Genomic DNA, 127,365 nt, shown 5'->3' on the forward strand with positions numbered 1-127,365 from the left:
TTTTAACTGTGTCATGATGAATATTTCTCGTGACCTCAACTACGGTGGTACACATTGAATTTGTCATTAAAAAGTTATAATGGCTTCATGACAGCCAATGTCAAAACCAACCACATGACAGTTTAACTTAATTTAATGTCAAGTTGGCATGACAAAGACACTGACAGGTTATGATGTTATGCCTTAAAATTTTAAGTTCATTGAACTGGAAAAAGGGAGTTAATACAATGAAGTAGATTAATTTAACCATCAAAAACTCAAAATAATAAGTTATCTCAACTAAATAAATTATTATGAAGTTGATTTGACAAAAGAAAATATGTTGTGATAACAAATCTTGAAAATATTTTTTACAGTGCAACTGACATGTAATGTTAACCAACAAAGCTAGGTGGTTTCGTAAGTTTGATAATTAATCTGCTATGTCATGTTTATGACAGGTTGTGTTGTCTTACTAATGTCAAGTTGTCATGACAAAGACACTGACAGGTTATGATGTATTGGTTTATGTCAAGTTGTCATAAACAAGACATCTCAAACAATGTCATATTTGCATAAAAATGTCACAATTGAGTGAATGACACTTAATAACAGTTGTCACAAACATGCATAAAACCTATTGCATATATATATATATATATATATATATATATATATATATATATATATATATATATTATGTTATTTTTTATAATTACTTAGAAGTCATACATTTGATTTTTCAATGTGCATGCTATATAAAATAGTTCCAGAGACACTGTTTGCTGTCTTTAATGGCTAATGTTTGCATTAGAGGTCATAAATGGTAATTTTGATTTGTTAAAACCTGGTATCGGTATTGTTTATAGCAGTTATATTATGCTTTAAAATATTAAATTATGCTTTAAAAACATTATATACAATTTTTGCATGTAACATTCTTTTTTATGTTTCGACTGTTTGCATTTATGATTTACACCCCCCTCGTTAATTTATTACAGCAATTATTGTTCATTAGTTACATTAACAAGTAAAAAAATTAATGGAATTGGATGTATGTTTGCTTGAGGAAAATTACATCCTGTTTTCACTTGACTAAAGCCATCAATGATGCATTTATAGAGGATAGTAACTGCATTATCACTCACAATAAGTCTTTATAAGAACACAACATGGCTATTAATAACACAATTCACTCATTTGACAGAAATAAAACTGAATTACTTAAAAAATTCATTGTAACAGCATTATCGCAATGCAAGTTGCATCATTATATACATTCATGGAACCAATTCATTGAACAAATTGCAACAGAAGCAAACTCAACTGATTTTGCATCCTCAATATGTTCTATATGTTCTATATGTTCTATATATTCAAAATGACTATAATTAATACTTATAAATCAGTGTATGAGAATGTCCATACAAAAAGCAAATGCATGACGCAAGAAATTATAAAAATATTATAAATGTAACAACAACTGTTCTTATAATGCAGTTAATGTGTTTTTATAAATATAGCCTATTTACAAAATAGTGATACTTACGTATAAATGTATAAGAAACGAATCTATAATTTAAGCATGGTCTTCATAGAAAGTGTTACAGAGAAAACAACAGCCAGAGGAAGCCGATATTGACTCAAATGAGACAGTGATGCTTGTTAGTGCAACAACCAACAAACAGGAGACCCTGCTAAATGTATTGATTTACACTTAAGACTATTACAGCTGTCTTTAGCATCCAAGTCTTGTTTATACTGTCTGAAGACGCCGCTGTCATCCATGTCATGAAGTTTGGCATATTGAAATTCAGCTTAGGTTGTGAATTTAGTTTTACATATCATTGCAGCTCTTTCTGTTCGCACCAGCAGGGCGAGTGCTGATTAATCCTGAATTCTTCGACACAAGCGCACATTCACAGGACCCACTGTTACCAATTAAAGCTCATTTATCTGAGCCAGATTCCCTTCAGTCTTTCTTGTCAATTAGCACTGCCAGAACCAACCCCCACAATACGTCAAACAGAGCCCTTATGCGGCTCATGGTAAAAAAAAAAAAAAAAAAAAAAAAAATGAAAAAAGGTGGGAAATCTGTCATGAACCTCATCATTTGCCTACTAACGATGATTGCATGCTGAACTGTGAATAAGCTGTGGAAACAATATCCCTACTTTGTGAAGGCTTAATCACACGGCTGCAGATGTAGATAATTATATAGAAGAAAATCCATGTGAAATAAAAAAAAAGAGGCTCGTTTACAGAAAGCCACCACCCTAAATATCATGTGTGCATATTAATAATTCGAATGGATATGACATCCAGCAAAATGCTGCTGCAGGAACATCACAGCTTTAAACTCACTATGAAGTATCTGAAGATGTCAAATAGGATCAAATCACTTTAATATGCGGATTGAGGTAACAATTGTAATTGATTGCTTGAGCATTAATTATGGTCTCTTCAAATTTTGTATTTTAGACCATAATATGACTAATCAAAAAGGTACAAGAGGCTCTGCTATATTACACACACAGAACAGAATACTACAGATCAATAAAAGAAGGTCAGTTGTGAAATATAATAAACACAAAAAAAGTCAAAAAGTGAGATGGAGAGTCATACTGTGAGTTATGAAGTCGAACTGTGAGAATTAAAGTGCAATTAACTTTTTATTGATTTATTGGCGTCTACAATATGGCCTCCAATTGCTATGTTTTACCACTGTTAATTAATACAATATGCATTATTCCACGATTAAAGGGGTAACAATTTATTTTGAGTCCAGTTTAGACATTCTATACTGTACTGCATGCCTATCAGTCATTAGAGTATTAGCAGTCTGTTTAACTTCTGCTAACACTTTATTTTGATGCTCCCTAGTAACTTTAACTTTAACCTGAATCCTAACCTAACAGTCTAATACTCTAATGACTATAGTTGAGTTGAAGTTGCAAAGTTACTTACTCTATAGTTATTAGAATGTCTAAAGTGGACCATTGAAATAAAATGCAACCGATAAATGCTCTCTTGTTACATGACCTCATCCACCTGCATTTTTTTTTTTTTTAGTTATGGTCTTGGAAACAAAAAATCTGGTTTAACATTTTAATGCATTTTTTTGGGGGGTAAATAATGTTCAAAAAATGAGTCGGGCTTCTTGCATTGTGGGATACAGTCAATGTTCTATGCTGCTCATTTTTGCGTAATAGTTGTTTCTTTACCAGAATTATGAAACAAAAAAATGTACATTTGGACTTAATGTTAGTTGTTTCACCTTCTTTTCTTGATTGACCTTCATCTGTTTCTCTACATATTCATCCCTCCTCATTCCCCAATCCATGTTCTCTTCCCTTTTTCTCTCCCTTGGAGATAAAGATTAAGAGCTGAGGTCAGTGTGTCTGTGAGTGCCACATCATCAAGACAATTACCTCATGTACTGGAGCCGATTATCAGTTCCTCATCCTTTTAAGGCGTTGCTTTTATTAAGCAGTCCCGGTGTATGATTGAGTCTTTCATATGGAAATCAACCTGTTCATCAGGATCGGTCTGTCTGTAGCACAATGTCTCAATGTCTAGTCCTTTCTGCAACAGACACTTGAACCACCATCACATCCGGTTGCACAGTACGGAATGACAGGTAGAGTTCCAGCTGACTCGGCAGGGTCTCCTTCACATGAATGTGCCGAGTCAGAACCTGGGAATAACAATGTGCAGGTGTTCTGAATTTCTGAGGTTTCATCTTACAATTGAGATGAACGACATTTATAACTACATTTTCCATGCAAAGCTTATGGGCAACTTGCTATCAAGTTGTCGTGTGTTTTAAAGGTGTCATGACATGAAATAACATGCCCTGATCTTTTAACATATGAGAGGTCTTTGAACCATTAAAACATGCATTGCTTAAATTTAAACATCCTCCTCATTGTAAACAAAGAATTATCAAAATGAGATCTCCAAATCTCCAGATGAAAGCTCCAAAAAACATCTCATTTTGATATTGGGCGACCTGTGACGTCACACAGGAAAATGTATTTCAATTCAATTCAAATGTATTTGTATAGTGCTTTCACAATACATATATATACTGTACACACACACACACACACACACATATATATATATATATATATATATATATATATATATATATATATATATGGACCATCCCCAATTTATACATGCTAAAGTCCCACCGACCAAAAGGGGAAAAAAACACACATCACCAGCCAGCTATTGTATTCTTCCAGTCGTTTAACAACGAACGAAGCATGATGTGTGCCCAGTTAAAATGACAATTTTCTCACAACATTAAACACAAAACCAAATCTTCCACTACAACTAAAACCCCTGACTCTTCTGGCAAAATCAAACAATTGGATCAAACCCATAGGAACACAACATCCAGAGCAACGTTACAGAAAACATGTATATTTTACACAGTAAACAAAACAATTAAACAACAATTTCATAAAAAAAGCACACTCTTAGAAGTAAAGGTTCTAGAAACTTAAAAGGTTCTATCAGCACTACATATTTGAACCCCTAAAATGTTCTATACAGAACCCCTTTTAAGGGTTCAATAATAAGAACCCTTTAGGGAAAAAGGTTCTATATGGAACATGTTGGGTTCATTCATTATCATTTGTTTTGTCCTTTCCAGATTAAATATTTCATATTATTGACAAACATCAAGACCCTAAAATGTATTTTATTAATGCATGAATGATCACAAAATTCAAGATATGGGGGTTAGAAAATGTATCTACATCATTTTAATATGTAAGTTAATCAATATCACACAAAGAGTGCCATTTCAGTTTTCCTCCTCCAAAAATCAGCATGATTAAAATGTGATATTAAGTTACTACAACAATTTAATAAACAATAATTTAATTAAAACTACAAAATTTTGCAGAATAATGTAATATATGAATGAATAATAGCCTATAAAGAACCTTTGTGCCAAAAGGGTTCTTTCTTGTTATAAAAGGTTATTTGGAGTTGAGTAAAGAACCCTATGCTTACAGTAGAACCCTTTTTTTTCTAAGAGTGTAGTGATTGCAACTAAGGTGAACATATTGTGTACTATATATCCTGTTAGTATAGTATTGTATTGCAAATTATAGTAAGGAATGTGTTTATTCAGCAAATGAATACTGTAAAAATAGTATAAGCCCCCCCCCCCCCCCCAAAAAAAAAAAAAAAAAAAACTCTAAATAAAAAGTCACAGTACACTGAAAAGAGTGCAAATGCAAAATCAAAGTCAGTGAGAGAATCATTGTGCCTCTGACACGTGTTCACGTTGGGTCCGGCCCAAGGACTTTGTCCAAATCACAGCACAGGCAATGTTGTCTCTTGTCTCTTGGTGTGCTGGATCCAGTTTTGACAACACTCCACACCTTGCTCTTCCTCCTCCTCCTCGTCCACCACCTCCTATATACTTCCTCCCCTCTCTCTCAGATCATTTCTATTCATTATTCGTTCGTATTAACATTCAATGCACTTGTTCACTCTGAGCTGGGTTTGGTCACATCGTTAGGAACAAGTGTGAACAATTTTGAGTCGTTGCTTGTAAAAGATGACAACTCTGTTAGCTGTGTTAAGCTTTTGCCACTTGTGTGAATCAAAGTGCAACTTGTTTTCAGTGAGTGATTTATTCAACAGATGGGTTTAGGGGTTCTATAGTAATACTATAATTGTGTCTTATAGCAATTGTGAAAAACTGTATATTATATTATTGTGTCTGACCGCCCCCTACAGGTCAATTTAATGGCTTAAAACATGCATGTGTACATGCATGTTTCAATTAAAATTACGCAATCGCCTGTGGTACCTTAAAATATTTGACTGTCATCTCCTTTTCCTGTGTTCAGTGGGGGTTGGTGATTAAAGCCAGTCACAGGAGAAGTGAAAAGGAAAATGGCTTATAGAGCAGGTGGTGCTCTCGGTCAGGGGCTTGTATAGCATTATTCCAAATGGCAGCACACTAAGGTGACCACTGTGCATCTCAATGACTGACTAAGATAGGTTATTTTTATCCAATGTCAAAAAAGGGGAGGTCTTTCTGTGGTCTTTCTTTACCTATCTTTCATTTTTGCTCAATTGACTAAAGTCAAACAAGTCTGGGAAATACTAATTTGTCAGAAATAAAAAGACAGACAGTAGCTCTGAATGAAAGTCAGCTATTATGCGCTGAGACATTTAATTTATTCCCTTCCCAGACACCCCATCCCATTCAGGTCTGAGATACTCTTGTTAAAGTGTATGAAGTATACTTGAAAGTCATCTTAGCGTTCCCTTCTCCTCATCAGTGTCCTATAATGCAGAAAACATCAGAAATTAAAAACACACATACAAAACCTCAGCTCTAATTTCAAGGCTGCTGAAACTGATGATGATTGAATCTAGAGAAGACAAAGACAACTTATTAAACATCCCAACTATACCTAAATAGAAAGGCAAATATTTTATTTCACCTTTCCTTGTCCTGAAGAATCTTGCGTCAAAGTTGGTTCTGATTTCGTTTCATTTAGAAGAATGCTGGATTTGGCAGTGACCAATGCAATGATTGTAGGATCACCATACTGTATAGCAATGTCCAAGCAATTTTGCCCTGTGGGCAAAAAATAAATGCATTGTTGTTTAAATAAGTGGGAAAATGATACAAAAAGTATATATACATACAATACTGTTCAAATGTTTGGGGTAAGAATTCATTTTAAAAATAAAATAAAATGTTTTATTCAGTAAGGATTCATTAAATTAATCAAATGAGGCAGTAGAGACATTTATAATGTTGCAAAATATTTCTATTATAAATTAATGAAACATTCATTTATTTCGTCATCACTTATCCTGAAAAAAAAATTATAATGGTTTCAACAAAAACATTAAGCAGCACAACTATTTTCATATGACACTGAAGACTGAATTCAGCAGGAATAAATAACAATTAAAAATCTATTAAAAGAGAAAACAGTTATTTAAAATCGTAATTCAGTTTTTATTTTTATTATTATTATTTTTTTTTTTAAGGAAACATTTCTCAATACTTAGATACATTTTTCAAAACTCTTCAGACGGTTACCATACCAACTTTCAGCTTGGTGCTTTAGTTAAACTTCAAATCAAATTGTCATCCAACAAACACACTTTGTCACTCAACAATGATCTAAAACAGTAACAACAGGTAGCATTACACAATGATTTCTTTAAAAAAAAACTATTATGGCCCTAAACTTTTAACTAAACTATAGTGTATAGTGCCAAAACCAGCACCTCTCTTGTTTTCTGCCATGACGTTGGCTCCAGCTTCGATGAGACACTCTACACAGCTGAACCGACAGCTTTCAATAGCTCTCATGAGTGGAGTTGCTCCATTCATTGACACTGCATCCACCACAGCTCTAGATTGGACCAGCATCTTGATAATGTCTACATGACCTGCATAGCAAGCATGATGAAGGGGCGTCCAGTTAAATTGGTCAACTGCATTGACATCAGCCCTATAGAGTCACAAAAACAAAATGTTCTTCAAATAACACGGTCTATCATAGTTACATTGAATGTGTAAAAAAAAGAGAAGAAACTTCAGTAACACTTTACAATATGGGTGCACTAATATGCATTAATTCATGCTTAACTAATGCACTGATAATCATGAATTAATGTATAACTCATAATGATTAATAGATTAAGTAATACATGAATTGCTATTAATTCAATGAGTCATTGTGCATTAATTCCTTATTAACTAATAGTGTAAATTAATGTGTTAATTACCTCAAATAGTCAAAGCTATGCATTTCAACTTCCAGTTGTCTGCTTTAATCAATCATTAGCTAATGATTTACAAAGGTATCATTATGTTATGACTTTACTTGTTGGGGCACATCATTATTAACTAGTCATTCAGTAATTGTAGTAATTTGCACATGAATTTTCACTAACAATTAAGTAATTAATCATGTATTAATGCATATTAGTGTACCTGTCATATTGTCTGAAAGTTGGAATACAAGGCTTTGGCTCATTCTGATAATTAACATATTAATTAAGACTATTAGTTAAAAAATGAGTTATTGTGGAATTAATCCACAATTACATATTTAATTAATAACAATTAATGTATGAACTAATACATTAACCTTACAGACTCTTAATTAGTTCCTAATGTGGTAATCATTAATAAATAGCTTAAATAATCATTAGTTACACATTAATTCAGTATTATCTGTGCATTAGTTAAGCAGGAATTAATGTTTATTAGTGCACCCGTATTGTAAAGTGTTACCGAAAGTTCTTTATTTTTCTTAGTAGTATTACCTTTGTGAAATGAGGAATTTAGCTACTTGGTAGTTGCCACAGCTGCATGCTGTCATGAGTGGCGTCTTAAAGAACTGATCTTTGATATCAACAGGCACTTGTTGGGTAAACGCCAGACTAAGAGAATCTATATCTCCAGCCCTCACACAGTAATTGATGTTGGTATAGATCTTTTTAGGATCATCAATATACCAAGCAGAGTCTTTCTCAATGGGGTGAACTGGCGGCCGGTCTCGGTTGAAATGTTTGGTGTGAGTGAACGGCTGGTAGTTCTCGATCATGTAGTAAGGTAGCCCACTGTCCTCTCTTCTGGAAATCAGCTCAGGTGGCATTGTGCATATGGGCAATGGAATGGCAGATTTGGCACTTTTCTTTTCCTTTCCTTTTCCCTTTGCCTTTTCCTTCTTACCTGGCTTAGGAGCGTAGGATGAGATGACAAAGGCCTTCTGGAGGTACCTGAGGCCTTTAAAAAACTCATTTAAATTGATGACACTTTCATGGTTTTTGTCATGTTCCTTGATGATCCTTTGAAGATGTTCATTACTTACAGGAGCTTGATGCTCATGCAGTAAAGACACAAATGTCTCCAGAGGAACTTTTTCAACAGGTTTATTCAGTCCCTCAGCAGTTTCAAAGGCTTTGCGCAAGGTTGCCTCGTGTTCACGGGACCAGTCGTGAAGGGTGACGGCCCAGGGTTCATTGGGGTTCACGGCATCAGGCTTAGAAAGCTTCACATATATTTTCTCTGCTTTCTTGAGCTCCTTGAGTGCAGCTTTGCAGCCATTGTTTTTGGCGACCTGGCTTGGAAGAAGGCCTTCCAGATTCTTCTGTTTGGGACTGCATCCTGTTGCAGATAAGAAAGAGTACTGCTATGAATAAGGCAGCAAATTATTCTTAGTATTTCGAATAAAGCAGTTTAAAAAAAAACATTCAATTTCTAATAGTTTTTCTTTTGACATGCGATTATAAATCCTGGCATCTCAGAAGTTTGGAAAACAAATCTTCATATTTTATACTGGGGAGTTAAATTTCATGACCCATTTAATGAAGGTAGTACATGTTCTTGTGAATGATGGAAAGACATTAGATCCAGCCTACCTCTTTGAGCGAGGAATCTACAGCACTCATTGAAGCCGCCAGCAGCAGCAAAGTGCAATGGTGTGTCACCCTTTGCCGTGCTGATACCCAAGTCAGCAGAGTATGCAGACAGCACCTGCAAAACCTGTATAGAGCAGAGATAGTAATTTTCTCCAAAGTTAAAAAATGGCAAATTTTGTGCTATTCAGAATGCCATGGCATCACCTCAAGGAAACCTCCTTCTGCAGCAAAGTGGGCAGCGGACCGTCCATCTCCATCAAGCAAGTTAGAATTCACTCCTTTTTGTAAAATGGCTCTGACGAGCTTCACAGCACCAGCTTTAGATGCCCCCATAAGGGCAGAGCACCGTGTCACCTTCGGGGAGCCAAAACATGACACATTATACTGATTCAACTCCATCAAAATCGCCTCGGTTACGTATGTATAGTTCCCTGATAGGAAACGAGACGCAGCGTCGAATGCTGTTAACGCTGCGTTGAATGCTGAACGCCCCTGCGTTTTGCGTCATGAAGCACGTATGGAATCAGTCCAATGGACTTTTAGAAGATAACCTGCCCTAGGGTATAGAAAAACCTTGCTGAAAATTCCAGGCAAGAGGGTGCAACTGACAGAGCCTGCAAATCTCCGATTCTCTTGAGTGAGGAGATAGCAAGAAGGAATACAGACTTCAGAGTGAGAAACTTCTCAGGAACTTCTTCGATAGGTTCAAAGGGAGCTAGGGAAAGACCTTCTAATACAATGGCCAGATCCACTGGTCCATGAGAACCTCAGCCTCAAAGTGCCACGTAGAAAACGCAGAGCGTGCTTCCGAACCCGGGGCTGAGACACTGGATCTAACAGGTAAAGGCACAGATAAGGCAAAGCCCGTCTCTAATCCCTCTGAAAGATCCATTTGCGAGGTGTAAAATGTGAAAATACTAAAAACAGGCACAGTGTTTACACAGATTCACATATAACGCTTACTGAAGGCACAAAAGCTGATGCGCTTGGGTTTTAGGGGTGCTTTATAGTTTCCTGGTCATTGACATCACCCGCCTATGACGTTCCGTCTCTCCATTGGACTGATTCCATATGTGCTTCATGACCAACGCATTCTCACCCCAAGGCGTCACCTTTGACCATGCTTCAATATTTGACGTTTTAGGCGCCCTTTAGCGTCACTTACATGACGCGATCCTACGGCATCATCTAACTGACGCTAAAGGAAAGCGTCGGTTAGAGGACGCGGTTAGGTTTAGGTGTGGGGTGGGGGTAGGGTACACGCGATCCTAGGGCGTCATCTAACTGACGCTAAAGGGCGCCTAAAGCGTCAGATATTGAAGCATGTCCAAATGCTTCCCAAGACGTCAGTTAGGTGACGCCTTGGGAGTGAGAATGGGCTGTCATGACTCACAACGCAGGGGTGTTACCACAGCGTTCAAGTTCCCTTGAAAGGGAACCACATTTTCTTGCGACCTATTATAAGCTGACTGTATCATATTTGATATACACATTTCGAAGGCCTCTAGATTGTTCACATGATCAAAACTTTGCTCAAAATCCTGTTCTACACAATCTACGAAATACCATCTGATGATTGATAGTTTATACTTTTTTTAGCAAGTAAATGTCCCTCTTTAGATTACACGCCTTCTTGCTGTGAAATCTTTACTGATTTCATAAAGTAAAGATACAAATGACTTTTATAATGTTTGAAATTTCAAAATCATGTTAAAATGTGTGTATCAAACAGGCTCTCAATCATCTAACATTATATAATAATGCATCATGCATTGCATTATATATTTTAACCCCCACAGTAAATAATACAGAGCTTTAATCATATATACAGGCATTTAAACATGATCTTACTATGACATACTATTGGGAGATATTAAGCGACAACCAATATGCATTTTATGTAAGCAGTCTGCTGTGCTGATTTTACATTACAAGCTTCAGAATGTCATACTACTTTTTGGCCTTATACAGTCAAACCAAAATTTATTCAGACACATTTCTCAACATTTCTCACATTATCACAGTTTATTCGCTTAAGTTTAGAAAATGGTAATAAAATATGGCACGAACTCAGAATTATCAAATTAGTTGACATTTGGTTTTGGCCATCCTTCTGTTAGACTGTCTCACAAATGAATTAGGAATATCTGTCAGCTGTTAAATTTAAGTACACAATTAGATAATACCAATTGAGATCAACCAATTACCAAGCAAGGCTTAATTTTGATCAGTCTTGGCTGTAAAAAGGCCACATTAGTAATTAAAGAAGAAAAAAAAACACTTAGCCTAAGCAAAGCATGGTCAGCTCAAAGTGTCTGAATAATTTTGGTACCAAATTTTTATAAATTTTACTGGTAGTCCACTGTATGAAGGCTTTTTGGTCTTTATACATGACCATTCATTTGGTCTTATACATCTTCATAGATAATGTGTCACAGTTTACTTTATGTATCCTCACTTACATAAATTGAGTATAGTGTCCTGCACCCACTAGTAAAAAATATCAAAAATTATATCTGGTGTCTGAATAATTTTTGGTTTGACAGTTAATATTTGCAACTACTCCCAAATTACATGTTTTTGTTTAGTTTGGGCCTCTGAATAAAATAGATAAAATAGAGCTCCATATTCTCTAATATCATATGAGCCATAAATGTATATCAATTATTTTGACTAAAGGTTCAATAAACTGTTCCATTCCAAAAAAAAGTTTAATTTAAAGATACACTGTAAAAAAATATTGTTGGTTTAACTTAAAAAAGTAAGTAGGCTAACCTGGTTGCGTTACAATATTTCATTTGAGTTAATACAATGAAGGAGAATGATTTAATCATCAGAAACTCAAAATTATATGTTATATGAACTAAATATGTTATTTAAGTTGATTTAACAAAAGAAAAAAATGTTGTGATTACTAATCATGAAAAGATTTTTTTTATTTTTTATTTATTTATTTATTTTATTTTTTTACAGTGTATAGGCTTTGTAAAGAGATCTTTGAATCTTCAGGGAACATCAATTTGAACTATGATTTGAGACCTGATCTACTGCATTTGGATCAGCTCCTTTTTCCAAAATGTGAATGCACAAGTCTTGACAGTCCTTTGCATTTTCACAAGCGAACACGAGCAGTGGCTTCCCTGAGTTAGAAACACTGTTGACATTTGCATTGCTGCTGAGCACCATCTGCAGGCAGAGAGCATGTTCTTCAGATGGAGCGATACAGTAGAACAGCACCCCTACAAAAACAACACAAGTCACTGGAGTTTTGCATATATAAACACATTTCCCCATCAAGCATGAATGAACAGATTTAAAACCAAGGAAATTAATTAAAATATTCTATTTTATTAAAGCTATAGTATAAAAAAAACAACATATTTTGCATCTATACAATAATTTTAATGCATGGGTTATAATATCCCTTGAGAAAAAAATACACTTTAAAAAGAGTACTCATTATAAAATAGTAAACTAATTATAAAAATATAGTATAGTACACTACACACTTTTTTTTATTAAATGCAGGCTTTAATAATTCACATTATTTTAAACATAATTTGTTGAACTTAAGAGTGCTTAACCATTACTTCTATTGTGAAAAATTGACTTTAATGTAATTTATATTGAAACTTGTATAGTCATTTGAATCTATTTGCAATTACACTTTTGTAATTTTGAATTTGTTTAGTACATTTAAAATATTTTACCTTTGATTGTAATATCAATCAACACAATACAGTTATAATTATAATCAAATACCTTTCGGCCTGGTTTAAGGCCTTAGTTCAATTAAATAGCTTTTAAACGTGCCTCAGGAAAAAAACAAAACAAATGGCACTGACATATTTTAAGATATATCAGTGTAAATGACTTTCAGTTAAAACAGATTAAACATGCATCTTAGTCTGTGAAACAGGGGGAAAGTGTACTCTCTAAAAGAAGTCCATAAAAGTGCATCCATCAATGATAAAAGTCCACACGGCTCTGGGGGGTTAATAAAGGCCTTCTAAAGCGAAGCGATGCATTTGTGTAAGAAAAATATTATATGTATATGTGTATTATAATTGTATATTATATGTAATATTACATAATAATATGTAATAATTTAATATTACATGTAATAATAATATATTATATGTATAATAATATTATATGTATTATAAAGTAAATACTTTCAAGATTTGAAGCAAGTGCACAGTTAATTCAAATAAGTGCACGTCTTTTTTCAAGGTAGCCTATATTTTGACACTTCAACAGGTGCATAAAGACAAACTCATCAAGGCCTAAAATATGTTCTTTACCTTTCCCCTGTTCATCTGTGAGTGTCACATTTGCATTGTGTTTGATCAAGAGATACACAATCTTGTAGTAGCCCAACTGTGCAGCCAGCATCATTGGTGTGTAGCCCTTCATGTCCTGTATGTCAGGGTTGGCTTTCAGGGACAGAAGGAACTGTACAAGGTCTTCATCGTGGTCCACAGATGCCTGATACAAGGCACTGAGTCCCTGTTTGGGTTCAGTTATATTTATCAGGTTGGGAACCCCCATTTTGAGCATCTTTTTTATCTGTGGTCTGTTCTTCTCCCGTACATATTGCAGGAGTTTATAGATCTGGAGGACCTCCAAGTTGCCTTTTGCCACACTCCACATCTCCATTTTCTCAACTCTGTTTTCCTGGTCTTAAAACTAATAAATGACATTAAAAACATTCAATAAGCCAATTGAAAGATCATGTGTAAAGTTACATACAAATATTAAGAATTGTAATGAAACTGAAACTGTCAATCAAATAGCATATTCATATTTTTGAATTTAGCCATATACTAAGTACGTTATATAGCCTATGTTTATTAATAGCCTTTATAATTGTATTGGCTATTAGCAAAATAGAAAAGAGAGCGTAAAAAATAGAGGTAACTTTGCCTATTTTGGAGTAAGTTACAAGTTACTTTGCCTGGCTATTTTGGAGTAAGTTACAAATTTCGCATATAAGTTTATAGCTATTCCAAACGCACAGTATGGATAATAGGTCGAATTTTTTTTTTTTGTTAAAGTCTCTATCAAATATTCGTTTCACGACCACATGAAAATAAATATTCATACATTACACAAATAGCTGCCTTGAAATATAACTGGAAGAAAGTCAACATGTAACGTTAGCTACTAGTATTGTGATAACCCCTCTTGTCACCTAGCAACCACTCTGGGGGAACGACCACCTGAGATTTTATGGGCATTTTATCTTAGCTACTTAAGGAATACCTTCTTACTAAAATGCAGTTATATCTGTATGTGTATAAAGATTAAAATTATGACTAACAAAAGAATATCTATTTCTGTGTTTTCAAACAGTAAAAAGTATTTCAGAGCTCACACCAAAACATAACGGAAAGCGCTCGCGCAAGTTTCGGCTGCTCTCGATAAAAGTCGGCAATCGTCGTGTCCTTGCGCTCCGCTCGCGCTGGCACTTTCGGCCACACTCGGCAAACACCGGTAGACTTCGTGGCCAATGTTTACAGTGTGTCCCATTCACGTTGAAAGAGAAACGCTCACCGCTTCTGTTTGGAATAATGTGACGTTATGACCTTTCCTCCAAAGTCCATAGTTCAGGATTTCGTTCTGCAGGGGGAATATGGGTGACAAAAAGATACTCAGCATTGGTTTGGTGTGTCTGGATATCATAAATGTTGTGGATAAATACCCGGAAGAAGATACTGATACCAGGTGGGAAATTCTGAAAACATTCTACAATTACTATTGATGCACCTTTCGTTAGCTTTTCAAAAGCATAACCAGTCTAAACATGGAGTATTTTGCTATACCCTGCAGTCAATGTTGCATCACAGGTGTGTAATAAAATAACGCAACTGGTTTGTAGGTGTTTGTCTCAGAGATGGCAGAGAGGAGGAAACGCATCAAACACGTGCACTGTTTTGTCTCTACTTGGGGCCCCGTGTGCATTTATGGGGTCTTTGGCTCCTGGACCAGTAGCTGAGTAAGTGTTTTGTTTAAAAACATCTTATAAATGTATGAGGTGGCAAGGTGGGCCTTTTAGCCCACACACAGGGTAAAAGGCTCATCAGGATGGAGCAAAATGCACTACAAATACTTTAGCTTAAAGTGTTTTTAATAATGTTTAAGTTAATAATTGTTCAAAACAATCACTGTTCGCACTATTATTCTCTCTTTCTTGTTATTTTTTTTTCAATAAATATACAAATATTTCAACTTTTACAGAAACAAAAGTATTTAAATAAGTCAAGTTTCTGAAAGCATTGAATGAGATCCCACATAATTTAGCTTTACAGTATTAACAATAAATATTTATCATATGATTTGATGAATATTATATTTTTAAATATGATTGTTTCAATATAAATATTGTGATTATCTCTTAGGTGGACACTCAACTTAAAATACCCTATGATATTTACCATCTGTCATGTATACAAATGGAAAATTCAGCCAGTTATTTATTATCATGTTAATTATTGTGCCTTTCGCCCCAACAGCAGGGGCGCTGTTTAACCCAAATACCATATAATTTAGGCTGCTTCATTAAAAATGTGACATTTAGACGTTTTCTTCGGCGTGGATCAAGGCAAATGAATCCTTTTCACCTTGAAAATAATAAATGTTTTTTGCATTTTAAATAATAGACCATTTCTCAGTGATCGTCAATAAAACAAAATTCCATTTTTCTCGGTTTAATGAAAACCAATAAGTCGTGATGGTAAGTTCAAGTGTAAGTTTCACGTTTGAGGGGGTTTAAACCGTGACATCTACACGTTTTCAAAAGTGGACCAACGTGATTATTTCACGTCTTGTCGTGATACCGGGTTGAAGACATGTTGTTTTGGCCACTTTGTTTGATATAATCACAACAATTTAACATAAGCAAGAATGGGATTTGAACTCAGATCTTCTTGATTAAAGCCCAACGCTTTATCAATGGGCTTTATGCCCAGCTGCACTACTTCCTGAACTTCAGCCAGCTCCTTGTTTCCTGTCTGCAATTATTGGCCAAATTGATTAATCCAGGTGTGCCTGACCTCAGTTGTCATGGCAACAATAATCAGACACACCTGAATTAATCAATTTGGCCAATAATGGCAGACAGGAAACAAGAAGCTGGCTGAAGTTCAGGAAGTAGTACAGCTGGGCATAAAGCCAATTGAGCCACTGAGTCTGTTGAGGTCAAAGGTGTATTGAATGAATTTTTATTGATGGTTTGGTTTTATTTGTTGGAAAAATAAATAATATAATTTGACACAAGAGGGCAGTATAGCCCTATTTATGGTTTTGAGTTTAAACTAAACTGTGACATCTACACGTTTTCCAAAGTGGACCAACATGATTATTTCACGTCTTGTCGTGATACGGGTTGGGCACTGAAGTTACAGGAGTTTCTTCCCGTTGCTAAGCAACGGAACTAGGTCGAGTATTTAAAAGGTTATGGTTAACACGGTTAACGTGGTTTAACGTCGATGTAATACGTTGTTTTAGCGTACCTTTTGCTTAAACGAGGAGCTGGGGGACACCCAAGAAAATAGACATTTTACTCATTAGGCTGCTTCATTAAAAATTCGACATTTAGACGTTTTCTTCGGCGTGGATCCAGGCAAAAGAATCCTTTTCACCTTGAAAATAATAAATGTTTTTTTTTTTTTTTCATTTTAAATAATAGAACATTTCTCAGTGATCGTAAATAAAACAAAATTCCATTTTTCTCGGATTAATGAAAACCTGACATCTACACATTTTCCAAAGTGGAATATTTAGGCTGCTTCATTAAAAATGTGACATTTAGACGTTTTCTTCGGCGTGGATCCAGGCAAATGAATCCTTTTCACCTTGAAAATAATAAATGTTTTTTTTTTTTTTTTTTTTTGCATTTTAAATAATAAAACATTTCTCAGTGATCGTAAATAAAACAAAATTCCATTTTTCTCGGTTTAATGAAAACCGATAGGTCGTTATGGCAGAGGCGAATAAACATCTGGATATCTCTCCACTGGAGCGTGTTAACGCAAACGTGTAAGACAGATGCACTTTAATTGTCCATTTTTAGTTACTGAAAAACTTTGCTTTAATAACCTTGATCAAAACTGAAAAACATATAATTCAATAATTTCATTGATTCTCATTTGCTTCATGAATCTACTACAATGTAAAAAACATCAAATATTAGATCAAATTATTGCGTCTTTTACCCCGGTGCGCCTTTAGCCCTGTTGTAACGTCCTTACTCCTGATATTTGTATGCTTTCTTACTCCTGCAAGTTTTATATAAGCAGAAATATATCGCTCACACATCTTCCTGAAAGTACTTCTTTTCTCAGTTTACATTATCTGCACACATACGTTCTGTATGCATACCTTTCCATGCTAATTTGTTCTTCTAGCTTCATCTTGAATGATTTTCAAATGTACAAGATTGACATCTCTCTTCTTCTGGAGCATGCTGAATGCTCCTTTCCAGCCTCTGTAGTAATCAGCAGCGTGACGACAGGAAGCCGTACAATTCTGCATATGAACAGGTTTGTGTGTGAGAGTATGCGTAAGTATTACGAAAACTCTTTCCTCACAGGACAGCTGAAACATTCCTGACACATCAAAAAAAAAAAAAAAAGTGAAAATACACTATCGCTTTTTCCCTATTAAAAGGTCCACTGAAGGTGCATGGTTCGAAGATAAGTTTGGCAAGCATTGCTGACCCTGCTAAATGTTTCCTGCTCAAATCTGTCTGTAGTGCATATGGGTCACTGCAATACCTCTGTGTTTGCTGTACTAGTTTCATCGTGGGGGATTTTGCACGGCGTGGGGTGGACATATCTGGTGTGGCTTGGCAGCAGTGGGGTGAGACCCCGTGTGCCTGTTGTGTGGTGTGTGCCACCAATGGCTCTCGCACTGTCGTGCTCTCAGACACGTAAGAGTATCATCCAAAGTCAAAATAATCATAACATAAGTTAGAGGGTTCCTAAATTATCTTATCCCATTCTCAAACATAATCTGAGAAAGTCTTTATTAAGTGGCACTGCCGTAATTGACAGTAATTTAGGGTCCGTTTACACGACACCATTTTTAACTAAAAACAAAACTTTTTATCCATTTTTGGCCATTCATGTACACGACAACGGTGTTCAAGGGCCCTGAAAACGCAAACATTTGAAAAAAAGGTTTCAAAGTTAACCTTACTGTATTAACTATTTCCCCGCCATAGAAGGAAATTTCCGTCATTTGTGAAAGAAAGCTTCCCTGCCATTGTTGGGATTTTCCAGTTTTCTGTATTTTCGGTATTTTCGCTATTACTCATCTTCTAAAAGAGTATTGAATCTCCTGATAAAAACAAGTGGAAGATGCAGAAACAAGCGATATCATGTCAACATTAAACAGCAAATCAAAACTTCCTGAATGAAATGTCCACCCAGGACGAGCTACAGGACTGTAAAGCTTTGGGTGTGTTAAGCTCAATCGTTCGGAATCCTTGACAAAAACATGATTTTCTTTTTGCTTCTTTTATTAAACTTACCCATATTCAAGTGTTGCATGAAAAACTGCACAAAGCTAGGATAAAACTGTTGTTGTGGATGTTTTTTTTTTGTTTTTTTAAATCAAAGGCTCTTTTCTTTTTTAATAAATTGCATGTTCAGATATTCATACAACAAAATATTCTGGGGGCCATGAAACTTTTGTAAAAATTACCAAAAATACTGACGGTGGCTGGCAACTTAAAAAAAAAGAGTTAAAGGTGCAGTGTGTATTTTTTAGCGACATCTAGTGGTTCGGTTGCGAGTTGCACTAAGGGCTCAGCCCACTGCTCACCCCCCCCCCCTTTCGAAGAAGCTACGGCGGCTAAAACGGGACAAACGTATCGTCGTCTGAGACAGAAGAGAATAGCCAGAGTAAGCCAAGAGTGTGTAACATTGTCACTGTTTCTATACCACAGTCCATTATAAACCACATCATGGATAAAGTTTACAAAGCCATAGTCAGGTGAGGGTTTTAATATATAATATAATAATAGTATCAGCTGATTGTCTCGTAAGCGTAACCAGCACATTTCTCCCCACATAGCAAAACCATAACACAGCGATGGAAAAGAAATAAGTTACATGAAACAATCAAACTACATATTTTACACCACTGGCAAGGGAAAACTCACTACTCACGTTGTTTATGGCTTCTAGATTTCCGCTGCTTCTCTTTCAAGGTAGTGACGCTCTGTAGCGCTGTTTGTTCACGTTAAGGCTACGGTAGAAACATGACGTCACAATATGGTGACCTTCATAGAAGGGGATTCCCGCGGTTATGGAGATATGTCTCATTCTAAGGTAATAAAAACATTACTGTTTATTAAGTAAATTCTTTAAAACACCACTGAATACATAGTTATGAATATCATATTGCATTTCTGTTAATAGATACTAAATTTTTACACATTGCACCTTTAATACCATTAAAGACAGGTAAAAACGCGTATTACGTGTTTAGTATAGTGGAGCTTTGTGTTTCTTTACAAAGTGACATCGCCAACTACTGGCCTGGCATGAATAATACAGCAGGGTTTTTTCAATCGTTTTCGCGGATCCGCGTGAACGGGGATCGTTTTGACGTTGTCGTCAGTACGAGAAAAGCGCAAAGGAAAACTTTTTCCGTTTTTAGTACATCGTTGTCGTGTAAACGTACCCTTAGTTTTAAAGTAGATGCTTTTAAAAAATCATGACAATTCGACATTGCATGCATTAATTTGAGTGCTTTGTTATTGAGGGATATGGGATCTGTTATTGTCATTAATTTATTTTCGTATTACATTTCCATTTTGTCCAATTATTTTAATCATTTGTTTTAAACAACACACAACAGCACACAATGTCAAAGCTTACTAACTAGCTAACTTATTCCACGGCTCTCTGAAACACTTGATTCTGATTGATCAGTTTCAATATATCATGGACAAATATTTGTGAATAGTGACCACTAAACTATATAACTGGCCAATGTCCCTGGCAGTTACATAGCTGTAGTAGTGTCACGCCACATATTAATATAGACATAATCAATATGTCTATTTGTGTATTTATTTGATGAGTAGCCATGTAATAAGTGAGATAATGTTCAATCATCCGTTCATTATCACAAAATGAACCCCTGCAGATAATACAAAACCTCTCCACTTTAGGTCAAGGGTGAGGTTTATATTTGCAGTTAAGACTGGTTGACTGAACATTATCATTTACTTGTATTTGCTTTGTTTGTAGCAAAGTAATATATAAAACAACATTTATTCTAATCTTGGCCTTGAGTAATATTTCTTGTCTCTAAAAGCTCTCCTGAGAACTTTCCAAACCTTTTCCTTCTATGCTGAGAGACAGACTTTGGTTTATAATAATAATTATCTTATAATAACAGCCCAAAGCTGACTATTTGTCTGTGCTGATGACTGTTATCAAATGTTGTACTGTATACAAACTGACATGGATCCGGTCTAATGGAATAAGCTAGGGGTTTTCCAATTATAGAGACCATCACTGATTCAGTTTGTGACTGTAAACATTTTGTATTATACAATTACAGCAGATCATGTCACAATAATCAATAGTAATAGTGACCTAACATGTACACAAAGTGCAGTCATTACTTATTCTTTACTTATCGTTATTTGAATACTGATTGTTGTAGTCTTTATCGGATATTCTCTGTTTAATCAGAAACTTGCCAGATGTTTCTGTAGAAGACTTTTTAAAGGTGGACCTGAGCCAGTTCAAGTGGGTCCACTGGGAGGTGAGAGTTTCTGCCAAATATCTTTGACTTGCTACATAGTAACATAACAGCCCGAGTTCACACTAGTCACTCTATTTAGTTCCTTCCGATCTGTGTTTAAGAGACACATTATTTCACAAGTAGAGAGCTGATTGTTTTATGAATGCGTTTTCAGGGCCGTAATGCTGACGAACAAGTGAAGATGATCGAGATGGTGAGAGAGTATAACAGCAAACAGGAAGAGAAGAACAGACTAACCATCTCTGTGGAAATCGAAAAGACCAGGGAACCCCTCTACCAGCTTTTTCCTCTTGGTGATTTGGTATGATTTCACTACATGTGTTAGACTTCAAACCTGACCGCATAAAACACAATTGTGTATGGATCTTTGCAACATGGGGTGGTGCATTATCATGCTACAACATGAGGTAAAGGTGGTGGATGAATGGCACAACAATGGGCCTCAGAATCTCGTCACGGTATCTCTTTGCATTCAAAATGCCATCGTATACGACAGGTTGTTCCAGGTCTTGCCAATATCCAGCAACTTTGCAAAGCCATTGATGAGGAGTGGACCATCATTCCACAGGCCACAATCTACAAAATTATTTTTTTCTGTATTGGGGACGTCTCCAATACAGTAAAACTGCACATTTTAGAGTGGCCTTTTATTGTAGCCAGCCTAAGGCACACCCGTGCAATAATCATGCGGTCTAATCAGCATCTTGATATGCCAAGTGAAGTGGATGGATTATCTCTGCAAAGGAGAAGTGCTCACTCACACAGATTTAGACAGATTTGTGAACAATATTTGAGAGAAATAGGCCTTTTTTTTGTACATAGAGTTCAGCTCATGAAATATGGGGGCAAAAACAAAAGAGTTGCGTTTATAATTTTGTTCAGTGTAGCCTATACACACACACACACACACACACACACACACACACACACACACACACACACACACACACACACACATTTAAATCAGTTACCATTACCATTTAAATCGGTACAATTATTTTTCAGCAAGGATTATTTTTCATCAAAAGTATTAATACATTTTTGTAAAGATTTCTATTTGAAATATATGATGTTCTTGTGAACTTTCTATTCATCAAATAATCCATAAAATAATGCATCTCATTTTCCACAAAAATATAAAGCATCACAACTGTTTTCAATATTGATAATAATAAGAAATGTTTTTTTTAGAAAAGCTTTACCCTTTTTTTAAGGAATAAATTAAAATTTAAAATGTATTTGATTAAAAAACTTTTAAATTGTAATAATATTTCACAGTATTACTATTTTTACTGTATCTTTAATCAAATAAAATCTTACTGACCCCAACTTTTAAATGTTAAGTGTATATAATGACATTAAAATGACATGAGCTGAATATACTGCACTGTTACTGGGAGCTGTCAATATAAGTCAACATATATAAGTCTATATATATATATATATATATATATATAGACTTATATATAATATATATATATATATATATATATTTGACAAAATATTTAATACACAAGAGAAGCACTAGTTAAATGAGAAGTGCATTTAAATTCACTGGAAATCTGAGTGCTGATTTTTTGCAGGCTTGCTGATAAGTTTGAGACATGCTTGAACACACAACCTGTTTATTTGTGACCGCTTTTACTCAGGTCTTTGTAAGTAAGGACGTGGCCCAGCACTTCGGGTTTAACTCGGCCTCTGCTGCATTGAAGGGTTTCAGCGGTCGTCTGAGGAAGGGGTGAGTAAAACGACCACTAGATGTCAATAGTGTTCTAAAAACTGCTGACTGACTCTGTAAAATCATAACAACTGCTAAAAGGTATGATCTTTTCAAATATTAGCCATCGCATGTGTTTACGTGAGTTTGGTTGTGTGTCTAGAGCTACCCTCATTTGTGCCTGGGCGGAAAAGGGAGCTGATGCCATTGGTCCCGATGGGGTGGTCATTCATTCAGATGCATTCCCACCTGAGAAGCTCGTGGACACACTTGGAGCAGGGGATACGTTCAATGCTTCTGTGATATATTCCCTTTCAAATGGTATGAATGCAAGTCTGGTTCTGAAACACAAACACTTAATGGGTTTTTGTAAGTTGTGTAACTCAGTATCAAGCCGGTTTGGTTATGTGTTCTGCAGGGGGCAGCCTACAGGATGCTCTCACATTTGGATGCCAGATTGCAGGCAAAAAATGCGGTGTCCATGGATATGATGGAATTTTACACTGAACATGGCGGAGAGGTGCACAGCTGGAATGTAGTACAGATATGAAGCCAGCTCTGCTGAAACTTAACAAGTGTTTTTACACTAGTCATTGATAGACTGAATAGTGTTGCTTCACATAGAAAAGACTAATGTAAATGCAAAGGAAAAGATTAAGTAAAGATGGGATATTCTACTGATACCTCTGTATTAGCACGATTAAATTAAATGTTTAAACTTGTTTTACAACTCTTCATTGATGCTTTCAGATGGAAAAATTAAAAAATGTGAAAATGTAAAAAATTACCATAAGGATCACTGAAGCTTTCCTTGTACACTACCAGTCAAAATTTCTGGAATAATTCTGAATTTCTTTATACATATATTTTTGACAGGAGTCTGTTATGCTCACCAAGCCTTTGTTTATCTATTTATCAATATTGTGAAAAATTATTATAATTGAAATACATTTTAAATAGTAATGTATATCTGTGATGGCAAATCTGAATTTTTAGCATAATTACGACAGTTTTTAGTGTCACATGATCCTTCAGAAATCAGTCTAATATGATGATTTGATGCTCAAGAAACGTTTCTTATTTTGGATCAATGTTAAAAAATTTGTGCTGCTTAATATTTAAGTTAAATGTTTGTTTTTCTAAGTAATACTTTTATTTTAAAAATGAATACATAAAATGTATCAAAGGTAACAGGGAAGATTCATAATTTAACAAGATTTCTATTTCAAATAAATGCAGTTCTTTTGAAATTTATATTAATCTAAGAGTTTTTTTTGATAATTAAGTTTAAATAAGTTACATTGATAATAAGAACCATTATAAATAATTGAGTTCCAATTATAATTGATAATAACGGAGTACCAAATCAGTATCAAAGTCAACTCAAAAATATATTTCAAAATATGACTGTTTTTACCTAATTTTTGATCAAATAAATGCAGCCTTGGTAGACTTTTTTATTGAACCAGGTGAACTTAATTTCAATTAAGCATTGACTTAATTGACTTAATTCTGTATTGAAGAGTGAATTAGTGAGTTCAGCAGTGCTTTGATAATTCTTATGAGTTATGTGATATTGTTCCCTGATTGATACTGAAGAGTTGGCAAGCATCTCTATTCTCTACAGCACTAGGGAGCACAGGCCTGTGTGTTTGCACTGTATGCAGAGAACAAGAGGAGGAGGAAGACAGCAGAATACAAGTGCACAAAGGTGAAAGACAAACAGGATACGTGACATTTTCCCATCCAATCCCATTTAGACACAGCTGGCCAGCACTACATGGATTCTTTCACCACACCCAATGTGCAATAATGACACCCTGTCTGACAGTATCTGTCTGAAAGTTACTTAGGAAAACATATAGCCCATTTGACCCTAATCTAAAGTGTGACCAAATAATCAATAGCCAAATAACAATAGGCTATAATAGTTGTTGAAAGTTATGCATCATTTCTAAAATGTTGACAATAGTTAGTTCAGTAAAATACTATAGATCTGTTAAAAAAGAGAAAAAAGTAATACCATTTGGATATGTCGAGATGGTCTCAGGGGTGAAAACGTTAAGCTTTAGTCAAAAAGCCTCTGATGTGCATGCCAATTCATTTCATCCACAATCCATCGCATATTCACATAGTCTCCATTCTGTACTTCGGATGATTCAATTTCTGATGGATAAAATCATGTTTCATCCTACATTTACTTGTTGAATTCTGCTTCATTTGGAAATGTTATACATTACAGAAGTAAAATGGGTTGTGAATGTTGACAGAGGAATTAGAGTTGTTAAAGAATTAAAAGCAATACAGAAATGCAATATCATGAAGAAATGGAAAAACATGAAAACTCCACATGGTGGCACATATCAGAGAGAGGGCATGAGATTCACTTACCAGCACAAGGTATTATTCATTGTAAACTACAACCCAGTATGACTATGGATGGACACCTAGAAATGTTTTTCTTTCCATAAAATCGCAAGCCAATCTCCAAATGACTTCTCTGGCTTGCGTTGTGGAAAATGAAATGCATTGTGTGCACTCCTCTCCTTAATCACACCGTTTCTGTGCACATGCTTCAGAAAAAAAAAAGTTTTTTAGAAACAGTGGGTGTTTTCTATTTGAGAACATGTTTTCAATCAAATTTTGTTTTGACAAATGCTCCAGCAACTCCAGTATTGATATTTTCTATGTTGAATAGAGAAAAAAAAGTCATAGACAGTGACAAAACGAGCACCATCAATCATTGACTGGAATTCTGTTCAACAGAATCACAGTTCTTCTTGAGTACCAGAATGCTTTCCATTGTGTTTGAGACAATGAACAGTAGTTTGCTTAGTGTTTTGCACAAAATTAAATGGTATGTCTTCCAGTAATCCGATATACCCAACAGAACCCTGTAATACTAAGCTCAGCAGAGATTAATATGTGTAAAATTAAATATCTTTATTTGAAACACACGTGTTGCCAATGTACACATTCAAGGTAACAGGTTAAACCATGAGAGGGAACTATATATATTTTTTAGATCTGGTCTCTTTTACATGTTTTAATGCTAACGTTGCTGCCGTAACGTCCACTTTATGAGCTGGGGGATCTTTTTATAACTAAAAATAATACATGAAACATAGCACATAAAAGATAGCAGCCTTAATTTCCAACATTCTTGACCATAGCGTTCCACAGAGATCTTTCCTCCCAACGATCTGTAAAATTGCACAAGCATGTTTCAAACAAGAAAAAGCTAAAGCCGCGTAGTTCAAAATTCTTTGGGCTGTCGAACAGTAAACATTCAAGCGAGACCACACAGACAGATTCGGTTGATGAAGGACACCCTCTGAATCCTCAGTGTTGTTTTTCTTCAAAGGCACTTTGTTGAACCACATTAAGGACAGACTCTGTTTGATAATAATCTCCATTGAAAGCTCAGGCTGTGAGATTGGAATATGAATATGGAGCAAAATACAACGGTCCACCACTCCAGTAGAACTGATGTTTTTGTAAATGCTTCAACGGGATCACGAGATGCGGAACGGTGCATGTACAAAATTAGAAACCATTGAAGAATGTGTGCCTGAGTTATGAAGATTTCATTGCATTCATCTCTTTGCAATTTTCCAGAGGCACTTGGAGAGTTTGTATGGATTGTCACTCAGGCTGAATGTTTCCTGAAATCATTAACTACCAACCATCTATTCATTCAGTAAAAGCATCTTTGGAAAAAGCCGGAAGTTATTCCTGGAAAACTTGGCACTTATAATGAAGCAAAATAGAAATAAGTCACGTACTTTAGATTTAAGAATCATCCCTTGACTCTAAGCAGAATTTAAACATTCACAGCAAAAATATGAATTCCTTTCATCAAATCTTCCGAATTCCACACCCATCAGCCTAACCTTTAACCCTGACTGTGAGTCAAGCTCTTTGGCAGAGTATTTACCGTGCAGTTGAATACATAGGAAGTCGAACAGACCTCACGGTCATCTTCGGTGCATGAGAAATTAACTCATGTCTGTGATTCATATAACTTGGAAATATCTCAATAAGAACATCGTCAACATCGGTCGCACAAACCTGCAGTAGTATTTGTTACAACACTTCTCCAAAAATGTGGGTTAGGATTACATATCAAGGGCAACAGTTCCTCCATTTAAAAACTATATTCTCTGTTCAAGGAGTTCACAGGAGGTCTTACAATATTGGAAACAATACCGAAGGAAAATCAATGCAACACCATCCCAGGCGGATTAACGTCATTTAGAGTGTCTCTTTCTAGCCCCGTCGTTTTGCTGGTACTTTGAGTCTGATTAGTCTCAGTGCTAATCAGTTAAAAGACCCTTACACATCTTCATATAGAAGCATGCCACTGAAGATAGTTAGAGGCTCCACTGAATGGGCTAGTTTGCCCATGACCAGGTCTATGCAGACTGTGTCCTCTCGCTGAAGGGGAAGGATGATGTTAAAGACAGCCAGAGAACCCGGTGTTGGTTTGGCTTCGGCCATTGGTTTGTTTTCCAACCCTTCCGGCTGGTAACCCGCCGAGTCTACCCGAGCCATGCCATAGTTAGACCTGGACAGCACAGCTTCGATCTTTTCATTTTTGTGGCCCGTCAGAATAGCACTAAAGAAGTAGCGTCCATCCAGTGGTGCAGTAAAGATACCTGAATTTAAGAGAAAGATTTACATTATTTTTGATGCATGCAAAGGTGTAACCGCAAATAGACTGCCAAGATTACCTGTTCTTGGATTATAAAAGTCTCCTTCATTTACAAAGATCTTATCAAAAATGATCGTTCCAGATGTAACCATGGGCTTTGTGAGAGCTGCTGAGAAGGAAAGACGTGGTATGTTTGGATCTGCACCGGCCATACCTGAAATGAAGAAAACAACTCTATTTTTACACAACCAGTTTTAGTGATCAGCTGCTGACCTTTGGCTCAACTACTGACCCAGTGCTGGCAATAACAACTGAACAAATGCTGCAACACTCAAGACTGAAAGAATAAATTGCTGAGTCTCATAAAAACAAACACTTTAGACATATCTCAGTTAATTCTTGCTTTCATTCCAGACAATGATTAGCACACATCAAAATAACCTCAGTGCTTGACTAAGATATGGCTGCTAAAAAATTAAAGGAAATTTTAATACATACCTCGCTCTCCTCTGAGACCTAAAATAGGAGAAGGCAAAATATGTCATATAACATGACAAAAATGTCATTTTGAAATGAATCATCCTTATGTCATTCCAATGTTATTTTAATCAATGTAACACAAAAGGAGACCAGATATAAAAATCTGTCATTTAAAGCTACACTGTGTAACTCTTTTAGTTTATTCTAACCTATAAACACTTAGTTTCTTTCAAAAAATATATGTGCTCATTAATGTATATTTACTTCGTTCAAGTAATAAAGTATTCTCGTGAGTGTATAATATGCCATTGAAAATACATACGGGTAAGGGGTTCTAATGTCGGTCGCCATGTTGCCCCTCCATCTTGAAAGTGCATTAGCCAAAGAGGGATATACCCGTTAATTCAAGCTTTGCCTTTCGCGTTTACGTTTGAGTTAACACTCATGGACAAGGTCGAACTGGAAGCCATGTTAGTCTTGGACTACATTGGCCACAGTAGGAGTTAAAACGAAATCAGAATTGAGAGGAACAGAAACTAATATTCACTGTTCACTGGATATACGTTTTCACCGCTAGACGGGGGTAAAAATCACACAGTGTAGCTTTAAGAAAAACTCATAAAAGATAAGTATACAGCCGACCTCCAAATGAAGTACAGTAACGTAAAATAAAGTAATGATGACAAAGTCTTTTCTTCAAAGGTTATTATCCACATGACAAAAAAAGATGTCTCACCAGGAGGTCCTCTTGGCCCTGGAAATCCCTGAACACCTGGTGGTCCGTCATTACCTGGAGGCCCCTGTGGACCAGGGAACCCTCTTTCTCCTTGAGGACCTGGTGGTCCGGGTAAACCTATAATCAGAAGTGAATTTATTTAAAGAGTTTTTTTTTTGTTCTTTTCATATCCATCAGGGTTGTGCATGACTCAGGAATTTGGTCACTTTCAAATCATGAGAGTGAATTTGAATTGAATTGGCTACAGGAAGTTGAATTGGAAGTAAGGAAAGTAAAATACATTCTGTGTAAAATGAACTAGAATCCATTCTCAGTTTAATTCTGAAAAATGCACATATGCACAAATTTAGAATATATTCAAAGATGCTGTCAAATTGTAATTAATCTTGACATGACTTTTAAGATGATAGCAAATAAATAAAAAAAGTCTGACCTGTTAAGTCATTCTCAGTAAAGCTCTGGAACTCCTTGAGCACATGGACCATTGAGGAATTGAGTCTCTTAATCTTGCCGTGGATATCATCCAGATGTGTGTTCTGGAGGATCTCAATGAACCCGCTGTGTGAAATTACGGTGTTATTTAGGCCATTGACACAGTTCCACAGGCTAGACACATGTTTGTTCAGGCCTTCTTTGATCTTCTGGATATGGTCTGAGACAGAGTCAAACCGGCCACAAACCACTTCGAGTTTAGAGAGCCTCTTATCCAAACCATCACCAGTCCTCTTGCAGTCACCCATCTCAACCACAAAGTTGTTCCCAAAGCGGCGTACATCCTGATCGACGTTATCAAAGCGTACCCTACTATCTTCTATGTGCTCGGTCATTTCCTGCTGGATCTTGTCGATTTCAGAAATGATTTTGTCTTTGGTGTTCCCAAGGTCGGTGATAACGCTGTCGTGTTTCTGGACCACATGCTCTAGACCTTTTAGTGTGTCATTGATGGAGCTGAAGGTTAAGATGACCCCAGACAGTTCTCCCTGGATTGACGTGAGGTCACCGGTATTACTGCTGATGACACTGTGTCCATCCAGTGGTTTTTGTGGGTCATCCAAATGACCTGTTTCTGATTCCGTTCCAGTAGGAGTATTCAGGGTGATCTTGCATTGACCACTACATTTCTGCACCTCCTCTCTCAACTGATCCATCTCGTCCTGTAAACCAGAACACACGTCCACACAACCCGCCTGACCAGAGTCAAATTGCCCTTTGATGTGGTTCATTTCCTTCTGCCATCTGTCCATGGCATGGCTTGTGATGTTCTTGAGTTTCTTCAGATCATCTTCCACTGTGCTGCACACGTCACAGTTCTCAATCTCCATAACAATCCTGTTGAAGTGTTCCCCATTGTCTCCAGTTAGAGCTTTGATCTTGCGAACGTCATGGCTGAGGTTGATGACCTTATCCTCAAGAGAGTCACCGGACACAGAGAGATCCTTGAGTCGGGTGTCAAACCTCTTGATCTCATCTTCATTTGCAACGACTCTCCACTCCAAAGACTTCACAGTACTGCCCGGACTTGGACCAGAACTTGTGCCTGAGCACCCAGAGCATTCGCTTAACCTCCTGTCTATAAACAATGTTGTATTCTCGAGCCGAGACAGGCGTTTATCAAGATCAAATACAGTTTCTTTAACGTTTCCTATATCAAGGTCCATGTCATTGATTCTGTCGTCCTGGTTTAGAATACGATTATTGAATTCATTGCGAAGACTTCTGAGTTCCTGCTGGAACGAGTCTCGTATGTTAGTCTCCATATAAGCGCAGTTTTCCTCTGCCCTCTGAACAGTGTTGTTGAGCCGTCTCTCCAGGTCTTCTTGCATTTTAGGACCTTGTCCTGGTCCACCTATTTCTCCACCAAAACTTCCACCTCCTCCGGTTCCTCCTTGTTCCCCATTCACACGATTATTAAGCTTGTCATAGGCTTCCAATGTGGAGCTTATCTTCCTGTCCATGTCATTTAGTCGTCCTCTGATGTCCGTCACAGCGTCACAGCAGCCTTGCGACCGGCTGAAGTCTCGGCGCAAACCATCAAGAGTCTGGCGGTGACGCTGGTCCATGGCATTAATTTGCTTTTCCAGAGCCGAGATCCTCTCCCGATCTTGTTGCTGTTGCCGTCTTAGGTCTTCCACTCCAGACTGACAGGCAGAACAAGAAAGCGTCACTCGACGTTCAAGCTGTCTGAGGATTTCCTCCTTCAAAGTGTTGAAGTTGTTTCCTCCTTCTCCCCCAATGTCTAGATCATTGCTTCCACCCTTCCCATTCACAAGGTGGTTATTGATGCTGACTAGAGTCTTATCATGAGCTTGAGTACGGTTATCCAACTGATCAAGCTTGGTCTGAATGTTATGGATGGTCTCTTTCATTTCAGGCTGGGCTGCATCAGCTGGTGTTTTGCCACTATTAAAACCGGGTTTGCGCATTTCCTCCTGGAATTTCTCGTTCATCCCACGCAGAGTTGACTGCAGGTCATTTAGGTCTTTGGTCAACCTCTGGATTTTGTCCTCCAGTTGTTTCATCTTGTCATTGTCACCTCTCCCTGGGCAAAGATCAAACACAATACTTATTTTTAGACAGCAAGTAGTTAAATAGATTACAGATGGTTTGACAACACTATCTCACGACCAATTCGTACGAATTCGACGCATGATTAAAAAGTGGCTAATTCGTACTAATTCGTACGACCTCACTCGTACTAATTCGTACGATTTGTCTAAAACCACGTGATGGTTAGGTTTAGGGGCGGGGTAAGGGGAAGGTCATTCGTACGAATTCATACGAATTGGCCAATTCGTAAAATATGTACGATTTAGCAAAATCGTATTAATTCGTACGAGTGAGGTCGTATGAATTGTTACGAATTAGTCACTTTTTAATCATTCGTCGAATTCGTACGACTTGGTCGTGAGATCGGGTTGGGTTTGATAGACCCAGAATTCACAGTTCTGTCAAACTTTGGCAATGAAAACATTACTCTAAAAGTTTTTCTCTGCTCCAATGTTTTATTTCCATGAAGCCTCAGTTATATTTAGATGTTATCAAGTGTTTCAAAGATGCATAAGATGCAGATACAGAAGTACAGTAACAAGAACATCTATATGGCCAGAGTCTAGACACGTTTACATGGACATTTTTTGTTTCATTCAAATTGTATGTCAGCTTTCAAATCAATGGCAATTGCTTGAATGGTGGGTTCATTGTTATTAATGAAAAACAAAACAGAAAAAACAGTACAATGACAAACTTAAAACATAGAACTTTTATTAGATAAACGAATAAGCATAGCAGCTTCATTCTTGTGGTACTAAATTAAAAGTTTTAACTCCGGATGCTGCCACCTTCATCAGGCAAAGTTTACAGATTGCGTCATTAATGTTTGAAGGTTCCCAATTAGCATTGGTTTTAATTCAAAATATTGTCAAATAGGCCTTTTTACATTTTGCTTTGAAACCAATTATTCCCCCATCCAGCTCGTCTCACTCTCGTCACATGATAAATTAAATCTGAGAGCTGCGACTCTCATTCGGCTCACTCTGAATTGAGTTCAGTTCAGTTTTTATCTGTAGTGTCTGTTCTCTAACTGAACAAAATTATTTTTATTACTATAAAAAAATCAAACGACGGTGGGGGCGGTGCAAGTGATGTACTCAGTGTGCGGCTAAACACTGTGTACCGGTAACACGTGGGGGGGGGGGGGGGGGCATTGATTTTGCGACTTTACTTCCTGCTCACTACTGCGCAGGTCTGGTCCCGAGTTCGCTACTGCGCAGACTCAAGTTCCAAGATGTCAGCGCCATATCGGGTCACTCGCAGCTTCACTTCTGACCAATGGAAGAGAGCGAAGGGGCGTTGTCCATCTTTTTTTACAGTCTATGGTCATAAGCTTCAAAATTGGATTTTATCTTTTGACATGCGCACACTGCACGAATATACAAAGTTGCCTGCTGTTGGCGCGTACTAACCATCCTCCTTGTCTTTGTTTTAAAAACCAGACTTAATACTGTATGTATCTATTGTATTTGGGGTTTTAATTAGGATACGATGAGCATATGAAGCTTTATGGCATCCCAGCAAACACAAACCAAACAAGAACATTATAGGAACGTTTCATGTAGGTTATTTTTAATTTCCATTTTTATAACATAAGGAGAATGTTCCGGGAACATTCCCTTAACCTTGACAGATGAGAGTTCGAAGAAAGGATTTTTTGTGACGTTTTCCTGCACCACTTCACCGATGAGTGGAAAGAGAATTTTAGACTTAAGACGACAGTCATTTATTAAATTGAACAACATCAGCTCGTTTCATGCGTTCTAAGCCATTTCTATGTCATTGCACAGGTTTATCCCACCCCTCCCAAACCGATTAAAATTTCAATTGGTTTGGGCATTTTTATTCTTGTTGAGGGGTGTGCAAGGAGCATTTTCATTTGCATTGGACTTTTAAACAGTTTGTAATCGGAATGCAATTCTCCATTTGTAAATGCACCTATTGTTAGAGAAAACATTGACTTACCATTCCCTCCACCCTGTCCATGACCAGTACCAGTTCCAGTTTGTCCTGGTTGTGAAGGTCTAGGCCAAGGTCTGCTTGTTGAAATCTGAGTATCAGATCCCCCGTTTGGTCCATCATTACAGTCTTCTCCACTGTATCCATGGCAGCACTTCCACTCCATTTCTGTAACCATTTTGTAAGCCACCTTGTATCTGGGCCTCATGTAGGTCCTGTAACTGTAAGACAAATAAACATATAAATGAAAGCTTGACATTTTCTAGTTTGGACAAATTTAGCCATGTCTCAGTATTTCCTTACTTGCAATGTTTAGTATTGTGAAATACATGAGACCAAGAAAGAAACAAATAAGACCAATGATATGCTAATACAAATCACAAAGAAATAATACAATCAGTACAATCTAAAACAACAAAACTATCAAGGCCTAGTACACGGATTACCTTACAAGTCACCATTCTGTATATTGTTTAATACATTCCACATTAAACAGACCTTTTACAATAATCAAACTGATCCCTTCTGGGATGTTGCGTTGTAAGACTCTCTACTCAACAAATGAGTTTTTGCTCTCTACTCAACAAATGAGTTTTTGCTCTCTACTCAACAAATGAGTTTCATTTCGGTTCTAGTGAAACCAACACATCCAGACAAGAATACAGCCTGGATTGAATTCAATTTTTGGCCTAAGAATGGAGTAAGACATGCCATGTCTCTTTCAAAATTATGTCTCCGCACATTCATGTGATTTCAGCTAGTTGCTGCACAGACATATGCTGGCCAGCTGTATAAACGCTGTATAATCTGTTGTTCAACGAAGGGCTGGGTAGAAATGGTAGCAATGGTAGAAACAGTGTGTATCCTTAGATATGGCATGGATCACTCCTTTAAGCTATGGGATCTTTTTGTATATTTTATCATCCAGAAACCATACATCTACTTGTGGACGTGTAATAATTATGGCGAGGGGTTTTGAAAAACATTTCTAATAGAGAATTCTCATCAGAGCAATAATTCTGACCAGTTTGAATTTACAGTGTCATTCAAATAAACCAAAATATCAAGTAAAACATTGCATTTAGCCTTGAACCCGAACATCAGCACCATTAAAAGATGGAATAGCATTTTCTTTTTTTCCCAGGACTTTTGCTTATAGTTCTTACGCCACTAAATTCTTGTTTCCACGCTCTGTTTGTTCCATGACCCCCGTGAGAAGAAAAAGAGGAGAAAAAAGGGTCACCCTCTACAGAGTGAGTCCAAAAATAAGTGGTGGTATTTCAGTAGGTTTTAAGACTAATTCCTGTGGCATACTGGTTGTAGAGTTTGGAATGACATGCCACCTCATTCCATACATATTAGTGTGTGTGTATACTGAATTTAAAGGAGTTGGATTAAGCTTTTCCAGCTGGAGTTCAGCACGTTGCCAACAACTGGAAACCACCTCGCAACTGCGCAAACTTTCTAATCCTGGTGTCCTCAAACCACATTCTGTTTATCTCTCCATTTGTTGACATTAGGTTTACTATGTAAGCACAATGTTTTTAGTATTTCTTATGTTTTAATGACTCAGATTTCCAGTAAAATGTGGAGTGTTATATACTGTATGCTAGTGCCTATGAATGTTATGATGATGTGATCGCTTTCAACATCTGTTTCCAGTCTAAAGTTAGCTGATGTAGTACATAATGGTTCCACTTATTTAAAGTGCACTAAATAAAGGCCAGAAAAACAGACTTGCTTTTACTTTAAATCCTCTGACTGATATGAAGTCTGATAGGTGCATGTCAAGTCAAGTCACCTTTATTTATATTGCGCTTTTCACAATAAAGTTTCAAAGCAGTTTTACAGTGCAACATGAAAATAATTTTGTTTTGGCTGTATAGCAGATCTAGAAGGAATAGTGCACATATATATATATATATATATATATATATATATATATATATATATACACACACAAATACCATATTATTAGAGACAAGAGCAGCACGACCCAAGGAGGGATGAATACCATCTCTTTTCAACACGTCTTGTCTGTCCCAATTTTTTTTCTAATTGTCTATGAACCTATATTATTCTGCTGACACCACTTATTCAGCCAGCCACTGAGTGAGGATCTTATCACTCTGCTGACCAGGAAGGGGGCAAGAGCATATTACTGTGCAGACAGCGTACTTGCGAGATCACACACATCTTTAACGTTAATTTTAGTGGTCAAGGAACGATGAAGTCGAACATCAGTAGTGCCGACGCAAATAATGGACTATGTGCACGTTAGCATATGCTAGTTCCGGCTGCAAAACCGATATGGGGTGTCTAGTTTCCGGTAGCCTGATGGAGGACGTAGAGGATGTATGTTTCTCCAGATGTCTTGAACATTTGCCGAATATTACAGTCGATTATGTTCATCGACTGGCTAATGATTTTCCTCCAGCTCACCAGAGCAAGAGAGAAGGGGTTTAAATATTACATTTCTCAGTATCTGCATCATTTTGAAGGGAACGTTAAGTCACAACAACATCCATGCTCAGACTGATCTCATGAAATTGCGACACGTATCACGTATTTTTGGCATGCTATCAACACGCATAATCTCTTTTCAGCGTGTTTATGAATACCGTTGACTTAACGTTATTATTGTATATATATATATATATATATATATATACACACACACACACACACACAGTGTATATATATAGCATATGACCTACCTCAACCCCAACCTACCCGTCACTCCTACCATATCGCTCCCCAGATGTAGATCTACATTTTGTTTTGTTTCGCTCGGACATTTGACGGCGTTTAAGTTACATACGCGGTACACGTGGAATCACTCGGACATTAATGTTGCCATGCTACGTGCTCAAGCTATGCGATTTGGTAACTGTTCTCTCTACATTATAAAATGCGAAATCATGCGTTAGAAAGTGCATTTTCCAGAACAGTTTGTGTTGGCCATTGTTTTGTTTATGATGTTCAGAGGCTATGTTGTTGACAACCACTATCGTCATATAGATCAGTGTTGACAACCACTATACATGTCATACAGGGAGTAAAGGTATCCGACGTTGGTTCGTTCGTTATCAAGTTAGGCTGTTTAACACATATTAGGCTGTTCACACATATTTCTAAACAGGTCTCCCTTTCAAAATAGGTTCTAAACCCAGGGGCTTCTCCTGGTTAAAGGGTATAATATAATAAATAATTAGTAGCCTAAAAACTTCCTTCTAGTTGTCATGGATACGCAACGCTCCACTCGGTGAAGCGACTGCTTGGGTGCGGTGACAGAATGTGAAATATCGTTTACTTTTCACAATGCAGCAGCGCCTGGCTCCACCCAAATATGAGTGAAAACTGTGTTGGTTGACTTGACAATGAACAAACGAACATAGTTTTAGACAAATATATTTAGATAGCTAAGCTTTAGATAGCCGGTCCACTGATGTAGGATGTAAACAACGGCAACCGGAACCGAAGTACCCAATATCCGCCCTCAAGGCGGAAGTTAGCATTTTTCTCGTGCACATAGTCAATAATTTTAGATAATTTGCGATTAGCATTAGCCAGCACTTTTAAAGGAGCCGTATGTAAGATTGTGGCCAAAACTGGTACTGCAATCACTTTCAAATTAATGTAGAGCGGTGAATCCCCTTCCCCCTGACTCGAGGTTGCCAGATAGGCTGCAGGATCCAACATTTTTTGTATCTGCTGCAGTTTGTATCTGCAACCCGAATGCTGCCACACTACTGACTTTGTGATTGGTAGAGAGGGGGAGGTTGGAGCATCAGACCGAAACACAACATGACAACATCAACATCAGTTAAGGGCTGCAACTTCACTTTTTAAATGACAATATCCTGGCTGGACTACTGTTGTCAGTGATATAAGTATTTGAAATGAACATGATTTCTTAATGTCTAGTGACATATCAGGGCCATTATATGATTATTTGAAATATATTTCTTATATACAGCTCCTTTAAATGTGCTTTGATGTCAGGTGCTCGGGCTCCCGGCATACATGTGACTATAGTGGCTGGTGTCTCTATTTTTTATTTCTTCTATGTTCAGAGTAATAGAATCGGCTCTTTCAACAGAATTCTCAGTGAGTGCGGCATGTTCTAATCGGACCGGAAGAGTGGTGTTTAGACCTGCAAGTATGCCATCTCACAGTCACCCAGGGGCTCTACAGCCGGTACAGAACAATGTACAGACTTCACTAAGCTAGCCACAAACGCTATCTAAAGCCCTTGCATTCTTACTATCCTCAATTAAAGTTTGGATGCGTGTCTTCAGTCCTGAAATTCCTGCATTTATCACACGTGTAACCCTAACCGCTGACAGAGAATGCTATACATGTTGACACAGTATTTCCATTGACTAATCCAACTCAACTCAGTTGCACGCAAGAGCACGCGAGAGAACGAGAAGCACGTATGGCAGGTTAACAGGTAAGCGAAAGGCTAGTGCATTGTGCTAGCGATAGCGATTTAGATGAAAGCTAGCGATTTCAGATCAATGTGACTAACATTATTAGATAATATCAGGTATATTGTGATGATTAAATTATATTAAGCAGTATAAACGGCAGAAAATATAGAAAGTAGAGTTCTTTCAAAGCTATGTGGAGCTGCAAACGCAATTCACTCAGGCAGACAAGAAACCGCAGTGCAACAGATAGATAGCAACAAATAGATAACATGGATGTGCTATAGTGCAACACAGTCTCATGAAAGTGCGTATCTATACCACGATTGTCATTTCTCGTGGCATTTATACGGCAAAAATGTTTTTTGGGTGCATATGATACGCACTTTTTGCCGTATAATAAGTACGAAGTCCCCACCCCCCTTCCCCCTAAACTACCCGGGTGTTTTCAGTGCGTAGCATATGGCACGAGAAATGACATTCGTGCTAGATACGAACTTTTATGAGATCGGGCTCAATAGTGATACGGTAAAGTAATATACAACTAGCATTAAGCTAAATAACCTCTACTCAATATTATTAACTCGTCTTTATCTTTAGGTCATGTCCCAAAAATATACAAGCTGGCTGTAATAAAACCGCTCATTAAGAAACCGCAATTAGATCCAAATAACTTGGCAAATTACAGACCCATTTCAAATCTTCCATTTATGTCCAAAATACTTGAAAAAGTAGTGTCCGCTCAATTGTGCTCTTTTTTGCAAGAAAATGATATCTATGAAAAATTCCAGTCAGGATTCAGACCGCATCATAGTACAGAAACTGCGCTAGTTAAAATTACAAATGATTTACTTTTAGCTTCTGACCAAGGCTGTATCTCAATACTAGTCCTACTTGATCTTAGCGCTGCGTTCGACACTATAGATCATAAAATACTGTTGGATCGACTACAAAACTTCACCGGTGTCCAGGGACAGGCATTAAGCTGGTTTAGATCGTACTTATCGGACCGTTCTCATTTTGTCTGTTTAAATGGGAAAAAATCAAAGATAACGTCAGTAGACTATGGAGTACCGCAAGGATCGGTTTTAGGCCCTCTGCTATTCTCAATATATATGCTGCCACTTGGTAATATTATAAGAAAACATGGAATTAATTTCCACTGTTACGCAGACGACACTCAATTATATATTTCATCACGACCAGATGAAAACACTAACTCATCTAAAATGACAGAGTGTCTCAAAGATATAAAATGCTGGATGACGCGCAATTTCCTGCTATTAAATTCAGATAAAATGGAGGTATTACTTATTGGTCCAAAAAACTACTCACAAAACCTCTCGCAATACAACTTTAATATAGACGGATGTCCTGTTACTTTCTCCACTACAGTAAAAGACCTGGGTGTTATACTAGACCGCAACTTGTCGTTCGAAAATCATATTTCATATGTTACAAGAACAGCCTTTTTTCACCTTAGAAACATTGCTAAGCTACGTAACATGCTATCTATTTCTGATGCAGAAAAATTAGTTCACGCATTCATGACCTCGAGACTAGATTACTGTAATGCTTTATTAGCTGGTTGTCCTGCTTCCTCAATAAACAAGCTACAGTTAGTACAAAATGCAGCTGCTAGAGTTCTTACTAGGTCAAGAAAATATGATCATATAACACCGATTTAATCATCTCTACACTGGTTACCTATTAAGTTCCGTATCAATTACAAAATACTACTACTGACCTATAAAGCCCTAAATGGTTTAGCTCCTATGTACTTAACGGACCTTCTTTCGCCCTACAATCCAGCGCGTTCCTTAAGATCACTAAATTCAAGGCTTCTGGTCATTCCTAGGATATCGAAGTCCACTAAAGGAGGGAGGGCGTTCTCGCATTTAGCTCCAAAACTCTGGAATGGCCTTCCCGATACGGTCCGAGCCTCTGACTCGCTGACACAGTTTAAAACTAGATTAAAGACGCATCTCTTTAGTCAAGCATTCACATAATGCTTACCTTCTAGTCCTCTGTTATGCCATACGGAACCGTTTGCCACTGAAACTGCTTAACGCACCAGTGGGGCTCGACAGCCTTTTAGACAAACGGGTCGGCGCGTATGGCTGGGTTGCGGAGAGTTCAGGTTACGGAGAGTTTTGTGAGTTATAACGGAAATCATTATGAACATCAGCTATGCTAATTATTTCCCATCTGCCTTTCTGCTGTTATCTCGGGACGCTTGTCCCGAGAAAAATGGCGTTCGTCAGGTCCAGTTTTGTATCCAGCCTCTCACGGGGATTTCGGATGCCCCAACGCCTGTGATGAGACGACTCAACGCCTGTGAAGAGACGACTCAACGCCTGCGATATGTTATGGCGCCGTTTTTTTTCATAAACAATATTTATATTTAATATTTATATTTAAACAATATGAATGTAAGCCAGAGGAGAACTGGCCCCCGACTGAGCCTGGGTTCTCCCAAGGTTTTTTCTCCATCCAATCTGATGGAGTTTGGTTCCTTGCCACTGTCGCCTTGCTTTTGGCTTGCTATGAGCTTGCTCAGTTGGGGTTATTTAGTGTTTAGCAATGTTGTTGATCTGTGTTGTGCTACTTTCATGTTATCAGTGTGAAGCTGCTTTGATACAATCTGTATTGTGAAAAGCGCTATATAAATAAATGTGACTTGACTTGACTTGACTAAATAACATACAAAAAATAGCACACAACTTTTGGGTCTCTGGCACACATAAAAAATAGTGTGCGTAAACCTTAGGGTAGGATTGTAAAGTAAGTTCATACTTAAATTGGAACATAGCGTCCACACTAGAGGCTTAGTAACTACTAGCTTGGAACTAATGCTGTACTTAATTTGATTGCACCAATTGTTCTTAAGGCAGAACAAAGCTGTCAGGGTGTGGTTCAGGCAGAGGAACGAGGAGTCCGGAATATCGGTAAAGATTACTTTTAATATACAAAACACAGGCTGGAAGACAGGAATACGGGCACCACACAGGCTAACATCAAACATCCATTGACATCGACCGACAAAGACAGAGTAAAACTGAGCGAACTAAATACACAGAAGAATCAAACATAATGGGGTGGAAACAGGTGAAACAGATGAACAGGACGCTGAACGGGAGGCTGATGAGGGAGTGAGTTCAGGTGTGCAGACGAGAGGATCATGGGAAGTGTAGTGCTGAAGACAAGACAGACTGGTGCAGACGGAGGACTGTGACAAAAAGTACAGTAGTAGGTTATAAGCTCTTTGTAAACTAATGCATAGTTACATAAAATGACGTTTACCTCCAATGATCCAATAGCAGCCTTCAAAATCGTTATCAAAAGTTCTATTGAAATGCAGTAAATTTCTGTTTATTCTGTTAAGGTTGATTCTAACTTATTTTGTCTCATGACAAAAAATAAAAAAAAAATAGGCTGTTTCCACTGAAACTTCACAAGTTTCACATGGTGTACCTGCTAGAAACCTACCATGTTCTAATAAATAGCTAAATAGCTATTTTCCAGCTCTAAGCCTTTTATGAAGCAACATTAAATGGAGCAAATTACTCATTGTTTGGAAAAAGACATCTGTTGGGCTTGATGCTCTGACAGGCACACAAACAACACTTTCTGTTCAGTAAATCTATACTGAATATACCGATAATCATTTCATCATTTAGGGAAGTTATTAAAAACTAAACATTAAGAATTCTGGAGTGATGGAAAAAGTCTAGTACGGGTAAAAGTTATCAGGTGCGGACCGCGGTAGTTGTATACAAAGCGCACAAATGAGTAGAATCAAAACAACATTTATTAATCCATCAACAGAACACAGGAGTTTGCAGGAGAAATAACTTTCTCAGAAGGGAACAGAGGGTTAAATATACTGGGGATGATCAACTGAAACAGAACAGGTGTTTACTAATTAAAGGGACAGTTCACCCAAAAATGAAAATTACCCCATGATTTCACCCTCAAGCCATCTTAGGTGTATACTTTAAGGTCTTCTTTCAGACGAATACAAATTGCAGGTATTTTAAAAAATGTCCTGGCTTTTCCAAGCTTTATAATGGTTAAGTGTAGAGTAGATTTAAGTAAGTAGATTCAAAGTGCATCCATCCATGATACAATGCTCCACAGGGCTCTGTGGGGTTAATAAAGTCCTTCTGAAGTGAAACGAAGCATTCATGCACGAAAAATATCCATATTTAAAACTTTATCGACTAAAATAACTAGCTTCCGGCAGACGGCTGTATGCCTCGATTTACGGGGAAAGAGTGACCCTTGAACTTCTCACACAAGTAATGACGAATACGGAAGAGCAGAGGATAGAGCAAAACAAAACATCAGACAGTCATGGAGTAGAAGTCTAAAACGACAATTTTTAAAGAGAAATGTCGAGTTTGTTGTCCAGCCCTGTTTGTTTGAACCACAAGAGGTGTCAAAGCTTACACAACTCCTACATCATACATCGTCAAGTGTTACTCTTTTGCCGCAAGTCGACTTGTGTAGGTCGTCTGCCGGAAGCTAGTTATTTTTGTCGATAAAGTTTTAAATATGGATATTTTTCTTACACAAACACATCGCTTCACTTCAGAAGGCGTTTATTAACTCCCACGAGTCGTGTGGAGGACTTTTATCATGGATGGATGCACTTTGATGGTCTTCAAAAAGTATACAGCCATTCACTGCCATTAAAAAGCCAGGACGTAATATATCTCTGATTGTATTCGTCTAAAAGAAGAATGTCATATACTGTACACATAGGATGACTTGAGGGTGAGTAAATCATGGGCTAATTTTCATTTTGGGGTGAACTATCCCTTTAAGAACCATGGAAACTAACCTCCTAAATCAGGCAGGCAAAACGAGAACAGAACACACACACACAAAAAACGAAATCAAAACAAGCTATACGTGCTAAAAGGACATACTTACACTACAACACGGGCGCACTGAATGCCCCATGAACATGGCTGGTAGTCAGGCTTCACGTAAGTCTCCACTCCATCTTCTACCACACAGCTCACTGTCTTGGTCACCACATATGCACACCAGTTTCTGTAAGAAAAAAAAAATACACATGTACTGTAGTTAGCATTTTATTTTAGGAATGGAACTTTGAAATATGAATAATTCCACAACTGTGACTCAAAGCACACCAATTAAAACATGAACTAATGGAGGTCTCCAAAGATAGTAGTCATTTTAAAGCACAGTTCACATGTGAGCTCAAACTAATAGCGCCTGTGTAGATTTACAGTGATTCCCCACAGTCTAAATGTTCCTCATGTCCTCATAAATGAGTAGAAATCTCCAAATAAATAGTCTCTTGCTTCTCTTAGTGGACACTGTTCCTCAAACCAATGTCAACAAGCTCAGGAATCAAGTTGTTACAATCTCTCTGCTGCATGCAATAGGAATTCAAACATCTGTTGAGCTTCACGCTGTCTACAGTAAAAGCAGGTTGCATCACTTATCTCATCTTGGTCTCTCACCCCTGTTTTGTTTTAGTCTACTAGTAAGGGCAACAAACTACGTGATTGTCTGCTGTGTGTAATGCAGAAGCAGTTTGTCTTCTGTGGTTATTCGCTAAGCCCCCATGAGTTACGTTGAAGTTACACCTCAGACCGTTGCAATACAGATTGGACTCGTGTTGTGTCTCTAAAGAAAGAACAAAACAAAAATGTCTTCTCAGAGGCCACCTAAACATGTGATTTACAATACATCTGAATCATGTTAAACCAGACAACCATGAGTGCAGCTGCAATGAATACCATTTCCTCTCATTAAAATTAAACTTAGTATGGATTCCACCAAATGTGGCCACATGCAAATGTTTTGGTGTCTCTTTCTACAAGGAAAAGAAAAATTATAATGCATTAAATATCTTAAAATAACATCAAAATTATATACATAAAAAAAAAAAATTTGCTGTTGTGATTTGTCGCAAACAATATGTCTGGTGAGGAAACTGCATATGTATAAAATCAATCCTACTCTTTAGCTGTTTGACAGTTGATCCTAACAGGTTATTGCAAAGTATTAAACACATGACCACATTCTGTTTGCAAATGCATTATGTAATAAAAGGAAGTTACCCAAATTACCCAATAAATGGCTAGTCATGGAAAAAGCACTTAATTTTTCCCAAGACCTGTGGACACACACATTTGACCATTACCAACTGACTCCTGCTTTGATTGCGACATGGCTTATCAACGACCTATAGTGGATTTCCTGCCTCCACAGCTGCTCGAGACACTCGCACATATTGCCAGCACAATTTCATGTTTTGGCCTTCGATATTAAACACAGATGGTGCTAGATAAGAGTGACATCACAATATAATCTGTGCTGGCTAAATGAAAGGATGTTTAGAATGAATTACAAGAGAAAATGCAATGTTTTGACCAACAAGTACAATTCAGAACCACGTGTCAAAGAATAAAATAATAGTTTTGTGGCTTCGAGGTCATCTAGTGTGCTCCTAAACATTGAAACAATTAACTTTTAATAGATATACACAAGGAAAAACAGATATTACAGTTCTGTAATGCCAGTAAAAGCGATACAGACCCCGTCAGGCTATGGCAGAAGTGTTGTTCACCCTGTTTTTCACTCCACGACTTGATGAACCACTGATGTGATTTTGGAAACATTATTTTAAGGTAAAAAAAAATTACATAATGTTGCTTTAATATGTCCCAAACTGATTTCTCATTGTCTTTTATATCTCCATTATTGCTAATATCCTTTTTCCAAAAATTCTTCTTCCATCCTTAATGGTAACACAACGAGGTCTTGATTTCAGTGACCCGTATGTCATTTATGGTGTTAAGCGGTGGGCAATCCATTACTCAATACACTCAATATCACGTAATGCTAGCTGTTTATGGGAGGAGTTTTCTAGGTTTAAAGATTTTTTGCAAAGTTGTCATGCTGCTTCATTTGTTTTTCAACTGTTGATTGGAGTGAACCCGACCACAGTTTTTCCAGGCTGCTACGGCCAGCAGTGAATGATCCACATTCTTAGCAGATTTGTCATGCAGAATTTTAATTTCAGGCTCACTTTCATCAAACACTCATGACTTTACACTTACAGAGACTTTCAACATGTTTCAGCTCCATAAAGAAGGGAAAATATGAGAGGACAAAATAAAGTTCATTTGGCAGTGTGTCTCCCTTTGAACCAATGAGAGTTTATTCCAATATGCAAAATTGATATCAATCCCTGCCGCCATGAGGATGTTTTCATATTTTTTTTCCATTACACCATTTCTGTTTTCTAAAAATAAATGACTTTACAGTCACAAAGGACTGAAATGAATGGGTGTAGTAAGGGTAAATAAAAAATGTGGTCACGTAGAAACGTCATGGCTTAAAAACTAACTTAAAATAAATGAAATGTCTAAAACAGAAGCACCCTTCAGAGTAAGAAAGTAATGTTATCCTGATATTATGTCACTAACTTGGATCGAAAAATGCATTGCAGCACAGTGAAAGACTAAAAAGAGAAATTTAAGACGTGGAGAAGATAAAGCTGAATAATGGACAAACATTGTTGCACACAATGGAAAGCAAAGTTAAAGGGTTAGTTCAGCCAAAAATGAAAATTGAGTCATAAATTATTCACCCCCATGCTGTAGGCCTCAGTCATTAATTATTCACCCCCTTTTCTTCCTCTGGGCCTAAGACGAGAGTTCAAGAGATTTCCACGACGCATGCGCGAGAATTGCGATCTCCTTCAACTACTTCAGTTCAGTTCTCACGTATGCGTAGTGGATATCTCTTGAAGTCTCGTTTCAGGCCTACAAGGAAGAAAAGGAATAGTCGAATAAAGTCGTTATTTTTGTTTGTTTTTTCGCACAAAAAGTATTCTCGCCGCTTGATAAACTAACACAGTCTCATCCCAAAAAGTCATATAACTGACGTTTTGGGACGTATTTTGACCATACGTCAATATCCGCCTTTTTAGGGCCCCCTTAAACGTCGGTAGATGGCGATCCCGGGCCGTCATACAACTGACGCTTTACCTTTAACGTCGGTTAGGTGACGGGTTAGGTTTAGGGTTAGGTTTGGGTATGGGGTAGAGTTAGGATCCCATAACCTCATCTACCGACGTTTAAGGGGGCCCTAAAAAGGCGAATATTGACGTATGGTCAAAAGACGTCCCAAAACGTCAGTTATATGACGTCTTGGGATCAGACCGGGTTGGATAAACTTATACTTGAGCCACTGTTGTCACATGGAATATTTAAACATTTTCTTCAATGACTTTCTGGGCCGTCAAGTTTCGATCCCTTAGGCAGCCTATGTGGCAGTGATCCGATTTTAATCAAATTTAATCAAAAATATATTCATTTGTGTTCCGAAGACGAACAAAGGTCTTACAGGGTTGGTACAGTATGGGGGTGAGTAATTAATGACTTAATTTTCATTTTTGGGTGAACTAACCCTTTAACATTGATTGTGTTTAATTCAAATTGGTTACTGTCTTTCTGTGTGATGTTTTAAAGCATTAAAAATAAGGACCACGTAAGGTAAGTGTGTGATTAGATTTTTCCCCAGTAGTAAAAAAACACGGTTTGGGAAATGGATTCATGATGTTCGAGCTCATACCCAAACCAGTTCAGCGGAAATCCCGCCCTGCAGCTAATTTCATTGGTTAAGGTTACAGTAGCTACGTTTACATGGACACAATCGGAATGAAATCAATACGATTGATGAATCCGATCAAGGTGTTTACATGAATGATAAATAAAGTGATTGGGTTTATATGCGCGTTTATATGTCACAAGATTCAAATCGGAATTGATTCTTTGACATGTGCACACTGCACGAATATGCCACTGTTCGCGCATAACTGTTCTCCCCTATTGTTTCTGTATTTGTTTTAAACAACAGACTTACCGTCTCTGGTCATGATTTGGAGACGATGAGTATGAACCGTTTTGCCGTGCCGCTTATATTTATCACACAGTAAAACCCCACGCCCAAAAGTCGTGTGTGGATGAGAATCTAAAACAAGCACTGGTGGGACGTTGTCCTGCTCCACTTCATAGACACTGAATGAAATGAGATTTTTTTTAATAACGGAACACTCATTTATATGACACTTTATTCAACAGGAAGAACAGCTCATTCCGTGCGTCATACGTCATTGCACATGCGCAGTCCTTTTAGTTTTGGTTTTCAATCCGATCAAGTGTTTACATGTTCTCTCGGTCGGATTACCAAAGGAGTAAACCACCCCTTTCAATCCGATCGAAATTCTAGTCGGATCGAGCTCAATCGGATCGATTAAGGTGTTTACATGAAGGTTTTTTAGTCCGATTGAGCCGTCAATCCGATTATAAGAGTCCATGTAAACGCAGCTAGTGATGGGTAGGTTTAGGGATCAGTGTTTGGTGTAGGCAGTGTTGGGAAAGTTCATTTTCTACACGAACTAGTTCAAAGTTCAGTTCACACATTTTAAAATGAACTAGTTCAATTCATAGTTCATACTTCAAAAAAATGAACTAGTTCATTCATAGTTATTTTTTCCATACGTTTCCAAAGTTCTTTTTTATTATTTTTATTGCCACAGGCACAGCCCATATACAACCACAGACAACAATTATTTTATCGACGGGCAAGGTTTGCACAGAAATATAAGATTTTTCCCATCCTCATGACCTTGTCATAACCCATTTAAATGATCACATGACGCCCCCTCACTCGCTGCTTTGTGCTTTGTGTTTAGCCGGGTTTTCGCCTGGAATCAGCTCTATAAAAATATGCCACCAATGAAGTTAAACTGAGAGCGTGTGTTCACAGACACCAGAATGAACGAGTTCACAGTAACGTTCATCAGGCAGTAATATGATATGTTCAGTTCATGTTCGCCCAAAATATGAACGCGTTCAAGCACAACACTGGGTGTAGGCAATCAGTAGAGTGATTGAGATGACCAATGAAATCTTTAGAATCGGCAGCAGGGCGGGATTTCTGCTGAACTGGTTTTGGTTATAATAAGCGAGTAGCTAACATCATGAATCCATTTTCCAAATCGTGTTTTTGTCGTATCCTGAATCACTACTGTACACCTATAATAAGTGTTTGCATTGGGACTATTTTAGAGTCGTGCCATTGCAGAGTAAACCAGTACCTGCGTGACTCGTCATAGACATAACAAAGAGAAGTAGCTTTGGATACAATGCTCTTCTGCAAGAAGCAAGCAGTTCTGTTTGTTAACCGCTAGAGCGCCAAAAGTTATAGACTGCAGTTTTAAAGTGACCAGATAATCTATCCCACACTTTTCTGTAACGCTGTTATGCCTAGTTCAGATTACACTTTTTTTTTGTCTTTTACGATAATCACTGTGTTAGATTACGCGATTTTGACTTGTCGTGTCGTGGACAAGACACTTGTCAGACTACACGTTGCTCTCTGACCAGTCATCGCATGCCGTCTTTAACGGCGCGTGCGATGTCATCGAGAAGGCGGGTGACTTCCGGAAACGAACGTAAACAAACAATGGATGAAGCGGTGAGTGTTGTATTGGCTGTCCTTTGTTCAGAAAAAAAGTTAAAAAAGAAAGAAAACCCGACAATGGACACGTTCCTGGATTGCTCGAAGAGGACCGTATGGGCTGTCAATCCTCCAAAGAGAACTTGAGGTAAAATATTGTTTTCTTATATATTTTTTTACTTTTAGCACCATCGTCTCTCTTTCGTTTTGTCTTTTTTAAAAGTTGTATACAGAAAAGCTTGTGTTCCTATTGGTCAACCTCATACATGTGACGGAACCGTCGTGGACGACCGTTAAAAAAATTAAACATGCTAGTATTTTCTCGTGATGTCGTGAAGCATCGCAGACACGAAGTAGGTTGTCGCCCACTATGACACACTATACGAGATGATACGATCGAATCTTGCGTCCTGACGGCTGTTGTCGTTTATGAATCCCCACGACACCCTACGTCAAACGGATCGTGCCAAAATCGGGCAAAAATCGTGTAATCTGAACCAGGTGAGCGTTCCTGTAGCTCAAACAGCAGAGAATGGCTTTAGCAATGCAAAGGCCATGGGTTAGATTCCCAGGGTATAGAGGAACAGATCAAATTTAAGTCACTTAGTCTCTGCCAAATGCTTAAAAATAAACGCAAACACTTATGAATATCATTTTGTTCTTGAAAATATAAATGTCATTTGGAACTTACTATCTCTCTGTTTCTGTCTCCGTCCCTCTGACACACACACACACACACACACACTATTATTTCACAATCACACTCAATTAATTATCTGTCATAAAAGTGACATAATCCATGTAGGGTATCTGGCATAAAAATACAGTCTTCTCTTTGTTTCTCAGCACTGCTGAAAAAAGTCCTCTCCGATCCTTCCCTCAGTAAAGGCCGTAATTGCTTCTCCCAGGACAGAAATTACATCAGATGAATGTAGCGTTTCGGAGGAACATTCATTCGAAGAATATCCGCCTTCTTACTATTTCAATTGATGAACCTCCCAGGGGATTCACAATATGGTCATAACAATTTGTCCAACTGCATATTTGGCATGTTTAACAATGGCCTATAGCATCTATGTGTAGATAAATGTGCTTTAAATAAATTAGTACATGAATATGCATGTGTGCAACAGGCTCCAGGATCCTATGATATCACTTTCTGGACCTTCCCCAATAAACCTAAAACAACGGAGCAGAACGGACGGCAGAAATTGTCTGTTACCTATAGGGAGCAATTTAACCAGGAAGAAACTCATTTAAGTCATTTAAAATGTATTTAACTGCACCAAAAGCAAGACGTATCCTCATATGTATGGTAATATGGATCTTGTATTATGTACACTGATGGATGTCTTGTTCATGTCTTTGTTACTAAAGTTTATTCATAAATCATAGTATGCAATCTGTTAAACTGCACTTTATGCCTGTGACTATGCCAAAGCTAAATTGTATTTACATTATCGTTCGAAAGTTCGGGGTAAGATGTTTTATTTATGTTTTTGAAAGAAGTTATGCTCACCAAAGCTGCATTTACTGTATTTGATCCATAAAAAAAAAAAAAACAATTTGTAGTTTGATGATTTTTTTCCAGGATTCTTTAATTCAAATGAAAATATCCTAGTTCAAATGAACAGCATTTATTTGAAATAGAAGTTTTTTTTGTAACATTAACCTTTATCTTTACCATCACTTTTGATCAATTTAACACACCCTTGTGGAAATTGTGAAAAAAACAACAACTTTGATCGGTACAAGTATGCAACAACTTTCAAAAAAAAAAAAAACTCTTTGAGTGCTACCCTATATGAACACCTTCAGTTTTGGCTTGTTTCACGGAAACTTTTATGTACTCGTGTCACCTCAGATATTCCTCAATTCAGGGTCTTTTTCAGTTCTTATATGAACTGTAATCCTGGATCTAGTGCCAAGATGATGTCCCCCACCCATCTAGAAACCATGAGGCCTCCTTTTCCCCCCGGCCTACTGATATGTTTACACAGAGTCGTAGAGCAAAACGACAATGATTAACACGTGTAGAGGCCAGTGGCTACCAACAGAGCCTGGACGTTTCTTATTCCCATGGTGTGTGAGATAAAGAAGGACATCATGCAAAGTTCAGCTTTTCATTGTCCTCACATGCTTGGAATCTGTCCACCAAACCACCTATTGGCTTCATAGAAAAGTCACAACAACAACAATGGCGTCTAGTAACAGTCTTTCCACAAGACTACAAATTTAAAGTTTACTCATTGATTTCATCAATCAATGTCATTTACTCATTGAGGAAAACACAAGGGGAAAAGGCTGAAAAATCTTTACATAGCTCTTTTTAATTCAAGAACAGTTTAGTGAGTATTTATGTTAAGCTCCAAAAAAGGGCAAAAAAGTAAAGAAAAAAACACCTTAAATCCTTACGGCTCATGTGCAATATTTCATGTCTTCTCATGCTGTATGCTAGCTTTGTGTGAAGATCAGACATCAAGACCTCACAGAAGCAGTTTTTCCAACATAGGCTCATTGGAAAAATGTGTCACTACTACATTTTTCCAAAACTCCCAAAACCTTTACATTTATTTCACTGCAGTTTATAGCAGAAATGAATTCTAGTGGCAATAAAACGCTACCAACTTTTATTCCTTTCACACAAATCATGATTACGGTAACAGATTATTGTCATGAATAATGAGTATTTATTTCCATAAGGTTCCATCCACAATTCTACTGTATGTTATGACCTTAAACACTTTTACCATAGTGCATCGTAAACTAATACATCTTGACATTTTCATGTTTGCAAATGGCATGTTAACAATATTTGTTATGGTTTAGGGTTGGTTTTAGTAGCCTACATGTGGTAGAGGTACGTTAATTTTTTTCGTGATAGCTTTAACCTTTTAGCGTCACTCATCGGACATTTCATTTCAGAGCATCCGTGATTCATACAACAACCATCATAATAAAACATTGCCAGATTCTAGTGGTTTGGATAAAACTGAACATGCTTTTAGCGCCACTCACTGCACATTTCACTTTGAAAGTGTCGCGAAATGTGCAATAAGCAATGTAATTCTGCAAAAATATCGCCACAGGCACATTTTTCCACTGAACCAGGATTGTTTGTTTTTTCTGAAAATCTTCCCGTCTGGTGTAGCTCTGAAATCATTTGTGTCTTTATTCATAATAAAAAAGCAGATTCGAAGATTTTCAGAAAAAAAACAACTTAAAGGGGTCATGAACTGGATTTTTAAATTTTATTAAATTGTTGTCTGAGGTCAACTTATGACGTTCGCTTGTTTTTTGCATTCAAAAACATCAAAATGAATAACTAATAGGCTATTTTGTATCCAAGTTTTGAGCCTACCTGAAAAACACTTGGTTTTTATGGGCGTCTCGCACTGAAGACTTGGAAACGCCCACTGCTGTGAGTGGAGTTTTATATATTATAATGAGCTTTAACTCACCTGTCGATGCACTTGGGGGAAATTGTTTTGAAAACGTCCAATGTTGTAAAATGGCAACCGTAATGATTGGCCCATACGTTCGACCTAGAGTCCATGTGTTGCACCATTCCTGTCATATCCAATATATACGGCACAGAACCGTTCTTTACTATCAATCGGTCTGCAAATCCAGTCTTGTTTACAAAACAATAAAGTTAAAAATAAAGTTAACCATGCAGTCCTATTGGAATCCAGAGGAAGCTTATGCAGCGACTGTCTTCTTCCACAGCCAGGCGCTGCACAATATTCTGTATTGCTCGGTAGCTCGATCCGGTTTATCATCACGAGGTAGGCATCTATGTTATTTAGCTATGCGTGTAATGCATGAATTGGTGGGCGGGGCTAAACCGGTCGTGTTGAAGTAGGCGTTGATCTTCTTCTGCAGGGGTGGTGTTTTATCCTCTTTGACGTCATAGTTCCCCACTTTGAAAAACGAGTCGTTTGCTGAGTCTGGTGTCAATAAAAGTTTTTATTGGACTAACAAGGACGTTTTCAGTTCTAAAACTTACAGGATTTTCTTATAATATGATGACCTCTTAGATGTCAAAAGCTCAAGGAAAATTTGATTTCTTAGTTCATCACCCCTTTAAATTTCCATCTGTTTTTCAGACAAAGCTATGATATGACTTCAAAGGACGTATAGCACACAAGACATATAAACTACTTAGTAACACTTTAGCTTAGGATCCATTTCTCACTATTAGCTAGTTGCTAATTAGCATGCATATTAATAGGATATTGGCTGTTTATTAGTACTTATAACGCTCATATTAATGCCTTATTATGCATGACCATATTCTATATCCCTTAATACCTAAACTTAACAACTACCTTACAACTAGCAGTAATTAGTAGTTTACTGAGGTGAAGGTCGTATAGTTAATAGTGAGAATTGTCCCCTAAACTAAAGTGTGACCAACTACTTTTATAGTGTTTTATTTTTGTCTTTTTGGAACCATAGATACGAGTTAAGACTGACACTAGGCCGAGTAAATGATTACAGAATTTTCATCAGTGGGTGAACTAGTCCTTTAAGAAATGAGAATTGTGGTTTTGGAGATTATACAATGCAATTGCACATCCATCAGTATCGTGCCTCTGCTTACTTGAGATTGAATGCATAATGAAACACACTATCAAGTTACACAAATAAAGAAAGAGACAGTGTATGCGCGACAGAGCGAACACAGATGAGCGGGAAAATGCGATTCTCAGCGAAGGAATTTGCTTGATATTGAACACCATAAAAACACATAATAACATAAAACTCCCACTTGTTTTACTTAATAGCCTGACCATTTTCACTTCCTGTGCTCCAGCGCTTCACACAAAAGGCTCAATCATCATGCGCTTTGCATTTCTTCAGTTCATCCTTCTGTCTCTACCCACACATCTTCCCCTCCGAGCGACCCTGCGTGCTGCTCGGGCAGTGCGGCGCACACCGTGACCTTTGGCCTTTGCAACAGGAAGTGGTCAGAGCAGCTCTGGCTGCACGGTCTGCCTGTTTTTACAGCCTTGCTTATTTGTCTCTCCCTAGGAGGGGACACATGCTCGTCCGAATGTCCGAGAGGGCACCGGGCTGAAACGCTGGTCCACTCCCAGTTCCACCCCAACTGTGTCCACACGAAAACACTGATACAGAGATACAATATCAAGACTGACCCACAGGCACAATACTGATATTGTTAGGCATCGCATGAATTGGCACCATGCAGTTGTTGCCAATGGTTTCCACCTCCGTTTACAAACATCACCAAAATGCAATCATGCCGTATCATGTGGAAACAGCCCTCATTATGGCTGTTTTTGCAAACGGCGAAGCAGTTCTTTCCAACACAGCAATTTAAGATCAGACTGCTGTCTGTACACCAACCAACTCTTCTGGTAGCTAACACTACGCTTATGCAACATTAAAGGGATAGTTCACCCCAAAATGAAAATTCTGTCAGTAATTACTCACCCTGATGTTATTCCAACCCATAAGACATTCGTTCATCTTCGGAACACAAATGAAGATATTTTTTGATTAAATCTGAGGGCTGGATCACTCATAGGCTTCTATGGGATTGAAACTTGCCGGCCCAGAAAAGTTATTAAAGACATTGTTAAAATAGTCCATAGTTCACGTAGTGTAACTGTGCAGCGCTTCTGTGTTGTACGTCACATGCATCACACAAATGACCAGCGTCGGCCAATAGCGAGCCTGCATGTGACGTACAACCCAGAAGCGTTGCGCAGTTACACTACGTGAACTATCTTGAGGCCCACAGAGAAGGAAATGACTTTTGGACAATGAACAATTTTAACAATGTCTTTAATAACTTTTCTGGGCCGGCCAGTTTCGATCCCTTAAAAAGCTAATGGACTAATTTAAAGGACTGATCCAGCTCTCAGATTTCATCAAAAATTTCTTCATTTGTGTTCCGAAGATGAACGAAAGTCTTGTGGGTTGCAACAACATGAGGGTGAGTTATTACTGACAGAATTTTCATTTTGGGGTGAACTAATCCTTTAAAAACTAAAAATGATTTTATACTTTCTTGTAAGTAAATATATACACAGAGCAAAAAATCAGACTATACGTATAAACATTGTTGTTGTTTTTTATTTCTGTTTATAAAATAATTATCTTAAAAAATACAGTAATAACAGTAATATTTCAAAATATTGTTACAATTTAAAATAACATTTTTGTATTTTGATAGATATTTTAAAATGTAATTTATTCCATTCATGTAAAGCTGAATTCCCAGCATCATTACTCAGCATCATTGATCCTAAATCATCCCAATATGCTGATTTTCTGCTCAAGAAACATTTCTTATTATTTTTAATGTTAAAACCAGTTATGCTGATTAATATTTGTGTGGAAAACTTGATATTCATTTTTGTTCAAGAAACATTTGAAACTTTTACCAGTGTTGAAACTGGTTGTGCTGCTTAATATTTTAGTGAAATCAATACATATTTATTTGAAATATACATATTTTGTCCATTTTAAATGTCTTGACTATAACCTTTAATGTACATGCTGAATAAAAGTATTCATTTCTTTCTAAAAAGAGTCTTACTGACACCAAACTTACAAATGATAGTGTAGGTACACATCAAAATAATAAAGTAAAATCCAATAAAATGGGTCTCTCCTCAACCGACATGATTGCAAAGTGCTTTGGGTGTACAATAGTACATATGAAAAGTGCTATATAAATGCCTCATTCATTCATTCATTCATTCAAGATAAGATTTAAATATACTGTCCTGTAGGGACACAGGAAATCGTTATTTTCTTAGTTAGTAGCGCATAACACTGATGCGGCTTAGTGGGTCACATGACAATGCCACTTTACAGAGAAATATACATCGAAAGAGCTTGTCTTGAAAAGCAGAGTCTACGCATATTAAGCTGGAATAAAAAAAGCATGAGAATTTACAAAAAAGCACTTTATCTTTATGAAACAGCTGTAATAGCCATAATCGTGTGCTATAGGGAGGAAAGAAAAAGTCATGCTTTATTTGATCCGGAGTACACAAAGAAGACTGATGTCTACAAGATCCTTTTGCGACTCAAATCTTCCAGAATGTATTAAATATCTGGAGCTAAATGCTTTTTTCATGACCTCCTGAAATAAAGCAGAGGTCGGAAAAAAATCACGCACTGTGCCAGAATAAGCAACGTGATTTCAGCCTCCACAACATCCAACACCGCCACTAACAGATGTCCTATTAACCCCACTCTTATCTGCTCAGGACAATATTTGGACATTCTCGGTGTTCACATCCAATTTTATTTCTCATTCTGATTTCCAGATAAGCCGCAGTGTTATGATTACCCTTAAAAGTAGGCTAATGCACTATAGTAAATGTCAAGGCACTCTTTTAGCGAACATATTTGATGCTGGAAGGGCAAGCTCGTGGGAAAAATGTTTCCTTGTGGTTATACTGTAACTTGCTCCCGTTACAGGAAAGCGGTTCCTGCAGGGGTTTGACCGCAGCAGCACATCTGTGGCATTTCAGCTTGGAACTACACTAAAGCGAGAGGAGAAGGTGCGAGCCTTATGAGCAGACGTACCACAGATGTGGCTTACACAAGCCAGGAGAGATTCTTTATCTAAAGACATTTAGACATTCATGCCATTCTTGGATTGGATCTATCCTCTGGGGACACAAACCTATGAGATACTTTCACATTTCAGGGCTAGCTAAACTAACTTTATCGTTATTGACACACTTCTATTGCACACAATGTTTTCAAACAGCAAGTTTGACCTTTCATTCTTCTTTGTCATGATTGACTCTGCAGTCAGATGCTCACTTCTAAACGAATTCCACTGAGGATATGAATGGATTTAACATCCATCTTCACATCACCATAAAACACTTATCTGTGGATTCTCAGGAATTACATGATATCAGATGAATCCTATATGCTAATGGAATTTACTCCAAATGGCCTGTTTTATTTATTTGACAAACTTTTACACTGCAGAAACTTCTTGAGACTCCTTCTTGAGTTCTTAATTTTTTTTAATAATTCTTAACTCTTAAAGTACCACTGTAGTCAATAATTGTGTCCCTTAAAACCCATATTTGATAACCAAAATGACATATTTAAAAGTAATTTTCTTGAAAAAATAACTTGAATGTAACTCTACACCCTTGTTTAATATACTCGGTCTATGGATATGCAAATTAGCCCCGCCTCCACTCAATCACACCAGCTCGGAGATCCACTCGTTTGATGACCTGTCACACGTTGTGATTCCACACGTTGACCAGATTGGTTACAAGGTAGTTTGTGATGTCAGAAAGCTTCTTTTAAGTTATTTTGGGTCTCTTTGCTATTGAACGCAAAGTGTGAGAGGAAATGCAAAGTTTGTGTTGGAACGCAAAACCTTTGCCTTCATCACCAGGTCCTTTTAGGGTCTCCGTAGTATTCAGTGTCACATGATCCTTCAGAAAAAGGGGGTTGTTTAATATTGTGGAAACACTGACACTTTTCTTCAGGATTCTTCTTTGTTTGAAATAAAATCTGAAATTTTGTGACAAATATCTTAACTGTCACTTTAAATGCACCCATGCTGAATGAAAGTCACATTTTGTTTAAAAAAAAATCTTACTGACCCAAAACTTGTGAACAGTAGTGCATTTTTAATAAGGATAACTTGTTTTCACTTAAATGTTGTTTCAAGGATTTATAGATATTTAAAAAAATCTCTAGAACTGGAACATAAGACTAAAATATACTAGATAAAATATATATATAGATATATATAGATACTACTAGATATGTCAGGTAAAATAATAATAATTTAGAATAGTTTTTTCTGCAGTCTAGTATAAAACTTTGGTCCATAAAAGTTTATCCCGCACTGTTATCAATGGACATACAGCAGCTTGTTGAGTAGAGGTACTTTATCACATTTCTTCGCAGATTTACTATTTTCACCAGGGAGACTATAAAAAAAATCTCATACTCTTGAAGTTGACGAAATTTATATCTAGGGACCAGAATATCATCGGGTTTTACAGTCAAGGCAGGAGTGTTTGAGCTTTTTGAGCTTATTTTAAAATATCTCAGTGCCATTGTTTTGTCTCAAGTTGCACACCAATAATGTTGTTTTTATAAGCCCGTTTATAAAAGCTACTTAAATGTCCTAATCAGTGGCATTGCGCAAATCTGTGTTTGCTACACCATTGGTCCTAATTAAACTAAAGCCTAATTCTGGCTTAATCTAAGCTCTGTCTGTGAAACCAGCTAGGCCGGATTTATATGTGGGCTTTTTTGACTAGGGCAAGTAAGCAACCACCAAGCATGGTTTAAAGAGGACCTATTATTCCCCTTTTTACAAGAAGTGATATAAGTCTCAGGCTTTCTAGAAGAGGGTGGAGCCTTTACAGCTCATGCCTCTGATACTCTGCCAAAAACCAAAACATCTGTTTGATTTTGATGATATCTCTTCAATCACAGTCACACTCACGTAACATTGCAGTTCATCATCATCATGAAAGTTTATTATCTGCATGCGTTTTAAAGCCATACCAGTCTAAACTTCTGTTGTGGTTTTCTGAGCGCACATATCCAATGCAGGCGAAGCGTTCCGTGGGTATTAAACTCAATTCTCTTTCAAGTGTTATTGCTCTTAAACTGTTAAATACACACGAGGTTGTGTCAAAAACACACAAAGTTCGCATAAACACAATCGCTTATGACTGTAAACGTAAACAGCAAGTAAAGAAATCGCATGTGTATATTTTGTGTATTAAAGTGAAAGCAGCGTAATATACACTCACCTAAAGGATTATTAGGAACACCATACTAATACTGTGTTTGACCCCCTTTTGCCTTCAGAACTGCCTTAATTCTACATGGCATTGATTCAACAAGGTGCTGAAAGCATTCTTTAGAAATGTTGGCCCATATTGATTGGATAGCATCTTGCAGTTGATGGAGATTTGTGGGATGCACATCCAGGGCACGAAGCTCTCGTTCCACCCCATCCCAAAGATACTCTATTGGGTTAAGATCTGGTGACTGTGGTGGCAATTTTAGTACATTTTAGTGGCCATAAAGGGATGGACATGATCAGAAACAATGCTCAGGTAGGCCGTGGCATTTAAACGATGACCAATTGGTACTAAGGGGCCTAAAGTGTGCCAAGAAAACATCCCCTACACCATTACACCACCACCACCAGCCTACACAGTGGTAACAAGGCATGATGGATCCATGTTCTCATTCTGTTTACGCCAAATTCTGACTCTACCATCTGAATGTCTCAACAGAAATCAAGACTCATCAGACCAGGCAACATTTTTCCAGTCTTCAACTGTCCAATTTTGGTGAGCTCTTGCAAATTGTAGCCTCTTTTTCCTATTTGTAGTGGAGATGAGTGGTGCCCGGTGGGGTCTTCTGCTGTTGTAGCCCATCCTCCTCAAGGTTGTGCGTGTTGTGGCTTCACAAATGCTTTGCTGCATACCTCGGTTGTAACGAGTGGTTATTTCAGTCAAAGTTGCTCTTATCAGCTTGAATCAGTCGGCCCATTCTCCTCTGACCTCTAGCATCAACAAGGCATTTTCGCCCACAGGACTGCCGCATACTGGACGTTTTTCCCTTTTCACACCATTCTTTGTAAACCCTAGAAATGGTTACGCGTGAAAATCCCAGTAACTGCCCAAATTGTAAAATACTCAGACCAGCCCGTCTGGCACCAACAACCATGCCACGCTCAAAATTGCTTAAATCACCTTTCTTTCCCATTCTGACATTCAGTTTGGAGTCACAAACATGAAACATAAAAGCTACAATCTGCAAACGCTTGTTCTGAGACACTGCTTATGTATAGGAATATAAAAAAGATGAGTGGGTGTATTTTGACCATTTTAGGGTGGTTGTGTACACACTTTGCTGACACACATTTATGTTCAAACACCCTGTAAAAGAGAAGTTTGCACAAATGGTGCCCTTAAATGTATCATTCGTGTCCATGGCAATAAACAGTACATTGCAAGATGCTAAGAACCAATCGAAACACCTCAGCAACCCCATAGCAACTGGTAACCACTCTGGTAACTACCCATAACACCCTGGCATCATGATATTTCTATATTTATATTTCACATTTCATATTTCTATCCTCTCTTGATTTCAAAATACTGTGTGTCTGATATTGCTTGTGTTAATATGCAATCACAAGTCAGCTATCTAGTAAACTATTAAATAATGTTTAGATAGGCTATGCATTTGCACCCTACCAGGACTGCTCCATCATCCCAGCAAACTGGGAACATTCTTAGAACATTCTGACAAGGTTCTCGCATAGTTATGAATAAATGTTCCTCCATTAACATTAATAGAATGTTTGTTCAAAATTATCTGGTCTTTAATAATGTTTGCAAGATGTTACCACAAAAATTATTTATACATCGTTCATGGAATTTTGTTCTGAAATACTTTAGCCATTTTTTAAACGGTTCTCATTACGGTTTCCTATCATTTTCCCTTGAAAATGACAAAATTGAATGTTCTTTTTATGTTTTCCGTAACATTCGCCCAACTAAGAAATGTGTTTTTAAAACATTGAAAATACTGGATGTTTTGAATGTTGAATGAATATTCAAAAATGATATCTTCATAACTTAATCGGAACATTAGCAAAGCATTCGTATAACATATTTTTGTTATATCTAATAGTTAGAAACAAGACATTATTAAAGATAGCTGAACTGATACCATTGCTTTAAACAGAACCACTCACAGAAAGCAAAGCTAATGATGCAATCCCATTCAAGCTTTGTTTTCCAGAAACAATCATTCATGACAGACATTTTGGCATGTCTGAACATCCATTAATATTCACTAACTGCTTCCCTTGTCAAACACATACATGTTCACAGGAAGCCCTCTGCATCAGAGGTGTTTTTTCAGAACGAGGCCAGAGTCCTGATCATCCACTTCAGGAAGTTCCTCTTGGTGTGAAGGGGCCGTTGTGTGAGCGAGGGCTTCCTGTCAGTGTGTGACGGCGTGGGGTGGTCTGGATGAGACCCGAGACTGACAGGCACCGTCACAGGCAGCTCTTGGCTTCACAACCACTGCCACATCTTCAAAAAAAAAAAAAAAGCCCAGGTCAAGGGCCAAGAACTTTCCTTTCACAGAGGGCTCTGCTTTAACCCTCTTTCCATACCAGGAAAAAAGGTAGAAAGAAACAGCTACACAATACTAAGGATAAAATAGCATCAAATAAGACTTGTCCGAATAAAAAGAAAGAAACAATGGGCACAATGAATTTTGAAGTACACATGAAGAACATATTCAAAGGCAATTGGGTTGCAAGAGAAGTAGATGGGTGGCAGAGTTGCACTGGATCTTACAATATAAGCTCAAATGTTGAAACTCATAAAATGGCTAATGAAGAGTCTTTCATTTAAAGCCCCTGTTAGTCTGTTGCAAAAATAGATCAAACGAAAACCACTTTTCCGTTATCCTGTTGAGAGGGATCTTAACTTCTGTCTGTGTCTAATCAGCCATTTGGGAATAGTGATCTCAACGGAGCTTTGAACACCGTCCCTTTATAGAGAGCAAACTGATAACTGGACCTGACTGACCACAGTATCATCTTTAGATGGGACGCCTACAGACTGTCTGATGTAGATTGCATGGTACAACTTCCATTAGGTAGTGTGCACAGGCTTTGGGGTGAGAAATATGAGAAATGTCCAGGTTAAAGGTGCTCTAAGCGATGTCACACGTCCCAAACATTTAGGCCCAAACATTTTTTGTCAAACATCTCCTCACTATCCGCTAGCTAAAAAAAAAAAAAACTCGGTCTATGCAGACAACCCAGGCTCCACAAATGGCAACAAAAACAAACTGCGGCAACCCGCTCCACGAAACATAACAAACTGTTCCAGATTTTCATTAATGCAAACCCAGATAGCAAACTGACATGAATCAACGTGGAAACGACGTCTCTCATGACATTGAAACAACGTTGATTTGCTCATCGAATTAACGTTGAACCAACGTCAGACGCGGCATTCTTCAAAGCTAAATGAAATCGAAAATTGGTTTGCTTTCATAACGTTGAAACAACGCGTTGATTTCAAGTTGATTTTCCGTTAGTTTTGAAAGAATGACGCATCTGACGTTGGTTCAACGTTAATTCGATGAGCAAAACTATGTCAGATCAACGTTGTTTCGATGTCATATTTCCACGTTGATTCAATGTCAGTCTGCTATCTGGGAATCTAAAAAATAAATAAAATGAAATAAAATACAAATTTCATCATGCCTTTTAATAAGTCAAGTTCTCTAAATGAAGAACTTGTACAATGAAGAAATGTATGAATGATGGCTGGCAGTGTTGTAGTACTCGAGACTCGGACTCGTCTCGGACTCGGTCTCGAGACCATATTTTAATGGTCTTGGTCTTGTCATGGACTCGTGTGCATTTGGACTCGGAATTGACTCGTACTCGAACATTTTTTTTTTTTAGGACTCGGACTTATTCCCGAGTCCACTCGAGTTCAATTCAAAATATTTTTCATGATTATTAATGTATGTTAATAAAATATTTCTTTAAATTGATTGACACGCCCAGTGATTGGTGATTTTCTAGTGCGCAACAAATTGTAATAAAATTACTTTTAACACCACCTACTATGTGGCCTTTTTACCCTAAACTGATCATATTTTTTAAACTCTAAGTAAATTCAGTAAAATAAAAAAAGGATTTCTCTAAGTAAATAAAAGTAAATTAGGTAATCAACCCTCACTGGTCTCGGTCTCGACTTGGACTCGACTCTCTATGGACTCGGTCTTGACTCGGACTCGACTCTCTCTGGTCTCGGTCTTGACTCGGACTCGACTCTCTCTGGTCTCGGTCTCGACTCGGACTCGAGTTAGGTGGTCTCGACTACAACACTGATGGCTGGTCCAATTTGGTGAAAATTCGTTTGACTTTTCTGCCAAGTTCTATGGGCACAGATTGTGTGAACTGAGGAATTACCATTCACTGTAATTTACCCTCAGTAGAGGTCAACTATTCTGAAGAACTGAATGCCAGCACTGTCTGTTTGTCTATCAGCTTCAATGTTTTCAAGAAACAAATGAACGATGGCAAACATGAACATGGGCGTCCAGTCTTCAGGGCATTCATCAAAGCTTGTCCAGCATGATTTCCTGAATAGCAGTCGACACAAAATTTAGGCTTGGACTTTTGACTTCTAGTTTGGCAGAAAAGGGCTCAATTTTATAGCTGTATGTGACACCACAGCACAAGCCAAAGCATTTTATGTTTCTGTCTACAGACGTTATTTCTTCTTACACAAGAAACACTTTTATTCAATTCTCTTAAGCTCACAGATTGATAGAACAAGTTCAAAGTTCATGTCTCACAAGACTGTTCACTATAGCACACATTCGGCACTGCAAGGCAACGTTCTCACGCTTGAAAAAATATTAATTGGAGGTACTGTAAAATGTGAGATCTGACATAAGATAATTCCCTAAAAATATGCTTTTTAAATGTTAGTATGCAAAATATGTGTTGAAAATGAGATTACGTTCAAAGCTGATTAGCTTCTCATTCCCTTTTAGATGAAGTACAAAGTTCAAGTCTGATTTCACAAAGCTGGATTTTGTGAGTGAGTTTGATTTCAAAATGACTAATTTTTGAAACTTAAATTGAATTTAGTTATAAGCAGTACTAATTATAGGATACATTTCCATTAGCCTTGTTAGCTAAGCTAGCAGGCTAAACAGGCAATAGCATACCCAAATAATGATGTACACATGAATCAGGGATGATAAAATCCACAATGGATAAAAATAACTATACAGGATCACCTAAAGACCACAATTGGAGTCAAGACCGCACATGATCCAGACCAAGACTAGATCGCTCAAGGCCTAGATCCAGATCAAAACATTGCTGAAAAGGCAAGCTACTCCATAGCTATACAACACAATTTGTCACACTAAATTACACTGGAGCATTTCAGTATCATATTTTCTGAATATGAACCCTATTTCCTTTTCGTGTTCACATATTTCAAAGACGCTTAAAGTGCTGTATGTTGCAGATAAACACACCACAAGAAAAATCATATTAGGATATGTATTCCAACACGCAAAAACCTGGCAGCGTTACTTACCAAATGCCTACAATTTAGAGGAAAGAGGTGATTTAGGTGCTCGCATATTTGGCCGTTCATCTTTCAGAATCTTTTAGCATAAAATTGCTGCTAAATTTGAGGCACACATTCCTTGATAAATGTGATTAGGGGGCTGCGGTTTTCCCTGGAAATGCGCATTTGATGCAAAGCAACACGAGTCAAAATCTATCAATCCGTTCATTTAGAAGACTAAAGGAGAAAAAGCCACAAGAGGGAAGATGAGTTCTCCACACTAAGCGAAAAAGAACAACTTCTTCCCTTGATTTCAGTCTGACACTTCCCCCTCCCAAATACTTTTTCACTTTCCATAAAATAAATACACAAAACGGAAAATGCTTTTTACATCTGTTGTAACTAAAAGTTCAAACAGGCTGCTAATCCCCAGTAACTCGACTCAGATTTCTCAAGCAGGCAGTGCATACTTCACTGCATACTTCATCCTGCTGGCACTGAGGGCTCTCACATCATCACCCTTCACTAGGCTACCTCACTTCTGACTCTGAGAGCTATTCATAAGTCCGAACATGTTTAGATGGACAAAAATAGCTAATTTCTATGATCTATATTGGATTTGAGACCATAAACCATGCCCCCTAGCTCTGACCATCAGTATATGGCTTGCGTGTCCATCCACCCTTAAGAAAGCATTGCGTCAGATGAAGGGGGAAGCCCCGGTCTCTGCACGTCAGAGCTGGGACAACCTCTCCCGTTCACACCCCAACAATCACAGACAAAACAACAATGTCAGAGTGGGTGTGTGTGGCTGAGTGTGAGCATTGCATTGTAGAACCACCTGATTGACAGAGGTAAAGGAAGGTGCTTTTAGTGTAATTACAATCAGGGTGGAGACATGTAGAACCATTTTCTGAAAAAGCTTTGGATATCACAGGGGTCCCACAAAACGTCCTTTTAAGCTGAACCTTACAGTCGGTAAGTGATAATTAGCTGTTCCGATGGACAGCAATGCACCTCCTGTCGTTTCACTGTAGGATAAAGGGAGGCTTTTCCTTTCATGTTGTCATCTGTGCCACACATTTAAAAGCACATTTGCTTGTTTAAAGTCCCCTCAGGTTATGTTTCCCCTCAATAAATGGATTACAGAAAAATGCATAACATCTGTAACTGTCCTGAAAGGGACTTATAAAACATTTAGTCAGTCCCTTTGTCTGTACATGAGCTGTCATCAATGTGCAATGCAAAGTTTGATTTGTCTTATCTAATTGAACATATATATATATATATATATATATATATATATATATATATATATATATATAAAGGTGATGATGGGTATCATACGGTAATATCAAGCCGGTAACATTTTAGTTTAGGGTCCAATTCTCACCATTGACTAGTTGCACTAGCATGCATATTATTAGGATATTGGCTGTATATATTAGTACGTATAAAACACCCAATACCTAAACTAACTACCTAACTAACTATTAATAATCAGTTACTAAGAGTTCACTGAGGTAAAAGTCGTAGTTAATAGTTAGTTACAATAGTGAGAATTAGACCCTGCTCTATCTATCTATCTATCTATCTATCTATCTATCTATCTATCTATCTATCTATCTATCTATCTATCTATCTATCTATCTATCTATCTATCTATCTATGGTATATTTCATATTTTTTCACTATTACATTCTATCATCATTAGTGTCTGAAATGAAAGTGTCATACCTGTGTCTGCTCGATGCTCTCGCCCCGTTTAAAGGCTGAGTCTGAGTCTGGGTCCCTGCGTACAGGTTATACCGCTGAGGATACGACGCGCTCCAAACATCTCCAGAGAAAACCAACACCAGCATCGATATCAAAAGAACTGCTCCATCCATCACAGCGCAGGTCGGTCTGCAACAGTGTCTAACACTATATAACTAATGAATTCTCTCGAACGAGCTTTTACTCCACCAAAAATAGCGCTTTCGTGGTGTCTAGAGGAGCTTCTTTACACTCCCAGAAGTTCGTACTATCGATCCATTACGCGCGTCCCGAGCGCTGCTTCCAGAAGTGTCGGATAAATCTCTCAAATCGACGCGTAACGGTGCTTTCCCTCCTTTTGCGCTGATAAAACAACCTGAACTCCCTCTATCCTTCTTTTGAATGGTTTGTAATATTTGTCGGTACATCCAAACAAAGCAATCCGGAGGCTTCCTGAAATCTGGAGGAGTTTTCTTGGAAAGGAGATGCAGTTTGGATTGAGGGGAGCCAGTGCGCTCTGACGCACTCCAACGTCCCCAACATACACACACTCTCTCTCTCTCTTTCTCTCTTCACCTCCCTCCCCTCTAGAAACCCTCCCTTCAGTGCACTGATGACAGAATCACAGCCATCTCTGCTTAAAAACCAACAGGACCACGTGTGTGAATACTAGGGGTGATTATGAAATCTCAGTGACATGCAAGGTGAAGAGCATTGATTGAAACCATATGGCCTCTTGATAGAATGGCTGATGTCCCACATCTGATCTTTCTTGTGGTTACCTTAGGTGAAGAGAGCAGCTTTAGTGCTTTTGAGAACCCACTACAGAAAGTTTAACTTTTTTGAGCAGTTGTTCTAATAATTCTTAGTTTTATTGACGTTCAGTCACGATCAAAAATCTCACTAAAATCTGTCAGAAACATATATATATATATATATATATATATATATATATATATATATATATATATGATTTATCACAACTTTTTTTTCTTTTGTCAAATTAACTTTTTTTAAAAATTAAAGACAATTATATGGTTTGGATAATATAACATTTTAAAATGTATGTTGATTAAATCACCTTCATTGCATCAACTCAATTTATTTTTAATGAACTCGAAATAAAGGCAAAAATGTAACATTTTTTAAGTTAAACCAATATATTTTTTTATATTTCACCCAAAGTTAAAAGTAAGAAAAATAAGAAATTATGTTAATTATTTCCATGATAATTAAGCACTTTCTTACTGCTATAATTTGTAAACTATTTATACATGTGGTTGGTATTGTTGTACTGTAATTTATGCTGATAAAATTAGTAAAATGTTGAATTACCCTAATCAGCAATGCTTAAAATATTAAACAATGGCAATTTGTGCAAAACAAGCTTGATAGCCATGAAAATATACATTACAACACAGTTACAAAAAACACTATTTTCTTAAAGTTAAATATAATTTATTGTTTGTAGGGGGAAATATTAACAAAACAATGGAATATGTAGGCAGCTTGCTAAGTTTTAAGAGAGACAATGTGGAAATGTGAAGTTTTATCATTATTATTTGACCTATTATCTGTAATGTTTATGCTGATTAAAGGATTTTTAGAGAAATCAAAAATAGTTCACATTTGCCGTAAATGTCAGCCAACTGTGTGCTATTTAAAAAAATGTTAATGGCCTCTATTTTAAAACAGATCTCAGTTGAAAGTTTAAAGAATGTTTCTCGCTGGTTTATCTCTGAAAGATCTATCTTTTCCACTCCTTTGAAGCCCTACAGCTGTGAAAAACTATTTGTTACACTTTCCAAAAGTGGGATGGCTTTAGGGCCAAAAAAAGCGAGAGAAAATAGCAAAGCAGCCTGCTGTTCAGTTCTTCAATACAGGAATGTAAACCAAACATCTGTGGTTTTGAAGACAATGGTAAACTGCATTAAAAATGAAGAAACTGAATATGAACACAGAGGAGTGAACCATAACGTCTGTGTGAAAGGAAAAAGACATACAGACAGAGGTAAGGGGCAGCGAGCCGAGCTTTTCTGCTGTCACTCACAGAGTGTGCAGACAGTATAAGGCGGAGAAGCATTTCAGTAATGCTCTCTGTTCTACCACAACCACCTGTAACGGTGCCCTGATTTGACCTCAGGCACCAAACAGACCCCCAACTCGCCTAATTTACCACCACCCAGCATGTTCAGGCAAGCAGAGCAAAAGATCTAGTCTTATTTGATAAATAAATGAAGATTAAACTGCATTTAGGAAATCCTGACTGTCTTTGTACCAGCGTTACATCCGCTTCAGCATGAATCCACAGTCAGTCTTTTGTGCTCCTCTGTCAGAATAATTCGACAGGCTTCTCACCAATAAAAAGAAGCCCTGCCTCGGGGTGGCTAGTGGCAGTGAGGGTCATTGAAGTGTCAATAAGAAAAGGCTAAGCTGATGATGCAGCCAGTTAAATTTAGTCAGGGAGATCTGGTGAGCGGGAGATTCTGTGTGGTGGCAGCGCACAGTTAAACACTGTAATCATTAAACAGAAACACATGTTTCTTAAAGAGAAAATATATACTTACAGAGCTCTTTTATTTTCCTAATAAAAGTATACGATTGGATGGCTGGCTGTTTAATTAAAAAAAAATACCTTGCTCCAAAAGATCACCTCCAGCAGCAGTACTGAAATGTATTATGGCAATTATTATGCAAATAAAATAAAATGGTACAATATAATATAATATGACATAATAACTTCAATATATATAGAGCCTGATCCTCTAATAAATGTTTATAAATAAATAAATAAATAAATATACACTCATATAAACGATTAAAAGGAACACTATACTGTGTTTGACCCCCATTCGCCTTGATTCATTGATTCAACAAGGTGCTGAAAGCATTGTTTGGAAATGTTGGCCCATATTGATAGGATAGCATCTCGCAGTTGTTGGAGATTTGTGGGATGCACATCCAGGGCATGAAGCTCCCGTTCCACCACATCCCAAAGATGCTCTATTGGGTTGAGAGCTTGTTACTGTGGGGACCATTTTAGTACAGTGAACTCATTGTCATGTTAAAAAAAAAAAAAAAACAATTTTAAATGATTCGAGCTTTGTGACATGGTGCATTATCCTGCTGGAATAGCCATCATGGGTACTGAATGGGTACACTCTAAAAAATGCTGGGTTGTTTTAACCCAATTTTGGGTCAAATATGGACAAACCCGAAATGTTGGGTTAAAAATGTAATGTAAAAATTTAACCCAACGGCTGGGTTAGTCCATATTTGACCCAAAGTTGGGTTAAAACAACCCAGCATTTTTTAGAGTGTACATGGTGGCCATAAAGGGATGGACATGATCAGAAACAATGCTCAGGTAGGCTGTGGAATTTAAACGATGCCCAATTGGCACTAAGGGGCCTAAAGTGTGCCCAGAAAACATCCCTCACACCATTACACCACCACCACCAGCCTGCACAGTGGTAACAAGGCATGATGGATCCATGTTCTCATTCTGTTTAAGCCAAATTCTGACTCTACCATCTGAATGTCTCAACAGAAATCAAGACTCATCAGACCAGGCAACATTTTTCCAGTCTTCAACTGTCCAATTTTGGTGAGCTCTTGCAAATTGTAGCCTCTTTTTCCTATTTGTAGTGGAGATGAGTGGTAACTGGTGGGGTCTTCTGCTGTTGTAGCCCATCCGCCTCAAGGTTGTGTGTGTTGTGGCTTCACAAATGCTTTGCTGCATACCTCGGTTGTAACGAGTGGTTATTTCAGTCAAAGTTGCTCTTCTATCAGCTTGAATCAGTCGGCCCATTCTCCTCTGACCTCTAGCATCAACAAGGCATTTTCACCCACAGGACTGCCGCATACTGGATGTTTTTCCCTTTCACACCATTCTTTGTAAACCCTAGAAATGGTTGTTTGTGAAAATCCCAGTAACTGAGCAGATTGTAAAATACTCAGACCAGCCCGTCTGGCACCAACAACCATGCCAAGCTCAAAATTGCTTAAATCACCTTTCTTTCCCATTCTGACATTCAGTTTGGAGTTCAGAAGATTGTCTTGACCAGGACCACACCCCTAAATGCAGTGAAGCAACTGCCATGTGATTGGTTAATTTGATAATTGCATTAATGAGAAATTGAGTGTTCCTAATAATTCTTTAGGTGAGTGTATATATATATATATATAAAAGTGAAATTACTTTTGCATCTGAACTCTTCGTATATATATATATATATATATATATATATATATACATATATACACACACATATATATGTATATATATATATATATATATATATATATATATATAACCTTACATTTACATTAAATAATACATTTAATAATACAATAATACATACAAAGTTGATCATATACATATAATTATAATTATATAACAATTTTTATTGTATTTTTTGCTTTGAAATTTCCATAAGTAGGCTACAAGGGACTAGGTGAGGTTAAACATATTTAGTCACTACGGTTACCAGAAGTTAAGCATAAAAGAATTTGCTGTAAACATTAGCCAGGGTAGCATTATTATTAGTCATATTTTATTTTTATGGATTCTTCTATTGTTTAACAACATCTTTCCAAAAAAACGTAGATGTGCTTAAGGAACTTTATACAGTGCATGCTGTGGCAAAGTGGCATCAACCCTGACTATAGTCTATACAGAAGATACACACAACCTGCCAGTTAAATGTCTCTAAAAACCTCAAGTATGCCCGTAACTGACGAGAATTCATACAATTTTTAGTCCACGGTGTAACTGCGTCACACCAAAACACTTGACCAAAACATTTTTGAGCGCAACCAGCTGTGCTAGACAACCAGGCACATGTGGAAAACGATCGCTGCCCTACACTTACAGTCACATCAACAGCTGTGTTTACAGTGTAATTAGGGGGTCTCCCTCCACCATCATCCCATGCACCCTACCATTCCCTCTGTTTCCCCCAGTCCTAAACCACTGTGGCTATTCATCTGGCTGCTGCCTCTGGTCTCCTCCACAGCCCGTCACCGCACAACCCAGCATCGGTTAATGCGCTAAACCACAGATGAGGATGAGTGCCTGCTGTACTGTAATCGCTATCACATATGATTCTCAGTTCTGCTGTTTAAATCAGAAAATAACTGGCAAATGTTGGAGCAACGGCCTCAGGGCACTTTGAACAGTGATGCTGTGATATTAGAGAAAGATCTCAAGATTAATTTCATCTAGCCAATGAAAATCCATCAATTTCATTTATCACAATAAAATGATGTGTAAATTGTAAAATCCCCACAAACTACAGTCTGTCACGAACACTGAGTTGTTTTTTCCCTCTTGTGAATCATCCATCACCCTGAAAAGTAATATTACAGTGTGATTTCCAAGTATTTTTAATATGCAGAAGTGTGTATGGAAACTGTATCCTGTGTATGTGGGGTTGCCACACCACAAAATCACCAGAGCAACAACCCACAAGGAGAACTGTAAAAGCCAAAATACAAAAAAAGATCATTAGCGCAAAATAATGCCAATGAGCTTTTTTTTCTCCTTAAACAATTGAAACCAAATGACCGTACTTCTTCAGAGTTTCCTAGAAAACAAAGATACAAACAAAGATAAGATAGGGAAAAACTGTGCATTCCTCCTTCTGGGCTTCTGTTTTATCTCAGATTGGTCCACAAACTCACAACCGGTATGTTGGAGTGCATATGAAGAGTTCAGATGCAAACGCCTCTAAATGCCATTTGAAATTTTCTTCTTTAATGATGATTTTTATCAAACTTGTATATTTAAATTCAGTAATTTCACTAATAGGTAATTATCATTGCCATTTAAGTGAAATTACTGAACTTAAACATACAAGCTTGATAAAAATCATCATTAAAGAAGAAAATTTCAAATGGCATTTAGAGGCGTTTGCATCTGAACTCTTCATATATGCTATATGGACTAAAGTATATGCTGTAGATAATAGTAACAATTGTCTTTATCTTATAATGCATTTAAAAGAAGCTTTTAATAATAAAAACAGCCTAAAAACAAATAAAAAATACATAAACATAAATCAAACCTTTAAATGAGTCTGTGTTCAGTTATTTCAAAGATGACTCAAGTGGGAAAGTGTGTTCTTGAATTTGGTTCATTTAAAACGAACCTCTGTTAGTGTGGTTCATTTGAATAAGAGTAAACGCTGCCATCTGAACCCTGGTGTCACCAAACAATTGGACCAAGATTGCTGAAAAGATCCACTTCCAAATAAACTCTTGTTGTGGTTTAAATGAAATATTACCTCAACAAGGACATAAGACATATAAGTGAACCTAAAACAGGATGTGATGTCACAAAATGCGACCCTAAAAAGGACAGAATGCTCAAGCATACTTGTTTTTTTCATCATAGTTGTGATTTTGCCCATCACAGTTTGGTACATGCATCAGAACTACCAACACTATCTCACGACCAATTCGTATGAATTCGACGCATGATTAAAAAGTGGCTAATTCGTACTAATTCGTACGACCTCACTCGTACTAATTCGTAAGATTTGTCTAAACTCACGTGATGGTTAGGTTTAGGGGCGGGGTAAGGGGTAGGTCATCCGTACGAATTCATACGAATTGGCCAATTCGTAAAATATGTACGATTTAGCAAAATCGTATTAATTCGTACGAGTGAGGTCGTATGAATTGTTACGAATTAGCCACTTTTTAATCATTCGTCGAATTCGTACGACTTGGTCGTGAGATCGGGTTGGAACTACTGTACATCTCCTCACAGCAGATCTTCGTTTCTAAGTGTGACGGGAGGATTATGCCGCTGTTTTAACACTTTAACACATTTTTATAAGCTCTAAGTTCTCTGCTGGTCAAAATACCATCATATGCAGGTTATGCACATACAACTAGTGCATTTATCCCAGCACTTCCCGTTCAACGATGTAGTTCAATATTTCACTACCATTGTTAGAAAAATCAACTAGCTAGTCACGACTGTTTCCCAAAACCCACTGTCGCAAAGTATCGTTCAACCACGTTGGTTTCGCACATGGTGGAGTAATAACTACTTTTAATGAAACTGTTTTAGATCCAATTAACGCTAGATTTGTTTTCTATAAATTACCGACATGTAACTGAGCAATATTTCTAATTGTTCTCAGTTGTTCTGCTTTATTACCAGACTCAATATTTGGCTCGTTCTTACATAGTAGAGCACGTTCGCACATGCGCAAATTCCAGTCGTAAATTCAATTTGTATGTATTCTAAATAAAAGGCACCGGTTGTACTGAATGTCAGCTTGCTTATTTTGCTCAAGATAAGGATTTATTTCCTCCAAATGTCATGAAATATAGAAACGATGCCTCTAACCACAGGTCGAGAGCTGTCATTCAAACCACACAACTTTGCGATGCTGTTTGCGAATGTCCGTTGGAATGATTGTTTTGGGAAACACTGACACGTTAAACTATGCTGATAACGACGGAACTAGCGACCATAGTTGGCTAACAATGCTTTCGGGAAACGCAGCCCTGCCCCGGAGTCCAAGACCAACTCATCCATTCATTCACATTTGCCTAAATGAACCGAACCAAACAAATGCTCAGGTGTGAAAACACCCTAAAAAGATGTCTAGGCTAAAACAAGGCAAAATTTGGGAGGTCAGTGAAAATTTTATAGACGTCTAAACATAGCCCAAGAATTTAGCCCAAGAAATGAAATGAAACCAAACCCCTTGTAATCTCTGTTGACTGCTTAGACGATGGAATATCATACACCTCGCGAGTTATTTTGGCAAAAACAGCATGTAACCAAATTCAAAGTTATTTTGGCTCGACGTGGGTTACTCATAGCCGGACTATATCGGGTCTATATTTAACCTAGACAGTGAAATTACGGCTATTGCTCGCTGGGTACTAAGTGCCTCACAAATCTCAACTGGAGGTAAATTCCACAACTGCAAGTTGAAAAAAACCCATGGAGTGTAAACGTGTAGGATAGTCATGATAGAAGGAGCAAAGTTTATGCTTCAGACTCAGAGTATAGCGTTAAAAGATAAGATACCCGAATATCAAACCCACATGTGCTTGTTGAACATTTAATTATGAGCACTACTAAGCAGTCGGTCCTCCCTAACAGTTTCCACCCATCTAAGTTTTCCGCTAAATGTTGGAACATGTCTGCGCAGATTTGAAACCATTCAGTGTGTAATTTCTGCCATAACATCACCAAATAGAAATGCAAAAATAATGACTGGTTCTACAGGTTTCCTGGAAAAAATATCAACCTAGATTACTAATAGATGTCTCTGCACATTAAAGTTGGAACAGGAGACAGTATTGTTTTACAGTATATTTTTTTAAATAACATACTTTACCTTTCTGTCCTCTGAATACCTTTATGATCTCCTCATTCACACTTCATATTGTTTCATCCTTTCGAATAACACTTAGATCAGATACTTCCTTCTAAATGTCTACAACAGCAAAACACAGGATGCAAGATCCCAAAACAGCAGCATCAACAAGTCACACTCAGTGTGGACTGGAGTTTAGATACACACAAAAATATGTTCCAGAGCAGCTTGGAATGCTAAAGGTTCAGATATAGGCTGTGTTTTTAGTATACAGACAGCATGAGATTTGCAAACAGTAAGCCATGTGCTCGCTTGCTCTCATCTCTCTGTGATTCAGCTTGTGCATTTGTGAAAGTATAATGAAGGCCCACCCATGCATTGCAATTAAAGCTAACCATTGTTTTATAGCTGCGCCTCTAGGATCGGGCCACACATTTAACAGAGTGTGTCACTTCCACATGGGCTGTGCCCAGGTAAATAAAAGACTAAATGCTTGGAAACTGATTATAGAGCACAAATTACAGACAATAAGCAGCACTCCGGTAGCCAAGACATACTGTGGATCCCAGTGGAAAATGGGTTTTATGTAAGCATCAACATTGTCTTAGATGTAACTCCCAATAAATATAGATACAAAAGAGGCACTTGTTGACATACACTGAGTTTATAGAGCTACAAAGTAAAAGTGGGTGACATAGTCCACATATTTATTTATTTATTTTTTGAAAGAATTGGTTTATATTGAATCTCTGACTTTCCCGTCTGGTCCAAATCAACAGAAGGTCTACTGTGGCACAAGTCACACAAAATTGTGATGACGGTAATGGGAGGAATGTGTAACACAACACACAGTGTGTCACACTATGATGCTTATGGGGCTGAAGTCACAGACAAAACCGAGTGCCCGTGATGACCCCTGTCCACTGTCGAAAGCTCCTACAATGGGCATGTGGACATCAGAGCTGGAACTTGGGGCAGTCGTCGTCCGATGACTCCCGTTTTCTTTTACATAACGTGAATGGCCTTGTAAGTGTGCAATGATTACCTGGGGAAGTGATGGCACCAGGATCACTGTGGGACGGCGGTGTGGAACAGTGCTCTGGCTGGGAAACCCCATTCATGTGGACGCAAATTTGACAAGTTCTACCTACCCCAAGTTTAGATCTACCTCGCAACCTATCTGCTAGTAACGTCTTGGTAGATACCAGGATACCTTCAGGGTTTTTGTAGAGTCCATGCCTCGGTGGATCGGCGCTGTTTTGGCAGCACACGGAAGACCAGAGCATCACAGTATATACAAGTCTTGTGTGATGGAGGAGACTGGTATTGTGATGTTTAGTGCTAGTCATGGCTGAAATCATTGGACATATAGTTTGAATACTGTATGAATGTATTTCTGTCACCGGTTTTGACGTTACCGTTGTGTGACACGTTAAGAGTGACGATTTGAGTTGCCAGAGCATCCAAACTGAGACACATCTTTTAAAATCTGATTGGAGTCGCATTTCAAACCACCTCTAAATGTGGTTTGAATCAGATTGGAAAAAAATCAAATCTGGATATGCAAACAATCTGATTTCTGCTGACAGTTTGAACACAGCCTTAAACTAGTTGTAATTAAGTTTTTTTTTTCTTCTGTCTAATACAATTTGGTCTGGGACGAAATCTGACAACATGAGCTTGAGTTGCCAAGAATTTTACGACTTCCAAATACAGGTTTATGCCGCACTCAATACTTTGACCTGTGATTTTCCCAAAGACTTCCTTACTCCAATTACAGGGAGGTGTTTTTTACCCTGAGGGCTCAGTGATAAAATCCTTGGAGGAATGGACACCGTGACCTCACGGTCACAGGTCACGTGTGTGTCAGACTTTGGGTGAACGGCTCAAGTTTATGTGTCCCTCATGAGAACCAACAAAACTTCTGACAATTCAACTACATGGTCTACTTTATAATGGCTATATGATACACGTTCACCTGATGCCAAAGAAATAATACTTGAAAAATTGGCATTTTGCAGTTTTTTGAATCCCACCAATAAACCATTTAAACATGATTATTGGAATTTGCTCCGTTTGTTTCCCACATTCCTCAAAACTCAATTTTTCCGGGTATACAATAATCTTGACTGGAATTAATCACTGACAAACTGCATTTCACTCGGGAGCAGAAACTCTGAGAGCAATTTAGTGCCTGTAACATGATCACAGGACTGGACGATCAAGATTTGTGTGCCGATTATTCAGATACCACATTCAGAAGTGTGTTATGTTCCAGTGATTATCATGTAGGTGTAAATATCATACACTTGATGACCAACAGATGTCGGAATGTTTTGGTCAGCGGTCGGTATGGAAAAACGGAGGCACTTATAAAATTAGTTGAATGTTTCATTTGCCACCAGAGGTGTTAAGTATTAACGTGTACAGCATAGGATGACCGAGAATATAATTTTATCCCAAAAACGTATTTTTCTTTAGTGAAAGTGAACACAAGTAGGTTTAAAATATGATAAGTTAAAATAAAACCACATGCTAACAGCACAAATCATTTAAAACAAAGACGCGCACAACTATAGCCTTTGATGTTGGTGCTGCAATCCTCATTTTCTAGTCTCCATTTTTATGAATTCCCAGTGACGCTACCTCTACTATGTCAACCGTGTAACCGAAGAGTAATGGGACCTCTGTTGCACGTTCCAAAATCCTAAAACAAATATAGTTAATCAATCCAATCTGACAAGCTAGACCTGATGCATAATATTACCCAGTCTTATTATTCAACATTTCTTGAAGTCCATCCCATATTAGGGTTAACCCATTGTTGTTTTAGGCTTGCTGACAGCACATATGAATTTCAGTGGAGCGGCTTGCTGGGATTAATTGATTGAACTTATACGTGCGTGTCATATTCAGTGGCGTGTTGTTAGAAGTTATCAGTGGAAAACGTGCAACCAGAGAGGGCAGTGGATTTATGGAGCTTTGATTTATAGGTCTCTCACCTGCTCCCTGTCACAAGCCTTCAGGGAGATGTTAACAATGCAGATGCAGGCAAAGGAAATTCATTACATTCTTCAACAAGTTACTCCCAATGGACTATTGGAGAAAAAGGGCTGAAACGTCCCGTTAAATGGCGCGGAAGGTTTTCATTTCCCCTTTTGGGTCACTTTATATACTAAACAGATCAGTGCCATCCTCTAATTTCCTCATTGATTGGGTCAATTGACTAACTACGTCTACAAATCTGACATGGAACAAGATAGCCTATGACACCGATTTAACAAATTCATCTGTGGAAAGGCTGGTGGATTCTTAATTCCAACTGCCAGTACGATACATGAAAGAAAAGAGAAAGGAAGCAAAAGTCTTCTGATAGTTGAATGTTTCAGCTCTCTGGATGTTTATTTTCCCATCTCTGATGGTCTGCCCAGTGGATTCAGTCAGTCAGAGCGGTTGTGAAGGATGAGGAACGAGTCTCTTTTTCTGCTTACATGTTCAATTCGAAGGTGAAGATTTCAGAAATGTTGGCTGACCTTCCTTTGTGCCGTACAGCCTGTGGACTTAAGTCGATCCCTGGAATGGACTGAAAGAGGATTAAATATAAAGTCGTAAGTGCTGATTTGAGTTGTATTACCTGAGGAGGCCCATAACTTTGCTGCTTCCTGTGTGTGTATAGTTGGTGAACCAGTCGATTCTGTTAGAGAATCATTCATTTAATTCAGTTTACACTATACCATTCAAAAATCCCTGTCTTATTTTTTTATTATGTAATACTTTTATTAAAGTGACAGTAAAGACATTTATGTCACAGAGATTTATATTTCAAATGAATGCTTGAATTCTTTCTATTCAAAGAATCCTGTTTTAAAAATCAAGTGTTTTTAAAATTAATAATAAGAAGAAATGTTTCTTGAGCAGCAAATCGGCATATTACAATGATTTCTGAAGGATCATGTGACACTGGTGTAATGATGCCAAAAATCAGCTTTGCCATCACAGAAATAAATTACATTTTAATTAAAATATATTGAAATAGAAAACAGTTATTTAAATTGTAAACAGTTCACAATATTACTGCTTTTACTGTATTTTGATCAAATAAATGCAGCCATGATGAGACTTCATTCAAAACATTAAATAAATAACAATAGAGTATACAAGAAACATTTTTTTTAAATGAAGATGTTTACATTGGAATTTATGGATATATATTTCTATCACAAATTAAAGCAGATATTCAGAAATATGCTCAGGTCAAATTCCAGCCAGCACTTGTGTGTAACATCAAACAGTCAGTGAATGAATGGACTGTGGGTGGTCTGATAGAAGCCAAGACTGTTTATTTCCAATAATATCAATTACGTTTAAAATTCAAGGACTTTGAGGTATTACATCAGCTGATGTCCCAACAAAGGTGAATTAAACAAATGCATTATCACTCATTATCCATCTAATTTGATGAAATTCAAACACTGAACAGCAGAATTAATTTCCATAAACAAACTTCTGTACCTCATCAGTTTGTTTTATCAATATCAGGATAACATTATGACGATGGGACCTAGATCAAGATAAATATACAAGGGCACAAGAGCCTGGCCTTTCATGACTGACAGCGCATACCGAGGCATATTTTAATAAAGGCTTTCTTTATATGCCCATTACAGAGGACCACAGCTGGAGTTCTGGAGGCAGTGCCGTTTTATTGGACATCTCTAAGCATGTTTCAACTCAGCGGCCCTGCTTCAACATGCTGCAGTTCTTTAAAAAGATGCTGGTCTCATTCAACAGGACAATTTTCTGCAGCACATTATACCAGCAATCTGCTGTGTGGCTTGTTTTTATGACACACTTTAAGACGATTTCTGTGCCGTAGGTGGCCCTCATTCCTTCCTGGGTTTGTAGAGGCACAGTATGATGAAAAGTAAATGAAAACACAGATTAATAACCCTTAAACCTGGAACATACAGAGCAGCCCTAGATTTTTAACTTCAAAGTGAAACACGCCATGTCAGTTTTTGCCATGTCAGTCCACAGCATTTCAAAATCCTTCTTTCCTTCCTTCATATATGTATTATGATAATAATACATTATAAAAAAATTATAGTGCATAAAATATAGTATACACAAAATAAAGAAATAATAAACAATGCATCTATGACAAAAATAAACAATACATTTATTCACAAAAAATGATACACTTACTAACTTTATATATTCAGCAAACATTTTAGTATATCTTCTCAAGGGACAATACGAATTTTACGAGGTGGCTAATTCGTAACAATTCATACGACCTCACTCGTACGAATTAGTAAGTTTTTGCTAAATCGTACATATTTTACGAATTGGCCAATTCGTATGAATTCGAACGAATGACCTACCCCTGACCCCGCCCCTAAACCAACCCATCACGTGGGTTTGGACAAATCGTACGAATTCGTACGAGTGAGGTCGTATGAATTAGTACGAATTAGCCACTTTTTAATCACTCGTACTAATTCGTACGTATTGGTCGTGAGATAGCGTAGATATGTTTTAGAGTAGTCAGTGTGCTGCTTGTATAGCAGTATAGATTTATTGTCCTCTGAAAATAACTCACCATACAGCCATTATTTTCAAAATAGCTGTCAACAAAAGTTAGTACACCCTAAGTGATAATACAGTAGATATACGTCATGTGGAGCGCAATCTCATCCCAAGATGTCATACAATTGATGCTTTTGACCATACGTCAACATCCGACGTTTTAGGGTACCCTTTAACGTCAGTTAGATGACGCTATCTAATCCTAACTCTACCCCAGACCTAAACCTACCCGCGTCATCTACTGTAACTGACGTTAAAGGTAAAGAGTCAGTTGGATGACGCCCCAGGATCGTCATCTAACTGACGTTGGCTCACAAGTTAGGAGTGAGATGCCCTGATAAAGAGTACCAAGAAGATTGTGTCTTGCCAACAGTCAAGCATGGCGGTGGTAGCATCATGGTCCGGGGCTGCATGAGTGCTGCTGGTACTGGGGAGCTGCGTCATTGAGGGAAACAGGGATTTCAACATGTACTGTGACATTCTGAAGCAGAACATGATGCCCACCCTTCAGAAACTGGGCTGAACAGCATGATAACGACTCCGAACACACCGCCAAGATGACAACTGCCTTGCTTGTATGAATGAATGGGTGAATGTGAGGCAATATGTAAGGCGCTTTGGTGGCCATTGGGTCTGTGAAAGCGCTATATAAATGCAGTCCATTTACCAATTTATCATTTGCTGAGGAAGCTGAAGGTGGCCAAGTATGTCTCAAGACCTAAACCCAGAGAATCAGGAACTACTGATAGTACCGAGAACAAAGCGCCTTCATAAGGGTGACCGGGCATTTGCGGTAATAGGGCCGAAACATTGGAATGAGTTACCGTTGCCTATTAGATCTGCAAAATCGCTGCCGATTTTTAAGCATCTGTGTAAATCATATCTAATGTCCTTAGCCTACAATGAGTAGATGTGATATTTTATATGTGATATTTTAACTGGTTGAAGTATGTTTTTATTTTTATCCTTCATGGGAATTTGTTTGTGAAGCACTTTGGTTCAACTTGGGTTGTGTATTAATAGTGCTATATAAATAAATAAACAAAACAAACAAAACAAAACAAAACAAACAATATTGCTCACACAAAATATTGACACTTTGGACACAGTTTTGATGTTTACTTAGGGTGTACTCACTTTTGTTGCCAGCTATGAGTTATTTTCAGAGGACGGTAAATATATAATGCTTTACAAGCAGCACATTGACTACTCTAAAATATATCCAAGTTTCATTTCTATAGTATTGTCCCTTGAGAAGATATACTAAAATCATACATTACCCTTTACAGTATTTTAATGCATCTGCATTGTTTTAGTAGACTAAATATATTATTCAATAATTGTATTTGGGTAAAAGATGACCTACAAACTGCCCCTTTAATCCTGTGATTAATCACAGGATGTATTTCCAAGGAAACTGATAAGACGGCAGCCGTGGCCAGCGACCGACGCAGAATCAGAGCATGTTTCTTGGCTTGACTCCACGGATCTGACAAAGATGAGAGAAGTATCTTACCCCGGCCCTGACATGGATACGCAATCAACAAAACAAGCACGTTCTCTGGTTTTCCACTACCCAGAATACCCACAAACATGTATTTCCTGTCACTTGCCTTCACCCCAGAGGGGGTCCATGTCCTTACAGCAAGTGTTACAACACACTGTTGTGAAAATGAGAGTAGCAGACCCTCACTGTGTCCTCTATGGAACTTTCCATGTAGACTGCTCTGCTATTCAGCTCTGATCTGCTCCTACAGGAACATCTCTGGAGTTACTGCAATTTCAGATGAAGCAACAACAAAAAAAAAGCTTTTTGAGTCGCCTCGGCCGTGTCTGTGAACTACGCCGTCCCGTCAATCTCAAGTTCTATTGCAACCACCTGGTTTGCAGGTGAAGTGAAGTTATGATTTTCTAGACTATCACAAAAAATACTTTCAAGATTTGTTATCACAACATATTTTCTTTTGTCAAATCAACTTTGTAATAATTTATTTAGTTGAGATAACTTATTATTTTGAGTTTCTGATGGGTAAATGAATCTACTTCATTGTATTAACTCACTTTTTCCAGTTCAATCAACTTAAAATTTTAAGGCAACCCAGGTTACTTACTTTTTTAAGTTAAACCAACAATATTTTTTTTTTACAGTGTAGTAATCACAACATTTTTTCTTTTGTCAAATCAACTTAAATAATTTATTTAGTTCAGATAACATATAATTTTGAGTTTCGGATGGTTAAATTAATCTCCTTCATTGTATTAACTCACTTTTTCAAGTTCAATTAACTTAAAATTTTAAGGCAACCAGGTTACTTACTTTTTTAAGTTAAAACATCAATATTTTTTTACAGTACATGGCATTTGAAAGCAACAGGCAAAAAAGGGCTCCCAATGGATTGTAGCTCAATTAAGCCAAAACATAGCCAACATGATAAGTTCCACTTGATGTTTTCTGAGAGTTTATGGGGACTCTCACTCACTAAAACTCCCGGATTATTGAGTCCAAGCAGTCAGTCAGTCAGTCAGTCAGTCAGTCATTGATGCCTGCTCTGCTCTTTTGGTTACTGCAAAATACCATTAGTTTGGTTTTGACGGGCTATATTCATACCCACATGGTATATGAACAAATTAAGATTTTAACATGGAAAAACACAACACGTGCTTAGATGTAATTTGTTGTATGACCATATTGCAGTGTGTAATGTTTCCCAGCTGTGTTCTGCTGGAGTCTCTCAGTGGAGCAGGAAAGCGTAATGGCCATGTTGGTTGGTCTGGTGGTTTTAACTCTGGTTTGAGTTGTGGTCCATTGGGAAACTGAACAAAGACATTGAGGAAAAAATGCATATAGTTTAAAATAAGTGTTTTATTTTGTTTGATGTTAAAGGATGATTAATGGTATAGATTTCAATGGTACACTCTAAAAAAACGATTCGTTGGCCGAACAACCATTACTTATAAAAGTAATTGGATCAAACATAAAAAATTAAGTATTCATAACTTTTCAATGTTTACTTGCATATATAGTGTGTGTAACACAAAAATATAAGTTACTAGGTGCACTTAAATGTAGAAATAAGCACAATAAAAATATGTTTTGTTATGCTTTTGTAGGAATTATTTATGCTGTTAAGATATTGTACATTTAAATTGTTTTTATTATTTAATTTAGCCTTTGAATTCAATTGTTCAATTCAATTGAATTGTGAACCTGAATAGATAAGTAAATAAAAATCACAAAAATGAATGAATAAATAAAGTAAAACATAAATAAACAAAGCTAAATCTAAATTAATAAAAACAATAGATAAGAATAAAAGAATAATACAATTAAAACAAGCAAAAAAGCACAAAAATGAATGAACGAATGAATAAATAAATAAAGTAAAACACAAGCAAAGCAAAATCTAAATTAATCAAATAAATTAAAAAATGATATAAATAAAAAAACAATGCATAAAAATAAACAAAACAATAATAAATAATGCACAAATCAATCAATCATCAATCAATCAATCCCTGGTTGTTAAATGGGACATCTTTTTCCTCACTTTATAATCAACCAGGCAAAAGGTGATTGTATAAATTATTGTTCCTGTAATCCAATATCGCAGCATGCTGACATCTCGAATCTTCAGAACTGGTCTGATATCTTTAATAACCCATCACTAAGCAGTCAAGAGGTCTGACTCGACAGAGAAAGAACTGCAGACGGGTATAAACTACGAGTTAAAGAGAGCTCATGCTTTCCCGACCGTGAAAAAGTTTACAGAAAAACATTGCAATGTCCATAAATAGCAGCAAGGTGCAGAGTTACCACATAAAATACAACACGGCTGAAGCTTTTATGCAGAAACAAGGCCGAGTGTTTATATAAAAATCTAATTTACTGCCTTTTTTGAAGAAAAACGTGCATGTGGATCTGGACTAAAACACCATGATAAATACACCTATGGCTTGTGATTGATTACGATCCAGCACCGTTGTAAGTCTGTCATCTGTAGATGTTGCCGACACAGCACTTAGTTTATGTCAGATTGATCTTGCGAGCGTGCAGCAAACTCCCTCTGCAGTATCTGCAGTCCTCGCTGATTTGTGCCGTGGAGGAGAGAGTCAGTTTAATGGGTGAAAGAGCAAAGAAAGCAAAAGGGGTTGGAAGAAAGCTTTTCTTTGTGTTTGAGAGTGCGTTTGGCCTCAATGATTCCCCATCCACCTCCTCCTCTACAACTCAGCTCCTGACCACAGGGTCCACTGGGACACCAGCACTGTAATTCCATACAAGTCAAACATGCTCAACTTCTGTTTCCATTTTGAGGCTAAGGTAAAAGCACCCCTCCCCCATGAAAAAGGCTTTGTTTGACAAGCATCTCTCTCAGTATAAGTGAAAAGGGGGCACCAGTCTCGGCCGTCCGTGTTTGTATCTTTTCAGTGTTTCATTTGTAACTCACTGCAGGGGGTGCGTTCTTCAAACCGTTTCAGCAAAGATGTTATTCATTTAGGAGTGATGGGGGTGAATCTCACGAAAACTTGTCAAGAACTTGTCCAGGTCACATTTCACCCCCAAATACGAAGGAAAATCCAAAGAAATTGTGATTTTGGGTATGTCCATAAGCTCCCCTCCCCACCCCCCATGACATGTACAGCTGTAGACTATTTGATCCAGTACTGAGAATATTATATTATACAGTCATGAGAATATTACACACATTACCGGTCAAACGTTTGGATTAATTGAGAACAGACTTACAGTATTGTGAATTTTCAGCCACCATTATTCCAGTCTCGAGTGTCACATGATGACACACACACATACAGTTCATTTATGTATATAAATGAGTTTTGTTGTTGTTGTTTGCTTTAATGCATCAGTGTAGTGACACATTTTGGGGGAACATTTGCTCAGTTGTGCTGATATACAGTATACTTTAAAAAGTAATTCAGTGTATCTGTTACCACAACTTAAAAAAAAATTCATGGATTTCCTTGTTAATTGAATTTTTTTTTTATTGTTTTTTATTTTATTTATTTATTTATTTTTTTTGTAAACTTGATCAATTTGTCTGGATAACTTTAGAAATTGGGTGGAGGATTTCTAGTTTCCAGCATGCTTTGACTGGATAAGGAGAATACATTGAAATTAAGTGTTATTTATTTGATTTTTTTTTTTTTTTTTTTTTTTTTTTGTGAAGGGAAAGACATATCGCTGTTAAGTTCAACATTTTAAAAAGTTTCTATAATGTTTAAGTAATTTAGGTAAACAATTCATTGATACAAAAAGCAATGACTGTTAATGCCAGACATAATATCTTACTTGTTCATTAGTAATCAGCCAAAATGATTGGTGATGATGATTAAGTTCCTCTAACTCAATATAATTTGTTGGTTGAAGATATTTTATTTTGAAAGTGGTCATAACTAAAACAAAAAATTATGTAGCTGACTTTAGGCTATATGACTGTAGCAATGTTTTTTTTTTTTTTACCTAAACATGTTCTTGACAGGTTTTTAGAGACTTACCTTATTACCATCTGGTCCATCATGTGTGTGTGTGTGGGGGGGGGGGGGGGGGGATATTTGGCACATAGAGGTCCACTGCCAAAGTTCAGAGAACCTCTGTCACTCACAACAAAAACTGTCCACAGAAAATCAATCATTTGCAGTCAGTATCCGGTTAATTACTAGTCCACATACCAAAGTCCTGACAGAATGGATACAAGGAGGTCTGAAACCATTATACAGCTCACTAACCAAGCCAAATCCCAGTTTCACTGTGTAAATAAACTTTGATTGTTTATGCGTTTACTCAACAGTTAAGAGCTTGTTGCTGCATGTGTTGTATTCCAACCCATTGTGTTTTATATTTATTTTTTGCATCCAGTTGATGTTTCAACTAAAATACTATAATTAGTGTCGCTTTCTAGGCATGCTATCATTTTTGTGATCAGACTTGGGAGACTAAAAAGCTGGTGAAAAAAGCAACCATATAGCAACCAACCACAACATCTTAAAATTTTCCACTAGCATTTGATCCCCATACATTGATTAATGAACTCTCTGCTATCTGGCACTGGATCATGACTGATTACAACAGATTCCAGACACTTCTGGCATATCTTTTCTTTGGCATCCACATGAAAATGAAAAGAAAAAGGTAGATCGCAAGCCAAAATACACAGACTACATGTATGAAAGAAACATGATGCCGGTTTGCCCAGATGAACATCAATTTAGTATTTTTACATCAGACCTATAAAATATTTAAAAAAATTCTGAGTGATTCTGACATATATAGCAATTGGAAGTCGCTTTGGATAAAAGCGTCAGCTAAATGAATACATGTAAATGTAAATGTCCATCCATCCTCCATCCATCCACCTACCTTAATACCTACCCATTCATCCTTCCACCTACTCATCCGCCTGCCTAAATACCAACCCATCCATCCATCCATCCACCAAGCTAAATACCAACCAATTCATCCTTCCACCTACCCACCCACCTACCTATCCATCCACCTACCTAAATACCTACTCATTCATCCTTCCACCCATCCACCTACCCATCCATCCACCTACCTAAATACCAACCCATCCATCCATCCATCCACTTACCCATCAATCCACCTACTTAAATACCTAAATGCTGGGGTTTAAATGCCTAAATGCCTAAATTTAAATTTAAATGCATTAATGCTGAAAAATGCGGGGTTGTTTTAAACCAATTGTGGGTCAAATATGGACAAACCCAGACGTTGGGTTAAATTTATAAATTGCATTTTTTTAATCCAACAATTGGGTTTGTCCATATTTGACCCAAAATTGGGTTAAAACAACCCAGCATTTTGTACCCATTCATCCATTCATCCACCTACCTAAATACCTACACCATCCATCCATCCATCTACCCATCCATCCACCTACTTAAATACCTATCCATTCATCCATCCATTCATCCATCCATCCATCCACCTACCTAAATACCTACCGATTCATTCATCCATCCATCCATCCATCCATCCATCCATCCATCCATCCATCCATCCATCCACCTACTTAAATATCTATCAATTCATCCATCCATCTACTTAAATCCCTACCCATCCATCCATCCATCCATCCATCCATCCATTCATCCATCCATCCTTCTACGTACCTAAATACCAACCCATTTATCCATCCATCCACCCATCCACCTACCCACCCATCCACCTAAATACCTACCCATTCATCCATCCATGTATGTATCCTCAATCTGTCCCGAGTAAGGAAAAAAAAGCCCAGAAGAATCCCATTAGGGGAAAGTTTAAAAAAAAGACCCAAATATAACCCTTTCATACGCCTATTTCTTCATTTTATCACAAAAACAGGGTAAAGATTTGAACCTTTAGATATCATCACGAAAATGATCATGAGAATGTGTTGATGTGTTTTTGTTAACATGGACAAACGGTGCATAATCTAATTAGGTATGTGCTAATTTGCATAAATTCAACAACAGATCTAAAAATTGGGTATAGCCAGGTGAAAATGTCTCGTTGAATCTTAATAACACATAACAGTAACTAACCTGAATAAAGTAAACTGTCATTGCTGATGTTCCCATACTTTCCTGACTGTGGTACATGCATATCTTGATCAGCCTGAAACTGTGTAGTTTTCCTGTCTAAAATGCACATGCTTACAATTGTCTTCACAATGACATAATGCAAACATTGTGTTAAAGGGGCCATAAAGTGGTTGGAAAATGTAAGTGATAGCTAAGTTCAGCATTTGTTTCTATCAGCAGGTTTTCCATCCCAATCCATCAGTCACCACTGTGGACCCAGCTGAATGTAAACAGAGCAAAGGTTCTGATGCTTAAAAACGTCCAGACACAGCATTCTCCCATTTGTCCAAATCATAGTGTTTAAGAGATAAGGCAAGCCTTAAGCTGTTGCCATTGTACTTTACAGCTACTACTATTATCTTAACGTCTTCTCATTTCAGTTTAATTGATTTTAAATTGAGTAGTTACATCTAGGGATGGATATCATACCATTTATATTCAATTTAACAGTTCTGTTTCCATCTTGTATTACTTTAAAACAGTAACTCATGAGTTTGAGAATGATTCCAAATAAGAACCTTCTCAAAACAAGTAATTTGTGAATTAAACTACTCATGCTGATTTTTTGTTGTTGTGTGCAACTAGTGAGGAGGACAGCAAAAAAAAATTACTAATAAAAAATTCAGGCGGCTCTTCCACGCCTACTGTATAGACTTCTCTTCTACAACTCTTGAAGCTAAAAAGAAAAAAGAAAAAAACATCTGTGAATAGTTAAGTCTGCTCACCTTGAGGTGAAAAGTAAGTCTAAGACTAAACATCGAGGGGAAAAATATACAGTTCCATCTCAAAGTTTCAAATGTGTTTGAAAAACTGTAGTACAAATAGTAGGCCACACTGCCAACGATTCAAGAATTTGGGTCAAAATGCAAAAATATTGCAAAGGATGAGCAATCTGTCCCAAGGTGACATATGCACAATTTTGTCTTTCGTCTGCACTATTTTTTTGTTGAGTGGCCGACACAACCAATCCCAAACTGTTGCTTTACAAACCAGACAGTATACTATACGTTAAATGACTTCTGCCCCTCTAAAAAATAAAGGCTCTTTATTAGCATCTGCGCTTCCATGAAGAACCTTTCATATGGAAACTTTTTCCATTGTACATTAGATTCTTTATTTTGTGAAAGTGTTCTATTGAATGATGTTGAATGCTTGAATCTGATTAGATGACGAACATTGTGAGGTGTGCAATTATTTTCTGGGAAAATAACGCACAGCTAAAATATAGTTCCAGGAAGGTCTTGACCACATTACCAAACAGTTCCATATCACTTCGCCAAATGATTTCAGTTATTTCAAAGGTCTTTACAACCCAAATAACTAAAACCCACAACGACACTGACCAAGCTAATACATATAGTAAACAATAGGATAAGAACAACAAATTATTTCCAAGTTTTTTTGCCACAAAATTAAGTTTTATTTTGTACGGAAAGCACATGCTCTCTATATTATTCAAATGCACCCACTTGCACAGAAACGTGTTGTCAGCACTGCTCTGATGATTTTTTTCATGAAAATAGTTAAGCAAGTTAAGCTACATGACATAGAAAGGTAATAACGGCGCTGTTTTAGAAGTAGATAATCAGTTTCGGACTCAGGTAATTCACACATCTCTCTCTCTCTCTAATAACTGCATTAGTGTGCTATCAATGGCTCAAGCCTCCGTTACTAACTCTAAAATGACGTTTTGTAATTAGGCGTAAGAAATTAGTCCTACACATAAGAGCAATTTAAGGACAAAAACCTGATACGCCTCTAAATACAACATCTGAACAATGTCTTGAGGTGTGGTTACCATAGTATGAGCAGTTATCGTAGAAGAACCATTTTAGGGTTCCCGCAAAGAAGCTTTAAGTAAACAATTCTTAAAAGAACCTTTTTTTCTTAGTTTGAAGAATGTAAGGAATAATTGATGACGGTCGTTTAGAAAATAAATATTAGAAAATAATGCACAGGTGAGGTGGTAATGCTGCCTCAACCAAGGTGGTACTATAAGGGAGCCATACTGAGCAGTATACCATGCAGTGGAAAAGCGATATGCCATTGTAACATGTAATGTAGTCATTTGCTCAAGTATGGTTTTCGAGTATTCTTTACACCTCTGACCCAAAATGGTTCTTCCATGGCTCCATTGCAAACAACTCCTTTTGGAACCTTTATGTTTTAAAAGAGCGTGATGCTAAAATCTGACCTGAAATTTGCCAGGTTTCCCATATTTGGAGGGCGATTCTTAAACTTCGCTCATTAGGGAAAAATAACTGCTGCAAAGAAGACCTTCAGTAAACCAGCAGGGACCGCGCCAAACAGTTTCCACGTGCACATGAGTGGAAACCAGACCCCCATTGCTTCCGGACCTCAGTCACACTCAAAGTTAATAATGCAGTTGTTCGTTTGATCCAAACACAGGCTTAAAGCTGACAAAAAGCTTTGCTCATGGGGAGCCAATTCTCCACCTTAATTAGAAACACAGAAGAGCATCACCCTAATGCCTACAACCATTTTGGGTGGTTGGCAGGTGATCGTAAACTAATTACTGTATATTTAAAACAAATCATGCCTCTTCCTTTTCTTTCCCTTTACTCCATGGAGGAAAAGGGTGGAAAAGATCTGGCGTACAAGACCGTTTCACATCGAGTCACGTGATCTACAGACCTGAAAAGAGGCTTTGTCGACTTCCTCCAGCATTAAAGCAGATGTTTGGCTTGGGTTTGGACCAGAGTGGCAAAGTCATACAGTGGGAAAACTGAGGCACGAATGCAGGGTAGAGAGAATCACTGTACCAAACGTGAAACACCAAATGTGAAAATGGTGTACACATAAATAACAGATACAAGTTTTGTTAGCACGTTCTCCAAAACAATTCCTGTTGTTTGAGAAAACCAAGCTATATCATTTTGCCTTCTTTCTCAAACCACAGCTTAAATGCCGTCTCCAAGAGCTATTTTCCAGTTAGGCTAAAATAAGAGAGCTGGCCCTAATCTTGAACAAAACCTTATCTGGTTTTATCAGCTAGTTTGGGCGTCACGCCAAAACCCGGCACACACCTCCAGAAGGCTTTGCATTGGAGGCACCTCTGGGCTACGATTGGATCCAGATGGAATTTCTGCTGCCTTATGAAAACAAGTTGGCCTAAATTTGGCAAAGAGCATCAGTAAAGACTGAGTCTGTCGTGTCCTGAGAAGATACAACGAAACCATACAGATCAATCACAACAAAGCAGAATTAAACTAAATAACAGAGATCATTTACATTGATTTATTTACCAGTTTTTATCCAAAATGACTTGGAGTTCTGGATAGTTACCAGGGCATTGTTATGTTGTTGCTATGGAGTTCTGAGTGGTTGCCAGGGTGTTGCTATGTGATTGCTTGGGTGTTCTGGGTAGTTGCCAGGGTGTTGCTTGCTATTTGTTTGCTAGGTTGCTCAGGGTAGTTGCTGGGGTGTTCTGGGTAGTTGACAGGTTGTTCTAGGTAGTTGTTAGGGTGGTTGCTTGGATGTTCTGGATAGTTGCCAGGGCATTGCTGTGTGGTTGCTTAGGAGTTCTGGGTAGATGCTAAGGTGTTCTTGGTAGTTGCCAGGGTATTGCTAGCTATTTGTTTGCTAGGTTGTTCAGGGTAGTTGCCAGGGTGTTGCTATGCTTTTTCTAGGGTGTTCTATGTGGTTGCCGGGGTGCTGTTAGATATGTGGTTGCTTGGGTGTTCTGGGTAGTTGCCAGGGCATTCCTACAGTATGTGTTTGCTAGGGTGTGGGTAGTTGCTTGGGTAGTTCCTAGGGGGTTCTTGGTGGTTGTCAAGGTGTTGATGTGTGGTTGCTTGTGTGTTCAATGTGGTTCAAACTAAAACCTAAATAAATAAAATATGTTCAAAAAATTGTTCTTCTCATTGCATGAAGTTTAACAAGATGTACTGAAAAAAAATAAAACTTAAATAAAAAGTATTTTTATTTTAAAAAAAACTAATACAAATGAAAAAACACAACAAAATTATTAACTCTAACTAAAATTAAAATGAAATAGAATATATATATATATATATATATATATATATATATATATATATATATATATATATACGTATATATATATATATATATATATATATATATATATATATATATATATATAAACTAATTCAAACTATTAACAAAAATTGAAGTATAAAAAGTATAAAAAAATATAATATTAGCATGCCACCCTGAAATGATGATGTATTATAAGCTTGTATGGTATTTCTCGCCCGCTTATAAAGTATATCCGCCTGTTAAACAAACATGAATCCATGCGTGCTACCTACTACATCCTTTAATGGAGATGCCCATAAAAAAACCTGGGGCTCCCGAATCCTGGAGGTGGAGTCGAGTTTCACCGCACTAATGCAATCTCCTATTATTCTGTCCTGTCACAGCTAATTGACTCAGGATGTTGGCTGATTATTACCTTTAGAGGCTTTTCTCTTCTGTCCACAAGAGATATCATACAGGATGAACTAATGAAAGTAAGATGGCATAAACACAGAACTTCTTAGTTATGAATTGGAAAGACATGGTTAGTAATTGACAAGGTGCTGTTTAGTTGTGAAGTAAGGGATAAGATAAAGTCAGCAGGGTTTTGAGTCACCATGAAATCAACCTATTTTGTGATAATGGTCCCACTTATTGCATGACTACTTCAACAAATAATAATAATAATAATTAATTGGACATTAAATAAACATTTTTACCTGAACCTATTTTAGTTTTTGAAGAGAGACAGGACAACTGCAGGTTTCATTGTAAACATATCTGTGTGTAGTTTTCAAATATTGATCATTCAGAATCCAGTATTCCAGAGAGCCATGAGATAACTTTGGGATTGTGAGATGCACAATTCACTCTTTAAACTCCTTTCTGACAATGTGAAGAGGTTCACAGGAAGGACTTTACAATGAAACATGACACCCATTCACATTCAAGTCCTACAAAAGGAAAAACATTTACTGACTCAACGGATGTTTTCTTTTTCTGCTGATTCTTGAGCACAGTAGAATTAAAGGTCCTATAGGCCAGTGAAATAACTTGGAGAATTGTAGGATAGTTTTCTATAGCTGGTTTCGAAGAATGCTGTTGAAGCCACAGAGGAAGTGTGTATATTTATACAATTCCAATCAAACAGAGACTCATGAATGCAGAAATGCATCAATATGTGTAACTGGAGGCTTTGACATGAGTCCAAAACCAAAGTTACTTCTCTAATATTTTTTATTATGACAATAGTCACCATACCAGGAATTACTCAGTTAAAAAAAGAATGTAGGAATGACTAGGCTAGATAGAAAATGAAAGAGTTGTTCATCCGATGTTTTACAGTATATGATGAACAGGATAAGTGATTCATTCTTGCTAAACATTTCTTCCGAAATTCACAATGTACATTTTCAAAGGCCAAATGGATGTCGCTTGAAGCGGAATTTTTAAAAATTTCTTTTTTGCCATTCACACTTGCTAAATCTGATAGGATTTCAATCGGATATGCACAAAAATAATTTTTGAACTTAGTCAGACTCTGAACGTAGCCTTTGAAGCTCGAAACGGATTTGTGAAAAACACGTTCATTCGATTTTTTTTCTGCACACTTGCTAAATCTGATTTCAATTGGATCGGATTTGGTCTGACCGGACCAAAAAATAATTATAATGATAAATTTACTTTGTCGTTTGTCATCATCTGTCAGCTGAGCTGTCATTTTAAACTCTGAACCTACATAAAAAACTAAACTAAAACAGCTTTTATGACATCGAACTTGACAAACATCCAAACCAATGCTGTGTGCTGGGCGAAATGTGCTCGCTGTTTTTGCGTAAATGTGTAAATGATTCAAAACATCAGCAGGAATTCCTCCATCACACACACAAATACTGCAAGTAGACAGTGATTCTGATGCCTGTACTGAACTGTAATGGGCAACGTTGCTCCTGACGAGAGGAACCAGGTATGCTTGTGTATTCGACACTCTTTAGGGTTGCGTCTTGTGACATCACGTCCTGTTTTGGGTTCATTTAGATCACTTTGGTCCATGTTAAATTTGTATTTTTGAGCAGCATCAGAGTTAATTTGGGAAGCAGAAAATGTGGGTCAGAGTCCACTTGTTTGGTGCGGACCAGGGTTCAGATGGCAGCGTTCATACTTATTAAAATCAACCGCATTAACAGAGTAACCACACCGTGGTTTGTTTTAATAGAACCAAACATGCCAAGTGTGAACACTCCCTTAATCACACTGCATGCAACTGGACAATATGAGCAGGCTATTTTTCTAATCAACACAATACATTTTTTGATATAGAATGCAAAGAATATAAACATAAATACTTTCATAAAAAATATAGATAGGCCTATATGCAAGAAAACCATGAAAATGCATTAAAATATGTAGTATAACATTCATAGATCAACAAAGGTGCCAGAACTTTTCGTTAGATGCTTAAACACTATACAGCCCAACTCTGATTTAATCTAAAGAGACGATGAGGCAGTTCTCTGAGCATGCATTAACTTCACCCTGGGTAACCACCAAAACACAGTCGCATGTTCATCAGGCCACAGCTGCTCCTTATTGACCAAAAGCAGAACCAGCACTTCAGTTGGGTGACTGCTCCACTGCGGCACTTATGTGATTTCATTTCCTCCATAGTAGACTGGCAGGCTAGAACCTCGACAACACCATCCACTTGACAACCCCCAGCAAAACCCTCGACTTACACTTCACACACGCACACCAGCACAGCATCAATCACCACAGCAAACCTTCCCAAGGACTGCACCTGCACTCCATGAGCACACTCACCTACCCTAGACCCTCCGGAAAAAAACATTCTCACATTTAAAACTGTCCACACCTCATTCATTCCACCAAGCAGTGAATGAGCAATGTTTCTTTTTTTTTTTCAAACATTTAATGGGAAGCAGCTATTTGTCAGAATGATTTAGCAAATGGAATGAAAAATAATATTATATATCATTTCATAATTATAAAACACATAACTATGTGTTATGGGGAATTTAATATAGTAATTATACAAAATTTGATATAAAACATAAAAATACTGTTTTTATTTAACAGCAAAAGGTATTTTTTTATATTCATAAAATTAGAAACAAATATTAAAATAATAGTATAATATATATATATAAAAAACTATAATAATTAATAATAATAATTTAACTTTTTCCTCATCTTTTTGTTTACAGTGTTTTTGTAAAAAAAAATCAGAAAAATAAGCAAATATTAAATTACATATATGTAATATATCGTATATAATATATGCATAATATGTGTGTATATAAAGAGAGTATAATATAATATATAAAATGAATATGATAATATTTTTTTAATATATACATACATATGCTAGCTTTTGTTAACAGCAAAAAAAAAAAAAAATTTAATTCCAAAAAATAAAATTAACATATCTTAAATGCACTCAATAAAATGAACATATCTTAAATACACTCAAGGATTATTATGAACACCATGCTAATACTGTGTTTGACCCCCTTTCGCCTGCAGAACTGCCTTAATTCTACATATAATTAAATACAACATTTGTTGAATCAATGCTAACTAATAATATATGTAATATATTGTATTACTTGTTTTGTTAACAACACAAAACAAAAGGTTTATTACAATTCAATATTAATAATCAATCAACAATTTATTATTATTATTAAATTACTACCACAAACGTTTGTTTTAATCAGCATTTAATTGCATTCCCTTTCCCCAAGATCAGATGCATACATTTTACAATCATTTCATAGAGTCTCTCATGTCAAAGCAGATTTCTCAAGCCTGCCCACACTGGAGCTGAGCAACATGTTCCATTATCTTGGCTGCTTATCTGGAATAAAGCCTATCCAAAACACTCTGTTAGAATCGGATAGGCATAGCATAAGTTATTCTAGCCGGGATGGTTAAACCACTCCAAATGTTTGGCATTAATCACAAGGACGCCCGTCGGTGTTAGAACGGCCGAGACCTTAAACGCTGGAGCTTGTCTTTGGAGGAAATGAGTTTTAGGTCAGACAGTGGTGTAAATGTGCCTAAATGTATTCCACATATGCTGATCAGGTTCAAATGCATTCATTAAAAAAAATGCTTCATTAAGCTCTATTTGTGGAAGACCAGTGGATAAGTATGAACTCAAGAGCTGAGATAATGAACTGACTCGTGTCCAACACTCCTAAAGATTTGTGTTTGGTTTGGGAAGTTTAGCTGGTTACACATTAGAATTTCTGAACACTGTCCAGATGGCTACTATCTTTATTCCATATCCACGGTTGCTCGGAGTGTTTTCGTCTGGAAAAGTTGGCCCACGTCAATTATTTAACTGAGGGGCAGTTACACCGCTCTGAATTTATCACCCACACCAAGACAGATGTTTAGACTGGATAAATTCCCTTTCTTTTCACTGACGGACAGAATTTATTTTTTCTGAACGTTCAGATAAAGATGACTCAGAGAACTTTACTTTAAAACTAAGAGTTCTGTTATATACAAGTGATTTCAATACCCATCCAAAAAATGTATAGTAACACTGAAAGCGAATTGCGCTCTGCTGCGCTGTTTAAACAGGGGTGCCAATAATTGTGGAGGGCACTGTATGTTACTGCAACTTTGACTGAAATAACCACTCGTTACAACTGAGGTATGCAGCAAAGCATTTGTGAAGCCACAACACACACAACCTTGAGGCGGATGGACAACAACAGCAGAAGACCCCACCGGGTACCACAATCTCCACTACAAATAGGAAAAAGAGGCTACAATTTGCAAGAGCTCACAAAAATTGGACAGTTGAAGTCTGGAAAAATGTTGCCTGGTCTGATGAATCTCGATTTCTGTTGAGACATTCAGATGGTAGAGTCAGAATTTGGCGTAAATATATATATATAACAATATGCCATAAAAGTACAATGTTATGTTATTGGAAAAGAGCAATAACTTTTGTGAATTCGTTTTTAGTCTAAAATACTGCACACAAATGTGGTGTGACTGTTTAGTGAATTATCCCTGGATGACTTGGAATCCGAGGTCCGAACAGCGTTGCAGAAGATAACTGAAGCTTATGGTGGGATATTCCCTGGTAGAGTTTGTGTTCTCTTGATGATACCATATACAACTTGTGTGTGTGTGTGTGTGTGTGTGTGTGTGTGTGTGTGATGAGTGGCAGCTGTGATTATTTAGTACTCTGGTGATTGTAAAGACTGAGTGACTAAGGGAGAGCCTGGCGTGATCGTGACAATTCAATACAGATTGTTTCAAAGCGGCTTTACTGTGATAAACAAGAAAATAATGATATGGGAGCCATTATAGTTTCTACATGTTTTTAGGGTGCTATTTTTCATGGCAAATACAGTACCATAATGTGTTTTATAGAAATGAAATGTTGTTTCTGTGCACTAAAGATGGCACCAGTTATAGCATCATAAAAAGGAAAGCAATATCATAAACAGTCGCACAATATGTACGGTATAGACTACTTCAGCATTTCAGCATGTAACTGAAGTTGTGTGATGTATATCTAAGTGAAATGGTTCTTGAACAAGAAAAATGTAGGGCGGGTCTTGATTTTATCCACCAGGAATTGATTGGAATGTTGAATGGTTCTGGCTTGCCATTGGTCGATCTCATGTGAGTGACAGGTTGCAACACCAGTAAACATCATCAGAGACAAGAGAAGTTGCTGCAAGAGGGGGGGGGGGTTATGTTTAAAGATTATGATGAAGTGCACAGATAAATAATTTATAATGAATATTGCAATATTCCCCCAAAAAATAGCCAATTTTGATTTCATGGTGATTTTAAAAGGCAATTCACATGTTTGGATCATAGTCGTGGAGGGATGTTGTACTATTAAGCAGATGACGAGTTGCTTGAATTAGTTGTTTGTCTCATTTGGTTTATTTGTAGTGAATTGGGTGCTTAAAATGTGGTCGAGGACTTTTAAAAATTCTCCCTTTTTTTTAAACAACATAGAATCCAAATGCAAAAAAAGATAAAAATCCAACCTTTTATTTAAGTACATTACTTTGGTGGTAAAAAAAAAATGTAAAATTTAAAAAAATAAAAACTTCAAATCATGTGTCCCACAATTATTGGCACCCCTGATGTTAATACTTTGTACAACCCCCTTTTGCCAACAAGACAGCACTTAATCTCCTCCTATAACATTTCACAAGATTGGAGAACACAGAGAGAGGGATCTTTGACCATTCTTCTTTGAAAAATCTTTCTAGATCATCCAGAATCCTGGGCCCTCTCTTGTGCACTCTCCTCTTTAGCTCACCCCACAGGTTTTCGATTGGATTGAGGTCTGGGGACTGAGATGGCCATGGGAGGACCTTGAGTTTGTGACTGAACCATTTTTGTGTAGATTTTGCTACACGTTTTGGATCATTATCCTGCTGAAAGACCCAATGACGACCCATCTTCAGCTTTCTGGCAGAGGTTTTTATTTAAAATGTCCTGGTATTTCAAAGCGTTCATAATGCCATCCCAGGGCCTTTGGAAGTGAAACAGGCCCACAGCATCACAGATCCTCCACCATACTTCACGGTGGGCATGAGGTACTTTTCGGCATACACATCTTTTGTTTTACACCAGATCCACTTAGAGTGTTTGTTGCCAAAAAGCTCAATCTTAGTCTCATCCGACCAAAGCACACGATCCCAGATGAAGTCCCAGTGCCGCTTGGCAAACTCCAGACGTTTACGTTTGTCAGTGTTAGTGAGAAAAGGCTTTTTCCTAGCATGCCTCCCAAACATCTTGTTGGCATGTAGAGAGCGTCTGATGGTTGTTTTGGAGATTTTGTGACCCCAAGATGCCACTATTTGATGCAATTCTGTGACAGTGAGCTTAGGACTTTTTTTTACTTTTCTTAGCATCCTCCTCACAGTGCGTTGTGGTAAGATAAACTTGGGACCTCTTTCAGCCTTGTTTGTCACTGTTCCAGGTGTTTTAAACTTCTTAATGATTCCTCTAACTTTAGATACGGGCAAGATAAGGTGAGTGGCTATTTTCTTGTAGCCATTGCCTGACTTATAAAGGTCAACACACATCTGCCTTACTTGAATGGTGTGTTCTCTTGTCTTTGCCATGTTGACAAATGGGTAAGAGAATTAGGCCTCTGTGTCATGTCATATTTATACCCCAGGGAAATAGGAAGTCATGAATTACTAATTAAAAGTTCCTAGATATCCTGACCAACATTAGCAACTACAGAAAATTTATATATTTTTTAAAATCAATTACATTTTTCAGCGGAATTGTTAGGGGTGCCAATAATTGTGGGACACATGATTTGAAGTTTTTATTTTTCTAAATTTAAAAAAAAAATTTACCACCAAAGTAATGTACTTAAATAAAAGGTTGGATTTTTCTCTTTTTTTGCATTTGGGTTCTATGTTGTTTAAAAAAAAGGGAGAATTTTTAAAAGTCCTCGACCACATCTTAAACAGGGGTGCCAATAATTGTGGAGGGCACTGTAACATTGTACTTTTATGGCATGTATATTTTATATGATATAACTTATCATGCAACATTAATATACCAAGTTAACTGAACAATCAAATTCTGCTTTATGCATAAAAATGTACTAATAACTACCTTAATAATACTGGTAGTACAACAGAGAGACACAAAACATGACCAATACCTGTATATAGACACACAAAGACAAAACGTCAGGGTAAAACACAATAGAATGATCAAAATTAACTAAATAACAGGGAATGTAACACCAAAAGAACTGTAATGTACTTTATCAATAACAAAAATGAAAATAAACAAATTATTGCTGTAATATATAAACGTATTTGATGTTTCATGCAGGGAATTCGGTAACTGTTGTTTTCTGTAAACTGGGAAAAATTATTTTTCTTCCTCAGTATTTTTGTGGTTTTCCAGTACAAATATATAAAAACATTCTAAAAATCAAGGAACATTTATTTGATTTACCTAAGATGTAAAATTACTTTATTAAGATATTAAGTATTTTCTGAAAAGAGAAAAGATATAAATTAAGTGAAAATTTAAATTAAGTTTATGCATAAAATTTTTTTTAAATGCCAGTGGGGTCAAAAATATAATTAATTCAAAGGGAAAACAAGATTATATATATATATATATCATTTGTAGCATTAACTCACTTAATTTGTTTATTTATTTTTCAGTTAACAACACCTAATATCGTAAGTCATGCTTTAAGTAAATGTATCTTCATGTAAAAATTCTACAATTAGAGGGAGTAAAGTTTAATGCGTATTTGGCATGCTGTCCGGGGAGAGTGCATGCTCCGGGCTCGGAATTCGGCCCCAGAGTACTTCCCCTCCTAAATGGCTAGAACTGTGGAGAAGGGGTGTTGGAGGGATGCTGCAAAACTGTCAATGGATTGAGGTGAGACTGCTGAATCTATACACACCTCTTATCATTGAATGCTGAGTGCTCTCCACCCGTCTTAATTACCTGAATGTGCCCCAGAACTTTGTTAATAAAACATCATATGTGTGAAAAAGAAGACAAAAAAAAATACTAAGTGAGAAAATCATGTTTTGCAATGTAAACGTTTTTTACTGTACATTATATATTAATTCATCGTTTTTACTTCCGAAAAACACGAATTTAACAGTATTTTTCAGTAAAATTACATATAATCAAATGTTAAACATTTTACAGTTTTTTACTGTAGCCTAAAATTACACACATTTTCCTACTGTGCAAACATTTTTATCTTCACATTTATAGATGATAAACAAGGTGTCAAAAATGAATCTCATACGCTTCCACACAAATCAGCAAATTTATCTTCTGTTCAACGCTAAACCGTGTCAGCGAGCGGCAGCCATGAAAGCTGACAGATCAAGTCTCATCTCCCAGTCCTTTATCATTCAGCGACGCTCACCATCCCAGCGACGTGACATGGGCGCCTGGAACATTAACCTGAAATCCTGTCACATTCCCAGCTGTCATCAGGCCTAGCTAATAACACAAGCATGCCAGCGCTATAACTCAGAGAGGAGGATTAGCTACACAACATGTTTCAGCTCAACGGTGGGCCCAAGCCGCAATCAGAGGGCTGTTGTATTTATGTGCGCTTACACTGGCGTCTCTCGAGTACGGTGAAGAGTGCAAAGCCAGAACAGAGGGGGCCGCTATGTGTCGAGGGGGGGGGGGGGGGCTCTATTAGCAACTGTCCTGCCAAGGTATGCTTAAATTCCAGCATGAAGCAGAACTTGTGTGTGTGGTTTCTCCTCTGGCAAGAGAGTGTAATTTTTCTGGTTTCTTTCTTTCTGCTTTTTTCAAAAGTTTATGAATGTGGATTTATAGTAGCTGGCGCAGAGAATGTTTTAAGGACACCGAAGTCTGGGTTAGTATCTCCTGGGGAAATCGCTTTGCTCTAGACGATCTCATCTCATCTTCTCGTGTGGATGCTTGTTTTAGAGCAAATGACTGAAATAGAAAAGAAACACCTAACCTAGATTGAAAAGTAGTACAGAAGACGTTTATTTTAAAGACAGAAAATATATCATCACTATCTTAATCAGTCAATTTTGCCTCAAGGGGGCTGTTGAAAAAACATTTAGTTTATGCAATGAATGTGACTTTGTTGCCAAGAAGTGCCTGGAATGTTGTTACTTCAAATTAAATCTGTCGAGCAATGGTGGATGCATTTCATTTCATTTCTTCAGATACAACGACAACAACAAAAAATATATACAGCTACATATGAAGCTTATATTTACAGCTCTGCTCTGCAAAAATATCTATTATTTCCCCCAGATTTTTTTCATATTTTTACAGCTCTGTTTAGCAAGCACTCGTTCTAAATGCAAAACAAGGACCACATCTAACCAACTGTTCTAATAAGCATAGAGTGATAGGCAACTGTAAAGCAATAAACTGTAAAGCTGTCCTGATAGCAATCGCTATAATTGGTCTAAATGTATTTGTATATATAGGCTAGATATATATATATATATATATACAGGAAAATACGTATTTGAACACCCTGCTATTTTGCAAGTTCTCCCACTTAGAAATCATGGAGGGGTCTGAAATTGTCATCATAGGTGTATATCCACTGTGAGAGACATAATCTAAAAAAAAATAAAAAAAATCCAGAAATCACAATGATTATTTGTATGATACAAGTATTTGAACACCTGTCTATCAGCTGAATTCTGACCCTCAAAGACCTGTTAGTCTTAGTTTGAGGTCGTTAGCTGCATAAAGACATCTGTCCACCAAATACAATCAGTAAGAATCCAACTACTAACATGGCCAAGACCAAAAGGCTGTCCAAAGTCACCACAGACAAAATTGTACACCTCCACAAGGCTGAAAAGGGCTACGGGGAAATTGCTGAACAGCTTGGTGAAAAAAGGTCCACTGTTGGAGCAATCATTAGAAAATGGAAGAAGCTAAACATGACTGTCAGTCTCCCTTGGACTGGGGCTCCATGCAAGATCTCACCTTGTGGGGTCTCAATGATCCAAAGAAAGGTGAGAAATCAGCCCAGAACTACACGGGAGGAGCTGGTCAATGACCTGAAAAGAGCTGGGACCACCGTTTCCAAGGTTACTGTTGGTAATACACTAAGACGTCATGGTTTGAAATCATGCATGTCACGGAAGGTTCCCCTGCTTAAACCAGCACATGTCAAGGCCCGTCTTAAATTTGTTTGATTTGTCGAAACCCACGGGTCAGGGGTATGTGTTTCAATGGAAAAACTATCAACGGCGAAATGAGCTGCAGCAGTCAGATGGTAAAGGTCAGTGCTCTTTAAGTTGTTAAGTACAATTTGAGCTTAGACTGACTATTAGTTGACATCATTAAATACATACATACAATTTTGAAACCAGTTTGATTGGATATTCTCAACTGGTAAGACCTAAAATGGGTGCTAAATGTGAAAAATAACATTCAACAACCATACGCATGAGGCAAAAATATAAAATTAATAAATATAAAATTGGAGGTTAACCTGGACAAGTTGCATGACATGCCCTCATCCTCAAAAACAAATAAAACTAAGCAAACTAAAATAAAATATGACCTAGACTACACTAAATAATATGGGTTCACTTCAGCAAGGATAAGCATGGTTTGGGCTGACCACAATATGTTGAATTATTGACTGCTGAGAACATTAAAACTTGAGTTTGAGTTCAGTTACAGTTTTGAAATGGATATTTAGAGACTGAAATTTTCTTACACAATGGCCTATGTAATTTTGCACATTGTCGGGTCTAGAGAGTTCATTCATGCATGTCCAAATGAATTTCAGTGTTTGATTTTAAGGATATTTTTGTTTACTTTGTATGATCTGTACAGTATGTATAATCTGGAGCAAAATTAACACAGTAGTTTTTAACTAGTGAGACACAGCCAAAAAACAAATACTAAATGTGACAAAAACATTTATAATCATGCATAGATTGAACATTTTCAAATAAGCTAAAAGAAATGAGAAATCACTTCCCACTTGTTGATGCTGATGTCAAATGCCAATTAATATCTATTTTTTTTTTTTTTTGGTGCAAATTCATTTGACATGCCCTTATCCTCTAAAACCATGAGCAAAACTACTCAAAATAAAAGAGAATATAACCCTGACTACATTAAATAGAGGTTCACTTCACCAGTATAAAAATGGTTTGTGATGACAAGAATATGTTTTGTGTAGTGAGTTATTGACTTTTGAGAGTATAATATGTTCGAGAGACACTTAGAAACCGAAATGTCTTCCTTAGCCTATGCCATGTTAATGAATAATGAATGGAGTTCATATTATACAGTACATATATATATATAAAAAAAAAAAAACATTTCTTTACTCTAAACAATGTTGGTTTTCTTTTGTGCCACTTTGATTTCCAATGTAAAATCTGGTTTCTAAAACAAAGCCAACTGAGAACTCCTGATCTAGACTATTCGCTATGTTGTCATATCATATGTGATGATCCATCCCATTATTGTTACATTTCACATGTACAAAACCAACCTGGAAAAAAATGTAGGTGTGAATTCGCACGTCCTCTCAAGCAACAGACTTTAACCTAGAGAAGAGGCCTATAAAACTGTTCTGCTGGCAGGAGACTTCAGACTGTTTCTGTTGGCACAAATGCTCACAGTTTTACAGAAAAAGGTTTATATGCCTGCCCTGCTTAGAGCTTCAGATATGAAACTTACCTATTTTGTCATACTTTACCCAAGTTTCTTCTGAACAGGCAGTCTGAGTTGATGTATCAAGACAATTGTACAGGCCAAGCACATTGTCATACATTGTTTTGCTGAACACCTTAAGTACATGCAGCATATTGCATTCATAATACTTCTTAAACTGAGCGGGTCCAGAAAAACAGACTTTAAATATTACGAAACTTCTGAACACGCCCCTGGGAATGAGGGAGTGAAAAATCATCCGGAGAGGAAATGAATGACTCATTGCTTTGATCCGTTTCATAAGTCGTCATGGGAGGGTTAGCTCTATTCAGACCCTATTTCATCCTAGTCTCTTTAAAAACGATCCCTCCACCACGACTCATCACTAAACTGCCCCACCGGCTGCCCGTCCAAATGCAAAACCACAGTTTTTGACTTAATCCAGCACAACCCCCCAGTAAAAACCCAATAACGGGCAGCTAGCCTAGAACAAAGTTTCACAACATTTACTTGAGTGATTTGCCAGAAAAATGGCAGCTCAACTTTGTATTGTGCACATCGCCTGAGGACTGTCTTATGCTGTCCACTAGTAACATATACGGACAAATGAGAAACAGACACAACCCATAAAAATGACATCCACATTCACATATGTCTACAGCACCTCTATCTCTAACTCCAAGACAGCTCAAAATGAGGGTTATATTGCAAATGCAACAAGCATGCTTCTTAGTGCACACTGTACCATTTCCATCCAATATAAAGAAATAGAGCGTGAATTATGCACTTGTTTAAACTGTTATCGTCTTAGAAATTAATAAATCCAGTTCTTAATTCAACTTCCTTAAAACTTTTGGTTGTACAATCGGTCCCACTTTATATTAAGTGGCTTTAAGTACTTTGTACTTACATAGGAATATAAGTACAATGTACTTATTGTGTTCAGGTTGTATTGTAAAACACTTTTCCTGCTATTGAGGTGTGATATGGGTATGGTTAGGGACAGGTGTGGTGGTATGGGTAGGTTTCATGGTGGGCTGAGGTGTAAGGGAAGGATCAACTGTGTAATTACAAATGTAATTACATGAATTAATTACAGTTGTAATTACATGCAGGTATTTTCAAAATATAAGTACAATGTAAAAACATGTATGTACACAATAAGTCCAATGTATCAAAGTAGTAACTTCAATGTAAGTACATTGTACTTAAAGCCACTTAATATAAAGTGGGACCGTACAATCAAATAATGTTAATGTTAATTCTATTGCATTTGTCACTTTGCATGTTGAGTGCATTGCAGTATGGGAAGGAGAACAAGGGTTATAAAGAAAAAGTGCTAACATATAACTCTTTACAATACGGGTGCACCAATAAGCATTAATTCATGCTTTATGCACAGATAATACCGATTTAATGTGTGACTAATGATTATCTAAGTTATTCATTAATGATTACCACATTAGGAACTAATTAAGAGTCTGTAAGGTCAATGTATTAGTTCATACATTAATTGTTATTAATTAAATGTGTAATTGTGGATTAATTCCATAATAACTCTTTTTTTTTTAAATAATAGTCTTAATTAATATGTTAATTACCAGAATGAGCCAAAGCCTTGTATTCCAACTTTCAGATAATATGACAGGTACACAAATATGCATTAATACATGAATAATTACTTCATTGTTAGTGTAAATTCATGTGCAAATTACTACAATTACTAAATGACTAGTTAATAATGATGTGCCCCAACAAGTAAAGACATAACATAATGATACCTTTGCAAATCATTAGCTAATGATTGATTAAAGCAGACAACTGGAAGTTGAAGTGCATAGCTTTGACTAACTGTGGTAATTAACACATGAATTTAAAATAATAAAATGTTATTAAGGAGTTAATACACAATGACACATTAAATTAATAACAATTCATGTATTACTTAATCTATTAATCATATAGACTCTTTATTAGTTGCTGATGCAGTAATCATTAATTAATGGTTTAGTCCTTCATTAGTTATACATTAACTCATGATTATCTGTGCATTAGTTAAGCATGAATTAATGCATATTAGTAAAGTGTTACGGAAAAAGTAACACTAGGATGTTGTGAAACAGTACGCAGTTGTTTTATCATCTCAGAAATAAAATCTTCACTCAATAATGCAGCAAAAAGAAGTAAAAAATATCACACGATAACAATTTTTTTATTGCATTTGTCAAAATTGAAACGGAAGGTCAAGCTGAATGCATTTGCATTACGAGAAGCAGTTGGCCATTCTGAACTTACTCAAATGTTAAATCCAGGGAGCATTGATGTATACTGACCTACTGTGCATGAAGAGGATAATTCAGTTGAAGTCAAATGGGCTGTAGATTTGCCAAGCAGGTTGTGCCAAGCCAAGGCACAATTTATCTGAGAGAAAAAGAGGTTTAAATGTGAAAAGCATAAAGGCTTGCGACTTTTAGAACCCTCGGTAGAGGAGTAAATGTTGGCGCTGAGGTCATCTATATGTTAGCATACTACTAAATCACACAGACAATGTGTCAACACAGGAGAGAAAAACTAGCTTTTTAAGCCATTTAATTTTTTTTATATATATTTGCATTAAAAAAAATCATCATAATGTATGTGTCAAGGAATCTGTAAAGGAACAAATTCACTTTTAAGACCATAACGTCGTATTTTTCTACTTTTCTAATGGATTTGTTCCAATACAAAGCTACAATATCCCAGCCTCTCTGCCAAACCTCTCTGCCAAATAGTAAAGTGTTTTTTAATTCATTTCCAAGACTTAATATAGAATGCCCTTCAAAAGGGATCAGCTATAGTTCAGTTCTGATAAACAATGGTAAAATATTAGGAGCCAATGTGGGAATTTGAAACTGGACTCTAGAAAATAATTCACTGAGAGCCTAAACGTGACTCTGGGGGTCAGGCCAGCTTTCCTTTTTTACAGTGTGGTCCGTTTCACTGCACTACGTCCAGGAAACTCTTCAGTCCATTAGTACATTTTTCACACTCCACAGGCCGTTCTCCATGTGGCATCTTCAGGTCTGTTAATGGTTAGGGATAGTACACAACTCTAAAGCTTAACTCTAATCAAGAACATTGTGAAGATATCAAAAAATATCCCATTTGTATTCAGCAAAAGAGTAAAATAAAGAGTTTTAGTGACTTCACACAGCCGCCGACTTGATCTTCCAAAGCGGCCGGAAGTCATTCATTTTCAATGGAAGCCGGCTTTTCTCAGCTGCAAGGAGCATCAAATCCATCGGCGTCGAGTTTTGAGCGTCAATCAGAAAGTTGAAAGAAGTTCATTTCTTATAAGAAAACATAAATTTGGTGCCAATTCCATATGAATTTGTACGATGTGATTTGCAAGAAAGCGTACGATTGTTTTTCAGAGGAAGCTTGAAGGTTCATCCCTAAACTTAACCGTCAGTGAAGCATAAGCAGATCACATGAAAGTGTACAAACCAGATTTGATTAATTCATTAGAATTAGCTACCAATTCGCCGTAAATGAGTTCACCAAATTCACCAATTCACCGTAAATGAGTTCACCAAATTCACCAATTCACCAAAATGAGTTTAGGACCTCAAGACAGTTCAACAGACTGCGCATCAAACCTTTATAGTCTTGTTTTCATTTGTAAAAACTAATTATAAATGGTGTCTATCTTGACTAAAGTCTATTTAAATGACGTTTTTTGAAGATCAGATGTACATTCTTTAAGTTTTAAGGTTTTTTTCAACCAGCAATGGTGAAAAGTGTCCAGCCGCAGTCAATAATGTGAATGTCTAATTGAAAATCTGGCCAGTAATGGCATTTCTCGCCTCATATTCTAGAGATTCCTACAGGATCAAACTAAATCTGTCACACATGTGGGTGGCCGCCAGCCCTCACCATGAGACGATCCAGAATAAACAGAAACTGATCTGAGGTCATCTCAGAGCTACCTTAAATCACACTACAAACATCTCAACCATTTATTCCCACTCCAATCCTTACTTTTCAACCAAGAAGAGGCTATATGTAACTAGTTTCAAGATAAAACACTGGACTGAAAAAAATAGATGGACAGAAAAGTACATTTTAAACAGGCTGTTATTTAACAAACTTCATGGCAAGAAAAGCCTCAAAAAAGTGACTGTTGGGGTAACATTGTACTTTTATCCCCCTGTGATTAATTTCTTCTGTTTGCAAAAAAATATAGCATTCATTTTGATCCTCGTAATGATATTGAATAATGAGTTCGTAATGAGTTCGTAATGATATTGAATCAAAATGTTGGTTGATTCTTAAGATCAAACTCAAGCTATATGAATTCCCCTATAAAGCTTTTGATTTATAAGCTCAGTTTATGATAATCTCAAGCATATATGCAAAGTGTCGAAATGCATTCACTTAATCGCAAAATTTCAGAACCTATTGCCAGTAGATATGAAGCCAAATCACATTTCTTACATTGTGTTCTTCAGGAATTAAGAAGACCAAAAGAAGCACATGTGGAACATATAACAAAAGATCACTTTCTAGATTCATTATCAAATGAAAATGTGAGGTGTGTTTGCTCCTGCATAAGTTACAGCTACAATGCTAGGGTTTTCTGCTAACTTTAGGGATGTTTCACAGACATTATACCCAAAGTAAGCAGTTCTCCGAGGAACGACTTGTAGATATCCGTGGAACTGGCTGAAACAATGTGATGAGACACATTTCAAAAGCGCAACACTACTTGGCAGAATGGTGGCATTACAGACACACACCACCCGTTGGCCCTTCATAGATGATGTCATGGGAACTGTTGGTCACTTTAAGCTGACAAGCTGGAGATGAATGAAAAATCGTAAAAGTGCTGTACACTTTAGGGATGTTTTCCATGCTAAAAATAGCCACTTGAGAGTTGAGTTTCAGAGCTCAGAGTAATGAGAACAGTAGCAGCTTTGTGCAGTTACAAAAAAAGCAGAACTTTAAAAAAATGCAGCTGTTCATGAAAGATTTACACATTTAACAGGTGGTTAATAATTCCAAATATTATTCTGCCCAAATGTATTACTTTTATCCATAATGCTCTCCCAGATTTGTGACCTTGAAGAGTGCTAAAATAGAATCCGAAAACTGTGGAGATTGTTTGAGTGGTTCGACGTCAAATTTTAGCTCAAACGCAAACTATTTGTAAGAACGATGAAAGGCCGATGGGGTTGGAGTTTTTGAAACCTGTTTGAAAACAATGATAATTTGTATAGTTCCATTCAGTCCAATTACTTCACTTAAAAAACTTTTGGAAAAGGGGTGGTGATGGCGCAGTGGATAAGACAACTGCCTTCGATGTGAGAGACCCAGGTTCGAATCCACTGTGAGACACCAATGTGTCCCTGAGCAAGACATTTAACCCCCATAGTTGTTCCAGAGGCGTGTGACCTCTGACATATATAGCAGTTGTGTAAGTAGCTTTGGATAAAAGTGTCTGCTAAATGAATAAATGTAAAATGTAAAAATCATGCGCTAGTACATTGGTAGCACTTTTTTTTTACAGTCCTGTTCTGTATGTTCAAGCATGTATTCAATTACAATATCTGGGTTATATAGGTAATAATTAGGTACTAACCCTGAACCTACCCCTAAACCTAACCTTAAGCCATGTAGTTACCTTTTATCACAAGTACTTTTAAGTACACGTACTTTAAAATAAAGTGTAACCAGTAAATCAATAAATAGACAAATCAATCAGTCAATAAATATAAATGACAAATAAATAAAAAAAATACATTCATATATAGACAAATAAATTAAAGAATAAATATGTGCATACTGCATATATAAATAGACAAACTTTTAAAATTTAAGCCAATCAGTTGTTAGTTGTTAGTCTTTGAAATACAAACCAAGCAATAAAAAAAAAGTTAAACTAAAGTAGGTAAACTAATCCAAGTATGATTTGATATTTGCTGTTTGACATTCATGTTGTGTTAGTTCAGGCATCTTGTGTGCGGTGAGTTTGATAGTCTCTCCCCAATGCAGTCGATGTGCGTCACTCCTCCTGGCTGCTGTGTGCATTGCCTCTACAGCGGGGAATGCTAAAGCTCGGCCCACTTTATTCCCCAGCCACGCCTGACAAACAAGATGCTGAGCAGCAGCCACCCCCCCGCCACACACACACACACGGAGCACAGCGTGTCAGAAAGGACAGAGGCACGGTCTCTTTGTCTTTCTCTGTGTCTCTCTCTATGTTTCAACATCATTTTGCAACCAAACTATGTGGTTTGTGTGGTTTTGCTAGGAATATAAGAGCAATTAGATGTAAAATAGTTAGCAAGAATAAAGAGAAAATCAGATAATTTTCAAAGTATATGCTACAGAGAGGAGAGGGTCAAGCTAAACGTTGGCAGATGTTTTATCGAGCATTTGTACAGAAAACTCATTACAATTGCTAGGGTAATTTCAAATAAACATGCACCCAATGACCCCCAGCAAAATCACTACGTATAAATACATACAAGCATAGCTTCCATAGCATGTATTACAGAACTAAACATTTTAAGTGCTTGCAACTATGAAAATAAAAACAAACTTTACAACTATGAAAATAAAACAAATATCCTTGATTACCGGTAATTTAGAAAAAAAAAGTGCAATGTATTCCTAAAAATACACTCTAAAAAATGCTGGGTTGTTTTGACCCAACTTTGGGTCAAATATGGACTAACCCAGCCGTTGGGTTAAATTTTAACATTACATTTTTAACCCAACATTTCGGGTTTGTCCATATTTGACCCAAAATTGGGTTAAAACAACCCAGCATTTTTTAGAGTGTATGAATACGCGTTCAAGTCCTCCTGGGAAATTCGTATTTAAAAGGTGGGAAGTCGCGTTTTACGATTACAGGTGCGTTCAAGTCACTTTCGTTGGAGTAAGATGGTGGCGTACTTTCTCTTAATCAATTACACAAAAATACAGCAAGGTTCTTAAACTCTAAGTGTAGATCTGGAAAATGAAGAACAAAGAAATGTGCATACGGTTTGCTATGCTTTTTATGTTTTTAACATTAATGAAGCCACTGTAAACTTCATTGTTACATATTTACATTGTTGTATTAGGCTATAATGACATCATATTCTGTTTATTAGCTTACTTCGATGTGAATAGAAAAGCCTGACAATATCATGGCTAAATACCTTTAAAGGGGTCATGAACTGGCTTTTTAAATTGTATCATATTGTTGTCTGAGGTGAACTTATGACGTTCGCTTGTTTTTTGCATTCAAAAACATCAAAATTAATAAGTTTTTAGCGAAGCGACCACCTCCATGTTTTCCCTATTTAAAAACAGTTACTCGAGTAGTGTAAGTCGACCTAGGACGGTGAACTTTCATAAAACGTTGCGCTTTTCTAAGCGTGTAAAATGGATAACTATATTGTATGTCGGAATACCACAGCAAGTGCTTGGGAGCGATGATATTACTGCGCCGAGTCCATAGATATATATGCGCCGCGATGATATTACTGCGCCGAGTCCATAGATATATATGCGCCGAGTCAAAGTGCTCCCAAGCACTTGCTGTGGTATTCCGCCATACAATATAGTTATCTATTTCACACGCTTAGAAAAGAGCAACGTTTTATTTTGTGTCACCGTCCTAGGTCGAGTTACACTACTCGAGTAACTAATAGGGAAAACGTGGAGGTGTTTGGTCGCTTCTCTGCTTGGCCCATATTGAATGAACTGGGCTAGTTAAGTGCGATCAAAGAGTCTCACGCGCCAGAGCAATTGAGTCCACGCTTGATAGGTATACATCAACTTGTCTTAGTTAAGGGAATAACATGGTTTAATATGAAAAAACGGTGGAGTATCCCTTTAAGACAGTGCTAATACTCTAATGAAAGTTAGTTGTAGTTGCTAAGAAACTTATATCTAGTACATAGCTTTTACTCCTTCCAAACCAGCATGATCGTCTTTCGCCCGTGAGACACAAAAGTAGATGGATGTTTTGCTGGACGTTCGAGTCTTTGCTATATATCAAAAAACAAAAGTTGATTCACACAGCTGAGTCACAAATCCCTGAAAATCTTCCCCGACATGTGTTTCATGGAAGAAAGAATATCATACAGGTTTTGAAAGACATGAAGGTCAGTAAACGATTAAAGCAATCTTATGTAGTCTTGTTGCATTTCCAGATTTTTCGCCCTATTGGTTTTAAGCATAAACCTCTCCTAACCCGTTCTTATGTTTTCTGCACTGAACAAAAATGGATGTAAGAAAATAAGTAAATTCAGCCAGTAAATTCTCTTTGAGGCTGACAAATCATCTGTGTTTATTTATTCCAAGTGTTTTCAGCTGAAAGACAGACACTTTTTCTCACTTCAAATAGGAGACTTTACGCTCTGCACTCCATTGGCATTGAATGCATGTGTCTAATTCTGCCAACAAGCATTGAAGAAGCAGATTATTTCTAAATGGCATCTCACGCATCTGTTTGTCATATGGAGAATCTGGAATGTGGCCCGCTGTCTTAGGTAGAGCAATCGCAACCTCCCTGCTTTTACTATGCCATTAAAGACAAGCAGCAAAGCAGGTCTAGGAAACAATTATTCGGAAGGCAACACCTCTTGTCTCTCCTGATAGTGCGTGCAGTTAAGAGCTAGGAATGCTGAGTGCAGATAAATGGTGCATTTTGAGCTTGGAAATAAACCAGGTCATGTACGGGGTCAAATCCCAGGTCAGGACTGGGTGAAATATAAGGCAACTCACTAAGTTCTGGAACAGAGCAACATTATGGATGTTCAGTTTGTCACGCCAGCCATTATGTATTTACATAGCGCTTTACAATGCAGACTTTTACAATCACAACTTTACAGTGATAACAGGAAAATTATGCATTTCGGCTGTTCTTTAGCTGAAATCAGTTCAGTGTGATTCTTTTCCGCTGTGAAGATCATCAATTGTTAAATTAGTTTCATTCAATTTCATCTATGAAGCAGTTCTGCAAAAAATTATGTCATCATCCAGCTCAGTTCAATTCTCATTCAACACCATCAGTACGGTCAGATCAATAAATATTAAAGTTCGCAAGTTTGCATGCAAACTTGGCCGGAAAAAGTCAAGGTCAGCACGCTATTTTATATTTAAGTGCTTGTACTTTATGAATCTATAAAACAAACATCATTGATTCATTTAAAAAAAATAAGATGTGATGTGTAAAATAAGACCAGTACAGTACAGTAAAACATTCCATAATGTACTGCGCTGTTACTATGGTAGTCAATGGGGAATGAGATCTGTTTGATTAAAACATTCTTCCAAATAACTTCCTTTGTGTTCAGCAGAACAAATAAACACATAGAGGTTTTGAACAATATGAGGGTGAGTAAATACTGACAGAATTTTCATTTTTGGGTGAACTATCCCTTTAAGGTTATGCAACTGTAGTCACTTGGACTATTTTAACGATGTTTTTACTTACTTTCTTGGCCGGCAAGTTTCAATATAAGCATATGGAGGAGTGATCCTCCTCTCAGATTTAATCAAAAATATATTCATTTGTGTTCCAAAGATGAACGAAAGTCTTACGGGGTAGGAACCCTTTTTGGGTGAACTATCCCTTTAAGCAGCAACACTGATAACAATAAGAAATGTTTCTAGAGCAACAAATCAGCATATTAGAATAATTTCTGAAGGATCATGTGACACTGAAGACTAATACAGCTTTGCCATCACAACAATACACAACATTTTGGATAACAGGTCTTTTAAATTGTAATAATATCACACAATATGAATGTTTTCACTGTATACAGCCTTGGTGAGACTTATTTAAAAAAAAAAAAAAATACTGTAAGTAACTGAACACTAAACTCCATAAGGTACCCAAAGTATTAATGATTAAAACCATTCATCAAAAGCCTGTGAATTACATTCATATGAGCTTAAGAGAACTAGTAAAACCGTCATTTTGTTCAGCTTGCGGGTGTGAGTCTCCAGTTTTACCATTTTCATTTAGAAAATCATTTATCGAGGTAAAACTGCCATTCATGCTCTTCCTTCAGTCTCAGGTTTCTTTATGGTTACTAATGGACAAGAGACTGACATGACCACTACCAGTGTTATAGAGGGCCGCTAACCTTTTCACATTCGAAAGAGGGGCAAAGTGACATGACAACTTTTACGACGGCAATTATGGCAGGTCGTGGTTTATTAGAAACATGTTTAGACGAGTCAACTGGCAGTAAATTCACATAACTGCTGAGCATTTCAAGATTGCACTCCATGACATCAGCCACTTTTCCCAAGGTTATGCACTTTTACCGCACACACACGCGCAGAAGACGATAATTTATGGCGGCGTTTGGTCAGACAGTGACTCCTCAGGCTTTTCTAAAGGAAGTGACCTTACAAATCTCACTGCGCGGGATGACCACGAGGTCTGAGACTCGCGTTAATCGTTCCAAAAAAAAGGCCAGTTCTCATCGGTCGACGGACGATATAAACTACTGCCGTCAATCTGTGGTTCAGACAATCCCATCTCAATCAGCCACACCATCCTCTCAGCTGTTTTGACTTTGTATGTTGGTTTGCCTCTACCAGTGTTTTTGTCATTTTCAGCTCTCTTTCTTCCCACAATATCCTTGGCTACGTTCCCCACACGGTTCAGATCATAACACTGACATACACACCAGCGCTTGTGTTTAAATAACAGCGGAAATATGCAAGTATACTCATACCCATTGGCAAACAACACTCGGCCACAGGGAAAACCCATACATTCTTCAAAGCTTGTGAAAAAATATGAGTTTGGGTGTTTCAACTAAATGCCACTGATGTGTATACATTAATATTTTCACTCAAAAGGGAGACAAAACAACTAGAAATATCATGATCGGTTTCTAAAATGCTAGCATTTTATTTTATATTTAGGATTCTGACTTATAGGGTTTTAAAGACAAAAGCCATAGTCTATTTAGGCCTATACCACAACATTTTGATGCAAAATAAAAACATCTAAAATGCTCCGTTAAGAGTTGCTACGTCACTAAAATTCACGCAAAGGAGAAAAAATGTCTAAACCTCATGATCTGTCAATAAAATTCTAGCATGTTGTTTAGTTTACCAAGGCAAGACTTAAAGGGATAGTCCACCCAAAAATGAAAATGTTGTCATCACTTACTCATTCTCAAACCTGTATTGAGTTCTGTTGAACACAAAAGAAGATGTTATGAAGAATTGTGGTAATTATACAGTTGACGGTATCCACAGATTTTCATATTATTTTTCTTCCCTATATGAAAGTCAATAGCTACGTCAAACTGTTTGATTACCAACATATCTTCTTTTGTGTTTAACACAATAAACAAAACAAAAAAAAGCATGCCAAAAAAGTAAGTATGGAAAAATGAAAGTCTAGAATACAGGTCATTTTTAGTTTGAGTTTATGAAACTGCAGTTTCACAAAACATGAATTACACTTACGAATAACAGTAAAATGCTGCAAATCAAAATATTTCATTCACGCTTGAAATCTTATGTACACTTACCCTGCGCATGCAAATCTTTTAGGCAGTCATTACTTTCATACAACACAAAAACATTCTCTACTGAGTGCATACAATAAAATACAGATGCTTTGTTTTAAAATGGCCTTTTACATACAGAGTCAATTCACCAGTGACTTCCACCCATGAAGGAAATAGGCTACACCTCCATTACTGGAAACATGAGACTGGAAAAGTACATCCCATGGTCTTTGTTTGAGTCATACTGTTGCTAATGGACATGAGGGGTCTGTCTTATAACCTCAATAAACCCATCTTAACTGCTGTCCTCTTTAAGCTCTTTTAGTCCATGTTTATAGCTACTTTAGTGCCTCTCCAGACAGAGCAGCTGCAAACCAATAACATCAGCTGGCTGTTGAAGAACCCGGATGTGGAGATTCCCACTTAGCACAAACTTCCCACTCCTCACTCTGCTTTAACCAAACATTTCTGATTCCAATGCTGCATGTTGACACTAGCTAAGAATGATTAGCATCCCAAAGCATCTCTATATTATATATGCTTCTGTAGTTTGGCGTGCTAATGACTCGATACCTCAGCATATAAAAGTATTTTATATAAAACAAAATCAAAAATCTTCAGTGCAAAGTTAGTAAAAAAGTTAGTATATTTCTAGCAATGCATTTTGGGATTGCTTATTCTCAATGAAATGGATATGTTATGCAGCATTAGATAAACATTTTATGTGCGATAATGGCTGCTTGTGTACTCATTTTGTACCATTGTCCACATGTTGAATTTCAAGACAACAAGTCCAACAATTTGTCCCTGTACATGTAAACAGACCTTTTCTACAGCGACAGTCTAAATTGGGCTGCTTCACTAAATATTAGCAAAAGGAGCTTCATAGTGTTTTGAGTGTCATAGCGCAGTTTGCCATTTGTAAACCAATGCAGGCGGAAACACTCACAACACTTCACACTCTGATGTAAGCTTTACCAGGATGTGTATAAAACGAAAGACACCATCTCATAAAGAGGCAGATCATCCTCCAGATGTCCAGTGCACTACTTCTTAAGGAATTTAAAAGGACTGTTCTTAAAGGGATAGTTCACTTTGAAATTAATTTTTGGTGTGTTTTAGCTTACCTCAAGGGCATCCAAGATCTAGTGTCTTTTTTTCCACAGTATTTTCAATTTTGATGTTTTTAGGTCAAACCGTTCATTTCTATCAGTCATATAATGGAGGTCTATGGGGTCCACCTCAAAGAGCATGCACAGAGAAGTCCAAATTAAACATGATTTAATGACTCGTAAATGTAAGTACACATTGATGGCCTAAGACACGAAACGAGCGGTTTGTGTGAGAAAATGAACAGTATTTATATCGTTTTACCTCTTGTAATCACAGTCACGTCCAAGTGATCTGAGGGCAAGCGCGCCGGAAAGCCCCGGAAGTGATCTCTGAAAATACTGTGGAAACAAAGACACCTACATCTTGGATGCCCTTGAGGTAAACTAAAACATATCAAAAATTAATTTCAAAGTGAACTATCCCTTTAAGTGCTGACGAAACGGATTAATTGTCAAACAACCGAGTAGTAAATACTAAATAGCTTTAGTAGACAGATTTGAAATCTTTAGCCATAAAGTTAATCTGCTCATAAATATAATATATTTGTAAGCTCAATTTCTCTCTTTTCTATGGGGATGCTGTGTACAGTACATTGTGAAACTGTTGTGGAAGTGATATTAAATCGCAATACAAAACATTACACATTGTGGATGGTCTCTGCTGAATGGCGATGATTTCCATCTATTCAGTATAAACATAAGGAAACCAGTGCCAGAGCTTTCCCGTATCAGATTTCGTATTAGAAGATCAGAAGATTCGCTGAGTTGTATGCAAACTGTCCCTTCATGATCTCATTTTGTCAAGGCCATAAAACATTTTAATTGCGACTAGTAGTTCGACCACTGTGGGTTACATAAACATACAGTATACACACTACAGTTCAAAATAATCCTGAAAAAAATTATCACCATTTCCATAAACATATGTTTTCAACATTGATAATAAAAAATAATCAGAAATGTTATTTGAGCATCAAATTAAGATATTAGGCTGATTTCTAAATTATCATGTGACACTGAAGTCTGGATTAATGATGCTTAAAATTCAACTTTACAGCACGGGAATAAGTAACATTTTAAAATATATTCAAAAAGAAAAACAGTAACTTTAACGGCAAACAGACATTATGCATGAAACATTTTAGTACTACAAATCCTCGGACTATACCATGTCTGTCCATATCCCTGGTGGAAATATGCTCTGGGAAAATCTGAACCCGCACAATGGAATAAAGTTCAGCCAAAAGTGGGGAACTCTTTTTTTTCTCTCTCTCTCTCTCTCCGCATTGACAGCGAGACTCTGCCAGTGTTAATCTCCCTTTCTGGTGAGGAAATTTAAACCCCACTGCCTCCATTCACCATCTTCTCCACCCCCAACTCTCTTACCCACAATGCCCACCTCCTGTTACTTTACATGATTAATACTGTGTGTTATTCCCTGTAAATGAACTCTTTGACCCTTGCACTGTCTCTCTCTCTCTCTCTCTCGCTCTCTGTCTCTCGTTCTCTCTCTCTCTCTGCTTCTGTATCCATGTGCTTCATCTCCTCTGGAAATAGGCAGTTCTCACCAGGGACTACTATGAGCAATGGCTTTACTCTTTACACAGTCAAACAAAAGGAAAACATTTCTTTTTATTTTTCTCCAAGGAAATCATTGCTACTATGAGGCCCTAGCCTAGACTGAACCATTCAGGCATAAGTACGTATATATTTCTTTAAAAACAAATTAAAGAAATCAGGAAATACTGCCTTCAAAATTGATGGTGCCAGTTATATTTCCATAGAAGGCGAAAATAAGTTCATGATCCGAGTAGTATGTCCAAATTCAAAGTATTCATTAGTACTGGAAAGTATAAGATGACCTACTAATTCTGACGAATTCTGAAGTGCACATTGGATGGACGATTTACTGTCCCATGAGGCCACGGGCGAGTATTTGTGAATAGGTGAAGCGAGGCAACTGACACCGTATCAAAAGATAACCCAACCCGAACGCACTAAATGCATCTCTATTGCACGCAGTGTGTTTGTCGTGCAATTTATACGCGAAAATGAGTTTTTACGTGCATAGGATATGCATGGGTTGGTTAGGGTAGGTTTAGTAGTGGTGTGAGGTGCGTGTGTACTATACGCAAATGAACTGTGTATCAAATGCACGCAAAAACTGCGTATCATGTGCGTGTAAAAATTCATTTTCGCGTATAAATTTGCATGATAATACACAATGCGTGCTATAGAGACGCATATAGTATGACCGAATTTCATTCATACCCACATTCATACTATAGAATTTACTTTCTAGAATTTACTTTCTTTCATCCTATAGAATATACTTGTGAAGTATACGTTTTTAACGCACCATAGGGCAACTAAGGAAGACAGGAAATAGATGCAAGAAACAGGAACACAGAGAACTGAACAAAGCTAGTTTCATAATAAGAAAATAATATGAATTATAAATATGCCAATATGTATTTTCATTTTTCATTTGTATTTCATTTTGGAAATATATATATATATATATATATATACTGTATATATTAATGCTGTCAAATCGATTGATTATTTGTATTTACATAATAAATGTGTGTGTGTATATATATTATTACATTAATATGTATGTGTGCGTGTCTGTATATACACTGAACAAAATTACAAACGCAACCCTTTTGATTTTGCCCCGATATTTCAAGGGCTATACTCAAATATCTAAAGACTTTTTCTATGTAGAATAAAAGGCCTGTTTCTCTCAAATATTGTTCACAAATTTGTATAAATCTGTGTTAGTGAGCACTTCTCCTTTGCAGAGATAGTCCACCTCACAGGTGTGGCATACCAAGATGCTGATTAGGTGGCATGATTATTGCATGGGTGTGCCTTAGGCTGTCTACAATAAAAGGCCACTATAAATGTGCAGTTTTATCTCACAGCACAATGCCACATATGTCGCAAGTTTTGACGGAGCGTGCAATTAGCATGCTGACTTCAGGAATGTCCACCAGAGCTGTTGCCCATGAATTGAATGTTAATTTCTCCACCATCAGAGAATTGGGCTGTATGTACGGCCAACCTCCCTTTGGAGAGGTGTTCTCTTCACGGATGAATCCCGGTTTTCACTGTACAGGGCAGATGGCAGCCTAAGGCACACCTGTGAAATAATCATGCTGTCTAATCAGAATCTTGATATGCCACACCTTTAATCATCTTTATCTCGGCAAAGGAGAAGTGCTCACTAACACAGATTTATACAAATTTTTGAACATTATTTGAGAAAAATAGGCCTTTTGTGTTCATAGAAAAAGTCTTAGATCTTTGAGTTCAGCTCATGAAAAATGTGGGCAGAAACAAAAGTGTTGCGTTTATAATTTTGTTCAGTGTATGTGTGTGTTTACATATGTGTTTATTTATATTATTACATTTACTGTATATATCAATTCGTAATATATATATATATATATATATATACACACACACACACACACACACACACACATATATATATATATATATTATGTAAACACAAACCTTTATATTAGATATTAGATGTTCGATTTGACATGTATTTGATTATATGTGTGTGTATATATATATATATATATATATATATACAAACAAAGACACCTATATCTTGGATGCCCTTGAGGTAAGCTAAAACGCATCAAAAATTAATTTCAAAGTGAACTATCCCTTTAAGAATAGTCCTTTTAACTTCCATAATAAGTAGTGTAGTATATATGCTAAATATGTCATAAAAATATGTTAACATTTATTTAAGAATATTTCTGGGCCAGAAAAAAAAATTGTTTGCCTTATGGAATTATGGGTGGTTATATTAAGTCCTTTGTAGTATGTCAAACACAGACAGGGAGTTGAGTCGCGGGTGCTGTTGTCAAAATAGATCTCTTGATGTCTGAGTCTTTTTTTTATAGCTCTGACAGTGCCTCAGACACACACTCCACACTAGACCAGAGTGCAAATCCAGTGTCTGCTGTAGAGAGTTATTCTCCAGATGTGACTCTCCAACCCGTTTCTGGTGAAGGCCTTAACATCTCAGATATAACATTACACCACTTATACAACTGATGTGATGAGAGCTGGATATTAAAAAAAAAATGCTGTGACCAAAATGAGCAAAAGCCATTGGGAAATAGTCAATTCAGTTTAAAGTTCACTTGGAGATTTCAGGTCACAATGAGAAAGATTTTCTTTGTCTACACAAAGAAGTCAAACACAGCATCAGAGCTTTCTTTAGTGAGAAGGCATCCTTAAAGGGATAATTCACCCAAAAATGAAAACTCTCCCTCGTGTTGTTCTAAACCTGTATGACTTTCATAAGTGAAGATATCTTGAAGAATATTGGTAACCAAACAGTTTCTATTAACTTCCATAGTATTTTTTCCCAAACAATGGAAGTCGGTGGGAAACTTTCGCAAGAGGATTAGGGCCAAGCAATAATAAAAAATAAAAAACCATCTTGAGATTAAAGTCATTAAAATGCGAGATTAAACTTGTTAAATTTCAAGAAAAAGTCGAAATACAATTTTGAGAATAAACTCATTAAATATTGAGAATAAAGTCGTTGTGTTTCGAGAAAAAAATAGTTAAATTTCTAGAAAAAAGTCGTTGCGTTTCGAGAAAAAAAGTCGAAATGAAATGTAGAGAATAACGTGTACTATAGTGTTCACTGATGGAGGACATGGCAGAGTTGGATCACCAGTCAAGCTATATTTTAGACTTTATTTCAGTAACAAAGAAATACTATCAACTTTAGCAGTAATGTATTGCATTAAAGTTGTCAATGAATTTGCCCTTGCAGAACTTTACTGTTTGAGCCGTCACTTGAACAACTGCTGCTTGAACAACGAACAGTGCTGGACCAAATGCACTCTGGTATATGGAAAGCTAGGATAAATTAAAACTGTAGGTATGGCATTGCCATTATTAATGGCTGTAGATGGTTACAGTCGTTACATTCTGTGGATGGAGCAGGCATACACAACCACGATCCTAAAGTAATAGCCAGTTAGCAACTTCAGTTACTGGAGGGTGTTGGAGGGTGTCCCAAGAGCTCCGCGTGGATATGGGGACCGAAAATGGTAGTGTGACAACAAAACAAAGGTTTTTACAAAGTAACCACGGAGACAGTTTCTCGAAACACGTCTTTATTCTCGAAATTGAAAGAGGTTTTTTTCTTGAAACGTTATTCTCGAAATGTAATGAGTTCATTCTCAAAATTGTGTTTCAATTTTTTTCTCGAAATTTAATGATTTTTTTCTCAAAACAAAACGACTTTACTCTCGATATTTAAAGAGTTTATTCTCAAGGTTGTTTTTCGACATTTTTCTCGAAATTTAACGAGTTTTTTCTCGAAACGAAACGACTTTATTCTCGATATATTAAATGAGTTCATTCTCAAGATTGTATTTCAACTTTTTTTCCTCGAAATTTAGCGAGTTTTTTCTCCAAATGAAACGACTTTATTCTCGATATTTTATGAGTTTATTCTCAAGATTGTATTTCGACATTTTTTTCTCGAAATTTAACGATTTTTTCTTGAAACACAGCAACTTTATTCTCGATATTTAATGAGTTAATTCTCAAGATTGTATTTCGACTTTTTTAAATTTAACACATTTAATCTTGCATTATAATGACTTTAATTGGCCCTAATCCTCTTCCGTAGAACCTGAAACTGATTGGTGATTTTTTTTTTTTGGGGGGGGGTGGACTATCCCTTTAAACAAAGACACTCATAAAACTACTTCTGCTTTCATATGTAGCCACTTGTGGACAAAGCTGCTTTTGATTGAGGCTTCAGTGGGCATTGTGCTAAACCTTCCATTCATCATGATTCGTGAGCATAGCAATGAAGCTGACACTATGCACAGCCCACGATTTGTTGCATGCACACACACAGTTAATGGAAATAAGACACCATTTTATGGACACTTCTGGTTTGTCCAGAGCATTGATAATTTGTTAGTTTTGTGCAGAAATGGATTCATGAAAAATTATTACAGCCAACTATTCATCTGTCAAATGCTTAAAAATGCTTATGGCTGCCGAGAGACAAGGCATCACTCTCGACTATCCCAGCGGGCGAGTGCCTTCCATGCTTCTTGAGATGATGTGGAGAGGCTGGCTGGAAGAAAAATAAACAGACCATGTCCTTTGTTTGACCTCCGTCAATGGGCAGCATAAGATTTCCACCACTTATAAACAATGAGGCAACCAGGGAGGTCTGCTGACATCATCAGTTGAGAAAGGAAGTCTAGGGGAAATCATGAGCAGTTAAGAGGAGCAACTACAATGGTGCGATTGAATAGAAATAAAACACTGTGTAAGAGTGTCACCACACGCATGCATGTTGTGGCTACTTAAGGTTTCAGTATAGTTCATTTTTACTACATCCATCTGAAGTGACCCAAAATTAAGTAGCCTACTTTGCTCAAGGGCACAACAGTGGCAGCTAATGAATTACTGCTTTTGGAGTTTGAACCTACAACCTTTGGGTCACCAACCCACATTTTTAACCACTAAGCTATCCATCCTTCATCCACTTGGTGTAAGTTTTGGAATGGTTTTCCAAAAGGTGAAAGATCAGGATTAAGGAAAAGTTCACCTGAAAATGAATTTCTGTCATTTTTGTCCTCGTGTAGTTTCAAACCCATTTTCAATCTCTCCTGAAGCAAAAAAGGAGATGTTAACTTAGGAATAAACACTTAGGTAATATATATATATATATTCTCGTATATTTTAAATGTATACAAAAATGGCAATATTGCTAATATAATTTTAAAATGGATTTGCATAAATATATATATTTTTTAAATACATTACTTTAATTTACTAATATTTCATAATGTATTTTGGAGACATTATAAATCTTCATATATAAAAGTTTTGCATTCACCCAAAATGTATTTTGGAATTGGAAATGTATTTTCTTGCGCTTGAAGTACATTTTCTGATATATTTTGATATATTTATAACTTAAATTTCACCTGATCCTCAACGGCTTCAGAAGATTTGCCATAAAATACACTGATCATATGGATTACTTTATTATGCTTTTTAGTCCTTTCTGGAACTGTGAATGTTCTGCTTGCCTACAACATGTCCTTTTGTGTTCACCTGATGTCAAGATGTCATATGATGGTGAGTAAATGATAACAGAACTTTTTTGGGTTTTTTTGGACGAACTATCCCTTTAATATTTCGAGCCACTTTTTTATAACTAACTACTCTTAAACATGAGTGATGTGGTATATAGTAAGGCAGAGAAATATATGACACTATAAGCCAATAATGACTTTGAATAAGAAAGCCTTTTGCAATGAATGAATGAAGAATCCCTAAATTGTCAATGAAAAGAGTCATATGAGATCAATTTGGGGCCATGCGTCAAGAACGATTACTTCCAGAACAACAGGAAGTGCTGTGCAATAAATCACAACAAAACACCAGATGGAAGTTAATTGCCTTGTATTTTGTTATCAGAGCCTGTTTCACAAAGTGGAAGCAACTCTCAAGATCTCTGGTTTGCGTGAGGACATCCGTTGACGTGTTCCACAACCTCTGTGACTTAAGTATTTTTATCCAAGGACACACTGGATCCTGACTGGTTTGACTGGGAAATGAGTGTGAGCGCTGCTGAACTGAGCATCTTTCCCACCAGAGGTGTGGTCTTTTTTTGCAGAAGAGGATGTCTTACATTTCAGCAACTATTGTTCTCGGATTCCTCCTGGCAGCCATCCCTCTCTCACTTATATATACACGCATATCACTTCCCACAACCTGTTGACTTGATATGTGAATCAGGATCACTGGATCTCAGTTCACAGAGAGTCCTGTGTCTGTTCTTCTTCTTTCTTTTTCTCTAACTAAGGGGAAATCTCCCGATTTCAAGATTCGTATAAAATTCTTGTAACTAACGATATGGGTCTGTAGCACGCTCGATGATAGAGTTCAGCAAACAAAGTCTTTTATTTAGAATAATAAACAATACAATAAAAACACAGAAGAAAACGCATAGAACTGAAACGACAATGGAACGATGAACTGAATGAACAGAGGGCTTAAACAAAAACAGAAAGTAATCAACGGAAAGCAGAACAGGAGTGTAAATTAATAAGCAAAGACTAGGAAAACAGAACACAGGCAAAACGGGAACATGTTACTGACTGATAATGAAACCAAACAGTGAAACTAAACAGAATTGAACATAACCCTGACAATTCTAAAGGTTTTACATACCCGGTGAACTATCACCTTCTATCAAAACTCCTTCACCAACAGTCAAATACACTTCTGACATCTGTCCCTGTAATTTTAGTTTTTAAAAATGTTTCTAACTTGGACTACATAGACATTAAACCCTCACAGAATTTTCAACTGTTGAATATTTAGTTTTTGGGTGGCCTATGCCTTTAAGAGCCATTAGAAAGTCTTAAAAAACTAAACACAAAGTCGTATCGCCATATCTGATGGTAGAATAAAAAAAAAACAAGACTGAATCTGAACCACCTTTAAGGGAGTTCAGATGTGTTCTGGGCTAAGATAATAACATTTTATGGATCAGGGTCTGGTTTAAAAGTGAGAAAAGCTTTGGAAAGACATCTATGTGCAGGTTAGGTTATAATCAAAATTTCACGCCCTTCCAAACTCAGAAAACGAGATCCGAGAAACCCAGAAAACGAGGAAATTTTCCGTCAAAACATTTCAATTTAATGCTAAACATACTTCATTTGGGAAGGAAAAAACTTGTAGAGCAAAGTGAGGTGAGTGTCTTGTTTTTCTTTCACTAAGCTGTGAAGAAAGTCCCTCTCTAGCAGCTGTGAGGAAATTCCCTGGTAATAACAAAAGGTCCTCGTGTATGAAGTTTCCATCATCACTCCACAGCTCTGCCTCAACATCTTTTTTGGTATCTTGAGTGCTTCCTGTCTGTCATTGTGCAAAACATGAAGAGATTGTGAAGGTGCAGTAATAGAGGGCCATGTTGAAAAGCATGTACCTATATGAGCATCACATATGGGCAGTACTTTCAATGAAAACCACTTGTAAATATCCTGTTTGATTAAAGGTTAACTGTGTGAAGCGAAGGAATTATGGTTTCGCATCCTGTGCAGGATTTTTAAAATCACGCTACGTGGTGAAACTGACAAGCACTACAGTGAGAGTACAAGAGCAGCGATAAATGTGTCATCATTACAGTCATTTTTTTCTTGAAGCCATTTCCGATTAAAATGCTTACTGCTAAACAAAACCTCTGAGTCAGCTAGAAAGATCTGGCACATGCAGCCTGGCTGAGGTTCTTTCATCGTACAAGGGGATGTTGTAAGCCTAGCTGTCGCATTTCATGGTGACGACAGTTCACTGACCAACACTATCAAGCTCCAAATAGGATACTACACAAGCTATTTAAAAGTAGTCCATGCTAACTAAGCATCTAGCAAGTCGTCTGAACCTATTTGAAAGTTATGTGTGAGAAACTAAAAAAACTAAACCGAAGTCATTGTACACTGAATATCTTCTCTGTCCGCTTTAAGCTTTCAAATTTCATTCTTTATTCCGCATATTCACTCTCACTTGTCATGTTTAGCTATGACAACAAATGCTTTTTGATAATTATGATTTTTTTTTAAGTGCCCCTATTATGCTATTTTAAGGGTTCCTAATTTTGTTTTGGACCACCTTTCCAACTCTCTGAGAGCCTGCTCTGCTCTGATTGGTCAGATGGCCATTCTGTTGTGATTGGTCTACCGTGTCAGAAGTGAAATATCAATTAACATATCTAAATCAACACGAACCAAACTCTTCCAGGCCTCAGCTACAACTAAAGTATTTGAGGGCAGGTCAAAGTAGACATTGTTCGCAGGCAGCCAATGAAGACCTTATGCAAATGTCTTACATTGTTACGTTTGTATGTAACAGAGAGTGAGACTGGAATTTCTGAAATTCTTTCTTTTAGCTGACAATAACTTCATTTGTTGTGTTCTTTGACCTTTGAGGAACTTCTCCATTTACAAACAACTATATTTCACACTGCCTGAAAGTTAATATCTGAAAAAAAATATAATGGGTCACTTTAAAGGAGTAGTACTTTAAGTAGTACTTTAAAAAAAAAAAAAAAAACCTTGTGCTGATAATTTACTCACCCCCATGTCATCCAAGATATCCATGTCTTTCTTTCTTCAGTTGAAAAGAAATTAAGGTTTTTGATGAAAACATTCCAGGATTTTTCTCCATATAATGGACTTCAATGGGAAGCAAACGGTTCAAGGTCCAAATGAGAGTTTCAGTGCAAACTTCAAACTGCTTAAAGGGCTTTAAACGATGAATAAGGGTCTTATCAAGCGAAAAGATCGCTCATTTCAAAAATAAATAACTAAGTTTAAGTTTTATAAGCTCAAATGCTCGCCTTGCTCTGTTCTGTGTGACTCTCCTGTTCGAACTTGTTCATCAAAATGAACAAATGGTTTCCCAAGTCGATTCGTTCATTTCGTTCGTTAAATGAACCAAATGACACGAAAAAAGATTCATTAGTTTTGATAAACGAGTTCGAACAGGAGAGTCACGAACTTGCATCACAGAACAGAGCAAGGCAAGCATTTGAGCTTATAAAACTTAAACTTTGTTATTTATTTTTTTTTTTTAAATGAGTGATCGTTTCGCTTGATAAGACCCTTATTCATCGTCTGGAATCGTTTAAAGCCCTTTGAACAGTTTGCACTGAAACTCTCATTTGGACCTTGAACCGTTTGGTGCCCATTTGGTTACCAGTGCATACAAAAATGAACATAAATTTTAGTAATATTTTCCTTGGAGCACCTCGTAGGCTAGTACTGGAATATCATCCGCTGAATTAAGACAAAGACATGTAATGCTCCCAGATCCATTAGTGTAACGACAAAAAAATGTAACAGCTGTCTCTGAAATGTGAAAACAACATTTTAGAAAAACAAATGGAGCAGGTTTCTCATGAATCAGACACCTACTGTTCCATGGACGAGTGCCTCCCGCCGTCAAGAGGAAATTACGTGTTTACATGTAAGGATATGCAACCATAGGGGGAGTCCAGTATCAAATGGCACCTCTTAAGGAAGCAATTAGACATATTTTATGCTGTGATTTCTCAAAACGCTCAAGGTCAAACAAAATGAGTGCACACTATACACAAAACAAGGGTTGCTATGAAGACAACTGCATTATAAGGTGCAGGGCCTAACTATATGCAATGATCGCATTTTTCTTTTCATTGCAGTTCTATTACAGTTGCATTTGGCTGTTTGCCGACAATGACTTCAGTGCTTCCATCATATCTGGGAAAGTTTGGAAACCCCTGCCTCAGACATAAGTATGAACTTGTTTCAATACAGCATATTTGAGGTTATAATAATGGGTGTTTTTTGTGCCTTCTTTTGGTATCGCCCCTCTGACATCATTATTGAACGATACCCAGTGGGGGAACAATTCGCAAATCACAAAACAGATTCGAAAATATTGATGTCCCTGAATGTACTCATATAACTATACCATTAACAAATCTGAATTTCATATCGCACTTTCTCAGCGCTTGTATACACAGTTAAATAAACAGTAACGATGGCGTCGGTTTTACCGTATCAAATTCAATACAAGTCCGAGTCCTCATGCTTTGGAAGTTCATGCAAAGTGGATTTGCTTTCGCAGTGCAGAAAACAGCATTTTCTCAACATGTCGACAAACTCTTCCAGGCCTCAGCTAAGTGAACTAGGAAGGTTTTGCACTTTACATAATATACTTATATTTAGCTTACTTATAATAACTGTGTTTTTTGACTTAATGTTTTTTTCTATTAAGATGTAATTGTCTCAACTTAACAGTACAAAATC

At 37.1% G+C, this 127,365-nt stretch overlaps 3 protein-coding genes across 6 annotated transcripts; 1 reads left to right on the forward strand and 2 right to left on the reverse strand.

Moving 5' to 3' along the window:
- Window positions 1-3,547: 3,547 nt before the first annotated feature.
- ankef1b (ankyrin repeat and EF-hand domain containing 1b) lies at window positions 3,548-14,085 on the reverse strand. Its single transcript, XM_089119956.1, has 8 exons — window positions 13,713-14,085; window positions 12,448-12,647; window positions 9,613-9,762; window positions 9,409-9,532; window positions 8,311-9,154; window positions 7,264-7,490; window positions 6,462-6,598; window positions 3,548-3,676 (listed from the first exon to the last, which is right to left on the reverse strand). Exons 1-8 carry the CDS (start codon window positions 14,065-14,067, stop codon window positions 3,548-3,550), a joined length of 2,166 nt encoding a protein of 721 aa, XP_088976082.1. The 5' UTR covers window positions 14,068-14,085.
- Window positions 14,086-14,914: 829 nt separating this feature from the next.
- On the forward strand, window positions 14,915-24,166 carry khk (ketohexokinase). Of its 4 annotated transcripts, XM_089120194.1 has the most exons (9): window positions 14,915-15,135; window positions 15,290-15,406; window positions 17,817-17,951; window positions 18,206-18,340; window positions 21,123-21,195; window positions 21,350-21,496; window positions 22,845-22,933; window positions 23,076-23,233; window positions 23,331-24,166. In XM_089120194.1, exons 1-9 carry the CDS (start codon window positions 15,044-15,046, stop codon window positions 23,417-23,419), a joined length of 1,035 nt encoding a protein of 344 aa, XP_088976320.1. In that variant the 5' UTR covers window positions 14,915-15,043; the 3' UTR covers window positions 23,420-24,166. The 4 variants fall into 4 exon arrangements, with proteins under 4 accessions (XP_088976320.1, XP_039529061.2, XP_039529052.2 ...); XM_039673127.2 differs by lacking the exon at window positions 18,206-18,340; XM_039673118.2 differs by lacking the exon at window positions 17,817-17,951 and having other exon boundaries at window positions 14,917-15,135.
- A 1,668-nt stretch (window positions 24,167-25,834) lies between these two features.
- On the reverse strand, window positions 25,835-65,676 carry emilin1b (elastin microfibril interfacer 1b). The gene is made up of 8 exons (XM_039673107.2): window positions 65,102-65,676; window positions 42,663-42,785; window positions 33,298-33,512; window positions 29,216-31,321; window positions 28,783-28,899; window positions 28,065-28,082; window positions 27,646-27,780; window positions 25,835-27,570 (listed from the first exon to the last, which is right to left on the reverse strand). Exons 1-8 carry the CDS (start codon window positions 65,251-65,253, stop codon window positions 27,248-27,250), a joined length of 3,189 nt encoding a protein of 1,062 aa, XP_039529041.2. The 5' UTR covers window positions 65,254-65,676; the 3' UTR covers window positions 25,835-27,247.
- Between the last annotated feature and the right edge of the window lie 61,689 nt (window positions 65,677-127,365).

Source organism: Pimephales promelas, chromosome 15, assembly GCF_988280905.1.
Source record: "Pimephales promelas chromosome 15, fPimPro1.hap1.1, whole genome shotgun sequence".
NCBI lineage: Eukaryota > Metazoa > Chordata > Actinopteri > Cypriniformes > Leuciscidae > Pimephales > Pimephales promelas.

Coding starts and splice junctions, on each gene's coding strand:
- ankef1b (XM_089119956.1), bottom strand. CDS start 14,067: ATGGAGATGTGGAGTGTGGCAAAAGGCAACTTGGAGGTCCTCCAGATC. Junction 9,155..9,408: donor TAGATTCCTCGCTCAAAGAG/GTAGGCTGGATC, acceptor TATCTGCAACAG/GATGCAGTCCCAAACAGAAG. Junction 6,599..7,263: donor CATGGCAGAAAACAAGAGAG/GTGCTGGTTTTG, acceptor TTTTGCCCACAG/GGCAAAATTGCTTGGACATT.
- khk (XM_089120194.1), top strand. CDS start 15,044: ATGGGTGACAAAAAGATACTCAGCATTGGTTTGGTGTGTCTGGATATC. Junction 15,407..17,816: donor GCTCCTGGACCAGTAGCTGA/GTAAGTGTTTTG, acceptor TTGTTCTTCTAG/CTTCATCTTGAATGATTTTC. Junction 17,952..18,205: donor ACAATTCTGCATATGAACAG/GTTTGTGTGTGA, acceptor TTGCTGTACTAG/TTTCATCGTGGGGGATTTTG.
- emilin1b (XM_039673107.2), bottom strand. CDS start 65,253: ATGGATGGAGCAGTTCTTTTGATATCGATGCTGGTGTTGGTTTTCTCT. Junction 33,513..42,662: donor CAGTGCGCCCGTGTTGTAGT/GTAAGTATGTCC, acceptor TTTGTCTTACAG/TTACAGGACCTACATGAGGC. Junction 31,322..33,297: donor TGGACAGGGTGGAGGGAATG/GTAAGTCAATGT, acceptor ATCTTTGCCCAG/GGAGAGGTGACAATGACAAG.